We start from the raw sequence: 102515 nt of genomic DNA, 5'->3' as shown, positions 1-102515 counted from the left end.
TAAACCTGAGCTAGCTGGCACAGCTGGGAGCATAGGTTGGACTGGTGTGTTGCTTTCACTCAGGCAGGTAACCCATCCACTTTACAGTGAGGATGCAGGCTAAGCCATTCAAGTGCTCACTGTCCTCCAATGCCTTCCCACAATTCCTTCTTTGTGCCCAGAAGGACAGACAAATTCTCCCACAGTTCATTGGGAAAAAATCATGGAGTGGTTCATCTTACTGCAGCACAAAGAGCCATGAGATATGCTCCCCAAAGTCTATGTGGGGACTGCAGCACTAATGAGGGAAAGCAGCTCAGGTATGGCTTTACTGGGTAGTTACTCAGATCTGCACTAGGCTAACCGGGGATCACCTGAGTTAACTCTGAAGACATGCCCTACATGACTTACCCAGGGTTACACAGGAAACCTATGGAAAGACACGAACTGAGCTCTAATCACCTGAATTCTTGTCTGGTTACTGGAACCAAAGACCATCTACTTTCCCAGAATGCCAGCCCCGAGAGAAACCAGAAGGGTTTTTGTTTGGTTGCTTTTTTGAGAAAACACAGTCTTTCTGATTGGCAACAAGAATAAAGTATTCTGGACATTGGAGAGGCTAATGCTGGCCCTTCCTTAGGGAATGATACCAGGGGAAAAGTGTGGTCTAATAACTATAGCAAGGGGTTAGGAGTCAGAAGGACTCTGGTAGCAGCAGTTTAAAACATTGTTTCCTTTCAGTTTTATAGCTTAACCCACAAATAGAAGAAATATTCCTAGCTTCCAGCAAACAGGAATGCCTGATTTTAATGGGAATCAGCAGCAAAATGAAGGGCTTGCTTTGTAAAAAATGTTAAAGGCCTGTTTCTTCATTGCCCTGCGCCTTGTGCTGTTATTTAAACTGGTGCAAAGTGTGTGTGCAAACAGAATTTGTTACTCACTTATGTCTGTGGTAGTATTACACCCATTTGACACAGGGGTGAATGACTATTCAAGGTGGAAGGTGAGCAGACTTAAAGCTAGGCAATGGTCTAGGACCCAGGAGACCCGGTTTCTGGTCCCTGTTATAAACTTCCTGTGTGATCTTCAACGAGTCTCTATGTTTCAGTTCCCCATCTGTAAAATGGGATTAACAGGATTTCCCTGCTTCACAGGAGTGTTTTGAGGATAAATATATTAAAGATTCTGTGTTGCTCAGATGCTGTGTTAGTAGAAATCATATAAATACTTAAGACAGACCCTATATATATATATTTTAAATGCATGAGTTGTGCATGACTTTAGAGAGAAACAGTAAAAACTTGGCAGCAAGTAAGGTGTGGCTCTGAAGTTTGCCTGAGGTAATCTTAAAACTGTTTGACTACTGCATTCCACGGATTATCAATGGGATGTTAATGGCTGCATAGTAGGAATGTGAAACTCCAGCAATAAAAGGGTTAACTGGCCCTCTGGCTATTCCTAAACATTCCATATAGTGTAGCAATCTACTGAAATGTTCAATGCAAAAAAAACCCCAACCAATCAAAAAAACCCCAACCAAACACAGTGGGTATGAACTTTCCGTTCATAAATACAGTAGAAAATACATTACCAGCATGCCAGGGGGACAGGCCTTTATAGCACTGGATAAGAAAAATATATTTCACAGCTATCAGCCCCCATTCTCACCTCAGCTTTCAGGAGCCATTTTGTTGCTTTGTTCAAAAGAAAATTCAGATTTTCTGTTCTTTTATTGTTTCCGTTAACGTTGGGGGTGGAGGGTAAAAAGGGAGTGGGGGACAGTACAAGAGGAGAAGTGAAGCAGGGAGAGCAAGAGCTGGTGAATGAGATGTCTGTCATAGGGGAATGTGGCGGCAGAAAGTATCCCTGAAGTAGCTTATGGAGAAAAGCCACATGAATTCAACTAGAGCCTGTTGCATTCATTGCTTCTAGGGGAGATGGATTCTGTTCTCACTAACAATGGGGAGGCGGCGCACAGAGTTCAGTGGAGTTGCACCAGTGTAGACAAGAGGAGAACTGGGCCCAAGGAGTTGGGGTGGCTGTGCCCATGGAGCGATATAAGTTTGGAGAGACAGTGACTTCAGCCCCCGCAATAAGCCACGTCTCCGCAAGTCATTTTAAATCAGCCTGTTGTTTTAAATCAGATGCTGTTGTACACATCTGCTGCTCTGGCTTCTGCAGTCTGTTGATCTCACCTGCGAAGTGCTGGGTGTCCTCGGCTCCCAGGGAGGTCAATGGGGCTGAGGGTGCTCAGCACCTGGCAGGGTGGTGCCCTTGGAAATCTCCAGTGCCTGACACAATGTTGCCTTAAGCATTTTTTAACCTTCCTTGGATCACTGGTTTCTAAGAGCGCTGCCCTGCCCTCCTTGTGTAATAGCCACGTTAACACGCTCTCCTGGCTCCGCTGGGATGTCAGAACAGAAAGAGCATGCACTGTTTAAACGTTTTCCTGCCTCTCTCTAGAACATGCATTGTTCTTCGGGATTTTGTAGCACCCAAATGTGCGCTGGGTGCTGCACAGAACCTGTGGCCAGGCCCAGGGACAGACTCCTCCCTGCATTAGGGCTGGGGCCTGCGCAGAGGGGAGGTGGGTGGTGCTTCCCCTGTCCGTGGGCTCCGGTGGATCTGGTGCAGAAAGAAGACAGAAAGTTTGTAACTGGCTACCTGGGGATTCCTTCGGCATACAGAGGATACGTTGATAGAGTAGAACCAGTGTAGCGGCTGTGTGCCCCTCCAGCCTGCCCCCCAGCACTGAGGCCATGTGGCAGAAGTGGCTGAGGGAAAGGGAGCGTGGCCCTTGGTGGGCGTTGTAGCTGGGAGCAACTTAGAATCCCCCTGAGGCTGCTCTGTGCTGTGCCAGGGGTCAAAACAGTCCCAACCACGCCCTGGATCAGAGGATATGAAAGTGGTATAAAGTCACCTGTGCCTCTCGTCCATCCCCAACTGGATTAGACACACCACAAGCACAGCTGAGCAGCTGACGTCAAGGATCCCTCAGCATGTTCAGAAAAGAAATGCAGAGAAACTGAAGAGAAAGAAATGTCATAGAGTAAAGAGAACGACTGTATCTCCTGTAGGTAAGGCACCTGATGCAATGGACAGAACGCGGTGAGGGTCTGAATGGAGGTCAGTCACGACGGTGTTATCAGCTTAACAAGCTATGGTCTTTTATAGTCAATATGAAATGAATGTGGTCTCTGTCTGGTGTCTTTCTGTAAGGTGTCCACCTCATACAAACCACCACAACAAGCACCTTGTGTTGGCAGGCTCAGAAGAGAGAGACCAGAGGGAGACATGGCTACAGACACTTAACCAGCAGGGCGAGAAACAGTGACATGTGAGGAAGTTTGCTCTGCTGCTTGCCTGTTTTGTGGACATCACTTTCCGAGGTGGCAGGAGCCAGGGCTTTTCATGAGCATAAGATTCATTTCTTTTAAAAGAAAGGAGGAAAAACGTAGTGTCACTGGATAAGCTCACAGCAGTTCATTCCCGTCTGTGAGGAACAGGGCGTCTAGAAATGTGTCCATGAGCATATCAATTTACTCCCTCACTTATCCTGCCTCGGCCACAACCACTTTCCTTGCTACTGCAGCTAATACTGAGCTGCAAATATGTCCTCCCTGTGTCAGTTAGTGTTGTCTGTGCTGATGAAATGTATGTTGTGCTGGGTTGCTGTCTGGCTGCAAACGAAGGAGGAGTCCATACAGCAGCAACTTCTGCAGAAGGAGGGAGAATGGATGGCTCTACTTGTGTGCACAGATGACCCAGTTTTTTGCAAACTGCGAGCAAAATGTGACAGGCAAATACATCCAAACCAAAATAACTACAGCCAAGGGAGCAACTATGCCTAAGGAATTGTTCAGTGATACCAACTAACTAACGATCTCACAGAGACCATCATCCTTCTTACTGGAGCACCATCCATTATTACACTGCGTCAGGCTAATAAGAAACCTCCTTTCCCAGCTGAACTTGTGTTGGCCCGAAAATGCTGCGTGTGTAGATAGGAAGGAAAGAACAGCATGGTACATAACAGTAATACAGGGGCGAGAGGCCCTTTGAGATTGGATTGGGAATCAGTAGGGAAACTTTCATGCTGGGGAGTCTGGAGATGACATGTTTCTTGTTTGTTCATTATCTGCTGGGAGCCTGATGAGGGCTGTAGATCTAGGTTGTTTATAATGGCCTTTGCAACCTATCCTGGAGGTCCTTACAGGTGCGCTAGAGCCCTTTCTGTAGACACCTTAGAGTGGCTAAGAGGATTGAGCAATGCTGCCTGGAGCTGGTTCAACAGAGGGGAGGCTGTTGTGGGGATTTAATCCTTTGATTGCTGGCTTGGTGGGCGAGGGAAGGCTCAGCAGTATGAGACCACGCTAAAAGCATGGCCCTGCTCTAAAAAGTGCAGTGCAGCTCTAGCCGGTAGACCACACACACACACACCCCACCATCACAGAAAAGGAAATACTCATGGCCATGTTTAATTATTTCCCCTTCTTGTGTGTCCAAGAAAGCACATGGCAGAAAGCAGGCCTGTGGAGCCATGTAGACACAGGACAAGAGAATCCACCTGCCTGGAAGTCCAAGGGATTGGATTATAACCCAAGGCTGTGTTTCTTTGCAATACTTGGATGACTCTTGGCTACATGTTTGGCCTCCATATGCAAATCTATCAGACCTTTTCAGCTGCTGCTCGTTACAAAGGCACAGCCCATTTCTGAATGGAAACTGTAGCAAAAAACTAGATCCCTGGATGTAAAACTTCTGACATCTTGAATTCATAAACTGAGCGACAGCATTCTTGTGCAGAGTCTGAGGGTGGCCTTTTCTGAACTACCCTTTTTTATACCAGATGGGGCTAACCTCAGAGTCAGGATGACTCCAGCTAGTATCATTATGCTAAAATGAAGACAAGACCATAACTCAAGTCTGCAAAATAGATTCCCTACAAATTGCGTAAGTAGGGGACGCTAAGCCGGGTGCTGCCATCGATCCCCATGTTTAAGAAATGTCCCTTGACTTTCTGAAAGGGTCCTCGTTTCTTGGCCTCTGAGGAAGTCTCCAGAGATGGTAATTCTGTGCTGGAGTCAGACAGCTTTGCTCACACAAGGAGATTCCCCGGTAAGTGAAGTGCCCAAGAAAAAACGAACAGTAAAAAAATACATTATAGAAACAGAGGAATAAACCAAGAAACCTTCCTGTTCCACCTCCTGTACTACCAGATCACCTCCATTTTGCACAGCACACCCAGAGCCTCTCTTGTCAAGAGCCAGCAGTGAAGTCAGGCACAGAATGAGTTGGCTTCCTTTTAGAGCAGCGCTAGGGACACAGAGTCCCTAGCCCTCCAAAGTACATACACCTCCGTCTCAACCATTCAGTGACAAAAATGTTCTTGTGCTGTTTCCAACCCCACCAAAGAGGGAGCAACTCTTCTTTCTTTTCCATTTTAACTCAGTGGAAAGAAAGAACAATTCTCTTCTTAAACAGCGGATTACCCTATAGCAGATTTCTGTGCAAATAAATGCTTATCACCTTCATACAGAGTCATGTAAGAGAAAGAGATACAGTAAGAATGTCTGATTAAGCATTTGATGGTGGGACAGAGGATGGTCATACGGTTAAGGTACTGGGAGATCTTGGTTTTATTCCTTGCTCTGCTACAGACTTCCTGTGTGACCTTGGGCAAGGCATTCAATCTCTCTGTGCTTCTGAAAAATGGAGATGACGCTCATCCATGGATCCGTCAATGTTAGTGAGGTGTTCGAATACTGCGGAGGTGGGCGCCACCTAAGTATCTGGATGCACGGCAAGTAAGAACAATAAGTCCTTTATCACCATGTAGAGGGAAACTGACGTGCTTTGATCTAATCCTAAACAATATATCCCAGCCCATACCTAACAATAGTAGCATGCTCCCTTCTTAGCGCTCATTCTGAAACTCCTCCAGACTACCCCAAATCATGCTCCTCCTGCTACTCAACTAAGGCATCACCCTTTCCCAGCAGCTTTCAGTGTGTTCCCTAATGCAACCCAGTTTGGGTTCAGTGACAATATGCACAGCCAGATGGGCAGTTCTGCTAGCTCAAGCTGTGCTACCTCGTTTATTTCACTACAGTTTTTTAAACTAATAGCAAATTAGTGCAGGCAGCACAAGTGATTTTCTCACCTGAGCAGTAAGAGGGACGACAGCAGCTAAACAAGATAAAAGCACAAAGTTGCAGTGGTGTGGGTTCCATGTGCTGCCACCAGAGTGGTACCCATTTATTCCTAATCAGTTCATCCCACTCACACCATCTTTCCTCATACAGATTAGTTATTCGCCTCATTCAAGGAGTAAATCATTCCACTTTTCTCACTACTTTTATGCCTGTGAACCATATTTTTATACTGGGTATTTTGTTGCAAGCATGGTACTGAAATAATGGTTGATTGGCTGCAGCAATTCTCACTAGGTATCTGCCTTTGTTTAACGTAAGTAAATTAGGACATTTTCCTAACATCATCTGAACAGAGATTTGCGGGGGTGTATGTATATCCTGGAAACCAACTTTCTGCCATACAGCCAGAAGTGTTTCAATCTGAGACATTCCCAGAAGTTGTCAAGAGGCGTCCCCGTGCTGTGGCATTCCCTTCTTCATTTTGTCAGGTGAGAGTGTCATTTGAAAAGAGCTCACTGTAATTTTCAGTCTCGATTTTCTTCAAAAGTGGAATTTATACGAGTCATAGCAATAGTCAGCATAGCGGTCCATTCCTCTGGAGAGACTCGTTAGTTTGTTTTCTTTCCCTCCTGGCAAATTTATCTTGCTATATTTTAGAAAAGAATGACTACTTTCAAATGTGTTAGTCTTTAAAGTGCTACAGAACTCTCCTGGTTTTTACTTTCAAACAGTTTGACTCAGAGACATGCACCCCGGTGTCTCTCATATGAAAACCAGGATACCGCCATGTTAGGATGCTATTTTGTATGCTTCTTTAGGCATAGTTTCACATGTGGTTTTAACAGACGTGATTTAGCACATGTGGCCTTATTGGCAGAGTGTCAGTGTGCGTGAACTGACATACAGTTTTCAACAAGGATGTGGTAGCTGTTGTTCAAATGGGGTTAGGACCAGCGTTTCCAAGAAGCTCAAAGCCCGATGTACTAGTAAACCTTAGGTAAGGTACAGAGTTCGACATTGTGTGCTACATTGGTAACTTTCTGAAAACCCAGAGGCTTTATCTAACCTCCATGTAATGGAGTCGGCAGATGGCCCAATCCTCCATGTGGAACTGGGGCCTTTGGATACTGCGTGTCCCCAAGAGCCATCTTCCATTTGGATCAGTTTGAGCAGTGTATGCTGGGACTTGTGGTTTCCATAGGCTGTGCTTCTTTAATGAAACAGGAGACAGCTGTGGCCCATACTGTGGGCCACCTTTAGCCCACATGTTACATTCTGGTCACCCAGTTAGATGGACAATTTACAAAGCTGGAGGCTTAGGGGATTCCCTGAGAAATAGTAAAAAAGAAAGAAATGTTGGAAATTCTGGCAGCTCTAAAGATGGATTTCTTTGTTGTGGTGCCCAACACTGGCACGGCATGTCAGCTGCTGATGAAAACTCTGCTCGCCCTCAACAAAGGACTACCAACCAAGAAAACTCTGAATGAAATGATTCTCCAGTTGTCTTGATTATACAGGTGAGACCTTCCATAGCTGTGAGGATGAGCCTTGCCACCTGATATCCAACCTTCCTGATAAAAAAAAAAAAAAAAAAAGATTGACACTTTTTGCAACAGTGAAATTGAAAAAAGCCAGTTCTTGGGGCCAGATTCTGATAGATTTGCTCATGTTGATTAGCATCTTCCTCTGGAATTATTCCCATTAAAGTCAATATCGCTATTTGAGGAGGAATGTGCTGCTCAATGCAAGTTAAGGTGGCACCATTGGGCCCTCAGCACTTACTTGGGTGCACCTGCTAAGGTGACTTTGGCTTAAAAGAACTTGTTAAATATACTTTATTTACCTCAGCTATTGTCAAAGTAGCAATCCACTCTGCAACATTGTGAAGTGTTATGATAGGCCAACAAGAATCATTAACATCAGAAAACGTTTATATAAAGGTACAGCTTGAGCACTTAAATGAAATATAGACTTAAACAAATGGCTTAACGTAGAAAGTGGTGTCAAGCTGAAAATCCACCAAAGGTGGAGACAGACATCTAAATGCTTCCGAAAGCAAATGCCTCCAGAAAATATTAGGTATTGAATGGAAATAAATTTATAACAAATGGTGAGATCTGTCAGAGAGTTCAACAATGCTTTATTTCCAAAGTTAGCCAGAAAGGAAAATGGGAATATCTGGGACCTGTGTTAAGAATTAAGCCAGAGCATCTGCCATCACAGGAGTGCCATTGGGCAGCCGGAGGAACACGTGGAAGGGACCAACAGAAAGAACCTTTCCAGCAAACAGTTCTTAAGAGGGGGCAAACTGATGGGACTTGACACAGAGGATTTATAAAGTGCAGCCCAGCATAGATAGGGATGGCAGAGCCTTGTTTGTGCCCTAAGCGAGGTCCGATGGCACAGGAAAGGTTCAGATTGTTCAAATCCTGCAAATAGGTGACAGGGCTCTCCAAAGGATTAAATGAAAGAACAAGTCATTTTTCAACTTGGTGAAAAGAGGCCCACCTATTTGAACTCTTCTTTGTGAATCCACTGCTGTCTCTCAAAAAAATTCAAAACTCAATTTTTTCAATCAATCTTCTTTTTGAAAGGGCGGTTTGAAAGTGTCTTCACCAGATGCTAATTTCCTAATGATTCAGAAACTGACTCCTAGTCTGTGAGAAATGAATGGAATGTAGTGGCCCTTCTTTAGAGCTTGCCAAGTGCCTTAGGCCCCAACCTGGATTTCAGGGGAGCTCCCCAGCAGGTTCTGGGGTCTGCCCATGAGCTCAGGGCAGGATTGGGGCCTCCAATAATTAAAAGATAGTCATCGGATGCATCATATTCCCTAAAATGGGGGTGCTTTGAAGGGTGATCACTGTGTCTTTACTCTCACATTCCTGGTCTTATGTGAATTACAAATACTGTATAAGCGTAGCCTGACCGGCTGCCTCAGGGGGTGGGTGTGCAATTAGAAAGACTGTCAGATATGCAGATGGCTGTTATCTGCAATGGCATTACCTGCAAAAAATGCTGAGCTTGGAATCTCAGATCTTCACCTTATGAAAGGGATAGCACGCCCCAAGTATGTGCTGTTTTCTCTATCCGTGTGCATTTTGTGTTTTGCAAATTCTGTCTTTGATAGAAGCACCATTGCAAAGTTGCCAGTTTAAATTCCATAGAGCAGACCCTCAGCTGGGGGATTCAGGGGATGTCAGTGTAGCTCCACTGAGGACGATGAAGCTACCCAGAGACACACCAACTGAGAATCTGGCCCTGTCTTTTATGCAGTTCAAGTGTTGATGATAAATGAAGCTTATTTAAAAGGCCATTATCAGATTTACTGGAAGCATGCTGATTGTGAAAAGAGAATTTGCAATGCTGACAAATTCTAAAGAGTGACTCAATAGAATACAACATTAACTGAAAATAAATAAGCCTAATCCTCCTCTTATTTAAAAATCCTATGCAACCCCAATGAAGTTATATGAAAGAGGTATAAACTGATAAGAGTTTGACCCCCAGTCATTGCTTTTATGGTGCGTGAGAATGATCCATGTTCACAAGGTATAAAGGCGCTCCAACTTTATGGTTGTGTATTAGCTGTATGGTTTGCCAGATTCCTGGACAAGGTAGATATGTTTCCCATATTGGAGGACCAAAACATTGCATTAGGGCACAGTCATATTTGTGTTGTTTTGTCCTCATGGTTCAATGACTCTGGAAACTGTGCTCGTCTTCCTCTTAAAATCTTCTGTGCCCTGTTAAACATTTGACACATTCCATCACAGTGATGGCTGCATTGCAGTGATGGATGGAAATGATTTCCTGTAAAGAAAGTAAGTATATATCAGCCTCTTCTCTACTGTCTCCTTCTGCCCACCTAGCCTCCCACCACTGTCTTTGTACACTTCCCTTCCAAAGATCCCAAACTCTGCTCTTTCCCACAGCCCATGACTTCTCAAATCCTCTGATCTGGAATTAAAATAAAGTTGGTACATGCTGCAAAAAGTTGCAGTGGAGATCTAAAATCATTATTAAGGTGAAAAGATGATAAATGAGAATTGAAAATTAACTTAATAATAGAAGGTGGATCATGGTCCAGCATCACCTATCCAGCTCTTTAAACTTTCTGCCTGAATACAGCAGCCATATACATGGAAGCTTAGATAGGACAGTAGTCCAGTTTGCAATGTAGACATGGATGTGACAGAATCTTGTTCTCAGGATCGTGGCCTCCTGCGGAACTGAAATTATAATACAGAACACAGAAAACACACTAAAAATAACACCAAATGATTTCAGCAAGCCAATACCTATCATTTAGAAGCCACCTACCTACTCTGCAAATCTCTATCAGGTTTTCTTAGCTTTCTTAACCCAGACTCCAGCCCCCCTTGTTCAATGGTGGTCTTCGGACACTTCAGTATCTTACAACTTTACACCCACTATTACCAGTGCAGTTACACAAAACATGCATAAAACAGGGTAGATAACACAGCCTGGAATAAGATTTTTTCCAGATTATTTGACGTTTTATGACATGGATTTGTAGTTGGTAGCCAACGAAATTTAATGCCTGATGTCTAGTATCAGAGAATCCAAAAGGGTGTGTGCATCACATCCTGTATATATGGGGCCGTCCCTGGGGGAGGATCCAGGGCAAACCACACTATGTGGGCCACCCACCCACCTCCTGTCCAGTCCCGGTGCGAAGCTGGGACCCTTGTGGCAGTCGCCCGTCTCCTGCCCAGTCCCAGTGCGAAGCCAGGACCCTGGCGGCAGCCGCCCGCCTGGTCCCAGCACGCAGCTGGGAGGTGGGTTGCAGCCCCCGCCTCCCACCCAGGACCCACTCCCAGCTGGGAGGCTGGTTGCAGCCACCCACCTGGTCTTTGCTCCCTACCGCCCACCCAGTCCAGCGTGGGGGCCCCCAAAGCGCGGTGCCCGGGGCAGTCGTCCCGATTAACCCAACCCTAGGGACAGCTCTGTGTATATACAATACATACAGAGAGAGCCTGAGACGTTTTTGTGACAGGTAAGGAGACAGAATGGGAGCTATGGAATAAAAGGAACTAGAATCAATACAAATGACTATTGTACACAATACTAATACTTTATAATATTTTAATCTCAGATGATACATACAGTATCTTTGCCTTATTAACAGTGAAAGTCCAAGCCTTTTTTGTGTTTTTTTTTCTGGTATGATTCAATGATTCAGGCTTTTGAAGAATATCTTTCTCCACGAAAATTGAAATGACCCAATTCAATTTGGTTCATGGATCTTTTAAAGTTTTCCATCATCAAACATAAAATAAACATTCATGATGGTAACTGTGAAAGGCCGTTTGATTTTTCAGGTTTTCCCTGTCCATTCACAGGAAGAAGCATATGTTTACCATTTCTGTGTGTGCCTACAGCGAGGGCCAGGATGCAAACAGTTACACTTACATTCTCAACAAGTATCGACAATTTCTCAAGCTTTATTGGTTGTTTGGCAGAACAGAATATCTCGCACAGATGTTGCAAACACACTAGGCAGCAATTTCTCAAGAAGAAGAAAATCTTTCTTCCTGCATGGCTAGATGTGGAGGTGTGCAGCATGGTAATGCTATGATATTCTGAAATGACTTAGGTGTTTCTAGCTACACATTGATTGGAGGGCAGGCCAACATGCCAGAGAGCAGGAAGAAAACAAGGAAAAAGGAAAACTGTAAAGAGCAAAGAATTCAAAAGGTAAATTATAGTTGTTGTCCTTTCGGGCCATCCGATAGCCAAAATTTGGGGCCTTTTCAGGGTGGTCTCCATTTGGATGAGAAATTAGAGAGATGGAGCCAGGATATGTTCTTAGTGTAATGTGTTTATTTACACCATGGGCACACGTCCTATTTCCCTCCACAGTGGTAGGAACAAAACAGCACACACGACACAGCTCTCTTTGTACAGAAGCCTCAGACCAGGTACCCTGCAGTCTGCAAAGAAAGAGCTCTCTTGCCTCTTTCTCTCCAGAGACCCACACAGACTCGCAGCAAAAGACAGATTCTCTCTGCTAACTGCTGACACGATAATTTTGTCCCAACCTTCAGCCTCTGGGTTTGAAATACAGGAAATGCCAATAGTGCCACACTCCCCTCTCAGTTGGCTGATCCAGGTGGATCCAGGCATCGGCACCTTCCTTTGTCTGCAGCTGTTTTTACTATGCAATGGAGCTTCACTTTAATAAAGTCTGTGAGTGCCTTTGTTTCTGAGATCCCTAAAAGTAGGTCATTAACACCTCTTTCATAACATTATTATTGATATTTGTAGAACCTAGAAGCGCCAACTGAGATCAGGGCCCCATTGTGCTAGGTGCTGTACAAACACATAGTAAGCGCCATTTGTTGCCTAAAAGAATTTACAGTCTAAATAGGCAATACAGACAAAGAATCAGAGAGGCACAAAGAGGGAAAATGAATTGTCCAGGTTTACACAGTCATTGGCAGATCAGGGCACAGAACTTAGGTCTCATGATTCACAGCCCAGTGTTCCATCCAAGTGAAATTACAACTGCTGATAACCAGCATTTAAGGCCTCTTTAAGATTTCCAGGGTTAGTTCTGGTTGGGGCTGACATTTTCAAAAGTTCTTACCAGATTTATCCAGTTTGTTGACCTGAAATAAAAAAAAGAGATGGAAAGGCATGTTAGCTCATCTAGCCAATGTAGGGTTGATTCCCAACCGCTCTCTCTCTCTCTTGACGCAGTGCAGTGAAGATGGCGCGCAGAAAAGGAGTGCAGAAGTCGACGGGAGTTACACAAGTTTTTTGTGTAGCTTGGGTAACTCCCGTCGACTGCTGCTGAATCTCGGAGGTAAGTGTAGATAGGGTCTGAGTCAGAGTCAGCTGGCACAGCCAGCCCTGGGTGTCTAATTGCAGTGTAGACATAGTCCTAGAGTCCACCTATTATGAGATGTTTTCCAAGCATGTACCTGTTTTAAGAACAAAAAATGTCCATTCTTAAAAAGATTGTGGGTATGAATACATCAGAGCTACATGGACAACTGCCCTTTCCCACTGTCATCTTTCATTTCACTAGCCACTTGCAAGTCTGTTTACTCATTGCAAACTGCTATAACTTGAGCAATAAATTACATGAACAGGAAATATGTTGTGAGCGTATCTAAATATGTGTTGGAAGGTATGGAAATACCTGTCAAAACACAACTCTTGTATCATTCTTAATTCTATTAACATTCTAATTTCCCTTGTTGACTAACTGGCTCTATGTAACTCCTTACCTGCCTCCTATCCAATTTCTTATGTAACTACTTCTTTCGGCACCACAAATATTTTTTCTCTTAATGATGAATGAAATGATTTATGCCACAGTTACTATGTAAAGGCCTTTCAGTGCTGCACCAAGCCAAGCCTTCAGGACCACCGATTGCTTTCTTTGTTTCATTTGATCTGGACATACAATATGCTACATTGACAGAATCACCTAGAAGCCACTTCTGCAAATGTTCAGAAGCACCGAGGAGTTAAATTCTCTTGTTATGACAGTGCTGGATTTGGTGTCATGATGAGAGCAGAGGATTGGGAGTCAGTTAACCTCTCTGTACCGCAGACTAACCATATGTAAAATGGGGGTGATAATACTTATCTCACAGAATTGTCATGGGGCAGAATTCATTTCTGTTTGTGAAGTACTTTGAGACCCTTACCTGAAAAGTGCTAGATAATTGCAAAATTGCTAGGGATGAGCATGGGATCTGGAAAGTCCATGCTCATTGTTTCATAATGCAGAGGCCCCCCAAAAAATCCCCAACCAAACCCCTACATGATCATTTGATTTTAAAAATGGCTTGTATATTTAAAACACTAACATTTGTCCAGTCTTCATGGTAGAATCCACACACTCTATTTTTACAGTAGTATACTCAAGCAGGGTTTATATTGTGCTTCTAGTCAAAATTAAACTGCCACAAGAATTGCTAAGGAGATACACTACAAATCAGCCACTAGATGAGACAGAGACAGAGTCAGACACAGTACTGTATTGGCTCTGTCTTGTGGGAATACATTCTCAGTATTAAAGTGGCGTTAAGAATCACTTATTTGTCCCAGTGTTCAAGTCCTATCCTAACATAAGACAAAGTGCCACTGAGGAGAAAAGCTTTGCTGAAAGCAGTAGAAATAACGTCCTCATCTTGAGTAAAATTCTTCAATCCTTAATAAAGACCTCAAATTGTTAGTTATTAATAATTAGTTTTAATTAAATGGCCAGTGTAAGAGCTTTAATAATAACTGATCTAATCTGCTTCCCTCTCCCAATCAACCCACATTGTGGAAAGGAGCAGATTCCCTGAATATCCACAATTGGGTGATTCCAAAGGAGAAAATGGTTAAACAGTATTCCCCTTGTAATGTAGCCATCTCTCCCTTCTTAGCAAAATAGCTGACTGCCCAAGGAGCATGTGAATACAGTAAATAGGGAGAAAGATTGGGGCAGGAGCCAATGAAGAGCTGCACGAAGCAGCACGACTGTAAACAAGCCGCAGGTAAGTTAATGCTCCACTAACTGCCACTGGCACTGCCTGTGCTGTGCCTGCCGCACACCGAGTCACTGACTGGGTGTGAACACTCATGGCAACATAACTACTAGTCCTTTGATGCTGCCTGGGTAGCGGTGGGGCTGGAGAGGAGTGTGAATGGGGGAGTCCCTCTGTACAGCTGGCAGGATCTTTGGAGATGGGAGCCTGGATTTCCACAGATCCCCAGCCTGCCACTGATGAGATGGATAGCCCTGCCACTACCTGATCTGCACCTCTGCCAATTCTGTGGATTGGGGCAGAAAATACTTAGACTCCACCCACTTTTACACAAGCGAGGAGCATATGGGGGATGATGAGGGACTCACTGATGAAGATTTCAGTACGGGGCTGGGCAAACTGTGTTGATAGAGATCCGTGGCTGGCCATCAGCCTCCCTCAAACCTTATCCAAGTGAGGGCCACACTGCCAACACATCTGACTATCGTCATCCTCATCCTCTCCTCAGTTAAATCCCTGCTGAAGACCCACTTCTTCTGTGCCACCTGCAGGAAACAAAGTAACTGAGTGATCTGCTTGCTTGCTCCATGCCAGAACTGCTCGCTTAATGTGCAAAAAGAAGTCCAAAGCTGGGAGGGGCAGTGACACTGGATCTGTAGCTAGGGATTGCTGGGGAGGAGGAGGGTTTGAGAGGGGAGGCTCAGTTGTGGGAGGAAATTTAATATGTTTATTGTACAGCAACAAACATCCAACGAATAAGCTGTGGACCTATGACCTGCCCGATCACTTTGCTTGCATATTGCATTTCTTTCCCCCTCCTTTGTCTAGCTTTTCAAATGGCATATTCTTTGGGGCAAAGACTGCACCTCCCTCTGTAACTGAAAATGCCTAGCACATTTAGGGCACTACCTCTGTATTAATAATAATAAGATGGAGCTTTGTAGTCTTGCATCTGAGACTACACCTCCATGCTCAAGAGCAGGGCAGCTGCAATCTCTGCATTGTGCAGGTTTAGATCTCCTTTATACCAGAAACCAGCGCAAGTCTGGAGTCACTCCTGATTTCAGTGGAATTACCTAAGTGTGACCATTGGGCTCCCAACAAATGGACAACATTGAGCTTGGTTTAGGAAAGTTCAGCTGGTCCTGCTACAACTCTCATAGAAAGAGGTGAAAATAAGTAGTCTGCTGTTTCAAAAAAAAAATAAATAAAAAAATCCCTTGCCCCCCAGAAGTAATTCTGTCTTGATGAATACCCAAGTGAAATGTGGTGATCAAGGCTTATTTGAAATGAATATATTTATTGTGCATGGTGTCTATTTGATAGGCCTATCTGGCAGAAGTTGTATCTTTACCTTTTTATACCCCAAGCCTAGAAGCAGGAAATAATTTTCTTCTAGGGCCTTAATTCAGTCCCTAGCCTCTGGCAGCAGAAATTGGTGGGATCTGTGCTGGGGGTGGAAGGGTATCCTACAGTTGCACTACTAGGGACCCAGAACCTGCCAATGGCAGTGGAGGCAGTGGCATAGCCAGCATCCCTTGCAGATACACTGAAGCAGGATTACTTCAGTAACCAATTCCAAATCTTTGTTTTTCAAACTGTCCAGAGGTTTTCTCCAGCCTTGTTTCTCTCGCTTCTTCTCCCCATTTCGTCCTGTCATCCAGTATTCTCCTCCTCTCTGTCCTTTCATACTGTCTCACGGCTACAAGAGCCTTCTTCTCTGCAGCTCCTCCATAAGATCCTTCCTGGATTTCTCCAGCTCACTAACTCCTTATCCTTTTGCAAAGCTCTTCTTAAAACATAGCACTTCTCCCTTATTTAGGCTTCTGCCTTTCCCTCTGTTCCTCTGCCCTCATTTATTACAGTTTGTGCTGTGTGAAATCACTTTCACAAAACAAAGTTGCATTGTTACAAGTTCAACCTTTCAAAGTTATAGACTATTCAATTTGCAAGCACAAAGGAAGTCTTAGCATGATGGTTTACCCTTATGTGATGTTTACCCTGACAATCATTTGGACTCTTAGCAACAATGACAATCAACTTGAAATTCAATAAAACTTCCTGGAATCTCAGTCTCTCAAATTGTCGAGTTTAATAAAAAATGGCTTAGCCATTTTCACAGACGTTATTGATACAAATGGATGCTGACATGATCTGTGGCAAACTTACTCCAGTATGCGTTTCCATTATGCTAATTCTTGCCAACTCCTCGATTCTGAAAGTTAGGAAACCTTGTCCTCTTCTCAAGCAGGCTGATGAAGATATGATTATTGAACCAATATTTTAGTCCCATCTGATATTTAGCTAATAACTTTTTATCAACCTAGAGAAATAACTCATTACTTTATTATGTAAACAGAGTATTCAATGCATTCAAGCCTTCCATTTATGACAAGATTTATTTTGGCCATTTTCATTGTGTGTACATAATCTGACATGATACTGAGGTTTATGCAGCTGTGCCTCTGTATAATCCTGAAGCACCTGCTTCAATGCATTAAAATTTGCATCAATATTTTCTTACTTCAATGTTTTGCTCATCCTCTCTATTGCTTCACACTTATTTTCTGTATACTAAGAAGATTAAATATGAAAAATTGATGATCCACTGAATGGGATATTATTTGACAGATATATGTTAGGATACCAACCACTGTGGTATCTGGACTCATTTTACAAGGCTTAAGTTAGGTACACCAACATTGCAGGTAAGAAGAACAAATCACCATACTCCTCTGCTATCCACAACTTTTCATCTGATTATTCAACTAAGTGTTAGGGCTTTTTCTCACCCCTTCCCTCTCGATTTTCAGACGCGGTTCGCCGGAAAGCAACAGTTTAGAGTCCAGTCTCCACACAATGTGGAGGATTTATTGGGGTCAAAACAGGCAATTTTAAAATTATAGCCCTTTACACCAGTTGGCCGTCCCTTTTTATAACTGTAGTTTGTGTGCCCCAGAACTCCCTCCTCCCCCAACCATAGATTTGTACACCGACAGAACTCCCTTTCTGCTCTGACTATGGCTCCCTCTTCCCCCTCCTTCTTGGCAGGGTTAATTATACCTGCAGGGCCTTTTTTTATACATCTCCCTTCCCTCCGCCCCATGTGGAGAATTAAGCCAAAAACAAAAATATTATTTAGTCTTTCACCTTATTTGCTTCACATTCTTCCAACACTAAGAACCCAGGAATCAAGTTTAATTGATTAAAAAGACCTGAGTAGAGAGGTTCATCTTGCATCTTTCTCTTAATGTGGCCAGTTGATACTTCAGCATATTACTGCAGATGATTCTAGATCTGTGGGCTCATCACTGAGAAAGCCCTGTCTCTGCCCCTCATGAACATCGTCCTGGAGACATCCGATTCCAAGGAGCAGGTCTTACAGTGAATCAGAGATAGTGAAGCAGTCCTTAAGGTAGCACCGGCCTAGGACTTTCTTATATCAACTGGTAACTTGAATTTCACCCAGCCATCAATTGGCAAGCACTGCAGAGAGCTCTTGTCAGTCCACCCCATACAGAAGACAGGCAGCTGCATGCCAGGCTAGCTGGAGTGTCCAGATGACTCTCAACGATAGTCACAGATACAGCCTGTTGCAATAGTCCAACCAATAGTTTATAGATATGGATGAGAGTTGCATCCAACAGGATAAGGGCAATGTCTTTGCCAAAAAAAATATTTCTCGGGAACTATAGCAACTTGGGAGTCAAGAAGCCGCATTGTGTCTTTTAAGAACTCAAGACTGTTTGATGACAATTGAGCAGACACGCTCAACTGAGGGAAGTATTATAGATTTTGCCAAGTCCTCAAAGCACTTCCAACTGCCAATCAGTATCACCTCCACCTTGCCTGAGTTAGACTGTAACCAGATGTCTTTCCAAAATAGATTATCACCAGACATTGGGTAGCCAGGAGATGACAAGGAGATGCACGACAGTGTTATTAGTGTAGTTATGACACTACAACCCCTGTCATCTCATAATCTTATCTAGCAACTTCACATAGATGTTGAATAGAAAAAGTGACAAGATTGCTGAGAGCAGTCAGGGATGGGGAGAAGTTACCCACCACTACACTCTGGGAATGATCAGAAAGGAAGAAGCAGAACCATTCTAAGGCTATTCTAGCCACGGTAACAAGTGTCAGCAATACTTTGTGACTGCCTGTGTTAAAGACTGTTGAAAAATTTAAAAGCGTTCTATCAGTATAGACAGCAGATGTCTATCCCTTGCCTTCTGAACCCTGATCAAATGGGATACACAGGGCTTTAGGACATTAGATGTTTGGGGAGCTGGCCAGTCAGCATCTTCTAAATGACCTTTCTTGATAGCTGGAGAATGAGAGGTAGCTAGCCAAGATGCTCATGCTTAGAGTTGATTTTTTTAGTGAAGGCCTGACTACAGCTTGTTAAATCAGGACTGCCAACAGATTGCCCTAAATAGCAGGCACTCACAGTTTCTTCCAGGACAGGATCCAGGCTTACTGAGATGATATTAGAACGTAACATTAACAGGATCTGATGCTGACAACACTGCAACATACTTGTGTCACGTACTCACAAGAAAAAAGGCAGCGATTGCTCTAGAGCATCTTAAAGGGACTTGATTTTCATCACAGACAGCTGTGGATATTAAAGGGCACTAAGAACATTAATATACAGTCTGCAAAAGCACACTCTATAAAGAGTTAACAAATGCTTAATAATGTCAGTGATTCCTACAGTCTGATAAAAGAAAAAATCCAGAATATTTTTCTTTGTTACATGTAGTAATAAATTGAGATGAAAGCTACAATCATAGATACTATCTCTTACAGCATGACTTAGCTGCATATGGTACATTTTGGAAGCTGTTCCACGGAGACAGGGAGACAGCTTCCAAAAATCTGTGCTTAAAGTGGATTGGTGTTCCATCATTTATACAGAATGTACTGAGGCAGGGATTGATAAAAGGGAAACCTAAAAATATTCTGCTCCGGGGAAAACTACAAACTGTGAAAGTCTTCTTACAGGACTATCTCAATACCACTTTGATTTCCTGTTACTGAGCTCCCAAATGCTATAAGCTTTTAGTTTTCCTCCATATGAAAAGCAGTTCAAAATCATTAAAGTTTGGGTTTATATGATTGCATGTTCAGACCTTTAGATATCTCAGCTAGCATAAGAGGTAATCTTCAAATTCACTATGATTGTATCAGAAGTTTATATTTTATACACACAACCCTAGCCCCAAGACTTTGTCAATAACCTATCTCAGGGTTTAACTTGATCTGACATTTAGATGAGTCAAGGTCACAGTAACATTTGGCTTCATCTGATGTGCTAGCATGGTCTAGTGTGTGAGACTGCGCAGAGACTTAGAAGCAAGGAATAGTTTGTGCTACTTCTAGCTATGCTATGTGTATTAAAAAAGTCACTTAACCTGTCTGCCTCAGTGTCCTTATGTACAGCGGATAATAATAATTACAGAAGTAATATGAGGAGTAATTAATTAATGGTGTTACTGTTCTTTGTGCAGGGCCAAATTCTGTACGTTAATGAGACATGTAAATGAGATGAGAATTTGGCCCCCCATCTTCAAAAAGACAGTTTCAAAATGATAATGAAATCAGTATGTGCCCCCTTCTGTGCTATATTAATTTATTATTGTCACTGTAATTATTTTATTATTATTAATTTTCTGGTACCTATAACAGCATTTGTGAGAGACACCAACTTGCAATATGACACACTAGCAAATGATCCTCGTGCCTGTATAATAACCCTATTTTATTAACGTGTCTCATTTCCCCCCATTGTTTTCAGTTAAAACTCATGTTCTCACATGAGAGGCTCTGCTGAGATCCGGAGTTTCCTTGCCCAAGACCCATAACATAGTACAGTATTGAGACATCAACATCTCTGTGACTGATAGAGGTATGACAGACTCTGATCTCAATTACAATAGTGCAATCTCAGAGTAATTCCACTGAAGTCAAGAGCGACTCCAGACTGGCACTGAGATCTAAACCTGGCCCATCATCTTTAATTTGGTTTGCTACAAGGAAATCTCAAAGCTGCCAAGTGCCATAAAATCTGCTTTAAATTTTTACAATTTTGACAATAGCCTGCATCTACATGCTCTAAGAGGTTAACTATTATAACATCAGCCTGCTTTATTGGATCCCCCATAAAGTGCTTTCTCAGCTGATGTGGATAATATCTTCATCTCCCTATCTCAGGGACTTACTATGTCAAAAGGATTAAGACAAAAACTATGACTTATTCCCAGCATGAAACAATTTGAGTCACCTCTTAGCTATAAATGATGCATGGCAGTGAGTCAATTGTGGTATATGTATAGGTGTATTACGGTGCCTGAGGTGGTTATGGTATATTTGTAAGATTTTAAACCAATTTTGATTTCTCACACATGTTAAGAGGGTGGTCTGTTGAGAAACCTGGCTTCATTATGCTGTGAAGAATCTGACTTTATTTTAGGAAAGGGTGCAGTCCCTGAAAACTGTGGCTTTCTGGAGGCTGAGCTTCTGATGCTGCAATGCTCGGAAGAAACCTACCAAAATGCTTTTGTCTCTTTTTGTTCCCCTCTTATTAAAAACATAATAATAATTTATAAATCATGTAGATGATGCCCACCCACTGTTTAGGAAGTTGTGGGATTAAAACCCTATAGGGACATGTGATATGATCTACAAATTTTCTCTAGTGAAGATAATCAACATGAAAAAAACAGTGTGGGATAAAATATGGACTGTCTCTGTTAAATAATAACAATTACGGCTCAAAGCACCGCATAAATATTAAAGAATGAACTCCCCCAACACCCTTCATGTGAGACTATGACAGCCTTAGAAAGGATGTTTTCTGTCGTTTGTAGCAGTATATATAACAAATGAGACAACTGAAAGAATCACTCAGACCCAAACATTTCTTTTCCCCTTCCCAAACCCCCTCCACCCCACTCAGCAGAAGATGACCTCAAAGGCCTTTCCCTGCTTGGATTCCTATAAATCCATGAAGTCATGTGAAGGAAGCAAAATAGTGAGAATAGCAGGAATCAGAGCGGAGAAAGAGCTACCAGGGCCTGTAGTCCAGCCCCCCTGCCAGTGCAGGGCAGTTCCATACAGCATATTCTGCAGGGCTATGTCCAGCCCAGCCCAGTTTCACGGGTCCCCCGCAGACGTGGGGCTTGCCCCAGCCTGCTCCACGTTCTGCCTCTAGCTCTGCTCCACGTTTCCAGCCAAGCCAACCCGTCCCGGGGCGTTGGGATCCAGCACCCGCTCCAGGAGTCGAGGTGGGGGGCCAGACCCAAACTCTCCCCAGGCTGAGGGACGGGAGGGATCTGGCGCCGTCAGGGTCTTTCTCGCCACGAACCCGTCCTCCACTCTCCAGCCCGGCGCTCGGTCTCGCTCTGGGCCACTCGCCCGGCTCTGCCTTGCAGAGCGGCGGCCGCCCGGGCCGCACGTGCCCTTCACGGCAGGGGCTGGAGGGAGCCAGGGGCAGGGCAGAGAGGAGCGCGCGGGAGGAGCAGGGCCGGCGGCGGAGGGAGGAGGGAGCCGCCCCCGCCCTTTCCCCGAGGGTTGGGGCGTGGGGAGCTGCCGCCCCACCCCCGGCCTGGGAGCCAGGCAGGGAGGCGGGGTCAGCGCGGCGGCTGCTCCCCCAGGCTCAGAGCGGCCGGGCCGGGGGCTGCCGGCTCAGAAGCTCTGGGGCTGCGGGAGGGAGAGGTGGTGGCGGCGGCAGCAGCTCCTCCTCGCGCGGGTCCCTCCCTCCATGAGCAGGCGGCAGCGAGACAGGGAGCGCCGGGGGCTGCCGCGGTACTCGGGCAGGTAGGCGAGCAGCGAGCAGCCGGGCTCGGGCTGCAGGGACGGTGCCTCGCGCCTCGCCCGGGCTCGAGCTGCAGCCCCTGCCCCGGGGAGCGGGGAGAGCGCGGGGCACCGTCCCTGCCCGTTGGGATAGGGCTGGCCGGGCAGCCGCCTCGCGGAGCCGCTCTGCTTGCGCGCCCCTCAGCGCCCGGCTCGCTCTCCCTTTTGGGGGTGCGCCGGCGGGGACCCCTCGCGCTCTGCGCACTCGCTGGCCAAGAGGCTGCAGTCAGCCCTGGGGATCCCCTTGCAAACCCTCCCGGGGCGGCTTTGCAGAGCTGGTGGAGACGCATCGCTGCGCCTGGCGGGACTGAGGGGTTGCTCGTCTTTTTTTTTTTTTTTTTTTTTTTTTTTTTGCCTTGGACTTGTGGGACGGTCCCCGCCCCCCAAAGGAATGAAAAATAAAGTTTCCCAGGGAGGTGCGGGCTCGCAGCGCCTCTGTCTCCTCGCCTCGCTTGTGCTGGGTCTGCGGCGGGAGAGGCGCGCGCGGAGCCCCAGCTAGTGACAGCGCAGCCGCTCCTAGGAGGTAGAGACAGGCTGGCTGGGGATGGAGGTTTCATTTGCACGTTACAAAATAGGCAGGACGCAGCTTGGTTGGGTTGTATTTACCTTTGTTTTATGGGGCCCGAAAAGGTAAAGCTGGTCAACAGGGAGAGGAAACAGATTTGCAACCTTTGTGCATTTAAAAAAGCGACGTAGAATGTTTCTTTAAAAGAGAAAAGACCGATTGCAGGGGTGGTACACACACAAACGTCTAATGTAGTTTTTACACACCCCTACACAGCAAATGAGCTGGTGTCTTGAAGTGCATGGGATCTTGGGGACGCACACAAGCAGATGAACTGCGTTTCTTTTCAAATAGATTGCTCCTTTGGTACATAATAAAGCAGATAAGTGAAGCAGCATTTGCATGGATTGCAACTCTTGTACACTAAAAGGCTCTTAATCGGGTAGTGTTTTTATAGCAGTTTTGCAACTTCTGTGCTTAAAAAAACAAACAAACAAAAAGCTGCAGATAGCAACTTTTCCATGTGAAAGAGAAGCTCTGTTGCTTTAATTCTGCAGTGCTGCTCCATGGTACTCACAGGTCTGTGCGCGTCTTTCACTCTTGTGGCAGAGCGTTGATTGTGGCGGTGCAGCAGCAGCAGTGATCCCCATCACAGCCGGGACCCCAGGAGAAGGGACAGCATGCGGCCGGAGGATGTCTGAGGCTGGCTGGGGCAGTGTTCATGCTACTCTGCTTTCTCTGAGCGTTGCCAGAGGAATGATTGCTGCGTGGGGCACCTTCTTTTGCTTTTACCTGGTGGTGACTGTCAGCAGCCTCCCAGAAGCCAGGCTGCCCATCTCAGACCTAGAAGACAGGATCACTCGAAAACCAACAGGTAAGAGCAGCTGTATAGGATGTTGGGTGCTGTGAATGGTACCGGTCCCGTCCAGAGGTTGGGTTTGCTACTTCTGTATTCCCTGGGGAGGGAGAATGGAGACAAATCTCCAAGGGATCCTTGTTCCTTTGCCAGCTTGCTCCACCAGCAATCATGAGAAATGCACAAGACTGATGTCTCTGACGCACTTTTCCGCTCCTTGTGCGATTGCAATCCTGGTGTTCTCCCAGGCAAACAAAATGTAAGTGTTAAAACAGCAGGAGGAACAGCCAGGGTGCACGCATCTGAGCTGCACAGCTTTGCAGGTGCATTTTTTTGACAACACGGTCTAAGTGTGTCCATAGATTGTGAGTTTTGTTTGTTCTTCCTGCCACATTCATCTACATGGGCACATGAAGGAGAACTGGCATTTTTACTACATTAATTAATAACTGAGTCTATTTGAAGGGGTAAAAATTAAGATACACCTAAAACTGCAGCAAAGGACACCTAGACCAGGCAACCCCTGTTTTCAGTGGTGACATTACTTATTCACAAATTGCCAGTAAAACTGAGTTTGACTTTCAGTTGACAGCCAGTTTCTTTGGTTGTTTTTGGATCGCTGCTTAAGTATGCATTGTGATAAAGGTGGGCCACAGATAAAGTAGAGTGATAACCATGAAGGAGGGCTAGACTGTATAAATAATGATAATCTTTATTTATAAAGAGCCAGGTACACTAAAACGCTGGTTAGTAAAAAAAAAAATAGAAGCACCTTTTCAACGCACGAACAGTGACTATTGTGATGTTTTAAATATTAGAGTCCAAGGTCAGGATTTAAACTTTAATTACAAATACTGTACAAATCCACTCTTCAAACATGCCCTTGTGATCTTTTAGTCTTGTGAAATGTGTCCTATGCACTTTGTAATGTTTGTCTTTTAGTTGGATTTTTGCTTGCAAAGACTAGTGAAATAGTGAAGAAAAATAGCTATTAAAATTATCTCATTTACTTAGAGGGCTTGTTTAGATACCTGGAGTCACGACATACACTGCTGTTACAGATTTGGCTCATGTCAAAATTCCTAATCATAGCTTGGGAAAGCAAAGATACTTATTTACATGAACACCAAACCTCTCATTCAGTATTAATTTAAAATATCTCTCTATATGTGTGTGTGTACTTTGCAGGAATAAAACTGGAATCATGATAGTTCAGTTTTTTTATTTAAGTCATGAAATAATGTGTGCTGAATTGTGAACATATTGAGAGGGAGAAAGAAAATGCTTATGGGAATTCAATAACTAGCCTCCTCAAGTGAAACATTAATATAATCAGTGAGCATTTAACATACAGGACAAAAGCTGTTTTAAAAATATACAGAATGTTTAAAATTGGTGTTGCTCTGATATGCCTCATCTGGTACCTGAGTCTGTTTATTATTCAAAGCCCTTTAATGGAAGGTAGTCTCTCTCTCTCTCTCTCTCTCTCTTTTTTTTTAAAAAAGGTTCCATGCACCAAACAGAAAGTTTCCATTGTTCAGGAAAGGGTTGAAGCATGTTTGCCAAAAAAGTGACAGGGGAATAAATGTGCTTCGTGGAGGCTAGGAGGTGGGGGCTTTACTTCCATACCCCTTTTGGTTAAAGCTATAAATCACACGGGGGGTTGGTTTTGTTTTCAAAAAAGTACTAATAAAACACCAAATTCTTAATGTAACTCATTTGGCTCATTTTTCACAGCCAAAATAATTGATTTATGAGGCAACATATCAGCTACTTTGTCAAAGCAGCTGAGTTTGGTGTTTAAGAGGAAACGAGCAGCCTGTGCTAGTGAGCTTATCAGGAGTTCATTGAATTTAGTAGTCAGATCTTTTCCTGTTTTTGTCTTTTTTTTTAACCTGTTTGAGCCAAATTCTGTTCTTAATAACACCAGGGCAAATCTGGAGTCATCCCACTGCCTCCATGGGAGTATCTCTGGATTTACAACCACCAGCTGAGATCATAATTTGGTGTCCATGGTACTATTTTACCAGGCTAATGTTATCCTGTTCTTTAAAGCACCCAGGCTTGCACTTTACGTTGATAGGATGATATTTGAAATATAGCAAATGATGCACAATTATGACTTCCAGTGTGGTGTTCGTTATAGAAAAGGGTCCTATGCTGTTGTGTTTGGAAATTCCACAGTGTAACTTAGTTCTCAAAGTTGGTGGTGGAAATTCTATGTACCAGTTTATTTTTACCATAGTAGCTTTTCAGAGTAATGACACACTTTTGATCCTGCTGAAATCTATGCCAAAGCTCCTATACAACATCAGATGGGGCCAGATTAGGACTCAGCTGAGTGCTTCTGTTACACTAAGGTAGAGAGCATATTTTAAAATGTTTCTCCCTTGGTTTCTCACTTGTTGAAAATAGGGGTGTTTTTGACATACATCCTGTTGATGTGCAAAATTTAACTGCAACAGAGCTGATTCTTGAGAAAACAGGTACATGTACAAAGCCACTAAAATGAGACAATTAAAGAATTTTGTGACAGATCTTTACTATGGCTAGTAAGAATTTTTGTCTGACTTGTAATAATGTTTAATTGTCTGGTCACTCAAGGGTAAGGGATCTATTTTGAATGTACACAGCATCCTTATTTTGGAAAAAGATTCTGCAAAAGAAACTGTATAAAGTACATAAACAGAGCCAAGTAAAAACACGTTTTACTTTTCAATCTTTAAATTGAATGGTAGAAAGCAAATTCTTTCTCCTAGTCAAGTGGGCCATGGGGTATTGGCTCATTACTGAGGGTTGTTGTTCACTAGCTTTTGCATTTACAGTCTAAAGCCTTATTTTCCATAAAGGGGCTTGGAAGGATTTTTCCCTAGTGATCTAATTCTCCACACGGGGCTGTGAAGGCTGTAACAGCTACTGCTTTGTGCCTATGCTCAGCTACATAAAACACACATTGAAGGGAGGCATTCTAGAGGTATGTGTATGTTTGCTAATATGAATACTAGCTATTAGTGGAGGTGGAGGGGGTGCAAGTTTTAACATCTCCACAGGGAGGTGTTCTGCTGTTGGCAGGAAGAAGGCAGATGGCGGGGTTGTTGCTGAATAGAATCCAAACTGAAAACACTAGGGGCCTCATCTGGGCTGAGTTTCTCTTCTCTCCCTTTCTCGGGCTGCTGCAGGAAGAACAATGTCAAATTTTTTTTTATGAATGAAAGTAGAGAGGCAAGGCAGAATTGAATGTGTGTGTCATTCACTGGCTATGACAGAGATGATTAGGGAGGTCAGTGAACTCCTTTGCTGCCTTGAGCATGCGGTCACTCCATTGAGCAACCACAGAATAGACATCAATATGAAAAAAGCCCTTCCAATTTGCATTAGTATTCAGATAAAGATATTACTTCCTACGGTTTGTGAATGTCAAGTAATGCTAGCTAGGGAATGGATTGATAGAAATAGCAACATTTTACTTTAAATACTTCTACTGCCGGTCCTGTGAAAATCTCTTTACATATTAGGATCTCTATTCATCTAAATAGCACCTTGAGCTTGAAATCTTGTATCCAGAAAGAAGGTTGGGGGGGGGGGGGGGAGTGAGTGAGCGAGCACATAAAAATAAAGAAAGGAAAAAAGCCATCAAATCTGTCAGTAGAACTGACATTTAGTGTAGTAGAATTGTTGCGTTTGATCTGGTGGTCACCAATAGCTAGAGTTACTGTACTGCTCCAACTAGTCACTTTTCCAAGCCAGAAAAAAAGTTTCGTTTTGGTTTTAGCTTTCTATTCATATTTGAATATTAATGGTCTCCTGCAGCTTTTCCAGTTTGAAATACTGGTGACACGCTTGTTTAGTTACTGTCTTCGAACAGCTAATAATAACAAGCTTGTTCTCCTATCCTTCCTGGTTTCAAACTGGCTGAGGATACATAGTCTAGGACGTAATTATTGATGGTCATTTTGTTTAATTGTGAATGTGTTCCAGAATCCACCATGAAATTTAACTGCATTATTGTGAGTCTTAATGGACACGCATCATTCCTAGAATGTTGGTCAGTTTTTGCACATTCTCTTAAAGGAACTATAAAACAGTGTAATTTATAAATTAGTGTCATTCTCTACATTGTAATCCAGACCTAAAATTCTTTATAATGTGCTGTTCTGAACAATATATGTAATCATGCTTTTTCATCTAAATGGATGAATTTAGTCTTTTAAGAGTAGTATAAATTTAATTCTTTTTTTTTTAAAAATTGCTATGTTCAGACTAACATTGCTGTTTTGCACCATATCCTTTAAGCAGCGAAGAGTAAGCTAGCAAATCTGTTGAGTGCAGAGATTGGATTTGTTAACAGACTTGATGCTGGACTTGTTCACCTCAATATTTCGGTGTCTGTCTAGGTTTAGTAGGATTGTATATCAGTAAGAGCCAGCATTAAGCGTGTGGTCTTTTGAAGCCTTCATTAGCAAATAGTAAATGGGGATGCTAACAAGCTGGGACAAGTGTTAATACTAAAAATTGTGAAGAGAAGTGTTAATCTGCAAATTAACTGATGCAATTAAAATGAGCTTGCTTGACCATTATGTTATCTTCCATGGGTCCATCTTACAAATTTTCACTCCAATTCAGGAAGGCGTCCCTGTTCAGGAAGGGTGCCTAAGCATATGCTTAAAGTTAAGCACGTGCTTAAGTACCATTGAAGTCAGTGGCACTTAAACATGTGTTTAAGTAATTTCCTGAACAGGAAATTTCCAAATCAGCACTCCTTCTCTTGGGGGCCCAGTCCTGCAGTCCATTCTAGGATAAAACTTCCATTCAAATTAATGGGAGTTTAGTCTCAGTACAGACTGTAGCACAAAGCTGTTCTTTCTCTTCCAGTGAATGAGTAGAACTTTGTGATGTTAGAAAACACTACATTATTTTTCCCCTTCACAGAACTTTAATGCTTGTATGTTCTACTTCAGATCAGGACCTAAAAGTAAATGAAAGTGCCTAGTCCTCTCCCAGTTTCTAACAGTTATGAAGATTTCACTATTATTAACTCTTTCAAAAATTTACTGAACCACTCATATGTCTAAAGGTATATAGTTAACCAGGAAACAGAGTTTAGAATTGAAGATATTAACTGAACAGTATTTTGGGATAAGGAAGAGACAAGGCCCGCTAAAATCTTTCTTTGTCAATCGTTTTAATCTACAGTATTGAATGTTGTATAGATCTTATCAAAACCCCCCGAAGACTTCTTAAAATGGGAAGCAAAGCGATTTATCCTTGATGCTGCAGCTTAGCTATGCTCACCTTCAACATACATGGTGAGAATGCCCTAGGATACAAACATGTTTCTGATCAGAGGTTGCACTGGTGTAAGATGGGGTAGAGCTGGTAGACATATGCCAAATATTTGACAAATTTATTTGGAATTTCAAACCCAAAATCCAGGATGAATTTTTCCTGAAACTTTTCAGCCAGGTAGACTAAGGTCTTGTCCACACTAGCACTTTTTCTGGCAAAACTTTTGTCGCTCAGGGGTGTGAAAAAACACCCCCTTAGTGACATAAGTTTTACTGGCATAAGCACTTGTGTGGACAGCGGATGCTGTCCTGCCGACATAGTCACCGTTGCTCATCTAAGTAGTTTTATTATGTCGGTGGGAGGGCTCTCGCCCGTCGACATAATGCAGCTACACAAGCACTTATGCTGGCAAAATTTATGTCATTCGGAGGGGGGCGGGGGGTTTCACACCTCATGAGTGACAAAAGTTTTGCTGGCATAAGTGCTAGTGAAGACAAGGCCTTAGGTGTGGTTACTGGAATTATACCAAAGTGAAAACAGTTTGAGATGGGAATTAGGCTCTACATATCTTGAGGAGGCAAGTATCCAGGCAAATCAACCTGCTTGTAGACTCCTGGCTATAGACCTTTCAAAAATTTATGCAGGCATTTTAATTTTTTGCATCTGAGTAGGGCCCACTAAAGTCAAGTTTTTGTAGGATCAGGGCCCACCATGCTTATTGTTTTACAGGCTATGAATACATTGATCCTCTGCTGATAGGGTATCCAGAACTATAAAGTGTAGAATATTTTAATCATGGAAAAAGTTATGACCATAAAATGGAATAAAAATAACCAAAGTCTAGCAACTTGGCTACTTTCTGTCAGTTAGGCTGAATCTGATAGCCAGGCAGCTAAACTGCTACCGATTTTTTTTCTTTCTTTAAATCTTAACTGATCTGTAGTATTCTTTGTTTTCTGTCTACATTAACTACCTATAACGATTTTTCCACTGGTACATGCTTGTAACCGATCCTTTGTCAGTATTCTGTGAATGTGTTTATATCGCTCTACACAATGTTCCATCGTCTTTTCTATGACTGAAAAAAACCAAACAAATTTATACCCTTAAAGCTGCTAGGTAGCTGGGTCAGATGGAACTTTCTCAGCTTCCCCTTTTTCATCTCTTTTTAATACTGTTTCATTTATAAACCTTAGTCTCCTCCATGCACCAGGCTGAATGCCAAAGAGGAAGGCAACTTCTTAAAAATTCGACATACTCCCTTTTTGCAGCTTATTGGACTGCAATTCAGCAAATCCATTCACAGTGTGTATAAATGGGTGCTTTAGCCCAAGCAGTTATACAAGGGCCGTAGAATGAGTAAAATATCCAGCACCTCAAATGAAAACTAAGCTAGAATAATTGTACCAGGAATTTCTATGCTGCAGACATGTAAAGTATCCTGGAGACTGCAAGCCTCTACAGTGCAAAAAGAGCCTTAAGATACTCTTTTGCACCTTGAATGTGCACTTTTCCTCATGTGTGTATCTGAGCTCTGTTCCTCCTTCGAGCTGTACCTTGAGTGCTATGTATGCTTATCAATTGAATTTGCACTCTTGTCTATTGGCTGTACATCTGATCCCCATATAAAAACTCTGGCATAGTTATAACTAACTTCACTGCTCCCTTCTTTCTGACACTCTCAGCTTATAGTTAGCAAATCCTGTGGACATTTATTTGAAGCTGCAAAAGTTGCTGCACCGTGTTTTTGTGAAGAAGGGGCTTCAGTCTTGCTGAGAATGTGATATTCATTATGTGCTGTTCTCTAAAGAATACAAACTCTTTGGCTTGAATAACCAGGAAGTTTCTATAATATCAAAAACAAACAAAAATTCTGAGATAAGACCAGAGTATAACCTTGAGTAAACTTAGTAGTTAAAATGTGAAAGGTAATCAGTTGTAAACCTGCCCTATCCTTCTGATAGACTATCTGAAGGAGTATTATAACACGGAGGAGTACTAAGACTAGCCAGTTGTTGTATTTGCTGTGAGACTCAAATTGCATAATATATCAAAGACCCAACTTCAAGAATCAAAACATTTTAAAATAAGAAACACTTCACCAGTAACTGATTTAGTTTCAGAAGAACTGGATTAGTATGAAAGTTAGGGTATTTGCTATAGTGTAGAATCTAATATGAGATTTGGAATTATTTTTTTGGCTTTGTTTCAAAAAAATAAAAAAAGAGGGAAAGCTAAAGAATTTGTTAAAGACAGTAATTATTTACACGTTACATTAAATCTTGGATCCACATTGTAGATGGTTTTTTCAAGTATTAGTGTAAAGAAGGGTCTCCGTCCTGATTCACCAAGACAATGGGAACTTTCCATTGATTCTATTTGGAGCAGATTTTATGTCCCAGGATCTATATCTTTAACTCAATGTAAAGTTTCACAAATTCCAGTTCATATGAGTGTTGCAAGGCAATACTCACTAAAAGCATCATGAAATATAGCATATTGTAGTATACACCAGTGAACACTTTACTGATCTTAAAACCTCAGGTTGATATATGACAGCCTGTCTTTATTTTCTTTCTTTCATTGAAGGAAGCCAGGTGTGACAGCATTTTCAGCAACTCGAATTTGATACTTTTAGGGAGAAGCAGACGGTGGGTTTTCATGACGTATTGTGCAGTGATAAAAAGGAATTTGGGGTCAGAGAACAGATTTCAAATTCTTGTTGCTTGATAGTCAGTTTCAGTATATTTTACACTTCTTCCCAAAAGCTGAATGCCTAGTAATGTGCATTCAGGATCTAAGACTAGGGACCGGTCTACACGCAGTTTAAGCACAGTGATTTGGTGAAATCAGTACAACTTTTGTGTGCGTAGTCCTGCTCTTCCACCAGGGAGTTTGATCCAATATCCTATGGTAATAGAGAAAATGATGATAAATGTCCAGAATTTCAGGCTGTCTACACCTAAAACACTACGGTTGCAGCGCAGCAATTTTGCCACTGAAGTGCTTCAGTGTAGACACTCACCACAGGAACAGGAGGAGTGGCTGGGTGGACAGAAGAATTCTTCCATTGACCTCGTGTTGTCTACAGTGGAGATGAGGACGGAGGATTTTTCACATCCCTGAGCAGCGTAGTTGGGTTGACCTCGCTCTTCGCAGGCCTAAGAGTTGAGCAAACATGCAGTCAGGAAACTGAAAATGCTAGGTGGTGTTATTGGGTCAAGGCCCATGGGCCTTACTCAGTTTATTCGATTCCCTGCTCATGTAAACTCTAGCATTGAGGTCAGTGGGGACTTTCCTGAGCAGGAACCAAGTTAAAACAGAGGACCTGAAAACCCACAGGAGAGGCCTGAGGAGGAGAAAATCTCCTTAAGGCTCCCCTCCACCTGAACTGTTCTGTTAAGGAGCAGGGTCTCCATTTGGTGTGTTCCCCCTCTCCCCCCAGCCTTCCCCAGCCAAGGGCTGCTCCAGAGAGTACTTTTAAAGGGCGAGCCTCACTAGGCAGAGTAATGCAGCCTGAGGATATGTTACATTTCTGCTCTGAGCTCCACAGGGGTGCTGGAGGGATAATATGCATCCCCTCTGGACCACTCTTTTCTTTGAGCAAGTGTTTGAGCCTCCACACCACCAGCCAGGGAAAGGTGGAAATTCTGTGTGGAGAGTGACTTGGTATGCATGCTTTTTCATGCAGGAGGGGGATAGCAGCACAGAAAGGGCCCTCTCTAGGCAGATCTATAGGACAAGGCTGGTGGACCTCAGAATTTGGCTGACTATGAACTGAGGAGTTCTGTAGAGGTTTTTTTGTTTTGTTTTTTGTTCTTTAACAAGGCTCTTGACATTTGGCTGTGGAGTCTCTACAGATCTGTCAGAGGCAAGTTTTGTCAGCTTGTTCCATGGGGTTTTTGAAGCTTTCTGTGTTGGCGGCTTGTAGTCCTGCCTTGTAAATCACAAATGAGGGCCTCATTCTGTACCCATTGAATTCTGTGGCAGAAAACGCCAATTGATTTTCGAAGAGAACAGGCTCAAGCTTTCTAACAGGTTGTGGTGTGAGCAGCTATTTAGAATAAGCAGGGATTGTTTGCGATGGATTTTGATGATTCAAACGTACCAAGCAGAGAAAATTCAATATTGGCCTGCTGTGTGTTTTTGGTTTTGTTTTGTTTTTTTAGTTTTGTGCTTTTTTTATTGTATTTATTTTTTGTCTGCTTTTAGTGTTTGGTTGATCCTTAGTCCTCCATAAACTTCCATTTCTCTTGAAATGTGCCTTAATACCTGCAAGTAATTCTTGCCAATGGCTGTATTTGTTCTGTGAATCTTGTTTGTTTTTATAATTCTTACCTAGCTATGACACAGCCCCCGTAACTATCCACAGTCTGAATCGGCTAAACCAAAGTGTTCTGACAAAGCAACAAATATTGTTTTGACCTACAGTAACTGTTGGCTTGAAGTCTGTGTGAGAGAGGCTCAGAGGAATGTTTAGTCATTGTCATATTAGCAAGATTCTCATGTCAGTGTGTTTCCATCATATCAGTGTCACATGGCATTAGTACTGTCTGCTGTGATTTGAAGTCAGCACAATACAACAGAGAAAGTGTTAATAATCCACCGCAGGGGTCTGTAATTGAGGTGGGGCTGAGACTGTTCCCTGGCAGTCCGCATACTGGAAGGCAGGAGGCCAGTCTCACCAGAACTTGGAGTGTGAAAAATACTGTAGCAATTTGCATAGGAACAGAAGACCATACTATTTCAGTGAATGTGGTAGCACTCTGTGCCCCCTGCTAGAATTCGCTGTGGTACAATGGAGGAGCCCTGGTACATTGCGTTCCCTCTCAGGAGAGTCCCCCAGAGTCTAGCTGACAAACAGGCTGATGGGGTATCAAAGAGAGTGTTTTCAGACGTTTTTTGTTGTTGTTTTAGTGGTTTTGTTTTAGTGTGTTTTGTTTTTTAAGTTTGGGATGTGAGACTCACATACTAGAAATCCTTTCCCAGTGCATATTTTAACAGTTTATTTAGAGATTGTAGGGCAGGTCCCGCAGTAGTAGGCGGCGATCTGATTTTTTTTTTAAACTTCTGTAAGTAGATCACTGTTGCAAATGTTTTGTTACTAACCAGTACTCCAATCTGTAAAGAATTAGCATGCTGGGTCAGTGTGACTTACCTCATGAGATAAAGTGTCTAAAATATGAAGGGGAAGGAAAGCACCCAGTAGAAGTGGAAAGGCAAGGGGTTAAAATAGGGTGCACAGACTAGTTCACTAGAACCTCCAAGTTACGAACACCTTGGGAATGGAGATTGTTCATAACTCTGAAATGTTCGCAACTCTGAGCAAAACATTATGCTTGTTCTCTCAAAAGTTTACAACTGAACATTGACTTAATACAGCTTTGAAACTTTACTATGCAGAAGAAAAATGCTGCTTTCCCTTTACTTTTTAGTAGTTTACATTTAACACAGTACTCTTACTATATGTGCTTTTTTGTTTTTTTTAAACATCTCTGTGGTGCCTGATTGCATACTCCTGGTTCCAAAGGAGGTATGTGGTTTACTGGTCAGTTCTAACTCCCATGTTCGTAACTCGGAGGTTCTACTGTAGCATGTGCACCTAAAGACAAATCCTCAGTGAGCCTGTCCCTTATTAAAATAATAATTGGAATTAGGCACAGCACTGTCTGCTTTCTATCAGTATCTGTAAGTTTAGAGCTTTTTGTGGTGGTGGGGAATTCAGGTTAGAAGAAAAGATTTTAATCTTCCTTTGGTAGCTGGTATTTCTGCTTTTGAACCAGTAAAAACCATATTTCTCTTTGTCTCGGAATACTGATCTACTTGTTGACAGTAAACAACTGTGCTTTGGCACTTCATGAAAGAAGAATAAAGTTTTAAAGAATATTTTCCCAGTTGAAACAGTGACATTAATAGACGGAAGCTAGGGATTAATGACTAGCTGGGAGGAGTTGATAGCTCAAGGTGCATAAATTAGCTGATACATGCAGTGTAAAAAAAGGGAATTTGCTTTTGAGCACTATTAGGGCTGGGCGAATGCTTACTGTACAAAGTGAATGCAACATTTTTTTGCCAGTTCATTATGTGTGAGCGCACAATGCCCCCAAACAGCAGCTTTTCATGAAAGGTGGTGTGTGGTTTTTTGTTTTTTCTTCTCAGTGGAAACTCAGAAAGCCTCTTTCTTGCAAAATGTGGTGAAAGGTCCCTGGAGGCCATGTGGCCTAGAGAAATGAGCCACAGGGATGGAAGCCCAGAACTCCCACTAACAGGCCTTAATAGCACTTCACACTACAGATAGCAGCACTTGGGCCTCACACCACTCCATGTTTGTCCTTAGTCCCCTCACACAGAGGTAGACTGCAGTGGTGAGAAAGGGAAAGAAATCAAATTTGCTGTGATTGCACACAAACAATTGTAAATAATTAGCAAACTTTGCTCATTTCCCTTCAAAAAAAATTGCTACAAATATATCACCCAACTTGTCCTAAGAAACCAGTGAGTGACGGCTGAATGTGAAATGGTCAGTCCAGGTCAGTCCTAAAATATCAGTGTCAAAATTTTCATTTATGTGCCTGACTTTAGGCTCTTGAAGTCTATAATTAAGCACCAAAATAAGTGGCTGGATTTATTTTCAAAGTTTCTGAGTATCCACAGATCCTATGACTCAGCGTTAGAGGCCTATATTTAATAATAATATATAGGACTTTTCATCAGTAGAGCTCCAGGCACTTTACAAATAGGTCAGTATCATCCCCATTTTACAGATGGGAAAACTGAGTCACAGAGAAGGGAGGTGTCCAAGATCATCCAGCAGGCCAGAGCCGGGAGTAGATCCCAGATCTCCTGTCCCAGTCCAGTGCTCTGTCCACTAGGTCACACTGAGACCTCTAGATTTGAATATCTTAATCAGAGTTTACATTTGAAGGTACCGCATAAATCCCATCTACAATTTTCTCTTCTGCAAAGTGAAATCGGCTACAGTCTCAGCTGAGCTTGGGCATCTTTGCCCTGCTGAAATCTTCAGTTAGTTTTTGCTCAGAGGCAGCTCTTTGGGAAGAGAACAGCTTCAGAATCTCACAACTGATGCTCACGGACTCTCTTGCGTGGGGAAGAGCAGAATGACTATGCTGAGCAGGGGCTCAACTCTGCCCTCATTCAGCTTCTTAGCCATTCACTGGCCAAATGCATTTCAGGGAGGGGTATACTTAGAGGGCTGCCTCTTCCTTCCCCCATTGCTGCTGCAATCATCAGATCATTGAATGGATGGGCAGAAGAAGGAGACGGGGACCCCAGAAAGTCCCAATATGGGAGAAAATTATATTTCTGTTTCTTTTGGCTACTGATTAAATTAAATATCACCATTATTTGGATCTGTAGCCAAAAGAAACCCAGCCATAAAACTTTCCTCCCCAAAAATGTTTTGAAATCTTCCCCTTGCTAAACCACATGCACACACAACCCAGACAAAAATGAAAATAAGTCCCTGGACGTGTTTATTGATTTGTGCTATGACTTCAACGTGTGTATTATTTAGTGAAGAAATACATTAGTCTTTGACTCACTTTTATTTATAGTTATGGTGGTAGATGTGGGTCTTAAGAAGGGATTTGAATGAGAAGGTCAGGCGCTACTTGATCGGGCAAGGAGCTCTTCATGGGTGGGTGGGAAACTACAGAGATAGTTGTATATGAAGCAAACGGCTTATAGAGCTTGACGTCAGTGGCTGAATTAAGGGATTGGGATTGATACAGTAGGTTGGTCTTCTGGAGAAGGGATATGTAGGTCCGGATCCATAAGGTATTTAGGCTTCTGCTTTGCATTGATTTCAAGTACCTTTGTGGATCTGGGACTCTGTGATTAAGGCGCTGAAGTGGAGCTCAGGAGATCTAGTTTCTGTTTCGAGCTGCCCCAGTCTGCTTGTGTGACCTTAGGTAAGTCACTTGATCTGTCTGCAGCTTGGTTCCCCATCTGTACAATGGGGATAATGCATCTTTTCTGTTACCTTTTGTTTCTTTGGCCTGAAAGCAGTTGGGGACAGGGACTGTTTCATACTATGCATTTGTACCATGCCTAGCACTATGGGTTCGGATCTGGGTTGAGGTTTCTGCCAGTACCATGGTACCAAATAATACATTTCACTATCTATCTGAAATCATACCATATGATCAGTATGTAACTGAAACACAAATCCTACTTACAGGGAGCCATTTGGAGTAAGATAATACAGAAGATGGAATCTGTTAGTCCTGGCAAAAATCGTTGAAACTTTTTCTTTAGGTATTCTCAAAAATGTGTAAATATTTAATTTACTATTCATTGGGGGAGAGGGAATCCTACTATAGAGTTACACAAGCACTACACTCTTTACGGGAATTACTTCAACCTACTGCTTGAATGCAGCTACCTTTGACGTGAAAAGTAGCAGCCTTTTAACAATGCAGAGCAGTATCGCGCAACAGTTAAGGACAGAAAGTGGAAAAATACTATATCCATATGAAAATGCAGAAAAAAATTAGGTAGGCAGAATTTCATTATCCAGACTTGAGTTAGCCACTGAGGCTAACACACAGCTCTGCCAAAGTGCCAGTCCACATTTTCAAGACCACATGTGTTCAGAACCTTAGTTTTATATCTCATCTGAAAGAGCATCTCCAGCAGCATAGAAATGTACCATTGAACCACTAACACTACTCTCTGCAGGATCCTAGGTTTTCCCATCCAAGCGCGGAGAAGACTTACCATGTCTCAGCTTGGAGATATGACCAGGTCACAGCCCAGTACTGTATGTTATATTAGGCCATTGTAAACCCAGCAGTAATCCACAATATGATCAGAAACAGCTATTTCTGTGATTCAGATGGGAAAGCAAATGTGAAAAGAATCAATTTCTTTGTCCTGGGCAAAATTTCCATTCTCGCTACTGTTGTGTTGTATGCAGGTTGAATTCCATCCCCAGAAGTGACTGCATCTAAGTCCCTATCTTTGGTAGAAATATAATTGTCAGGGAACATGGTGACAACACAATTGTCCCCTGACCTAGCTATAACACAGTTATAGGGTTTGATACTGTACTTACTGAGGTCAATGGCAAAGCAGATTTCAGAAGTGCGGGATCAGGCCTCAGGGTTGTAGCATGGTTGGGACTTAACATGTCCGTGTAGCTAGGTTAGCCTTAAACCATCTAAAGCGTTATCTTAGTTAAATAACTTCCACTCTACAAACGTTGATTATGTTGAAACTATGTCCTCAGTTACATTTGTAGGGTGGGTGAGCAATCATTGGTGTTATATATGAATCATTGCTGAAATGCTTTGGAATCAGTAGTGATATAAAATCACGCAGTATACCAATCCATGTGACTTAGCCTGCAGGTTTTGAGCTTTTTTTCCCCCCTACTCTGATAACCTCTCACTGACTTCAAGGAGATTTTTTTGTCAGTAAGGGCCTTGGGATTTGGCCCAAACAACAAAGGATAGAAGTAGCCTATATTCAATTGTCAGAGGGCAAGAATGGCCTTTGTGGTTAAAGAATAGTCCTGGAATGCAGGAGATCTGGCTTGTTCCAGCTCTGCTACAGACACTCTGTATGATGTTGGGCAAATTGCTTAATCTCTTTGTGCCTCAGTTGCCCATCATTAAAATGGGGACAACAATATTTCCTTCTCCCACCCTGTGTCTTGTCTGTAAAATAGTAAGTTGGGGGCGGGGGGAAGCAAGGAGTGCCACTTAGGTTGTGTATGTACGTGACCATGATCTCTTGGGAGCGTGTATGTGCTGCCGTAATACAAATAATGTATCCATTCCTAATTGAATGGGGATGGGAAAGAGCTTCTCTGAGAGCTCATTCTCCGCTGTCACACAGAAGTGTTTTTAAAACTAGCAGTTTTGGGGGCGTGGGAATGGAGGTTCGGTTTGAAAAACTTTGATGTGGGAAGGAAAGAGAAAGTTCTCAAAATGAGGAGATCACATAGGGTAAAGAGGTGACTGAAAGTGGTGAGGCACCTCTATCTAAGGAAGTTAGTAAATATACTCAGAAGTTATATAAAACAATGTACAAATGTCCCTAGACCACATAAACAAAACAGACTTCTGTATTACTCCAGGACACAGGAAATGACCAGTCTTGCAAAGTGCATTTCCTTATGGAACAGAAATGTTTAATTGAATCTGGCATTTCTATAGCTGAATCAGTGCCAGAATTTTGGACTGATTTGTGAAAGGATGATTTGGTAACATTAAAATTTGTTTTTTAAAGGGGTGGGAAGGGAACAGAGACACGCATGACTTCCTTGAACTTTCTCTTAATTTATTATGTGCTGTTAGAAACCCACTGTAATAGATATGGTTACACAAGACCATTAAAAGATCAATTCTGTTGAACTTGATGCCCTGCTGCTGGAAATGATCAAATGTTGCATTTGATCCGATTTGTGTTTGTTGTTTTTAAACCAACAAGTTCTGATAATTTAGGGTTTGTTTTCCATGTTTGTTTTGTATAACTTCATGGACTTTAATAAAAATAAAGAAGTGACTGTATTTCCTATCAAAAACATGGAACAGACATTACCATGGCATTTGACTTGCAGCAAGGTGAAAATAGAAACTTGGGTAGAAAGAGAAGATCAAAAAAGCTGAAAAATATCTGGAGGCTAATTTAACATTAATTTGGAGTGGTCTCTTTTTTTTTTTTTTTTTTGTTAAGAGAGAAATAAGAGAACTTATGAAAAACCACTTCTTATATATAGTGTCAGAAGGCTCAGCTTTTTAAAGCTGAGGGATGAGAGTGAAATTTTGCCATAGACGGAATGTTGCAACCTCTGTGCTATATGTGTTTTTAAAACCCATCTCCACAATTTCTGGCTTTGGTTACAATGAATAAAACTCAGTAAAACCCCCACTGAAGAGGAAATTGGAAACTACAAGTAAGCTTTTCAGACTGTGATGCCTGGCACCTAAATCTACCCTTAGGCACTGAAATAACTGGTGTGGTTTTGAAAGGTGCTGAACATACACAGCTCCCATTGAATTCAATGGATTTAGCACCTTTATAAAATCAGGCTCCTTATTTTAAATGGAGATTTAGGTGCCTAGCCTTAGACTGCTAAACTTGAGAAGTTTGGCCTTTGGTTTTGTTAAGCATACACTGAAAATACCCAAATTTATGTATTTTATTTTATTTTATTTTTTACACTGTTGAATATAACTAGTAGAGGTGTCTGCGAAGCCCTGAAGACACTTGTTCTGAGCTTATCCTTAAGAATTGTCGTTGTCGGCTATCCCTCGAGCTAAAGATGATCTCTTTCATGGGTTTTATTTTACGTGGGTCCTTTGGTGACTGACGAGCCCGATCCTTAAGCCGCAGACTCGTTGGCAGACTTTGCAGGTGGTGTTGGAAGGCAGGGTTGGGCCACCATTACTGCATGACAGTTGTCTGTCCTTTCTTTTCTGGTGTTTTTCTGCGACCAGGGCGAGGTGACTTTCTTCACAAATGGTCATTGTCCTTAAGAATAAGAAAATATGGAAGGGGATCATATTATATCATTATAAGAAGACAAATTTTAATTAATTTTTTTTATTTGGTTGGTTTTGTTTTAATCCCAAAATATGACCCACAGTATATATAAAAATAAACACAAGAAACCTTTACCATCTCCTAATATGTGTTGTGGGAGTTTTTTAAGTGTATTTTTTTTAATACACTGAACTAAAAGCGATTGATAGTCTCATAATTACAAACCCTAAATCCTAATCTCCATGTAGAGGAGTTTCCGACTTTATATGGAGGAGAAGGTCGAATGAGGAAACGGGGCCAAGAGTTTGAGATTTAATGATTATTAAAGTTTTAGTGGGTGGGAAAATTCAATCAATAAATTTTGTTTAATGCCCTGAAACTGGTGTTAGCTTTCACTAGCTGCACTGGAGAGTAGTTTTCATTTTGAAACTAGGACACTCGTAGTTGGAATGATAATTAATGCTGAGTGAATATGGTCCCAGTTGGAAGCCGATTTTTGAATAGAATGAAAACTCTCCCACCCCCAAACATTGGCTCCAGAGTGTAGTAGCTTCCGTTTTTAATTAGCAGGCCAGGCAAAATTTAGCTCATTGTGTCTTTCTCCTCCTTTGGCCCAGTGGATAGCTTGGATTTCTTCATCTTGTTGTCAGGAGGCTGTTCTTTTTATTTTCTTTCGTTTTTGGTGCAAGGGGCTTTCAGGATGCTTAGGATTAAACTCATTGTTCTGGGGTATTTACAGCCAGCTGCCTGCATTAAATGAAGATTAGAGGAGCACACATTAAAAGTGCAAGAAAACTCAGAGGAACTGGGATTTGGTATCTGCATAGCTGTGAATCGAAGGGGAAAGGTTGGGGCTTTATGGCAGATTTTTCTGATGCCATGTGATCTCGAAGCATACTCCATAAAGAATGCTAATAAATGCCCAGGCTGGTCCTGGCTGGGAGTGAAAAAGAAAGTTACAGCTCTAGGAATCTTTGTGTATTTCAGTAACGGCCTCAGAAACAAAACTTAAATCTAAACATCTCTGTTCAGCCCTGCTTAAATCTTTGTCTCATGATATATACAGGGCACTCGTCTGTAGACATTAACAATTGTTAAAACACCTTTCTGAGATAGGTAAGTCTCAGTAATGGGAGATTATCTGTTTTGGAAAGAGGTGGAGGAATAAAAGGAGGGTACCCCAAACAGCCTTTAAATCTTTGCAGTATTTGCCTTTGTAATCATGATGCACATGCTATAAAATCTTTCAAATAACAAGGTTAAATAAACCTTACAAAGGTGCATTTCCCTCCCTCTCTTACCCCCATTGTATTACTTGCTCACTTAATTGCATGAGTCTTGTTGCAAGCTTCCCAAGAACCTCGCCAATGCACTTTGCAACAGCCCAGCTTTGTGGACTGGTCTGGTAAAGGGAGTAAGGGTAGTGTGGTTATGGTCAAGATTTGGTACTGGATGTGGAGGTTCTGTCACGCTTCTGTGACAGGCTTTCTTAGTGACCCTTGACAAGTATTGATCCGGCTCCCATAAAGATCAGTGACAAGACCTCCATTCACTAATTTACCCACCTGGGTTGTGCATTTAATAGTTACCTACTTCATAGGGTGTTGAGAAACTTAACCTGGCAGTGGTTGTAACGCATTCTGAGATCCTTTGGTATAAGGAGCACAAATCAAAATACCAACAATTGGCAGTGTTGTGTTAGTTGTGGTCTCCTTCCCCCTTATGCTTGAATTGTGAGGGCAAGAGGCTGATTGCTGCGTTTTCTTGTATTTATGCAGTTCAGCCTGCTGTTGGCAGTAGCTTCTCTAAGGTGCAGCAGGATGTTCAGTTTCATTCCTCCTTGTCACTTTGTGAGTCTAGCTTCTCATGGTACATGGCTCAGATTTTGAGGAGAGACTCAGAATGTGCTAAGCATGTGTTCCCTCCAGCAGTTAGCCAACTTTGGAATGTATTAAAATGCAGCCTAAAACCTAGCCTGCAAGTCAAACATGGCCCACAGAGGTCTAAAATGTAGCTCACAATTACCTTCATCTTTAAGAGGGAGGTTCAGCCAATGAGGGTTACAGGTCCCTGCATGCAGAGCTCCAACCAGCAGCCTTCCACTTGGAGCAAGGAGGTGTTTTGCATGCTGGGGCTGGTAGTTTCCATGGCCTGCATTGTCCAACTATTTCTGCAGCCCCAGTCAGGTAAAATGTGGGTACCTCACAACATCCTGTGTGTTTGCTATGCAACATGTGCAAGTGTCTGTCATACTCTCTTTTTGTGTACAATATGACCCTTTAGGACTCTTGATTAGAGGAAACATCAACACTGTTTTTAGAAAACACTTCTGAATCGTAATTGGGTATTGCACAGGTGATAAAATCAAGATTGGTCATTGTCTTTTTCATTTGAGCTCTGTTTGAGGTGCCCCACATCATGAAATGAAGAATGCAAACACATTTGGACTCCATAGTGCATCAGATTTTATGCAGAACTCCCCAGTCACTGTGGCCCTCTGCTTTTAAGAGACCAACACAGCCAAATCCTGCCCTCAATTCTGGACATGCAATAGTCATCGAAGTCTAGTGTCTAAAGGTAGATTTTTAAATATCCCAACTTGTTAGATGTATCTAATTTAGTATAATGAGACATGTTTGAGTTGGTACCTCTCTCTTTTAAAGCATTCTGAATGAGAAAGGAGAGTAAATCTGAGCCAGAGTATGTCTGTAACTATTTTATATGTACTGTTTTATTTCTTCTTCTGACTTGGTATCTGAATTAGGTGATTTAAGAAAATACTCCATTAAAAAAGAATACCGTAGAATCCCGAGGAATCCTGTTTTCTACTTGGTTGATGAAACAGAAAGCTAATTGCTAGTAGTAAATCCATTCAAAGGGGGATTGGAGGGAGGGAGAAAAGTTAATATTACTTCTTGAATGCCATTTAATCTCTGAAACCTTTCATGCAGATGTAAATTTGGATTTGCACAACAGAGAGTCAACAGTTGCTCAGTAGATAAGGCAGATTTGTGACATCTGCTTTTCCTTCCTAGAAGCCCTCCAAAGTTTAGTATGACTGTATCCAATCCAAACACTTCTGATTTTTTCCCCATAGATCCAAGTTTATAAACAACTTTTATTGAGCAACAAAATCTGCTTATCATTTTTAATTAAATTTAATGTTTATTTTTTTAATTAAGACTTTACTAAGAGGACTAACATTTTTCTAAATATAGCTGTGATCATATGAGGGCAGTATAATCTGTTTGCTTCTTTTAGTAATAGAACATTAACTTCTTAGGAAGAAACTTAGGCCAGTAACTGTTCCAGAATATGGCAGGCTACCATAGCGATAAACTGTTTTATACTACAGTGTCTCACTATTATTTTGAAATCCATTTTATGCTTTTTAAAAACAAAAAAACCCACAAACTACTGCTGAAAGATAAATCTGCTTCTTCAGAAGACTACGGTCATATATTGGCAAACTTGGTTTCCTAAAGTCAGGCCCCTAGATTACTGTTCAGGCACCTATAAAACTGATGGGATATTTCAACAATGTGAAGCACCCAGGAGCTCCTGTTGACTTCAATCGGTGCCTATTGCTTCTGTGAATCAGGCCACCTCAGTGTTGTACTGTTGACTCCTATTACTTTCAGGAACGTTGGGCAACCCCAACCCCTGTTGTTGTTGCCTCTAAAAGTCAGACTGCATAACTGGATTTAGGTGCGCAACTTAGGCAACCAATTTTGTGAATTTTGGACTTTGTCGTTTGAAGAATTAATGTCATCTTTCATCTGTTCTGAGTTATTTGTTTTTAAAGGCTTAAAATAGATTTCAGAATAGCACTGAGAGGTAGCCCTGAGAAGCAAATAGTTTTTTGCCCTAGTAGTTTCTGAACTCCTGAACAATTACTGATCTTTGTTTCTTCCAAAGAAGCTAATGCGACACCTACCTAGTGAAACATCCCAGATGGCACTGTTATCTGAAAAGAAAGACACTGTTTTTCTTGGGCCAACACTGGTTACAGCCTGACACTGTGGAAAAATGATCCATGAAAGTCGAGAATTGTGCATTGATTTCCCCCCCCCTTTTGTCAAGGATCTTAGAAAGCAACAAAATTGGTTTCGCCTGACAGCACTGATCATTTGATTCCTAAACATGTTGTCACATTTATGTAGCCGTTATATTAAGACTGTAATGGCATCTTCGACAAGGCACCATTGTTTAATTGGCATTATAATACCAAATCTATGTAATGTGATATCTGCAAAGCAGTATAAATACCTCAGGGCAGTGATTGTCTGAGTCACATTGCCCCCAAGAGCAGGAGCATTGAGCAAAAGAGGAATTGTTGGGATCACAGCAGGCAGGAGCAGAGGGGGGAGTTTTTGTGTCATGTCAGGTTGGAGAGCCCTGTAGAATAATCTCATCCTGACATTGTTTGGTGACATTTCATCAACATGTGATGTTTGCTGCCCTAGATCAACTCCCCCACTCACTGCAAGGGTCATTCCCTTGACCTTACTGACAAGATGTGCTTCTATAAACAAGCAAACCCTTGATTTTAATTGTAACTCCTTGCTTTCCCTTCCACCTCCCCTCTGTTTCTGTGTTATCACTTTTAATGTGATGGCTGGACATAGATTGGGAACTGCTTGTTGCAGAATCTGTTTCTTCTCCACATTTGGTGACGTACCTAACTTCACTCACCCAAAATCATTCAGCATCTCCACACTAATGTGGCAATGCAATGTTCCTGTCTCTTTCTATCTCAGACTGATAACCGTGGATGTCCCTGCCTTAGGAAATGTGACTAGATCTTCTAACCTACAAAGATAGCAAGGGTATTTACAATAGTAGGAGAATGGAAAAATAGCAGGAGCACAATCAGGTAGCACGAGAGTTTACCTGGTTCTGTTCTCTGACTCTTAATTTATCCTTGGAGTTACTCCTGACTTCCTCTGTGCGGAGATTGGAACCGGCCTCTTGGAATCTGAAACTATGGACTCAGTCCTCAGCTGTGTCTCTTAGCCTCTGGCCTTAACTGAGTGGGGAGAGAGTCCGAGCTATCTGAGGCTCCCTGATCCTGGAGCTGGCCAGAGTCGCTCTAAATTTTGTCCATAGGTTTATGGCCCTTATGGGACCAATTGCCAGCTGGGGATGGCTAGAGCATGGTGATGCTCTGGCTTCATTCTCTTTCTGAAACGATCTTTGCATGCCCTATGTGTTGAGGGTGGCAGAGCTGACTATATCAGCTCTACATCACCCGTCTGGCAAATCTGCTGTGGGGCAGAAGGCTGAGTGGGCCTCAGAGCTGCGTTCTCATCGTGCCTCAGAGCCAGCGGTATAATTTGAGCTCAATTCCCATGGAATGATCATAAATTAACTTTAACAGGAAAGCCGACCTTGCCTGAATTGTATTCTAGCTGAACGGTGGGTGGAGCAGGTTAGCTCCCCTGCAGACAACAAAGTGTGTTCTTCTCAATACTGAAATAATCACACACTTCGATAAGGTTGTGGAGTGACTATCTTTTTGTGTGTGGCTTCATGTACAGCATGAAATATGTGCACCTTCAATAGAAGGGTGCAGGTGACAAGAAGACAGATTATTCCATAATGTGTTTTCATTGACTTCAGTATAGTTACAGCAGGGATACATTACGTTCAACCGATGTAGCTTTTCCCCCCTAAGACATAAATAACTTTGTCAGCGTAATGAGAAAAACCAAAGGAAATGGTAGAGCTCAGCATGCCTCCTATTCAGAAATTTTTTTAACCTTTGTCTTCTGGAACAAACATTTTCTCCACCCTGATTCACCAGTGGAAGTTTGAACGCTGGAAGCAAAGATGTTTGAAGTGAAACCTGTGAAAATGTATCCTATGATACCTGGATATTTTGCCGCATAGAAATTAGGCAGTTTGAAGTTATATATTGACTCAGTGCTCTGTGGATGAATAATTATGGCCCTTGTATGGAAGTCACCTAAGAAAAGAGAAGTCAAATCTCAAGTCTGGTGGAATAAACTGATTGCCCAACAGATGAAGAATCGGATGGTCTTGTGGGTAAGGAACTAGGCTGTGATGCAAGGATCTGTCTTCTACTCCCATCTCTGCCATAGGCTTTCTGTGTGGCCTTGGGGCAATTATTTAATCTTTGTGCCTTAGTTTCCCTGCCTTTAAAATAGGGATAATACTTCCTCACTTCACAGGAGTGTAACGAGGTTAAATCCATTGCTAATTAATGGAGTGATGAGATTCTGTGATATTATGGGTCAGGAACGATTTCCTTACTTCTAGCTCCATATTATTGGCCAAGTACTATATGGGTGTTATCATCTGCCTCTGGAAACCACACTCAATAGGCAGGTGATCTGATGCTGTATTGCTACTCCTATGTTCCTACCTAATAGGTTGTCACAACAACTTTTGTACAATAAAACATAGTTGCTGCATTATGTAGTATAGGGTTTGTCTGTCTATAGAATTAAACTGAAGTAAGGGATGGACACACTATTATTACCACTGTACTTATTAAAATTTTGCAAGTTACCTGCCCAGTTTTCAAAGAGTAAATATCATCCATTTAAAAGTAAAATAGCAAAATCACTTAGTCCCTTGTTACAGATGAACTGTGAAATGATCCTCTAAAATGTCAGAGGTTTAGGTGCATGATAGAGAGAGAGAGAATTCTAACTGTATTCTAACTGAATTGCTGCAGTTTAAAGTGGCTGCATGAGTTAAAAAAAAAAAAGAAATTGTTTCCACGTTCATCCCAAAATGAGTTTTGATGCCTAAGAGGAGTAGACCTCTGTTGGAAATACTGACATACTTAAACATTGGAACTCAAAACCACACAGAAAGTGAATTATTGCTATGGATGAGCCAAGCAAATAGGGAGATGAAGTCTCTTATATGAATGCACACACAGTCATTTGGAAGATCTGAGCCAGTTGCTCTTTATTGTAGAAGACACTTCTTGATTAGCTCTTGTAGCATATCTTTTTTTTTTTTTTTTTTTTTTAATGCTAACCAGTCTGAAAATTGCATCTCTTCTCTACCCAGTTTGCTACAAGATCTTTCCAGCAGTGACATACATTACTTCAAGAGTTGATCTTCATTAGAAGTGCCTCTTGGTAATTCTTGTCTCATTACTGCCTTGGATAAACTAATAAATGGTTGAATTTTAGTCATATCATGGGAATCCAAAACCTAAATTACCTCCTTCTTTATAAGAACCCATTAAAGCTTCAGACTCATTAATTCTAGGACTGCTGGCAAGTGGCATAATAAGCTCCCATAAACCTTGTGATAATTTATACCCCTGAAAGTATTTGTTTGTAACCATCTGTGGATTTCGAAGAGACACTGTCAGGTCATTTAGATCCTAAATTAAGTTTTTTCTTTTGGGGCAGGGGGAGGAGTTTTATGACCTAGTAGTAATAGAAATAGTTCATGAAAGTTTTTAAAAGAAAATACATTGAAAATGGTAGCCTTTTTGGAGGGAGGATGGTCTTGTGGTTAGGGCAGTGGACTGGGACTAAGGAGATCTGAATTCATTTTCTGGCTGTGCCCGTAAGCTTCTCATTTGACCGTAGGCAAATCACTTAATCTGTGAGTCGTAGAGTTTAAGGCCTGAAGAAACCACCAGATCATCTAGGCTGACATAAGCCACCAACACCACCCGGCACCCAGATGCTACCCCAGCTGTGCGTCAGTGTCTCATCTGTGAAACACTTCCTTTCTCCCATGTTTTGTCTTTTCTTGTTTCGATGTAAGTTCTTTGTGGTAGGGAGAGTCCCTTTTACTGTGTGCACCTGGCATAATAGGGCTGCAGTCACTATTGGGTTCTCTAGGCCCTACTGTAGTACAAATAAATAACAATAGTAACAGATGTTGCAAGACTGGAGAGCCAGGAAGTGAAACTAATGATTATTTTGACAGTTCCCAAAGTTGTTCTAACCACTTCACAGGAGAAAAGACCAGAGAAACTGCCTACAATGATATGTAGACTATCTGCGACTCCTAATAGTAAATACCCCCAACTAGATGGGGAGGGATGTGCATTACTACAGAGAATTTGTTGCCAGGTGTCTGGCTGGTGGGTTTTGCCGACATTCTCGGGGTCCAAATGATCACCATATTTGGGGTTGGGAAGGAATATTTCCCTGGATCAGGTTGGTAGACATCCTGGGGTTTGGATTTTTTTTTCCCTTCCTCTGCAGCATGGGTGATGTGCAGGTTTAAACCAGAGCACATGGCAGATTCTCTGTAACTTGAAGTCTTTTAAAGTCATGATTTGAGGACTTCACTAACTCAGCCAGAGGCTAGGGGTCTATTACAGGAGTGGGTGGATGAGTTCCGTGGCCTACAATGTGCAGGACGTCAAACTAGATGATCATGATAGTCCCCTCTGGCCTTAAAGTCTATGAGCAAACTAGAAAAGAAGCCTAGAAAAACAGACCTATTTATTTTCCATTTTCCCTATTGATTAAAATGCTATATATGAAAAAGCAGCTAAGTAACTCAGTTGAGATCCAATCGGACAGTGTTGTAGGTGGGAAGGACAAGGTACCTTCCCAACAAGCTTCATCAAAACAAAGCTGTCAGAAATGACAGATGCCAGTATTGTGCCGACAGCAGAGGCCTCAGACCCCAGCTGTTGCCAGTCCAGATTATAGAGTAAATGTGTTCTTTATTACAGTAACCCCAAAATGGCTTTTGTAAAAATAGTTTGTCACTTTGTCATGAAACAGTTTCATTCTCGCTTTAAAAGGGAGGATTATTTTTAAATGTCTGTTCCATTCAATTCAGTATGCATTTAGTCCAGGCTTGTTTCTGTTTGATGAATTTATGATACAAAAGCCAAAATATTCAAGTCTTGATCACTTGACAAACAACTTGTGTAAAACTGTGTATTTTATATGAGTGAATTGTGCAGCTGCATGGGGTTTGTTTTCTAATGGATTAAATTTGCAAGAGCTTCCATCAAGGTCAATAGACAAAGAACAGTACCCAGGCTTGCCAGTGTGAAGCTGTAACTGGGGTCCTTAAATTGCAAGCCAGAAGTTAGCACTATGGAAGTAATACTCAGATTGTGGCACAAACCAGCAAAGCCAAGGAAATTCAGAGTTAAAACAGAAAAGCCATCTTTTAACTGTCTGGAAGTGTTTCTTCTCTCAGCTGTGTTCTGCCCAGGGATCTCACAGGTCTGATATCAGTGAGTTTCCCCTCAAAACTTGTTCTATGGAAAACAGTGTTCGACAAAATGAAATTTTTCATGGAAAGTGTGTGCTTTCTGCAGAAACTTCATTTTTCCATCAAACGAATTGAACAGTTGAAAATCACAATATTTCGCTCTGGAAATGTTGCTGCAGTGCTTCTTGGGGATTCTAGTTCAGTTGCCTCAAATTCCTATTCTCTGTGGGCTGCGCTCCCAGCGAGATTACAAATCCCATGAGGGGTATGGCCAGGGACTCCCATGATGCACCATCTCCCTCTCCAAGAGAGGTGACCACAGTGCATCATGGGAGATGCACTCTGAGCAGGAAGCCTATAAAAAAGAATGAGAACATGAGACACCTGAACTACAACTCCCATAAGACAATTGAGCAGCATTTCTAAATCCAAGTATTTAGGTTTACGGCTGAAATATTTTGGTATTTGAATTTCCACTGAAAATTAAAAATATCCTGGGGGAACCGATTTTGTGATGGGCTCTAATCATAACACTTAAGTGCAACAGGGCAATCTAAATATACAGGGCTAGATCTTCAGCTAGCGTAAACTGGTTTGGTTGCATTGACTACACCAGCCAAGGATCTGATCCACTGATGTCCAAGCACTTCCTCAGATCTGGAAAAGGATCTGAAGCTGAGCCAAATTTAAGGGGTGTCTGATCATAGGTTTGGACCCATCTTCTTATAATGAAGTCAGTGGGAGTGTTGCAGTTGACTTCAGCAGAGTTAGGGCTTCACCTTGAGGTTCAGTGGCAGTATAGTAATTCTTCTCATTAACTGGTGTAAACCGGGAGTAACTCCACTGAAGTAAATAGTTATGCCAGTGTAAAATCAGTGCCAGAGCAAAATCGGGTCTTGGAATTGCAGTCTCAATATGTATATATAGCTGTTGTTAAAACTGGTGGAAGTTAAACGAGACGTGCTTACCGCTGGGAAACATCTAGATTTCTTTTCTTTTGTCACCATCTCGTCTAAAAGGACACATGACAGCATTCTACAGTAACTGCCCAGTGTGCTGCAGTGTTGTTGCTACATGCTTCTGTGTTTTGGAACATCACTGTTGAATATAGATGTCTCCAGCTTCGTGTCCAACCTTCTGTTTGTTTTGTCTGTGCAGCTCCTTGCTGGATGGCTGTATAGATAAAATTCTGCTCCACTGAATGCAGTGGGTATTTCAGAGCTATCGAGAGGGTAGGTTAATTTGTAAAACTCCTTCCACCCTCTTTGCTCTGCCCAGCCTTCTCTCCTGGAGTCTCCTTCACCCATTCTGTGTGCACCATCGCATCATCTCTTATTTCCACGTGCTCCGTAAAGCTTTCCAACTCTATTAACCACATGCAGGTCTGTGTTTGTTCTGCATTGTAAAGTATGACCACAGTAAGGGCCAAATCTTTACTCACATGAGTATCCTCATTGAAATCTGAGCAACAACTCTCACGAGTTAAGGGACTAGGATTTCTACTCTGGACCGTGAGCACCTTCAGGTCAGGGACGTATTTGTTTATTCCAGCTCACCCAACATTATACATCGTTATGATTCTCATAAGAATATAGCCCAACTGCACTGCATCTTGTAGGGTATTCTGCATTTTGGCCTTTTTTTTCTGGCTTTTTCCTGCCTCACGATGGAGTGGGGACAGCCTCTCTAGCCCTGCCAGAAACCAAACTGCACAATGGTACTGTGTGTGCATGACTGCATGTCTAGGGTTTTTTTTGCCTTCCTGCTTGCTGCGGTATCAGGGGGAGGGCAGGGCTTAAAACTCTGACAAGCAGCAGGAGTGGGAAGCTCTGGGCAGAGGATGACAGCGGCAGCAAGAGTGGAGCGACCCTCTGGGAAGGGGAACCATGGGGGTAAGAGAAGCATAGTGGCTTGTAAAGTGTTTTGAGGTGAAAGATCTTACATTAACATAGGGGATGAAATCTTGCTCCTCTTGCAGTCTGTGGGAACTTTGCCATTGACTGCGCTGTGGTCAGGATTTCACCCTAGAGATTAAAGTCCCTTGGGTTACCCATTTGCCATAAGATACACAAATAGGGGAGCCAAAATCATCCTCCCTCATGAACTATGTGTCTTTCCTTTTTTTTTTTTTAAAGCCCTTAATTTAAAATTGGCCAAAATAACATTTTGTCTAATAGGAGAAAGAGAAATGGCCCCAGGCCTGATACCTGATGTTGTGAGCTTCAGTTTACAGAAAATGTCTATAGCTGAATTACAAACTTCAAAAAGAGAGAAGGTTTTTTTGTTTGTTTGTTTGTTTGTTTGTTTGTTTGTTTTTTGGCGCAGTTGGGTTAGCATTGCCATTAAAAAACCCTATCTTGCCTAGTCCTGCTTCAGTGGGAGCAGGATCAAGTCCCCCAAAAAGTCCACAATATTTTTTGCTTTTGACCCTTGGCATCTTGCAACATGAAGCTCTAGGACATGATGTTGAGGGAACAAGTTGTAAACCTGGTGACACCAATTCCAGAACTGTTTATTTCACTGATGGCACCGACTGTTTCAGTGCTGCAGTTTTGCTTTAATTGCATTCACTTCATTGACACTACTCAAAGTGAGTAAAGCACGCAGGATTTAGTGCCAGGTCAGTACCGCTAAGTGAGCCATTGCTAAAGTACCTGGTCAAAACAGCACCTGTACAGTGCTGAATGCTCCTCTTTGAATAAGGTAAACCAGTGCTTATCACCAGTTGATGGCATTTCTGCAGTTTTCATTTCTTGGCACCTATGTGCATGAGATTAGCAAAGATACAGGTGCCAGGGCTACTGTCATCAGTTGTGCAAGGCTCTTTGATCGTTGTTTGATGCTGCTTTGTTTATTTAGTTTATTTATTTTCTTCTCCATCACAGAATATCTGGGGAGCGAGACTGCCTTTCTGGAGGAATTGGTGTTTGGAAGTGGAGATACCATTGAACTTTCCTGTAACACCCAGGGCTCTTCTATGTCAGTTTTCTGGTTTAAAGATGGGATTGGGATTGCACCTACCAACAGAACTCATATTGGACAAAAACTGCTGAAGATAATCAATGTGTCCTATGATGACTCAGGGCTATACAGTTGCAAGCCACGGCATTCCAGTGAAGTTCTGGGTAACTTCACAGTCAAAGTAACAGGTGAGTGCTGGAATGCAAAAGGTTTTGTGTTTTTTGTTGTTGTTCTTGCTCCTACAGATGGTCAACACAGCTGGTGTTCTGCATTCTTTCTCCATGTTCTGCAGGCCTCTACATGAACTTTCCATTTCTAGCAAAGTCAAAATAGGCAAAAGTACAAACTACTTTTCTGTAATGAGTGTTAGAGTCTGAGACTCATGTCACGGGAGCTCTGGAAATGCCATTCTACAGATTAAAACCAAAATTCCCCTGAATGCTTATAGGAGTTTAATTCACAGTAGTTGGTATAGTACCTTAAATGATACACACTCTTTTGAGGTATTTTATGGATGCGTAAACTGAGGCTCTCTGAGGTTAAGTGACTCTTTCAAGGTCACAGGACAAAGCAGTGGCAAAGTCAGGAATAGAACCCAGGAGTCCTGACTACTAATCCCCAGTTCTAGCTGTTAGACAGTATTTCCTCCCTAACCACATGACACAATTTTGTGGATTCATTTCAGAAATACCATTTTTGTACACTAGCCATTTGGGAATCTGGTACTTAATCTTAGAGCATTAAATTTATTATTTCTTATTACATCCTTTTTGCTCTAATGTTGGCACCCGGTGGAAATGCAGACTTCCACAGATTCTAAATCCAGAAGGGACATCGTGATCATCTAATCTGACCTCCTGTATAGCACAGGCCATAGAACTTCCCCAAACTAATTCTTAAAGCATAGCTTTTAGAAAAACATCCAATCTTGATTTTAAAAATTGTCAGTGATGGAGAATCCACCAGGACCCTTGGTAAATTGTTGCAGCAGTTAATTACTCTCACTGTTAAAAATGTATACTTTATTCCATCAGGCACCTTCCAACCCTCTCTGTCATTAGCTGCTGCTTCCATCTGCTCTGGGGTGTTGTGATCGACTGTTCTGCCCTTCCTGCTAAGGGTTCTTCATAACATTTCTCTTGGGCACCCTCATTTCCTCACACTACTTGGTTTCCACTTGACAGCTTCATGTGGAGTCTTTGTGTTGACATCCAGAGTACGTGCCCCAAATATGTCCAGCATTTCCTTCTCATTCTATTGGAAATGAGCACCTGGTTTTCAGTGGCACTAAATGGAACATACAGAACTTTCAAACAAATACATGTCAATGAAACAGATACCGCCATTTGCCTAACCTTTTTATTTCCATGATTAGGATAATTAGGGTTGGATGACCACAAGCTGCTCCAAATATTGATTACTGAACTCCAGGGTGCCAGAATGTCTGTTCCTTAGAGGAAATTAGTAGATAATTAGCTAAGAACACCCATCATTATTTAAAACTGCTAGACAGGTGGTTGGCTAAACATCAGTGTCATTAGTTGATAATACTGATTAAATAGATTCAGACCTGATTTTCAAAGTATCTGCTGATTTTTGGGTCACCTAGGTTCAAAGGTTACAAGTGTCCCTATCTCCGTTCACTCCTTTGGAGTTGCATGCTAAGCATATCAGTAAACTAGGCCCTGAGCCCAGATTCTCAAAGGCACCTGAAATACCTTTTTGAGGATATGGGCCTGTGTGTCTCAAATTGGGCACATTTTGGAGACATCCACTTTTGAAAACTTGTCCCTAACCTTTTACAGTACCTTTTTTTCTACTGCACCCCTAGGGATAACCAAATAGATGTATTCTGGAGACATAGACTCTGTCCCATCACAGGGGGTTTCCTCACCAAAAGTGGAACATTGTACAAATGATGAAATCCAAACTGAGGAAAGAGACATTTCAATGAATCTTGACAAACATCTGCATTTAATTAAACATTATTGGAGATCACTGAACATTTCATGGTCATATCAATTAAATGGTTAAAGAAGTATTTGGCTCTTGAAAGGTATTCTTTAAGTAGGTGCGATTATTGGGAACAGGGAACTTCAGGTTGTTAGAAGTGTTTATTTTTTTAAAAATGACATTAAAATGCTTTTGAGTTCAAGGGGCAGCAGAGCGGCAGGAAAGGGCAGCTGGCTACATACTCAAGTGAAACAGCTGTCAGAGCAAAAAGTTGGTAAAGTGAGAGATTGTTTTTAAAAGTGAAAAGACTGATAATCTTATGCTTTTAAAAGTTTAAGCCCCTGTGTTTTTCCTCTTGGCTAATAATAGCTAATAGAAGCTTGAGAGCAAGTAAGTAACCTGAACCCCATTCTGCATCTTTGATTCTGTTAGCCCAGTGTCATTACAACCAAACTGCTGCTAATGTGGGTGTTTCGGTGTTAGCTGTCATCCATGTTTGTTTTAAACTTTGAAGCCTTTGCATTGCGTGGCACTAGTGGCGCCTGTTATATTCTTCATTATGTTTCTTCATAATTATTACCAATTGCTTAGTGTTTGACTTCAAGAGTGGGATTGTAATCTGAGAGTGAGGTTTACATTCCTGCATCTAAAGGTAATACCAGTGGTTAATTACAATTCCTTAGGTATCTAAATATTTGTTCACTAAGATTATGGGCCATAATTACTCTTCGTTACACTGGTATTGGTAGTAACAAACTGGAGTCACTCCAGATTTACTCTGTAACTGAGCAAAAGTAGGTCCTTTATATTTGTCCATGTGTTTTGAAATCTCTATTTAATAAATGGTGTTAGTATCTTTGAGAAAGAGCTTCCTTCTTAATGATGCTTCCAGGCCCTAATTAGATTTATTCGGGAGGGCTGAATTACTGTATTCCTGGCTGTCCCTTCCAGGGTAACAAAGTTCAACAAATAATTCCTAGATCTAGTGTCAGGTCTCTGGCCCCTGTTGTTGCTCATGCTGCTTTGCCAGTGGCTGGTAGGGGAACCCAGGCACTCTCTCTACACTGGATTCCAGCCCAGGGACCCTGTAACTGGCAGCCAAGGTTTGCACAGTCCCTCCTCTTCCTGCTGTTTCCTTGGGCCTCTTCCTACCCAGCCTTCCTCAGCCTTTCCTCCCCACAATTTCCCTGGATTGACCCTTCTTTCAGGGCTAGGATCCCAGGTTTTCTCCTCCACCCCCTCCCCAGGTTTTCTCCTCTGTTCCTGGAGAGAGTGACTGCAGACTCTCTGCCTGCAGCCCTCTTCTGCTCTTAACTTCCTGGCTTTAAACTAACCAGCTTGCTCCTGTGCAGCTGGGCTTCATGATCAGTTAAGCCTGGCTGTCCCTTCAGGTGAAGCCAGGTAACATAATTGGCCTCCCAGGTGGGGTACACACCCTCTCACAAAGAAGTAAAAGAATCAACTTTTTCAGAAGGTTTGGAAATCAAGTTCAGAATAATTGCCCTGCTAATTAAAGAATAGATTAGTATACGAGTACACATAGCACCTTTTACGTTTTGCCTTTAAAACACAGCACCCTGGGTGTGGCTGGGATTCAGCACTTCACCAGTTAAGACGGGATAACCCCATTTCCCTCCTACAAACAATAACACTTACACCCATCTCAAAAAAAACCCCTTCAGAATTGATCCTGCATGCCCATTATTATTGACACTTCAGTTCTGCAATCCTCCCAATGCACAGAACTGCCCTTGGAGCCAATGGATGTGTGGAATCATGGCAGTACAGAACCCCAGGTTACTAGTACTTGCTGCATTTTGGTCCTGTGGGAAAAGAGCTTTCAAAAACCGAGGCCGAGATTTTCAAAAATGGGTGCCTTGTGCTAAGGTCTTGTGATCATATATAGGCACCTACACAAATGATCCTGATTTTTTCGAAAGTATTGAGTGCCCAGCAGCTCCCGCTGAATTCAGCTCCTGTTCCAGTCTGGAACTCTCAGCACTTTCAAAAAGATCAGGCCAGTTATGTAGGTACCTGAATATAAACTTTAGTCTCCTAACTTTAGAAACCCATTTTTAAAACCTTGATTCCAGTCTTTCTGAACAGACTCAGCATTTGTGAGTGAGATGAGACAGACGTTTTCTTTCTGTCAGTGACAACACTTACCATGCTAGGAAAGGAAAACACCATCCACTTACCTTGTCGAAGTATACTATTTAATTAAGAATGTGCTTTGCTCCCTTACAGTTAAGACTGGTATATTTTAAAGCATATAAATAACATAATCATACATGCCAAAATAAGAATTACCAAACTTCCATGCTTCAAGATGTAGGGTCAGGAAAGATTTTACCCCTTTCCTCTCCCTTGTGCACATTTGGTCATGTTCTTGCCTTCATTAGGGTCCGTAGCAGATACTGTCAAAGGCTCCAGTTCAAAAGAACACTTAAGCACATGCAAAACTTTCACCAAATCCCCAAGGGATTTTAGTGGGACTTAAGTCCTGGGACTTATACACATGCTGAAAGTTGTGCACATGCTTAAATGAATCTGGGACAAAGACAGGATGCCAGAGGTGATGCACAAGTGATTTAATGCAATGTGGTAACTTCTGAGTTCCTATACAGCAAGTATTTCTGCAGGTTTCTCCAGAATCAATCTGTAGAATAATGATGCCTTTATTACGTTTTTCACTATATTTACCAGACAACTGGATAGATGGTGATACAAAGTTTACAAGAACTCATCTTGGAACAAATGATATTCTGCCTGACTTTGGCTAAACTGGATGCATTACATTTCTGGTCACGTTCTGAACATTCATAACATTTCCTACTGTCAAAAAATCTACTGCCAATTTCTTTTACTCCTATGTCAAAATGTAAAAGCAGCTGCATAGTATTGTGCCTTTTTGATATTTACTGGAGATTATTTAAAGCAAGCAGCAATGAATAATGTTAAATCTTACAAACGGGCTTCAGAGTACTCTTTTATTGGGGAGGGAGGGTAGTTTCTAAACTAACAGTTGCCACTCAGGAAAAAAGAACTAACATCCTTGTAGACAGCTCAATAAATGCAAATACGATGTTAGGCAGTGTTAAATGACATAGGTGAATACAGAAAATATTATAAAGCCATTACATATTAGTGAGGTGCTCTTACTTGTCATTTGCTGTTCTGCTCTCGAAAATAACATACCCCATTGCAGAAAGGATGTAACCAACCAAGGAGAGATCTGGAGAAGAGTAGTGAAAGTGCCAAGAAACTTGGATATGAGGAAAGATTTTGAAAGATTGGGATTGTGTGGTTTAGAGAGGAGATAACAGAAGGTGCCGTGACAGTGGGGTGTATTAAATTAATGAATGGTCTAGAGACCGCAAACAAGGTTCTCCTGCCTTGAGACCTAATGAAATGAAATGATAATGGATTTAAAGCTAGCAAAAGGAAATAGTTTATTTGTCAAAAGAAGCTGCCCCTTTAGGTGGGTTAGTCCCTCATTGTCACGGGGTTTTTTTTACCTCTGAAATATCTGATGCTGGCCATTGCTGGATGTGGGTTATATTGGAGCAGTGGACTGCTGGTTGGATCTGGTGTGGCAATCCCAGTGTTAGTGAACTGTGTGTAACAGGGGAGGGAGGAGATACAATGACTCATTGGGCCTCAGACCTGCAAGATACAGTGGGAGCAGCGGCTCCGTTACATGATCCCACCCAGAGTTGATGTGTGGGGGGGGCATGCCCCCCAGATTTCTGCCTTCCATTTGGCCCTGCTACTTGAAGTGCTGATGTAGCAGGTCAGAAGCCACCCAGTCCCCTGCCATCTCTAGGTGCAGTCCCGCTTGACTCCGAACAACTCAGTGCCTTCCTCTTTCTGACTTCTCCTCCAGGACACGACGCAGCCGGTCTCTTGGGACCACAGTCTCCATGCTGAACTCCCCTCCTCTTCCCCTTGCTCCGAGGCTCACCCCTGCAGGCAAAACAGCTCCCTTCCACCTCCCTCAGCCAGCCCACTTACCATGCACCCCACAGCACAGGGCTTCTCAGCTGTGAACAGCTCTGCTCCAGCAAAAGTCCAGCTGGCAAGTTTCAACTTTCCCCAGGTCTTCCCACCCTTCCAGAGGTGATGAGTGGGGCTGTCATGTGGCCCATCACCTTTAAATTGTGCTCCCCCACCATCAAGAGTTATGCATCATCTCTGATTCCACCTGACAGGCAGACATGGCAGAGCCCTTCTGCATGGTCAGAGCTTTGTGGCTCCTGATGGCAGAGCTAGGGGGCAGCCACTTTGCATGACATGCACCTTTTGGAACCAGAGATATTTTCCATCAGAAATCTACTGAACTGTAGAAGCTGCAGAAGACTGCCAAGTACTTCCTCTGGGAGGGTTTTGTCCAGTGCATCCACATAGCTTGGACTCCCTGGCCATGACCCTAGCTTCCTCTCAAATCCTCCATCCCTGTATTTCTACAGAGCAACACAAAGTAGACAACAGATGCAGAGCAACTGTGCCCACCCCTGTCCTCACCCACTATTGCAGTTCAGCTCCTTGTGCCTGTGGGAGCAGTATGACATGGCCATTGCAAATATGTGCGCTGAGTCTCCAGAGCTGAAAGCACCGACAACTCCACTGCATCCTCTGGCAGGCAGAGCCGCACTTACATAAAGTACACATTTTCCTAGGGTTGGTCTACACTACGTACGTACTTTGATATGAAAAATCCACACCCCTGAGCGACGTAGTTATACCGAACTTTACCTCCCATGTAGACGGCGGGAGATCAAGGTTTCAGAGTCTTTCAGCCTAGAGCTGAGGTTCGGATCCACAAAAGTATTTAGTCACCCAGTGCCTGTGAGTTAGGCACCTAAATAAGTTTGAGGATCTGGGCCTGAATATCTAAGGTTTGAAAAACCAATCAGGATCCTTCTTGGGGGAAAAAAATACTGGGAGGCACTCTTTAGCCATCATAAAGAAATGAGAGATCACAAGCCAGGGGTAGGAGGTGGTTTGTTCGTTATTTAATTTCTTTGCAATCTTTAATATCAGATTGAGGGAAACAATTCGTGCTTCTGCTGTTTGGTTAGCTCTTCTGCATAGGAGAGTTGATAGTCGTGGAAGTGAGGAGAGTCTCCTTTATTGTTCTCCTGAATGAAATCTTAGATTCTGCAGAAAACTGCAAAAAAAAATCGCAGAAAGGTCCTACAGGTAGAGTTTCTGAGACACGCAGGGCCTAGTTTTCGGTAGGGCTGCAGCTCCCCTCCATTTTGGCATTCACACACCTGTTGTATTTATCCACCAATCTCCATTCATCTGTAGTGACAGATCTCCTTTTGGACAAATGTGAAAATCCACTAACTTGGGCACAGAAATGCAGTGATGGGGCAGGGGAAGAGAAGAACTGCAACATTGCACACATGAAGGCTGCCTCTTGAAAGTTTGCTCCAGAGTGGTTTTAAAAATATTTACTATTTCTTGTAGAGGTCTCAAGAAAATGAAATATTGAAACGCCAGTAGTAGCACAACAAGTAATTTTTTTTTCTTCCCTTTCAAGATTCTCCATCGTCTGGTGATGATGAAGATGATGACGATGAGTCTGAAGACACAGGTATTGTCCCTGAATGCATAGTTTGTTTCTTCAAAGATATTATTCATGCTATTTCCATTCAAGAAGGTGTTGTCTTCAATGATTACAATATAGGAAATACAACATATTTATTATTATTATTCCAAACAGAAGATTTCCAGAATGTATATGGGGAACTGTGTGGCGTGGTGGATAGGACACAATGATGCCCTGAGCTCTAGTCCTTGTTGTATTGTGGACTCACTCGGTGACCTGTGACAAGGGACGGAAGAGCTCTCTGCCTCAGTTCCCCAATCTGTAAAACAAGAATGCACATCTACCTTTTGAAGTGTGCTGAGGAGCTATCTTACTTCATTCAGAGTTGAAGGTGGTAACCTGTAGCATTGGAAATAAGAACTCCCCTAGATTTGGGACCTAGCCACCATAATAACATGTGCTTTAAAAGTGCATAAATGATGGCAGGACGGGTATATTTATGATAAATAAGGCTGCAAGTCTGGCAGTGAGGTCACAGAAGTCACAGATTCCGTGATTTCCAGAGACCTCTGTGAAATGATGCTCTTCAGCTTCCACCCCATGCCCAGAGGCTGTGGGACTGAAGACGACAGCTTCTTGGGGGCTGCAGAGACCTAGGAGCTCTCAGCCACCACAGGCGGTGAGGTCCCAGCACTCTCACGCCAGAGGGGGAGCTCTCAGTTACTGTGGGGGGTCCCTAGCTCTGAGCCACTGCCAGCAGGGGCCCTCCAGCTCCCAAACGCCATGGGCGGCAAGGACCAGTGGCTCCGAACCGCGGTGGCAGTGGGAACCCCACTGCCATCTGCTGGGGCGGACAGTGCGGAATGCCAGCACAGACCCAGCCACGGGCAGTGGGGGTTGCCCACAGCCTGCAGCTGCAGCCACGGCCAGGGGAGGACCCCGGAGCCCTGAGCCACTCGGGGGAGCTCAGAGCCCCAGCGCTGGGAGGACTGGGCAGGCAGCAATTGCTGCACCCTTTCACTCCCCCTCCTGCAGTGGGGCTAGGGATCTCATCCCCACCTTGGGCTTCCATAATGCCATTAGCCACCCCCCAATTATTTTTAGTAAAAGTCAGACCGGTCACGGGCTTCCATGAGTTTTGTGTGTTGCCCGTGACCTGTCTGTGACTTTTACCAAAAATAACTTTGACAAAATCTGAGGCTTAAGGATAAGGTCTTGATATTTATGCTCAAATACCTGGGTGATGGTGAGCTTCTAACAATCTAGATAGATTTGATCTATCGCTTCAGCTTCTTGAACTGTAGCGTTAAACCCGTCCTTATATTTAAATTCAGGCAAACTCATTCCACCTGTGTTTTTTATTTCAGTGTAGCTATACTGATTTTACACCAATGGAGTATCTGAGCCTGTTTTCTATTTTTTAGCCAGTTTGATGGGGTTTTTTTTACAAACTAGCTTGCTGCGGGAAGCGGCAGCCAGGAGAGTAGAATTCACACCACTAGGAATTAGCCAAAGGGCCAGATTCATTGATGTCATAAGCAGGAACAACTAACTCCATTAGATCTGCACCCTCTCATACTGATGGTGAAATCAGCCCAAACCTGAGCCTTCGAGTGTTTTTCTTTTTCGGTGAGGCTCTTTCAACCCTCGTGCTTCATACTTCGAGTGTAATATCATTAATCTGGATTATTATGTGTTTCAGAAGCGATAGTGTTGTGTTTTATTATACACTTTATATTTCTGCAAGGCAAACTGTGTGTGTGTGTGTGTGTGTGTGTGTGTGTTGTTAATAAATAAATGTCTTGTATTTGAACTCCAAATCAGCTATGTACTTTGGCAGAAATTCAGCATGAATGGAACATTTCTCCTACCCACAGCATTAGACATCCAGGACTCTTTATAAACAGATCTGCCACTGTAATAAATTTGTACCAGAGTGTCTTGCAAGAGGTGGATGGTAATTGTGAATTATGGTGCCAGCTGAGCCATGGGCAGCAGTTAGTGGTTTTCTGATACCTGCTTGTTAAGGGCCTGATCCTGCAAGGTGACCAGCACCTCCTAACAAGCACTCAGCACCCTCAATGCCTGTTGAAGCCAGTGGAAGTGAAGCAAGCAGTCAGCACTACTCAAATCAAGAGTTTTTCTAAGTGGGGGTCAAATCTTAACACACAATTTATCGTTCTTTTGCTGTTTTTTTATATATTTTAACTGTGGTTTATAGTAAATGGCTTCCTCTCCTAGCACCGGGTGTCAGAAAAACACTGGCTGTGTGGTGTTACAAAAGCACTCATTTTTCTTAAATTAAAAAGGAAAACCACACATTCTTACATTCTGGGTCTCCTGCGCTTTTAAGGTTTCTTTTTTTGGAGCAGACGGTAACCACCAGATTTACACGAAGGCCTTGCTATGAAGAGCAGGATTCTCTTTGGTTATACAATGGTCAATTAGGCTAGTGTGCCAAAACCGAAAGCTGTGAAATCATGTGGCTTGTAGCAATGTGAAAGTGCTTTTTCCACCACACACAGGCGGACCCTCCAGTGAATCTTTGTCCAGTGTTCATGAGTTTATTGCATAAATGGGAGCCATTTCGTTAATCCCTTTGCTGCCTTTATGGGACGCTTTGACATAGGACCATTTGTGGTACGTTAACCGTAGGTTCCAGAGATGGAAAAGATCTCTTTGATCATCTAGGTCACTCCCAACTCCTAGGGCAATGTATTCTGAATCTTTTCCCCCAGAGCCTTAAGTGCAACCCAGTAGCCTGGAGCGTCACACTTGCTGTTGGTAAAAAAGTTATTAGTAGGTATGTGCCAGTGAAAACCGGATGACTGTTAGCAGAGGGAGCTGTCCATGCAGCTTGGATGCTAAATGATACCCGTCTCCTTCAATAGGAGATGGTGTAAAGCCATTAACACGTGGAGGGGAGAGTCATCCCCTGCACCAGGATCCTATGCAGAAGTAGAGCTGCCTCCTTGGCCCCATCCTCTCCTTCTTCAAGCCCTGCAGAGTGCATGTGTGGAAAGGGGCCAGGCTGGGGGGATGCCCGTTGTGTTCTCTCTTCCCCCACCCTCTCATTGACTCACGCAGCCACAGTGGGAACGGATTGATACAGAGCCAGAGTTTCTTCACAAATGGCCCTATGCCTCTTGCAGAGCTCCGGAGAGCTGCACGGATCTCAAGGGACCCATACGATGTAGGATCCAAGCCCCTTACCCTTGCACAGGATCTTGCTCTGCAGAAGAAAATATTCCATGGAGAGTCCTCGATCAGAACCTGGCAGCGCTTCTTCCTCCCCAGTTGTCTCAGGTTCCCCCCCCCCTCCACCTCCAGGAGAGAGAATGTTGTGACCCTTAGTTCTCAGTCCACAATCATGAGTCTCACAATACATGGATTTTTCCTTAATGCCTCAGCTCCTGGAGTCATGTGATTATGTGAGACTCGGCTTACTTTGTTCTGTTTTTGGTTTTTTAAGCAAGTTTCTAGCTCTCATAGCTGCAAAGGAAAGCTTGAAAATAAGGGTTCCAAAACCAGAAGGGAAGTATAACACCCACCCTACCCCAAGTAAATTCTTTTTTTAAATGTTGTGTTTTTTAAGCCAATCTGGTGATCTTTTGGAGCCTGACTTGTGATTTTTGAATGATTAGGGCTGGCAATATCAGAGCTAGAAAACAAAGCAGACTGTCCTAAACAGGACAGGTACACAATGTAGAAACCCATGTAGAACATTGAGACAATGCATCTGCATGGAGTTCTCTGCTACTTTCATCTTTCTTTAAACCTCTCCTCCTAATGGTAAAATTGGAGATGAGCGGGAGAAAAAACAAAAGCAAAAAATACACAGGAATGGCTTCTGTAACTTCAACCCACACACGGATTTGCTGTAACCAAGTTACAAATTGTGATCTGTGCTTGCAGTACCTAAGTTACCTTCAGCTGTTTATTCTGGTTCTAAAACTAAAACAAAACTCTCCTTTTAAACTCTCCTCCCTCATCGCTCCAATTTTATCTATTTATTCAGAGTCCCTGCTGGCTAGCCGGAGCACCTTCAAAGAACCAATGTAATTTCTAATTAAATCTGACTGTGTATTCAGAGGCGTCATCTGAGGCAATTAGACTTGATTCTGTCTGGTGCAGAATTTCATGGCAGCGCCAAATTGTTAAATGAGCGCTCAGCTCCGTTAATTATTCCAAGTATCGCTCCTCTTTATTTTTAATTGGTCATTCAAGTAGGATGGGTGGCCAGAATCTTCGACAAATAAAGTAGATTATTAGGCTCAGTATTTGATGATGGGAAAGAATCTACACGATAATTGCTGTTCCATTTTTCATACCAGTGTATGTAGCTTTACTGCCGATAGTTAATTTAAAGGGTGTTTATTTAAATTTTAATATAAAGTTTCACTTTATTTCATCCTCAGTGGTTTGTGCTCCAAGAACTCGCAGGGGTTTGTGATTTGCATTGTTGAGATTTAGCAGCATTTTCTCCCATAAAAATAGAAAGCTATCAACATGCAAGTTAAACTAAAAGTACTAGTACTCTGTCAGCTTCTCTGGATAGCAAGAATGAACACACCTTAGATGGACACGGCCATAGATATTTATTCTCAGGCCAAGCCTGACTCTGGTTGTGTCCGAATTGCACAGGGTTGGGACTTCAACACAGGAGGTCGCAAGGTTTTAGAGGTCCTTTTATGAATGTGCAGTCGTGTAGAATAGGACTCCAGTGAAGGAGGTAGGTCATGGAACAGAGCAATTAGTTTAATCATTGTGGGCCGGATCCTGCTGCTGCACTCCTTCCTCTGCCTTGAGAACTTTAAAGGCCCAGTCCTGCTCCCCACAATGTCTAATGATAATGTCAGTGGAAATATTTGCTGCCAGTGATTGATGCAACCTGAAATTCAAACTCATTTCTTAAGTGAATTTTGATCTGACTGAAGTTCCCTTTGCTTGGGAAGTTTAGGTCTGAACCTTGGCCTGCCCTGCTCCCCCCAGATTTGAGAAGGTAGAAATGGGGAGGGTGTGGGGTGTAGCATGAATAAAGTATAACATGCCAAGGAGAAGTTGTCATGAAGCATCCCCACATGTCTGGTGCTTTGTGAGTTATGAAACCAAAGCTCCCAGGACCTATGAAATGTGGCTTATTACACCTTATTACGTTTTATTACACCTCCATGTCCAGATCAGTGTCTCTGCCTCCATAGTAGGATTTACGAGATGCAAATATTTTAATAAAATACCAAACACCAGGTTATTTGTCTCAGGCTCCTTAGTGGGCACAAATGGGGGTCTTTCTTTTAGGGCCTATCGTCTTACTGAGCTCTGTCCTCTAGCCTAGTTAACATTCTTTTAATTGTATGCAGCAGTATACGGGAGTAAGCAAGATACTAGGCCCAAAGTGAAGCACTCAGCCCAGGAGAGTGACAGTTGGCCTTTCAAAGAGGGGACTAGGAGGAGAAACCCTTGAAATCCCTGGGCTTGTGTATAGTACGGAGATGGCATTTCAGCTTCCTCATTTCCCTGCCAGCATTAGTTCTAGTACAGTCAGGTCCTTTTGGGTTAGTGTAGTGTTACCTGGTGAAGTGTAGGGCACTTTCAAGCCCTTTAGCTGGTGCTCCAAACTCCAGTAGCAATGAATGAGCCAGTTAAGTGACTTGCCAGACAGGGCTGAACTTAGCCCTCTGAGCTAGCAGATAACATGGCTTCATGCACTACTTTAAAATACGTGATCTCCGAACACATACGCCAAGCAGACAGTGAGCACCTGAAATAAAGCATGGCAGCAGCCCAAGGCACAAGGCCCATACAAAGCTGGCAGCGCAAAGCTCTTCATGCTGTTGTGAAGAAGCTTGCAGCCCGCACTGATGTGCCCCTAGGCCTCATCCCTTTCAGGGCTATAAACATCGCAGGGGACCTGGTTACAGCCAGGTTGTCCCCAGCCTAGTTACAACACAGTTAAGATCTGCAGTGATGACGGGACCCAAGCATTGCTATAAAGTGACTGGGGTAAAGCCTTTCAGAAGGTGTATTTTTGTCACCCAGTTGCCAACTCCAGCTCTGCCATCCTCTGGATCTACCCAAATTTAGGCTGTGCCCAGATCTTCCTGCTGCTTCGTCTATAGCCTGTCTAAGGCTCCTTTGCTCTCTGTCCACCCTGCAGAAACTCTGGTCCAGGCCCTCCTCCTCTCCCTTCTTGACTCCTGCAACCTCCTCCCCTCTGGCCTTCCTGGCACCTTCTCACCCCACTCAAGTTCATTCGCAATCCCCCAAAATCCATCTTCCCAGCTCCTTGGCCTGGCCATGTAACCTCCCAGTTTGAATCTCTCCACTGGCACCCCTTCCTCCACCGCATCCAGTACAAGCTTCTTAACCTTACTTTGAAGGGCCTCTCGTGTCTTGCTGCCTTACCTCATTCTTCTCCGTGTCTCTATCGTGCATGTCTCTGCTTCTCACGTTAAATACCTTCATGCTTTCTTCCATGCACCCTTCCCTGGATTAGTCCATACAGCCACTGCTGTGTCATCCCTTAAATCCTTCCTCAAGACCCGCTTCCACTGTGTTGCCTATAGAAAACTGTCAACAGATGATGGAAGGGTAGGTAGCCAGTAGAGGCCTTATTTGTTTGGCCTGTCTAAATGCATGTTCTTGATACTGTTTCCCTCGTGCACCCTTCCCAGTTTCTTTCTGATTGTCTTTTACACCCACTTGTGTCTTGTCTGAATTAGACTGCAAGCTCTTTCGGTCCGGGGTGATCTCTTACTGTGTGCAGTGCCTAGCACAATATAGTGCTACCGAAATACAAATAACCATGCTAATGTAGACCCATACATTTTAAGGCCAGTATGGTCACCTAGTCTGATCTCCTGTATAACACAGGCCTAAGAACCTCACCCAGCAGTTTCTACCTCAAGTCCATAACTTCTGTTTGAACTAGAGCAAATGTAGTCGGTAGGGCCTTAAACAGAGTAGGTATGTCAGTGGTTAGCCACTGTCTTGTATGGCACTCAGTCCGTTCCTTGCCAATCTTCCTAATTAATCCGCAGAGTCTACGCGGTGCAGAGATTCTGCTGTGCTCCAGCCCTGCTTTCACAGGCTCACTGGGGCTGAGTGTTTTCTGAATCATTAGTTGTGTACAATGCCACAGCTGGTAATCTTGGTAATCTCTCCAACATGAGGGTTGTCTTGGCATCTCTGTCTTGTGTAGCACAGAGCACGTTATCGGCCCTTGACAAATAATACTCATAATAAGCCCAAAGCTACAAGAATGCACAGTGTAATCGCTGACGGAGGGGAGGAGAATGAACTACGTTCATTGCTTTTGTAAAGCTAAAAATCCATTAGATGTTGGGATGGGACTGGGCGGTTGTCGGGGTTTTGGTTGTTTGGGGTTGGGGGGAGGTTGAGGTTTGGCACATTATAAGAACCTACACAGTTAGGTTTCTAGCTATAGAAAATCTGATGCACAAGAAAGTGTGGGGCTCATAATGTCATACAGAGCCCAGCAAAAACTATTCACGCTTTCCTGACACTTTCTGTGCAGCTCTGGTAGATTCTGTTTAGGTCCCACAACCACACACACTGGCCCAAATCAGAGCCTGTTTAGAAGATAGGCTCAAGAAGGGATAAGAGTGGAGCATGGGCGGTGAGTTTCAATTGAATTAGCTCAATTGAATTAGCTTTATTCCTCTGCTAAACTAGCTCCATTAAAAAACATACCTTTGCTTGTGTAGACAGGGCCCAGGAGACTAGGCTGAGGCCTGTGAACTCAGTGCTTTGCGATCCAAATAGTAGATTTTTTTTCTAAACCTAGGTGGAAAGCTGTGTAGCCCCCTTCTCTTAGCCCCAGTTATTTTGTGGCATTTGAAACCCCTCTCGTACATTTGCTGCGTACCCAAATTTACTGCATCCGTGATTTCCAAAGAATGTGTTAACGGTACAATTCCTACGTTTCTGTTTTTTTGTTGCTGCTTATTGCTACAAATGTTTCAGTCCAGTTGTAGTTGGCAGAGTTCTGATCCCCGTGGGGTCAGGGCTTTAAGCTGTCTACTCAGCATTGTGATGTTAAAATTGGGTGGAAAGCGGGGAGGGTTGTTTTGCTTCTAAGGCCAGATTCTGACTTCTGATATGCACAAGCAGCACTCACTGGAATCAGCGAGAACTGTTCAAGCATATATGAGGGCAGAATCAGGCCCTTAATACTTAGTCTTCATGAATTCAGCTGTCAAAAGGCTGTTGAAGTATTTGGATCCATGTGGTCTGCAGTCTGGTTGATGAAGCGTTAAAACAAATGAGAGTTGAGAGCAGTGCAAACAATACAGCAGTTCTCAGCAAATAAAGAGATGCGGCACTTCTGAGTCTAATCTTCCACCTCATTTCCCACAATCTGATGGCTTTCCAGCAAGGCAGGGCAGCTACAATGAAGTGGAACCTCTGTCTCATGTTTGCAGATGCTAAAAATGCACGCTGGGTGCTGCAGTTTATCCAACCTGAGCTACAAGAACCCGCTGACAACTTTTAAATCAAGTTCAGATTTAAAAGACATGAAACTTGTTTGGGGGGAAGTTCTGTGGCCTGTGTTGTACGGGGGTCAGACTAGGTGATCACAGTGGTCCCTCCTGGCCTTGGAAAGCTATGCCCAGTAGGAGAAAGTAGGAAATGGGATTAGATAGTGAGGGCTCTGAGTGAGTGAGGTGCGTTTCACTTTAGTGAGTTATGCACTGAGCAATTGGAAATCTAATCTCAGCAGAGACAGTCACGGCTTCAGACTCTGCTCACGTTTACAGTGATGTAAATTTAGAGTAACCTCCTCCGTGACTTTAATGGAAGGACTCCAGATTCTGATCATCATACTTACAGTGCTCCACAGTTGAGGGCAACGGGATTAGGCACTCCTGACTCAGTGGGCATCTGACCCCCTTAGGTACCTTTGAAAATCCCAGCCTACGTTTTATCAACATTAAGATTGAAATCCTTGTCCTTGTGAGTCCATGAAGTCCACCCTACACACTTGATTGTGCCCAGCGCTGCATGGCTGCACATGAAGATGAAGTGAGTGCAAAGAGCATTCCCCACATGCTTGTACCCCTGTGTCTGTTCTGGACTCAGCATGCAAGAGCCCGATGAGGTTAGCACCTCTCCAAAGGGAAGAGGGAAAGGGTTGGCATGTCCCTTCCTGCTGTGATCCCTGGAACTCAGAGGAGAGGGAGTGCAGGGCATCGTGCTAGCACAGTGTTTTCAGCCGTTTTCCTCTGGTGTGGCACATAGGGACGTGGGTTGGGTGATGTACCCAGCACAAGGCTGGGAAGGAAGAGTGCTCACTAATTAACCCCATCCTCTTACTTTCTCCTAGTGGGCATAGCTTTGACGGCTAGGTGATGCAAGGGCCCAAGGAATTTGTAAGCAGCTTCTTGTAGTTCAAGCTAGATACACTGCAGCACCCAGATCAGGAAAAAATGACTTCATGCCCCCAGTGCTGGTAGAGACAGGACAGCTCAGGCTGCATTATGTAAGATCAGCTCTGTTTTTGTTTTTTTTAAACAAGTAGAAACACGAAGAACTAACCCTATGTAGGTCCTCAGTCTGTGTTGCGGAGGAATAATCAGGCAATTTAACAGAGGAAAAAATAACTCAGTGCTAGGTATAGGCCGCAGGGGATTCTACAGCGCTTAAAAGTTTTGCCTGGAATTAAAATTAAATACTGAATTAAGAACCAAAAAGAGGGGAGGATTTTCCAGGTGAGAGATGGAAAGTTTTATCCTCAAAAACCTCCTGCCAGCTTCATTCAGGCATGTTTGTTAAATGTGTTGAGACCCCGCCAAGGAAATGCAAAGTGTAATCGCTGCACCAGAAGTTTACCTGGCTAATAAAAGTATGGCACTTTTTGGCTACACTACTTTTTGGACCTATGCGTACGTATAAAGGCATAGACACATATAGTCAGTAACTTCAGTGGAAGTGTAACAGTTAACACCAGCGGAGGCTCTCCCCCAGTAAGTCAAGTTTTCCAGGGCTACGCAAAGCGTGAAGTTACAGAGATTACAGCCTGGGCACATCTAGTTCTATGAGAAGATGTAAAGCTGGGCGAAGGCCCAGAATTATTGAGGGTTTTAATAGGAATGAAACCCTAAGTGGCAGCATTTCTCAGAGCTGACACACACAACACAGTATGTAGTTTCTAATCCTTTAGACGGTAGCTGTGATTTACTATTGACCTGTGGCTGGCCTGTCTCAGCAAGCCTTGATTATACATCATAGCTGAGAAAAATAAACGAGAGGGACATTGGCGCCCTCCTGCTGGGTGAGAATTGACGCCATTTCTTGATTGTGCTGCTGTCTGTAACACGTCAGTGGAGATGAAACATTGCCTGGGAGGTGGTTTGGGACTGTGATAATCTCTCCCACAAGAGGACACACGCGGTACAGTGAAGCTATGTCCATGCTAGTCTTTTTTGGTTGACTAAGATTTCCTACTAGTCTATGTACCTGAATGGCCCTCAGCACTGTAGTGTCTGGGACCCTCTCAAAGGTCAATGAGATTATCCTCCGCACCCCTGTGAGGTACAGAAATATTATTACACACATTTTACCGATGGGAAACAGGCACAGACCAATTAAGTGACTCACCCGATGTATACAATACAGTTGTGACAGAGTCTGGAATTGAACTCTGTGGTAGGAACCCTGATGTAGACAGATCTCCCGGCAGCCATTTGCATGTTACTCATGCTGTCTAGCCCTGCTCAAAGCATTTCTAGATGCAGCTGTCTAAATTGCAGGCAGTGCTTTGTCTGTGATGATGCTCCCACGCTGGTGTCTGCCCCAGTGTTAGCAATGATGGCAAATTTGAGGCAAAAAAGTCTAATGGAGCTAAGGCTTAAAATAAAGGAGGGGGAAGAAGAATGGGTAACATTTTCAAAAACCCCGTTGACTTTCAGTGTCATTGAAATTCATTATGGGTGGCAGAAAGATGTTGGAACAGTGAAAACACTTGATTTTTTCAATGGGGTCTAGTTGATTTTGCAAATGAAACTTAGGCTCCTAAGCCACTTCTGTGCTTTTGAGGGTGTTAGCAAAGGAAGAGGGCAAGAATGTTCTCTTGCTTTGGGCCACATCAGGAATTTAAAGGCCTTCCTGTGCTCAGACACTGTTCTCACACGATGTCTGTGTCAAAGATATGTCTTCCTCTTGCAACAACTGATTCACACACTCTTTGTCTCCATAACTGGCATTCCACAGCTGTACTTAGTTGCCAGCCTTGCCTTCTTCTCCTATCCACTGCAAACCATAATGGCCAAGTTCTGCATGCCTGTGTCTCCCCTTGATTTCACTGGGAGCTATATGCATCAGAGGGCAGAATGTAGCCCATAGGGTGACTTGAAAAACACCCAGAAATACAGCCCTGTAGTCTTTCCTTAAGCAGAAATCACCTCTTGAGAAACTTTTTGTGTCCCTTCTCCTCTCCCACCCTCCTGCCCCCAATGAGTTTTCTGCCACTGGCTTAATTTGGAGTTAATATGTGATGTTTGTAACCATGCCAAGAAACATTGCTGTCTACTTAAGGCAGATTATAGAAGTCTCTTGTGTTAAGAGCAGTATTTTAAAACTTATCGCTGTTCAAAGGTAACATGAATCCTTTAAAACTAAAATCATTTGTAATTTAAGAACGTAAACACGATAAACCGGTTTGGGAGTATTATTTTTTGTCTTTTCTTTTTGTAGGGGGGTAAGACACATTCCCGTTCACTTAGAGGTAAACCCTTTCCCTGCTTTCTGCTAACGTTACTTTACCTTGGCTCACTGCTGCACCATCATCACTCTTTCACTATTCCAACACCTTAACGCCACCCACAGTTCTTGGCTGCCATCCTACTGAAGTTACATGTGTGCATTTGTAGAGTCTGAGGGCCAGATTCTGCTCCTCGTCTGGAATAACTCCCCTGGTGGATTTCAGTGGAGTTACTCCAGATTGACACTGATGTTACCAAGAGCAGAATCTAGCCACAAACAAGTCTTAAATGCAAGCACTCTGTCTGCATAGATGAGAATCAATTTGCTGGAAAGTATTTCAGTGCAATTCATCTTACCTACAGCAGGGAGCAATTTAGTTACCACTCCACCTACGCTGAAGCCTCTTAGAAAGCAGCTGCTCCACCTGATATTATGGTCTGCAGAAATAAACCTATTTGTTTTGTGTCTTTCACTTCTCAGGTGCTCCTTATTGGACCCGTTCAGAAAGGATGGAGAAGAAGCTGCTAGCTGTCCCAGCAGCAAATACCGTTCGCTTCCGTTGCCCTGCAGCAGGCAACCCCACCCCATCCATATATTGGCTGAAAAATGGCAAAGAATTCAAGGGAGAGCATCGCATTGGGGGCATCAAAGTAAGGCACTGAGGATTAATCTTGACTTTGGGGTGTTCATTAATCTCTGGGTCTATTATTGATTGACCGATCAGAGCCTGTATTCATTGAGCAGTCCTGACAGGGGCAAGTGAGTGTGAGACCACTGGCTTTACATAGTAAATATTTCCATGACCATTAGGGCTTGTGATATTTTTCTGCTCAAGATATTTTTTCTAAAATATGTACAAATTGCGTTTCCCTTAGTACCGCCCAGAATCCTGGCAATTTTGTCACAACGGAGAGAGAAGGGTATCGGTGTATTATCACCATAAGCCACAGCAACTGTGCCAGAATGAGGATATTTTTGATAATCCTAATAATTGCTCAGATGCTCAAGTGTTAAAATTTGCTGCTGTCCATGATGATGGAATGCCAACTCTGAGCATTTGTCCATGTTGCTTGTCTTTTAAAAAGTAACCTAATAAAAACAGATCAGGTGTATTGTTGTGCTAGGTGCAATAACTAGATGCAACAAGGTACAAAGAGACAGGTTTTATCCCAATTACACAAGTGTAAACCCAGAGTGATACCACTGAAATCAGTGAAGTGACTCCTGATTTACATTTGTGTAACAGAGATCAGAATCTGGTCTTAAGCTCTTAAGCATAACTCTCTCTCATCATTCAAACATGTAACATGAGCCTTGCAGAAATACAGAGACTCTGTTACGTTAGTGGTCATTAACATTCTTGTGATGTAAATGATTGACCTGTGGTAAAATGATGGAAGCTCCTTTGCCCTGGGTAATGCCAAAGAGGGACAGGTTGGCAGTGTGATTTCGAAGGTATTGCAGCCATGTCTACAAATATAGCCCACAAACAAAGAAAACCAGTAAATGGATGCCTAACGAGGTGACTTAGCCAACCAGCAATTTCTGCACCATCTTGTAATTGTACATCAAAATAAGGCTGTAACTTAACAGGAAAATCAGTTGCTCTTGATTTTTTCCCCTCTATTTTTCCCCCTTGTACTTATACCAAATGCTTTGTTTATATTTTTGGGGCTAGAATAGCTAGTGGAATAGTTATAAACACAGCAGAGTCACAAGATAGAAGAATCTCTTTTTTCCAAACAGCTTTCCTTCCTTTACACTCAGGCTACTTTTCCGTAAGAGCTGAATATGATTGTTTCACTTAAACCATTGAAGCTTCCTAATCAGCCCTCAGTTACGTTGTTGACAGGTGGAGGATGCATAGGCAGTTATAGATCTTTGGATAAGTTAAGGAGAGAGGAGAAACAGGGAGGTAACTCCTCTCTGCAACTGAGCTGATAATAGATAATGTTTCCAAGTCATCCAGTGGAGCACAAACATTTTGTACTAATTAAATGCTGTGTGGATCATCATAAACTTCTTTCAGGCTTGCATATGCAGTTTTAACTGCTTTATGCAAAAATGTGTGACGACAGCTGCACTAAATTACGCTCACAGAATTCAACCGAAAACTAAAAGCAATTCCCTTTCCCAGTTTTCTGTGGTTTGAATCTATCCGTGTGTTCAGATAGGAAAGTTTCATCCTCTGCAGCACAGTAATGTCTTTAGCGCCATAGTGTTTTATTTCTCTAGAGGCACCTTCCAGCAATAAGTAAATGTTTAAAAGGCTATCAGAGGTAGTGGGAGGGTAGTTACAGCACACTGGTTTAATCCCTCTGTCTGTCTAGCTACAGGTTTCTCTCTCCATCTCTACATAAAGAGACAACTCTCTGTTTCTCTTTCTTGCCCCCTACCCTCATAGAGCTTAGATTAGATAGATGGATAGATTCATTCATTCCTTCTGGTATAAATATGACAACTTACATCAGATGAGGATCTGTGCCAGACAGAAAGTAAAAAATACATCTATTCATTATCTTGTTTATTTAAGATTAAATTCTCCAGGTTCGATTAAGCTTCCATCCCAGGATTTAGGCAAGGTGAGAGAGAATGGCCAGACCCACAGCTGGTGTAGTTGGAAAGTTTACACCAGCTGATGAAAAGCCCAGTGGATTAACCTGGAAAGCCTAGAATCAGGAACTAACACTTCCTCCTCTTTTTCTCCAGAGTTCAGCATAGTTTAGACTTTGCTGTTTGGAAGTCTGTGGCCAGCAGAAGAAAGCTGAAACTTGCAGCATGCACGTTTACTTTTTTTTTTTAATGTCCCATCCTAACCTACAACTTTTGCCTCCAGTAAATGGCATTTAGATACCAGCTAATGTGCATCAAAACCCCAAAGAGGGGAAGAGAAGACTTGCAAACATGGATGAAGTAAATTCTGTACAGTTCATCCTTAACTGGCAGAGGAGTGAAATTCATGTGACTTATCATATGAAATTTCCCAAAGAGAATTAATAGTTAAATCCTTGCTGGAATCTATAATATTGTAAGCCTGTGTGTGTTAAATGACCCTAGAAGGAAAGCGGGGGCTGAAGGGGAGAGATTGAGGATTATCCCTTCCCCAGACCATTGCACCGGCTTGCATACCAGTCTAGCAAACATGGACTGAATTTCTAAGTGTGTCTGCAAATGTTTGTCTCACAAGGAGCCAAGAATGACAACACCAAATAAACCAGAGGGATTTCCAGTATCTCACTGATTTGATTAATGTCAGCACTGAGTTACTTCATGTTTCTAATGGTTTATCAAGTACAGCAACTGCCCAAAATTGGGAACATCCTTCTTGTGATCCCTTGGGTCTGGACTCCGCTTTTGACTAAAACCTTTCCTTAGTTGTTTTTCAAAAGCCTTTCCACGTATGTTCTGTGTCATAGGAACACAGCTCTGAGCCACTGTTTGAGTCTATATTCAGATCCCACTTCCCCAAAGCCCAAGTCCCATGTAGTGAGGTGATGGGCACTTTAAAAATGGGTGGATGTTTGACGTGTTTGGATCCAGGTTTATGACACAGCTCTCTCTAGAGACCAGAGCCATCCACATGTTTCGTATGTGGAGCCAAACTTCATCAAAGTTCAGATCCTAGATTCTACAATGATGGGTGCTTTGCAAATGCGTAGGAGAGAAGGATAAAGAGGAGGGTGTGCAGATGCAAAACTCTGATATAAGCCACTATAGAAATAGGTCATTAACCAGCCACAGGTATAGATCCAGACTCCCCCAAAATTCTGGCATGAAATCTAGATTTATTTCCAGGTTCACCTGTAAATTACATAATAAAATGCTCCGTGAACTCTCCAGAAAGAGCATCATTAAAGAGATGGGCCATTAAATAGATGCTCAAATCACAGTGAAATTTCAATTCAGATTCTGCCCTCAGATGCATGAGTGCAGTCCTACAAGAGCCCGTTGAATATCAGGGCACAGAATTGGATCCATAGTCCTCAGCAGCCAAAACCTTTCTGCAGAAAGTTAGCCCTGTCTTTACATGACAATTTAAATGCAGTGACATGCTTTGTTAATAACAGTGTTAGGAAAGTGGGTCAGTCAACACTGTTACATGTGCAGATGCTGAGGTGTACAAGCGTGGGGGAAACTGCAGCTTTTATGGAAAGAGCCTGGCATACCCCAATAAAACCAAGCCGTGTTTGGTTCAGAGCTCTTACACCCTATGCCTAGTGCGGTAACACTGATTTTGACAGCTTAACTGTGCTCTGGTCCCTTTAAAAGAAGGCATGGGGATCCAGGTAACAATTAGTGAAAGATGTTTACAGTAGCTCTGTGTTTGAATTCACCTGCTGTAACTAAAAATGCTGACAACTGATTACACCGTCCTTTTCTGCATAAGCCCTGGATGTTCTGTAGTGTGAAGAACTGGCGTCACTGAGGCCTGTTGTTCCTGTGTACCAAGAATCAGCTCCAAAATGCATTAATAAAATACTATTGACTGCTCTGTGGGGGCAGATGCCTTCTAATTAATGTCCAGAGGCACGGGAGGGTTAACTGACTTTGCTCACTGGGATTATACATACCAAGCATGTTTGTGTCTGTGCATGAATCACTTGGAGTCTTGACTGCTCACAATTGCTTTCTACATCAGTTCAAGATTTACAATGCTTCCCCATATGTTATCTCAGTTAATTCAGAAAGAATCATCTAGTGAGTAGTGCAAGGATGCCAGCATTCATTTTCAGCTCTGCAACTGATGATCCCTGCAACCATGGCCAAGTCACTTAAAGGAGACACCATCAGTCTGAAATCCAGTCAGTTAAAAGAAATGAGAGGGTGTTTCAAGCACTACACTTGAGCCAGTGTCATCCTGACCGTTTTTTTTTGCTTTTACACTCCTGGTTTTCCTGTGGTTTGTCTCTCACCTGTTACCCTATGGAAGGCATACCCAATGGAAAGAGGAACGGATAACTATATAAAGGAAATGGTGAGGCTGACTGTACATAAAGTGGTGCCTAATACCCAGAGTAAACAAACTGTAAAAAAATAGAGAATATTTTTTTCTCCCTCATCTCTTTCAGTTCTAGTGACCAGGGGGAGGAGGCGGGGGTTGTTACTGGTAACACAAGTAGATTAAAGATTTGCAAAAAGAGCTGTGGTTCTTTAAACTAATGGAGTTCATTTAACCTCCCTGGACCTCAGTTGATTGGATTATGTGATGCCATCTTATTTAATGCCTTTGAAGCACTTTCAGATCCTCTGATGAAAGGCACAACATAGAAGTGCAGCTATGAACTGGTTCTGTTATTATTTGTTTTACCTTTATCATCTGTGAGCTATAATTGTAGACCTGACCTCATTGTACAAGGTGCTGTACAAACGCAGAACAAAAAAGATGGTCCCTGCCCCAAAGGGCTTACAGTCTGTTTATATTGTGGGAGCACCTACAGGCTCCAGTCAGGATCAGAGCCTGTAGTAGAGTTCACTGTACAGTTGATTCACTGGGCCTGATTCTCACTTACATAAGGACCCCTTTACACCACGCTGGGAGTGTAAATTATCCTCAAAATGTTCATACATTACATTTTCACCCATGCTGCAGCCTCTTCACACTAGCAGTGGGTGTAAAGAGACCTGGGAATAAACAAGAATGAGGCCCATTGTGTTTTGCCATTTGTTCATTGACTATTATGGTCCAACAAAATATCAGCTTATGACATCTTATGGTTGGTTGGGTTTTTTTTCTCCTTCTAGTTACGGCATCAGCAGTGGAGCTTAGTGATGGAGAGCGTGGTTCCGTCAGACCGAGGGAACTACACGTGTGTTGTAGAGAACAAATATGGCACCATTAGGCACACTTACCAGCTAGATGTATTAGGTGAGATTTCTCTACTCCCTCTTAACTTCTGATATGCAGTCGTCATCGAGTGGCTGCTTGATGGCTTATGTGCAATGATCTTGGGCTTAATCATGTCTTCCTTGACATGAATGGTGCAGGCCCAGGTCCACAATCACAGACACACCTGGCACTCATTCTTAGCAGAGAGGCCAAAAAGCAAATGGGCAGGGACACTGACCTGCCCTTTCACTTCCCTAGATGTGGCTCTTCCTGTTCAGGGTTAAAGCATATTGATTGGGGCAGTGTTTGGGAACCCTATGCTGCAGCTACCAGGCATTCCCTTTCTGTGGGTAAGCGGAGAGCTGTGTTCTCTGGGATTGCTTATCCGTTGTCTTTCATGAGCACTAGTACAAGGAATTAAACTACTGCTCCCAAGCAGACACTGGTAGTGGTGCTGAAAGTAGCAGATGGGCACATTCAGAAGGGGGAGAGGTTAAAAACAGGTTCCCCTTTTTCATTTCAGAAAGGTCACCCCACAGGCCTATCCTCCAGGCAGGACTGCCTGCCAACCAGACTGTGGTGGTAGGCAGTGATGTCGAATTCCACTGCAAAGTGTACAGTGACGCCCAGCCTCACATCCAGTGGCTGAAACATGTGGAAGTCAATGGCAGTAAATATGGATCCAACGGGACGCCGTATGTCACAGTGCTGAAGGTTGGTAGATGTCATTTGCTTTTGCTTACAAGGGAAGATGAATACCTCCTCTGTGTGGGTCTCAGTGATGGCATCTGAACTGCTTAAGTACTTCAAGAATTCCCAGAAATGTTACCCTCCTGGATCCCTGCTTTGTCCAATGGTAATGCAGTATTGCCAGAAAGTTATGGATCTTCATGTTAATGCTGGGCAGTGTACTTCCATGGCCGTGATTATGCAGACTCCTTAATTAGCCAAGGGGTACAGGTGCCTGTTCAAAACATCCAGTCACAAAGTTTAGAGGCATAATTAAGGAGGCTTTCTGAGAATGTACATCCATAGAGTAAAATCCCGACTCCAATGAAGTCAGTGGGGATTTTGCCATTGACTTCAGTGGGGACAGGATTTCACCCATAATGATTCATTATCTGGTTTAAAAGATTAGGTTACATTAATACCGTCAGGTAGTTCCAGCCCTGACCTGATCATGCAAACCCTTAATCATGTGAGTAGTCCCAAAATAAATTGTGAAGTAGATAAAGTTGTTTTTAATGTTCAGCTCTGTTAATTTGCTGTATTAATAATATAGGGTAAGGAATCTTTTGTGTTTAAAAATATGAGGCCAGATCCAAGCTTTAGTGACCCCTGTGCAAAGCCAATGATTGATCCATGGTTTATACCTTGACAGTTTCGCTTTTAATTAAATCTGTGCCTTTCAAAAAAAGGGAGAGAAGTAAAAAGCAGTGTGTTTGAAGCCTTGCTGTATCAAAAACTCTATTTTCTGCCTTTTTAGGATCATGATTTTGCAGCTAGATGAGGCTTTGGTACCTATATTGATGAGAGACAACAAGGATATCTAGTGTTAGATTAGATTAATTACAGCTAACTATTATTTCTGACTGTCAGAGGGCATGTACAGTCATCTGCTCTATTATAGTCAGAGTAGCAATGATTACCAACTACTGTGCTAGGGATTCATTGGTGAAATTTGTAGCTGGTGCTGTGGAGAAGAGGAGACATACAGAGATCTCAGAGCTGTGGACTGGAGTGAACACAGTATTTTGCAGATGACATTGTTATTTGACAATATATTAAACCACCCACAAATATATAGATGAGGGGGTAAATAAATGTTACTCAGGGTAGCATTTTCAAATGTGACTTGTCGGCCCATAGGAACCCAAATTTCATTGAAACTCAGTGGGACTTACGCTCCAAAATTCTTATGTCACTTGTGAATATGATCCTAGGCTCCTTGGTTTCTTGAGCGCATCTGAAAATTTTGCACTAATCGTTTAGAACCAGGAAAGATACAAATTAGAGGGGACATTACCATGCTTTTCCTTCCCCTTGTTCTTCTCAAAAATAAATCACTGCCTGTAGCTCTACTGTACTTCCATTGAGAATTCAGTCCAAAGATCAGGTGTTCTCATTCAATGAAGACAGTAAACTTTGTTTATGAATATCTAAATAAACTCGAAACTGGAATTCTGAAACACAACAAAGACCCCCAGGCAGCATCAACAGTTCAACACCACAGATCCTAAGGGGGAATGTACTGTTTAAATCATGTCATCTGTGCACTCCAAGTTCCCTTATATAATTATTCCAGCGTTTATAGGGAAAAGATAATGAGAGTAATCTGGATAGATGGGATTTTTTTTGGTTTTGGGTTGTTGGTTTTTTTTTTTGTATATACATATATGTACATAAGTCCATTAAAAATATATAGGGCTATGGAGTTAATCCAGATTTGAAGTTGTACCTGGGAACAGAATTTGACCCTTGTTTGTCAACTTAGTGATGTCCCTTTACATAGTATATCCAACATATTGTCAGTTTCAAGCACACTTTTATTTCTTCATGTGAAGTTAAAAATTATCAGACTCTATGTACAGTACTATAATTCAGCCAGATAAATGATAATATAAACCAGAGACCCTGGAAATCATTATCCAGATTGAAATAACACACTGGAAGAAATGGTTGGAGACTGTCCTTCAGTATTTGGTACTACAAGTTGATAACACTTTCTGTTTTCTGGCTGTGCATAAAGATTTGCTTAAAATATGCATATATTAGTTTCCCATTGATTTCACAAGCGACGTACCAAGTGCTGTGTCACATGCTACACAATGTAGTCTTTTTGCTTTATGTGTGGTCCTTATGGAATAAAGACGGCTACCTTGGGAAGTTCACAAAGTTGTGCAAACAACTGATTGTGTCACAAACCCAGGAAGCTACTTGCTGTGGCAAAGAATTGTACATATAGTGTTTAAAAATTTAATTTGAGCAGCAGAGATGCTAGATTATTAGAACTTCCAAATGCTTTCTCCCCTTTGGACAGTGTGAGCTATGCCTTCGTAAAGGTGTGAGCAGAGGCAGGCATTTGAAAACAGAAGTTTGATTTATTTGTTTTTTATTAAAATTGAAACAGCACAATTATCTTTGCTGCTTCTGATTAACCATGACTGTGTCTGATTGTGTTAATGTTGGTTTATGGTACCGAGGCTCAGAGCATTTCCATTTCAGGGCGCATCTTTGGGCTCAAATGCTGGCCCTTGGTTTGGTTTTTATGAGTCTCAGCTTTGTATGTTTTATTATTTTTAAAATGCTAAAGATGAGGTAAAGTGCTAATATCTTGGAACTGAATTGCCCTCTCCTTTTGGAGCTTTCCCCACATTATTCTGTCATAGAGCAGGGTTTGTTCTATCCTTGTGGGAGCTGACAGTGGCTCAGATCTCAGTCCCTAGCGATGCAGCTGTGCTGGAGTCACGCTACCAAGACCTCCCCTGGCCATGGATGCTTTAAAACAGCTTCCTGGCTATAAGTCTCTCCAGTGTAATCTTGACAGGGCTGGAGGGACATGATGCACTTCCCTTCCATGAGGCTTCCCAGTCTCCTGACCTCGAACAAGTCTCTCATGCAGCAGAAGGGCTTCTGTGGTGTCCAAAATATGGGTTGGATGGTGCATTGCGGGCAGCTGAGCCCCCTTTCGTGCAGGAGAGAAGAACTGAATGTCAAGATTCCCATCCACACGTGGGTCTGGGGGAACACAATCTGCCCTGATAATTACATTTAATGCTATACTTTTTAATCTGTTTTGAAATTGCTTGAGAAAACCAAACTGCCATCTGGATCAATTACTGCGAAGCTGGGCCAAATCTGTGAACAAAAAGAATTCTGTAGAACACAGGAGGAATTAGCAAAATGCGCATAGGAACGTTATTCATGTGCCGGCAGGGGGATTGAAAACTCCACATTCCAGTCTCCAGCAAGGAAGGGTGTTAGCCCAGGATAAACTGTACCCTCTATATCAATACACAGAAAGTACAATTATAAATAATGAAGCAACGGCAAGAAAACTTTCTCACTAGTTGATTTAAAGATGGGTACAAACAAGCTTTGCAAAGTGTGAATATCAGCAGTGAGCCTAAAACTGCAAAGTTCACATTGGAATTTGAACTCTAGGCCTAAATACAAAGCTGATCCTACAGTCCTTTTTGCAAATCAGGTCTGCACAATCAGGCCCTAAAATTGTGGGTGTAGAGTGGACCAGGCAGAGGAATAACAAAGCACTATCACTTCATTTTATCTTCCAGTATTGAAAGGGGTATTTTTCTAGACTTTCAGGCATCTGCTAAGGGGGTTGCACAGTTTTAGGCAAAATAAAAACAACTGTTTAGAAACAAACCTATGTGCCATTGGGGCAGCTTGGAAGAAGAGAAATAAAACCCCATTTAATAGTCTGAAGTTGGACTGATTTATATGCACCGCTTTATTAAGTAAAGAAGAGTCTCCTATAGGCAGTGGAAAAAGTTACAGCTAATTTCTGAAAGGCAAAGTCAGCAGTAGACTTCAGACTGCCACTGCTTATATTTTGTCTCCAAATTCTATTTTGGAATCCTGATAATTGAAACAGTATTTGCCGAGTTGGGTTGCAAACACAAATCTCTATTTAAGCCCTTTTCCTGCTGCTCCTGTCTACAGAGTTATTAAGAAAGCCTTTGGCTTTCTAGCAGTTGTTAGATGCAGAACAGGGTACTTATCTTTTTTTAAAGTAAGATTACGTATGCCTTTTAATTGGAGATGCACCAGTAAAGGGAGAGGAGCGAACTTGTGCGCTGTTTGTGGGCTGGATCCAGGTCACCTTGCTCACTCAAGTCTTCAGTAGGTCTCCTCGTGTGAGTAAGGTGAGCAGGAATTAAAGTGTAAAATGGTCATGTTCAATCAATCCTAGCTGACGTAGCTTCGATGGAGGTATTGTTTGGTTTACTGAAGTTCAGGTTTCTGTCTGTTCCTGCAGTCTTGGATCAGTAAAAACGCTGAAGCCGATGCTAACCTAAATCTGTTCAATGTGACAGAACAAGATGAAGGAGAATATCTGTGTAGAGCCAACAATTTCGTAGGCATAGCCGAAAAACCATTTTGGCTCCACATTCGCAAACCAAAACCAGGTAAACCATATACTCTGTCCCAAGGCCCTAGCAACTGCAAGAATGAGCTTTAACATTTTAAGAAGCTAGTGATTAAAATTACTATTCGTTTTGTATGAAACCCTGTCAACTGATGCTGAATGGCTTTACCTTATTTCCTTGCTATTTTTTTTTGAAAGAATTAAATGCCTATACATCAATTATGATGGAAAAATTCCCACAATAAAATGACTGTCAAATTTTGCTATCAGCTTTCTCTGCTTGTATTTCTTTTCCTTCCTCACAGCTGAGTGCTGATAACAGGATTGCATGTTAATGACCTTTGATGTTCGAAGCTCTAAGAAATCAAATTCATTTGAAAATTTTTGCCCATAATATTAGTATAATCAGTAAACATACTTTTTTCTTTCCAATAATTATTCATAATTAACATGGGCATTAGTTCATGTGGGCAAACACATAAGTAGAGAATAGTAAGAGTCCAGTCAGTCCCTGATTTAACGCCGTTGGTTTGCACTCCAAGAATTTGGCCTATGTCTTGAAAATTTTCAACTAATTATAAAGTGAGAGGCAAGTCACTCAGTCTATCTCCCTGATAATGTAGGAATGTGCCCTAAAACACTTTCTGATGATGATGCAGAATTACATTGTAGCATCAAGAGCTGTATTAATAGATAGACTCTTGGTGCTGAAATTGACATTAAAAATAACGTCCTCCAGATGAGCATTTTTTGTATAGTAAGTCACCATTTATCTGGTCAGCACTTTAACCTTTCCTCTCTAGATCTCCTCTTTCCCTGTCTCTTTTTCTTACAAGCTCTGTTGTTTTCCCCACACTCACCCTGCTAACCAACAGTCAGTCCTATTGTGGGGCCAATTTTTCCTTTTGATGCTTTTGCTTGCATGCTTCATTAGTGGGACAGAGTAAGAGCCTGGTGAAGGGAACCTTTTGCTTTTACTACAGGTTGCAAACGGGAATGAATAAATTAAATGTGGAAGACAAAAAAAAAATCTCCATCTGCTTTAGAAATTTGCCTGTAAATCTGTGTTGTGTCCTCAAACTTGCTGGGAATGTGGCTTATTCTCTGTTTTCCCTCTTTCTATATGTGTATATTTTTTTTCCCCTGTAGACGGCAGGTGTTAACACAACGGATAAGGAGCTAGAAATTCTGTACTTGCGAAATGTTACTTTTGAGGATGCAGGGGAATATACTTGTCTCGCTGGGAATTCTATTGGGTTTTCACATCATTCTGCTTGGCTGACGGTTCTACCAGGTATTTCCTTCTGCGCTGTCCTCTTTCTTTCTTCTGGGTGATGCTTCAGTGTTTAATTTAGAAATGCCAAGTTTCCGCAAACTCTACATTACATGGAGCAATGAGTTTTGATCTCTGCAGAAAGAACTCTCCTCTTCCATTTGTCATGCAGATCTCTAATCCACACTGCAGTTGCATGTTAAATACTTACGTGCTTCACGTTTCATCCAAGCATCACAAAACACTTTAGAGATAATAATTAAGATTAAGTTTTTGTCACGGTTATTTTTAGTGAAAATCAGGGACAGGTCACGGGCAATAAACAAAAACTTAGAGGCCCGTGACCTGTCCCTGTCTTTTACTAAAAATAACTGTGACAAAATGGGACTGATGGGGGAATGAGAGCCAGAGCCCCACTGTATGAGGGTGGGTCCAGCACCTGCTCTCACAGTGGCTGACTGCTCCAGGGTCCCCCCGCCACCCATAGTGGCTTTAGAGATCCAGGGTCCCACCACTACTCAACGGTGGCTGGGAGCTCCGGGTCTGGCAGCTGAGTTCTGGGGTCCCCATGGCGGCTCGGAGAGCTGGGGTTCCCGCTGGCTGATACTTCCAGCCCCGCTGCCCCACAGCTGAAGCGGAAAATGTCACGGAGGTCTCTGGAAGTCACGGATTTTGAGACCTCTGTGATAAAATCTTATCCTTAATAATAATGATCTAAACCTCTCAAGATCACTTTAATTTTGGTATGTAGTGTTATTCCTACTTTAAGATAATTTCTCAGCCTGGTCATCTATAAATGGAAGGTCACAGTAAGAGTCACTTGTAGAGATGGAGGTAGAGAACCCAGGAGTCCTAGCTCCCAGGCTCTGCTGCCCTAATTTTCAGAGGTACCAATACTCTGAGCACCAACTGAAGGCAATGGGAGCTATGTAGGTGCTGAAAATGGAGGCTGAGATGACCCCATCTTCCACTCATTTCATGTGCAAAACTTATATTGACATAGAACAAGTTCAGAATATTCAACAGAAAGCTCTGCACTGCTGATGAGAGAGAGAGAGAGACTGCACTGTCCCACACCCTGAACACTGGCCTTGTGAACTGGCAGCATATGTGGGCTGGGTTGCTTGGGGAAGGTACTGTCCTTACTCAGGCTACATTCCCCCTAAAGCTGCTGGGGGTTGTGCCCAAGAACGATTGCGGAAGCCAATCCAAATTCAGCCTTTTCTTTTATGCAATGCTCATTTTTAATAGTCCGTTGAAAGGGCAGCAAATAAATGATACTCTCTCAAATTCCCTGGTTCTAAAACATTCTGATTCTCCCCTGCCCCTCATAATCACTATTTGTTATCCTTGCAAACACATGTGCCCCAGAACTTTTTTCTGAACCAGAAGCATTGGCATTTCTAAACCCTGACGTTAACTGAATTGGTGATTTTTCATGTTAATTGCCTTTGTTAGTGGTCAGGGTGTCTCCTCCAAGACTGGCCTTGATGCAAGCGGGATCTGCTGGTTCTTCTCTCTAAAATAGCTGGTGTCTTTAGTCTGTTTCCGCTTCTGCCAGTCCCTCGATTAAAAAACATTTCCGTTGGTTTAAGTTCTGAGGTTTATATTTATTATAAGAATCTGCCTAGATCAGGTCACCCAATTGTTACATTGGTTTTAAAATGTATAAACTTATAGCGCATTTAAAAAAAAAAAAAAAAAAAGTCCACCTAAAGTGGAACTTTCTAGTGAACTCAGAAGGAAGTTCCAGGTGTAGCAAACTGGAATGAGGGGCCCAGGTTGCACCAGCCACTAGGGAGATGCAGAGTGCAGTCCATCTGCGTTGAACCTTCTGCTTTCAGCAAAGGGATAAAAGGCCCAGATCAGAGGCCTCAGTGCTGTGAACCTGTATTCAAACACAGCAGAGCCATCCCAACAGTCTTTCTTGGCACTTATACTCCCTGCCCACTGGATGTAGGGTCTGATCCCTTGAGATCCTTCGGCTACTTCTGACTTCACTGGGGTTAGAGGAGCTCCGCACCTGCCAAGGTGCACAAAGGTCCCCCGCTCGTCTGGTAAGCTGGTTCACAGCCCTGTAGATTGGTGCACTGTGTGTACGGGCATGTACAGACATTAGCCACACCCTGCTTAGATGCCCTTTTTTTCACATCGCCATGTTCCTTCATGGACACAATCACTGAGAGCCTGATCCAAAGTCTGATGAAGTCAGTGGGAAGATTCTCGTTGGTTTCAATAGGTTTTGGGTTGGGGCTTGAGTGATTCCGTATCCCTTTTGCCCAGGGAGGGGTAGAGTTCCCCCATAATGTTTCTTCACTGCTGTGCGCACAAGTTTAGCTGCACTGCTGCTTTCGAGTCATGTGCACCCAATTTACCCAGCTCAGCGTTTAGCCCAGAATGAAGTGACCGTGTGAAAGGAAACGGAATGATTTCACTATGAGGAATTCCACTGCTGATTAAAAAACCATTGGGCCTCCCCTTTCTGTTAGTATATTTTTGGTTTTGCTTTGACCCCTTGTAAATTCAGAAGTGCCTGGACTGAAGGGAGCAGGTGGAGAATCATTCTTAATTTGTACCTTGCTTGGGGAAGGGTTGCAGGATTGATCCCTGGGTACATAACACTAATTATGTTATAGCCATCAAAATGACTGGGCTCGTGATACAGCCCTGCCTGCTCAATGGGCCTATGGGAAGTTCTGACCTTGTGAAATCCTGGGATGCAATTTTTGCTAAATTATTTGGGATAATTTTTCCTTCCTTCTCTTGTCCCAACAAAATATTTATATTATTATTATAAATTAATATACGCTTAAATGCATCTTTTACAAGCCAGGTTTCCCATTTACCCTCACCCAAGTATCCGATTTTAACCTTACCATCCTTTGGAGACCAGCGTGATTCAGGTGGCATAAACTGAAAGCTTAGTTTGGGTTGCCACATTAATCCTTTGTCTGGGGCACGTCTGCTGCCAGCATTAGAGTCAAATCTGATGAGTGAAATATAGGAAGGGCCTGATCCTGCATTCTTTACAAAACCAAAACCCCGTCTGTAGGCATTCCAAGTTCTGGGTTGGTGAGGGCACCTAGGTTAAGGCCCAAGGGGTTACATATATACAAAGACGTGTCCAGCCCCTAGGCCTGATCCAACTCCCACTGAAGTCAATGCCATGCGTGCCAGTGAGCGCTGGCTCAGGCCCTACCTGGATTCCTTGCATTGCATTTGTGCTGTGTTGGCTGCCATCACCTGTCCTTGCTCCTTACTGTTGTGTCTTGTTATCCCGCAGAACTAGTGGAGGTGGATGATTCTGGCTCCGTTTATGCTGGCATCCTCAGCTATGGGACCGGCTTCGTTCTCTTCATCCTGGTGGTGGTTGTCGTGATCATCTGTAGGATGAAAATGCCCAACAAAAAAGCCATGAGCACCCCCACTGTACAGAAAGTTTCCAAATTTCCTCTCAAGAGACAGGTAACAGAAAGTAGATACAAGATTCCTATCGCCCCATCTTTACATTTCCTTTCTAGATTAGGAGCTTGACCCTGTGGTATTTTTACTCAGGCAAAAATCCCATTAATGTCAATGGGGCCTTCTCCTGGATAAGGGTCAGGCCCTGTGTATCAATTTGTTTCACTTAATTGGTTTACTTTTATTTTTTCCAGTGAAAATGTCCTTTGTGGCAGTTAACTCTCTCTTTAGTTTGCAGTTATTGTCTGTCAGAGGCCAGCAATCCCACAGAGACTTGTGCTTACCTAGGACTAGTAAAACAGACCCTTAAACCAGCCCTGCTGGCCACACGTAACAATACCAAGGAGAAAATGCACCTTCCAGAGAACAGTTCACAAGTCCTGCACCCCTAGCCAGCATGGAGGGATGTGTGGAAAGGAGGAGATTGCATTGTTGGGCCTGCTCCCACCGAAGTCACTAGCAAAATTTCCACTGATTTCTGTGCGGCTGGGATTGGGCCTTCTTTTTTGCAAGGGACATGATGACATTCGGTCCTATAAAAATCCCATCCACTTGTGCATCAGTGACTGGCACTGCGGGGCAGTAAATGTAGGAATTAAAAAGGGCTGCAAACTCTGCTGAATCAGCCTTTCTGGCTGTAAACCACCTGTTGGCTTTTACAGGACTGAGTAGGGAAAGCTTGGGACTGGCTGCAAACACACCCCATGTGTATGGGCCAGAACCTTAACTGGTGTAATCTGAACTAGCTGGTGTAAATCATCATAGAGTATTGGCTTCAATGGGGCCACTCTGATTTACACCAGTAGAGGAATTAGGCTCTGTATGCCTAGATATAGATACACTCCCACAAGATGAGACTAATATTTTAATTTCCAGGTTATGATTTATTGTAAGTCTTTAATAAACAAAGATTAGTTGAATCTGATTTTCTTGGCTGGTTCCTTTTCAAGCATCTCTGTATCTGACGCAAAGGCAGTCAGCAATAACATTTTATTTGCTCTATTCAAGCAGGTGTCATTGGAGTCGAACTCTTCCATGAATTCCAATACCCCGCTGGTCAGAATCACCCGCCTCTCATCCAGCGATGGGCCAATGCTAGCAAATGTCTCAGAGCTCGAACTGCCTGCTGATCCCAAGTGGGAATTAACGAGATCTCGGTCAGTCAAACCTACGCCCTGAATATGTGTGTTGCTCTTCTGTCTTCATTCCACATGTCAGCACCGTTGCATATTAATTCATTTGTTTGTGTCTGTCACTTCAGCCTGACTCTGGGGAAACCTCTGGGTGAAGGTTGTTTTGGTCAAGTGGTGATGGCAGAAGCGATTGGGATCGATAAGGACAAACCAAACAAGGCCATCACTGTAGCTGTCAAGATGTTAAAAGGTACAGAGAATAGCACCGTGAAGGGAATGGCAGGAGGTGGGGCGGTTAGAGAGGCATTTGCCCTTGGCGTTTATCCTGCTTTGGGGTTTGTTTTTTATTCTAAAAATACGTCTACAAAAGAAGAGCAGACCTAAGGTCAAATTCTCCCTTCGGCTTCTGTAACTGATGCCTGTTACCAGATTCCTGTTAGGGTGGGTCACAGGAAAGGGAGGGGAGGTGCCGTTTTAAGGAAGAAGGATGGTCTAGTTGAATAAGCATTGGGCTTGGTCACAGATGATCTGGGTTCAATTCCCAGCTCAGCCACCAATATCCTGTATGACCTTGGACAAGTCACTTTATCTACCCTTAATCTCAGCACCCTGACTTTAAAATCAGGATAATGCTTTCCCTATCTCACCAGGGTATTGAGTATAAAATCCATTCAGGATTGTGAGGTGCATCTACTTGGGTGACGAGGGTCATATAAACACTTCGATAGATCATCATTGCAAGCTCAACCCTGTCCAAGCTTCCTGAGGTTACAGCTCAACAGTCTTAAGAGGAGGCAAAACAAGGAGTTTGGTTGGATTCCTCCAGATTCTCTTGTTTTCCCCGCCTAAAGCACAGAATATGCAATGACTTGACTAGCTTTCCTTTTCATGCTGTGGAAAACACATTGAGGGGAGTGGCCTGGCTAAGCCAAAGCAAGAAGTGTTGCAATTCTGCAGTGCACAGCACATTATAATGCTAGCGTCAGTTGAAACTGTTCTTCCAAATGAAACATTTTTCCATAAGAAAGTGGGGTTTGACAAAACTTCATCAATCCATTTTTGATTAACTTTTTTTATGGGGAAAATTTCAGCATTGTCAAACTGAAATATGTTGACGTTTTGTGTTTTGGTTTGATTTTGGAAACTGAAAAACGTTCGTTTTCCAATTTAGTCTTTGGACTTTTCCCCCACTTTTCCATACTTTGTAACTGTTTTCCAACTTTTTCCAGTTAGAAAACAGTAAAAAGTAAGAAAAACGGTTTTTTCACCCATTTTATCACATCTTTTACCTCTCTATGATCTTTTTCCAGTATAAAAAAATGGGGAAAGGTTTGTTTTGTTTGTTTGTAAAAAGGTGGGATAGAATGGAAGGGAAGCCCCAAAAATCCCAAAACTGAAATGGACCACCAAAATTTTTCAGTTTCTAAACATTGAAACAAAACACAAAATGTTTTATTTCCATATCAAAAATTTTTAGAACTTTTTGTTTAGCAACAAGTTTTGATTGTTTGATTTTTTTCATCTTGATTCAGGATGAAAGTAAATGTTGACATTTCCCACAGGATGAAAATTTCATTTCCTGACCAGCTCTCATAATGCCCAGATGGTTACATGTCCAGCCACCATTCACTGAGTGTATAACATACAGTATAATATTAATGCACTCCAGTTATGCTTCTGCTTTCTAGACTGCAAGAAATGCCTATTCGCTTCCTAACAGTTTCTTTCTCTTTCTTTCCTGTCTTCTCCAGATGACGCCACTGATAAGGATCTTTCTGACCTGGTTTCCGAAATGGAGATGATGAAAATGATTGGGAAACACAAAAATATCATTAATCTCCTAGGCGCCTGCACGCAGGACGGTATGTTTCAGAGAAAGCCATATGCTACCATTGTACTTTGTGATTTCAGTGGTAAACAGTCCCATTCTGTTCTGTGGAGCACATCGTGCTAGTTCAGCCCCATGTACATTTGTATGTTATGTACAGTTGCTCTTTCCATACCTCTACTGCAGGTTCCTGGACCAGCAAGCATAGGGATTTTCCCCTATACTGTTCTATTGTTCTCCTGGAGACTCTTATTCAGGCTGTGCAGAGGCAGGAGGATTTTACCCTTTCCTCATGCATCTGAATTGGCCTCAGGATTAAATGTGTGCACAGGTATAACTGTCTGTGCTTTGCTCAATGAGAAGTGGGTGGCTTTTAGAGAGTGTACTAAGTATCTGGTGTTAAGAAGTTTGTTATCGATACTTGCTTTTATTTTGGACCAAATATCTGGGGTTAGGAAGGTTGTTATCGATACTGGTTGTTGTTTTGTTTTTCAAATGGCTTTCTTTGTTGTCCTTCTCCTTTTTTGGAAAAAAAAAATGGAGTTAGAGGCAGGGAAACTGGCGGTTTGACTGTCTTTATTATTAGTTACTCACTGAATGCCCAAAATATGCTGGGCAAGACGTGGTCTCGTGGTTAGAGCATTGGATTTGAGTCCCAAGTCTGTGGGATTAGCCAAGTCACATAATACCCTCTATGTCTAAGCCTCCCCAGCCATCACATGGAAAGGATAATTCTCACCCACAGGGCAGTTATGCGGGTGAGTTAATGTTTGTGAACTGCTCTGAAGAGATGTGTCCATCAGAGGCTGCATGATCCACTGATGAGGGAACCTGACTGGAAGTCAGCAGGCCTGAGTGCTGTTCCTGTCTAACTTTCCTAGGCACTTTGGTGGTCCTCAATACCATGGTTTCTGAGCACCTCACAGTCTTTATTGCATTTATCCCCAGAACGTCCCTGTGCGGTAGAGAAGGGCATTTATCCCCATTTTACAGATGGGGAACTGAAGCATAGAGAGACAAAGTCACTTGCCCAGGGTTACACAGGAACTTTGTGGCAAAGCAGGGGCTTGAATTTGCATTTCCTAAGCTAATGTCCCCAAACTCTGAACCATCCTTCCTCTTTAATGCTACATTTGCTGCTGACTTGCCAGTGACCTCGTGCAACGTCACCTCACCTCTCTGCCTCATTCTCTTTCAGTAAAATGAGGTTAATGACGCTTACTCTGCCTTGCAAAGCGCTTTGTGATTATGATATAGCAGCCAGATTGACGCTGTTTTTTGTTGGCAGGCCCGCTTTACGTTCTGGTAGAATATGCATCAAAAGGGAACTTGCGGGAATATCTCAGGGCTCGTCGGCCGCCCGGCATGGACTATTCGTTCGACACCTGCAAGCTGCCAGAAGAGCAATTAACATTTAAAGATCTAGTCTCGTGTGCTTACCAGGTGGCCCGTGGCATGGAGTATTTGGCATCTCAGAAAGTGAGTTGAGAGACTTGGAGCCTGTTATTGTTTATCACATATACAAACACGTGTGTAGTGACGTAGGTGTGCAAAGTGCATTGCAGGCAAATAAATGGCTGGGCTCTGCCCATAAGAGCCCACAAGTACAGGAGTTATATTTTTCAGTAAGAAATGCATTGCTACTTGCAAAAACGCTTTGTTTAAGGACCTAGAAATCCATTTGTATATTACCACATCCATTTATGAGCATCTTAGCTGGATGCCCCTTTGCTTTAATCCACAATCCACCACTAAATGTGTGAACAGTGTGGCAATACATGGACACTGCAGAGTCCTTATGAAAGCCAGACCTCAGATGCACTTTTTCAGTGAGCAAATTCAGTGTCACACAACAGAAACTTCTAAACAGAGGTAATTGACTTTCAGATGTCCGATCCTCAGTTAATCTCAGCTGCTATCCAGCCAGGGTCAGATTTAGAGCCTGGTGAGTTATGTGCTGCATCTTGGCCATGTCTGCCTGACAGCAAATTTGAACATCAGTTTGAGAGATAATCTCATCTCGGACAATAGACTCAGGAGCCTCTGTGGCCCCTTTTCAGAAATGCTGAAAATGCAAAGTGTTGAGACAGACTCAGCCTGTGACAAACATTCATTTGTTAAAACAGCGAGAGTTCCGTGGCACCTTAAAGACTAACAAATTTATCTGGGCATAAGCTTTTGTGGGCTGAAACCCATTTCGTTGCATCCGACAAAGTGGGTTTCTGCCCACGAAACCTTATGCCCAAATAAATTTGTTAGTCTTTAAGGTGCCACAGAACTCTCGCTGTTTTGCTAAAAACAGACTAACACGGCTACCCCTCTAGAATTAATTTGTTAGGAGGGCAATATCTCTGCTTAAGTTACAGGTGAACGTAGACTCCCGTGGAGTTAACCTAGCAAAGGATCTGGCCCATTAATAACACTGATACTTACGGAGAGCTATTTCTGGGCTCTGAAAGCGTTTTACAAACATTGGACCTGATGCTACTCTCCCTCTTGCTTCACTGGAGTTACTCCTGGTTCACACTGATGTAAGCGAGGGGAGAATCAGGCCTGTTAATTAATGAAGCCTTGCAACACCCTCATAAGGCAGAAGGTGTCCTCCCCATTTTACAGATGGGGAAACTGGGGCATTAGTTTACACAGTGAGTCTGTCATAGAGCAGGGGCTCAGATCTGAGTGTCTTGAGTCCCACTGCTTTCCTGTAAACCATTAGCCCACACTCTCCTCCCTGGAGGAAGAATGGCGATGGCCACTTGGTGTACAGTACTGGGATCTAGCAGATCTCCCTGGGAAGAGAAGGGGACAGACTCCAGTCTGCGTGTCCCGGTCTGAGAGAACAGATGAAGAAGCACTGCTGTCTTACCGCTGGAGGAGAGCATGTGTGTTAGATGTTGCTAAGAGGCAGTTTGTCTGAGACTCCATGTGGCAGCGATGACATATAGGGCGAAGAATTAAATGGCGCCCGCAGCTTTATTGGCTTTGGAGTAAATGAAATAGCACCTCATAAACCACGAACCTCTGTTAGTTCCAATCATAAGCAGCTTAACGAGCGCATTTATTTCCTTCTTCACCTTTCACAGTGCATTCATCGAGACTTGGCTGCCAGGAACGTGTTAGTCACTGAAGACAATGTGATGAAAATAGCCGATTTTGGCCTAGCCAGAGATGTTCACAACATCGACTATTATAAGAAAACAACCAATGTGAGTATGGTGCTGTCAAGTACATGGGAATGCCCGGTGGTGGAGGATTCAGCAGCCAATGTCCTTGGTCCACACCTTCATTTTAAACAAATTACTGCATTGAGAAGAACACTTTGGCGCTGACGCCGCAATTGGTAGCAGACAGGCAGGCCCCTGGCACTCACAAGGAGTCCTGCTGAGATCAGTGCAGTACTCCCCAGACACAGCAGCGCCCCCCCATGCACTGTCCGTTGCAGGATTGGTGCCTTCATGGCATTTTATTACTGATGGATATTTCTGGCATTGATGGCATCTGTGTCATTGAGGTGGAATCTAGGCATCATGAACTTTGGCAAAGGGAAACTCACTTTGTGCTGAAGGAGAATGCAGCAAGCCACCAGGGTTGTTTCTGTTCACTGCAGCTGTGGTTATACTGACCCTACACTGCTCATTGTGTGACCCTCGTTTTGGTTCTGCGTCACACCTTGCATCCCACCTTTGAGCCCCTGCCAGGGTGAGAGGGAAAGTTCTGTTGAAATTAAATGACAAAAACACCCCAATTTGATTTCATTGGAGCCACAGTGAAGCCACTGTGTGAATTCACTGTGCGTTTTCCCTTGTAGTGCAGACTAAGCAGCATTTTTAGACTGAGCTCACTGCAAGACAGGGAGGCCCGTGTGTGCTGGCCCCTACTCTTTTTTGAAAACATCCAGCCCCACAGCTGCCTTTGTACACGATGGATGCTGTTTTTCATGGAGAGATTTAGATGCTTCGATACATTAAACCTACCTTGGCAGTGAAATGCAGCATGCAAGAGGGAGGATGTTGATAACACAGATAGTCAGTGAAGACTGGGGGATCAAATGTTATAATCTGTTTACATGCGGCCACGACTGCCTTCCACAGTGATCAGGGAAGCAGATGTGGTTGCTAATGAAAATGTTTCAAACTGGATTAGAATAGAAGATTCAGATGGTGCCGTTGTGGCTGAGTGAATATGCTGATGGAACATTCCCTTTGTCTTCCTAATGACAGGGTCGGCTGCCTGTGAAATGGATGGCTCCAGAAGCATTGTTTGACCGGGTCTACACTCACCAGAGCGATGTGTAAGCATTATCCACATTTAAAAAATTACAATCCAAGCAAAACAAAATACCAAAGGATCATAAAGACAAATGCACTGCTAAGCACAAATGGGACTCTGCACTCTGGGCCCGGTGCTGGTGAAGACTGATAGAAAAAAAAAAAAACCAAAGCTCTCCACTCCACAGTAAGCTTGGTACTGACTCTGAAATACCTTCAGTACATGCAACATTGCTCTGCCCTCATATAGCAGCCTTCATCCAAAGATCTCCAAGCTCTTGAGCTAAGCCTCCAGCACCCATCTCAAAATAGGCAAGTATTTCATGCCCAATTTATAGATGAGCAGACTGAAATACAGAAAGGCTTGATCTTCCAGTCTTTGCTCAAGCAGCATGTTCAGATCCAAGTCAATGGAAAATCACATTTAACTACAGTAGGAGGCTCAGGCGCTACATAACTTGCTCAGAGTTACTGGAGCTGGTCAGACTATAATTTCGTAAATATATTATCTAATTAATTTTACTATTTTGGGATCAACTAATTTATTATACAAATATATGTTTGCTTTAACTAGCTAGCTTTAATGGCTGACGCTGTAAGTCAGCGGCATGAGCTGGAATAGAACATAGCTGTTCCAGCTCCCAGTCTGGTCATTCACCACTGGAACGAAGGGCAGAATGGGCTGGTGAACTATTTCAGTTCACAGCTGAACTCACGGCTATCCATTTTAATTTTTATGAAAGCTGAAATCGCCTAGCTAAGCATGATGCTTATTTTATTTTTTAATAGTGGGCTCCTTGTACCAGTTTAGCAGAAAATCTGTGGGATTCCCAGATACAGCTGTTTCTCTGCTTAGCTTCAGACAAATTTGTACTCTCTCTTTCTGTGAATTTCACATGCTGTAGCTTCAGTGATCTTAAATCACAGTTTCAGGGCTCGGATAATGCTGCAGTGGGCACAACAGTTTAACTTGAGATGGAGAGAGAGACAGATACTCTATTTTAAAAATGAAAATTAAGGAGGCAATGAATATTTTGAAAAAGAGGACATATAAATATAACACAGCTGCAGTGCTAGGGCATGTAACATTAGTCCTCTGATGATTTTTGTAGGGGGTTTTTCTTCCAGTCTGGCCAGCGAAACAAGGGCTGTAACAAGCAAGTTTTGGTGTCAGCTTGCACAGTGCCCTGTGGTTCCAAGCCTGCAGTTCAGTGAAGCTGTGCATGAATAATTTGATTTGTTCCATTCAGTAGAGCTGGTGGAAGACCTAACAAAGAGCCAGGGGTAATAGATGAGCTGTCACCTATCAGATTAAATGCTCATTTCAGTTTCAGACATGGTGCCTGGGATTTCTTTGCTATTGAGTTGGATCAGCAGAGATCTCCAAGTTACTAGTAAAAATGGCCTAGGCAATTAGTCATGCTATTGATGACTGTGTTAGCTATGCATGGCTCCACAGATGTAAAACAAAATGAGCAAAAAACAAACAAACTAAAAAGCCTCATTGAATTTTAAACCTCTTTTTTTGGTTCCCAGGTGGTCTTTTGGAGTGCTGCTATGGGAGATCTTCACTTTGGGTGGGTCTCCATATCCGGGAATCCCAGTCGAGGAACTCTTCAAACTCTTAAAAGAAGGCCATCGGATGGACAAGCCAGCAAACTGCACTCATGACCTGTAAGTGAGAGCATGGGAGGTAGTAGCCTTATGGCTTCATTTCTAGAAACCTTGCATGGATGCATGAGTTTTTTTCCCTTCTTAATTCAGTTTCTCCAGTTCCCTTTCCAGTGTGTGTATAAATGTTGCTGGCCATTCCTTTGTCTGTGCCCTGCTTACTACTATTTAGCTAACCCCGCTGTGGGCCCTGCTGTGCGATTGTCCGACTGGCTCCAGATAGACTTACCAAGCCTGATGCATTTAGACTCAATATGTCACTGACAGACAAAATATGCAGCTACACTTGCTATGCTTGGTTGATTCATGTCAACTCAGTGGCCCGCTCAGGTCTGAGTATTTGCCTAGTGAGATTCAGGCATAAGCAGACCAAGCAATTGCTTAGGGCTCCGAGCAGCTCAAGGGGGGGCCCCCTCTTTTTTTGAGTATGTGTTGGGTGGGTGGGGAGGGGGAATATCCCAGCTTAGAGTCCCCAATGGGCCTCTAGTGATTTACCCTTTGAAGACAGGCTTTCCTGCCTGCTGTATTTGTTTGATTGCTGCACTACACCAGAAACAAGGGTTTATATTTCATGGGACCCCTGTAATAAGGAACTTCAAGAAATTGCTCTTCAGAGCCTCTTTCCGTTCAGCTTACGCACTTACCTAGATCTAAAGTGAGCCAGATTCTGTTTTTTGGTGCAGTTAAGTGAGGTGTAAGTTAGAGGATTTGGTCCACCCAGATGACCGTGACGAGCAGTAATAGGGACACGCTAGGACCTCTGTCCAGTCCTGGCACACTGGTCACTGCAGATCAGAAACTCTTTCTCTGGCCCTGACTTCATTTCTAGGAGGCTGGTTCTGAGCCTGACAAAATGGCATCGTTACGTTTAGTTCCTTCCTTGCCAGCTTCAGTAACTCCCTAAGTGAATGTGAATTAAGAAACATTTAATTGCCTGTGTCTCACTCCAGTCGCCATGCTGGGGCTGAGGCAGGACAAAGCACTAGTCGGTCAGCAGTGTGCTGTCAGTACTCCCTTTCCAGCCTGTTGTCTCGCCGTTTCATGCTACCATCTTTGAACTCTTCCCTTTGCCTGCTCCACGCTGTGACAAACGACCTGCTGTATGCAAAGCTTCCCCTGCTTTACGTTGGATTTAAAAGTAGGCCGGGCTGTAGGAAATTGGTATGTGCTCTTATGTCACAAGTGCTGCAGCCCTGTGGGAAGATGCCCTCTCCTGTAAACATCCTTGCCCTTGGCTACTGCTCAGGTGAGAGAGAGGGCACTAACGACCATAGGGCCTGATGAGCGTCCCCTCACTCCCAGCAAAGTGACAGAACGAGAGCCAGGTCCTTCTCATTGTTTGCCATGAGGACATTAAGGGCTTCTGTTTGGATAGTCCAATGGCTTCCTCTTGAACTGTGATCCTTGATGGTTTGCAGGTTACCCACGTTGTCGTAAAGGGGTGGGACGGTGGATGTAAAAGAAAAGTGTGAATTTCCTCCTCCTCCTCAGTTTCCCTTTGGGGCCTCCAGTCTGGTCCTGCTGCCAAGGCCATGAATGCTGAGGCTACACAGAGCTCCAAGCCATTGGCAGCCGTAGACCTCTGCTCCTGATGCAATCGCCCAGGACCTTGTGCTAGACAGCTACAGTAATAATAGACCCAGCTGCCGTTCTCAGTCCTCTGTAGCCTGGGCCTTTCCCACATGCTCCACGCCCAGTTTCCATATCTGCCCGTCTGGATTCTGGCACTGCGGGTTTGTGAAGGCCCCATGCAGGAGTTGTTTTCTGAGCAGCTCCCTTTCTTCACTTTACTTCTGCTGCTGGGCTGTGCTATGCCCTGCAGCAGTGCACTCACTGGGTGGCCGTGTCCTGGCTGGGCAGTGGCTGGAGTGGAGTCAGGCACAGAAGGAGCTGCCTCTGTCGCTTAGCGTAGGGCAATGCAATGAAGTTGGGGCTGGCTCTGTCCAAGCAGTTGCTTGGGCCGAATCCTGGCTGTGGGTGGGAGGATGTGTGCACAATCGTGACTGTGCCTCCCCTTTTCACCCTCACACACACCTGATCGCAGCCAAGACCTCTTGCTCTTTGTTCTCCCCAGGTACATGATCATGAGGGAATGCTGGCATGCAGTCCCATCGCAACGGCCAACCTTTAAGCAGCTAGTGGAAGACCTGGACAGGGTCCTTACTGTAACATCAACTGACGTAAGTGTTTCTCTCTCGCTCGAGAGCTATCCTGAGCAGAGATGGGCGTGAACCAGAAGCCTGCAATTAATCTCTTTTTAGCTCGGGGGGCGGTTTGAAATTCAGGCCAGGCCCCTGTCTTTATAATGAGCTAAACCAAAATCCCAGATCCCCAAACCCTAATGTTTTGGGGGTGGTCAAAACCCAGCTCTGGCACTCCTTGATCTAACTCTAATGCTTGTGGTAACTGGAAAGCGTTGCAGTGTCACTAGCTATCTCTTCTCCCCCCCGCTCCACCACATTAACCATGTGACCTTTCTCCTTGCAGGAGTACCTTGACTTATCTGTGCCATTTGAGCAGTATTCCCCCGCCTGCCAGGACACACACAGCACCTGCTCTTCAGGAGACGATTCCGTGTTTGCCCACGACCTGCCAGATGAGCCATGTCTTCCCCAAAACCAGCCGTGTAATGGCGTCGTCAGGACATGATGACTAAAAAACAGACAGACCAACCATGGGAAAAAAACTTATGAATGTAGGCTTGGGGGAGGCCAAGGACAAACCATAGTGAAGGATCTTTGAGTGAAACTGCTTGGTAATTCAAGAAGTTTGTTGTTGTTGAACCATAGAAGGGCGGTAGAGGTTTGGTTGGTTTTTTCCCCCATTTGCTGTATAAGAAGTCAAGAAGCACTGTTTGGCCTGAAGGAACTAATCTCTTGCCAAGATGATTATTTTATATATATTTTCAAAAACAGAATGTTAAATCTAGGGGTGCTGACCTCTGGACCTCTGGTAATGTATTACCGAGTGTCAGAGTTGCCGTTCTGTGCCTACAATACAAAGAAGAGAGAAAAAAAATCTTACTTTTTGTTGGGGGAGGAGAAGTGTAAAGAATGTAGAAATTCTTTGCTTATGCAATCTGTTCATGAACCTTTTTGGTGAAGCGGAAAAGTCACATTGCCTGCAGGGTTTAATATATTTATATAAATATCTATATTTTTGTTGGTTGGGGTGTTTTTTTATCTTGGCACGACCGTTGCCCAGCTACTTAGAACGAATTAAAAAAAAATCTAAGTAAAACGTAGTCAAAATTTCAAAGCGTGAAGGGCAGTGGTTTAATAGTGATAGATCATAACCCACTCTTGGCCCAGGGCTGGGAGTGGCTGGTGTATATGGAAGAGTCAGAACATTCCAAACGGAAGGGAATATGCATGGAGGTTATTGTAACAGGTTCATTTGGGGGTTTATAGGGAGGAAAGTGTCAAGGTGGCTGGTATAAAGGTACCACAGGTCTCCAGGCAATTGCTAAATAATGACATCACAAGCAGAATTATTCTCTGATCTTGCAACTTCTGACCCTTGGGCAGACTGCTGCGTCCATCCAGAGCCCCACTGTCCTCAGTGGGGCTCCCTGTGAGTGAAGTGTTTTGCCGGTGTGCTGGATGCTGCAGGATTGGGCTCTAGGCATGTAAAAGTCACTCTCTTGAGATGGATATTTTGAGTTTTTAGTTTTTTTGCCTTTAAAGTCCAAGAGAAGCAGCTGTTCAGTACTTCTCCCCTTTAAAGCTTGCAAATTGTCTCTATCCACCCTCAGTGACTTGGAGAGAGAAATTACGGGTACCTGTAGGCAAGAGCCTTTAACTTATATCAAAAAGGTTTATTCCAGAGAATTTTGTACATATCTATAAATATATACTGTATATATATATAAAAGAATGTATAATACTAATGCAACGTAAAGCAGTACTGAGAGGGAAATCTCTCAAAATAAGAGCATTGCAATCTAGGATATACTGATCTGGGCAAAAGATTTTGTTTTTATATCTTCACAGTTTTGTTTTAAAAATTGTATCAACCTGTATATTTGTAAAGTTATTTATAGACATTAACATATCTGTTCATTGGTTGAAATAGCATAGCATTACTGTAAACTTTAAATTTTACTGCGTTTAAGTTTAACTTATTAAATATGGAGAAAAATATATTAATCACGTTTTTTGTGTTTACGGGAAATATTGAGAGAATGTATAAATGTACAGTCCTTTAACAAATTACATTTAATGTTATAAATATATATCCATTTAAAAAAAATTAGTTTATCCTGGATTGCAGTGAGCAAAGGTAAGTTTATTTTGCAATACATCATCAGTGGTTAAATCCAAATAAATAATAGAGAGATGATATTTACATATTTGAAAAACTAGGGCCAAGAATTCTTCCATCAGTTTAACCACTGTGCATTACGGGGGTGTGGGTGTTTATTTTTCTATTTTTGAATGAAGGTATTCTTTGTGGTTGATCTTAAAAGCAAGTATGCAGCAAAGCTAAATGTTGACTCTGAATGATGCACATTATTTATTTTTTCTCTCCTTGCTGGTTTCAGTGCATTTTTGGAGTTAAGAAATAACACACTGGCAAAACAGCAGCAGGAGCCACATTCTATATAGGGGGAAGTACAGTGATTGTACATCGCTTCTGAGTCTAATACACATTAAAAATGCCAATAATGCCTAATTTGCTGGACTTAAATTTCTATGCTATTTATGTGCCTCTGTGCCAAATCACTGTTTAAAAGCACACTAGATAAACAGGGGAACTTTAGTACGGATCAAGAAGGCAAGGGGAGGTATTTTTATTTAACTCTTTTACTACCACAAAGAGACAAATATAATGATTACATTCTGGTTTGTTTGGTTTTCTTTTTTTCCCTGTGCATACAACGTATCAGTGATTTGCAATAACAGGATGACAGCATCTCACATTAGTTGTTTGGTTTTTTTAGCACCACAAAGCTCTTCTCATAAAAGGAATAATTTATAGTTTGAGGTTATGTCAGTGGAAGTTCTTGAGAAAGTAGATTTCTATAGATTTGTTTTTTTGTAATTAAAAAGAAATGTAGGTATTTTCTTACAAATGTCTGCTAATTGTACATTCCAAGTACCTAAAGTGTTCGGTTTCCCATACAAAAAAAGTACAAATTTGCGCATGATTTCAAATGTTATTAGATATTATAAATATATATATAATTTATTGAGGTTTTTACAAGATGTATCTGTTGTAGACTTGTTGACTTTAACATTTCTTATACAATGCTCATATAGTTTTATAGTCTGGACTGTTATCTTTTTAAGCTTTTAAAAAAAATTAAAATTCCAGTTTTGTTACCTTTTATACTGTTGATGTTACAATCCACAGATTTGCATAGCGTGAATTTTTTTTGATGAGCAACTCTATTCAGTTTATTTTAATACTGTATTTCTTTTCCTGACAGCTGCAACTGTCAAAGGTGTGAAATGAACACTAAATAAACCTATTCTGCTTTTGTTAACATGGAAAAACTTACTTTTACCCAAAAATACAAATAAACGAGTTGTTGAATTTCTTTTTCCAGTTTTAATGGGCTTGTTCAATAATAAATCCTCTGTTTTCAAGTTGGTCTTTTGTGATTGTCATGGTGAAGATATATTACAGAAACAGCCAGACTTACTGACCCTCTGAGCCGCATACACTAATCTTCAGCCAGACGAGAGCCAGGCTTACCTCTTGCAGGGCTGAAGCCCTGAGACAGGCAGATGCCTCCAACCCCACTTACAGGGCAGCAGCCCTGAGCTCCACCCCAAATCTGGTAGGCAGAGAATGCAGGGGGCTGCGTGAGCCACACGTTAACTATAAAAGAGCCGCATGTGGCTCACGAGCTGCAGTTTGGCCACCCCGCTATATTATATCATAGGGTGCTGCATTGTGAT

The 102515-nt window shown here is 42.8% G+C and overlaps 1 protein-coding gene across 4 annotated transcripts; it reads left to right on the top strand.

The window, feature by feature from the left end:
* Positions 1 to 22359: 22359 nt before the first annotated feature.
* Positions 22360 to 102202, top strand: FGFR3 (fibroblast growth factor receptor 3). 4 transcript variants are annotated; one of them, XM_067567689.1, is made up of 18 exons: positions 22360 to 22468; positions 23619 to 23883; positions 52728 to 52991; positions 60305 to 60358; positions 72518 to 72687; positions 77780 to 77903; positions 78388 to 78578; positions 84124 to 84268; positions 87531 to 87712; positions 88721 to 88866; positions 88971 to 89092; positions 90594 to 90704; positions 91959 to 92149; positions 93754 to 93876; positions 94891 to 94961; positions 96475 to 96612; positions 98684 to 98789; positions 99097 to 102202. In XM_067567689.1, exons 2-18 carry the CDS (start codon positions 23703 to 23705, stop codon positions 99256 to 99258), a joined length of 2481 nt encoding a protein of 826 aa, XP_067423790.1. In that variant the 5' UTR covers positions 22360 to 22468; positions 23619 to 23702; the 3' UTR covers positions 99259 to 102202. The 4 variants fall into 4 exon arrangements, with proteins under 4 accessions (XP_067423790.1, XP_067423789.1, XP_067423788.1 ...); XM_067567688.1 differs by having other exon boundaries at positions 88718 to 88866; XM_067567687.1 differs by lacking the exon at positions 84124 to 84268 and adding an exon at positions 82864 to 83014.
* Positions 102203 to 102515: the final 313 nt, after the last annotated feature.

This window comes from Emydura macquarii, unplaced genomic scaffold (assembly GCF_026122565.2).
Source record: "Emydura macquarii macquarii isolate MOO-44397 ecotype Brisbane River unplaced genomic scaffold, CSIRO-AGI_Emac_v2 contig_2795, whole genome shotgun sequence".
Lineage (NCBI taxonomy): Eukaryota > Metazoa > Chordata > Testudines > Chelidae > Emydura > Emydura macquarii.
The sequence above is the reverse complement of the archived record's forward strand: the minus strand, read 5'-3'. Positions and strand labels throughout refer to the sequence as shown.

What these genes read in the sequence shown, in the direction of transcription:
- FGFR3 (XM_067567686.1), top strand. Translation starts at nt 23,703, where the DNA reads ATGTCTGAGGCTGGCTGGGGCAGTGTTCATGCTACTCTGCTTTCTCTG. An exon ending in TTACCAGCTAGATGTATTAG is followed by an intron (nt 77,904 to 78,387) that starts GTGAGATTTCTC and finishes TTTTCATTTCAG; the next exon opens with AAAGGTCACCCCACAGGCCT. An exon ending in CATTCGCAAACCAAAACCAG is followed by an intron (nt 83,015 to 87,530) that starts GTAAACCATATA and finishes GTTATCCCGCAG; the next exon opens with AACTAGTGGAGGTGGATGAT.